Source organism: Peromyscus californicus, unplaced genomic scaffold (assembly GCF_007827085.1).
Source record: "Peromyscus californicus insignis strain IS unplaced genomic scaffold, ASM782708v3 Scaffold_16__1_contigs__length_79575227, whole genome shotgun sequence".
Classification (NCBI taxonomy): domain Eukaryota; kingdom Metazoa; phylum Chordata; class Mammalia; order Rodentia; family Cricetidae; genus Peromyscus; species Peromyscus californicus.
The window spans coordinates 20,138,604-20,266,234 of NW_026294458.1; the positions used below are offsets into that span (position 1 = coordinate 20,138,604).

General features: G+C 39.6%; 1 protein-coding gene across 2 annotated transcripts; it reads right to left on the bottom strand.

Annotated features, from left to right (window-relative positions):
* Positions 1-36,484: 36,484 nt before the first annotated feature.
* On the bottom strand, positions 36,485-106,937 carry Ccdc50 (coiled-coil domain containing 50). Of its 2 annotated transcripts, XM_052740612.1 has the most exons (12): positions 106,709-106,937; positions 75,595-75,657; positions 74,517-74,643; positions 71,810-71,900; positions 64,156-64,273; positions 58,920-59,426; positions 52,857-52,972; positions 52,112-52,156; positions 51,926-52,030; positions 49,967-50,043; positions 44,176-44,282; positions 36,485-42,598 (listed from the first exon to the last, which is right to left on the bottom strand). In XM_052740612.1, exons 1-12 carry the CDS (start codon positions 106,755-106,757, stop codon positions 42,579-42,581), a joined length of 1,425 nt encoding a protein of 474 aa, XP_052596572.1. In that variant the 5' UTR covers positions 106,758-106,937; the 3' UTR covers positions 36,485-42,578. The 2 variants fall into 2 exon arrangements, with proteins under 2 accessions (XP_052596572.1, XP_052596571.1); XM_052740611.1 differs by lacking the exon at positions 58,920-59,426.
* Positions 106,938-127,631: the final 20,694 nt, after the last annotated feature.

Here is a 127,631-nt window from a genome sequence, read left to right on the forward strand (position 1 = left end):
AATGCCATTAAGAGTCATTTTATTGTTATGTTTTTTGTTTGTTTGTTTTAATTTTTTTGAGCAGTAAGCAATATTTGGTTTTACCATTTTACCCTAGGTCCTTGGGCTCTCTGGATCAGGTTCTTGGTCACTCCAACAGTTTCAGGTACAGGTCCCATCTCTAGGAGTGGGCCTTAAGTCAAAGCAGCTATTGGGTTGGTTACTCTTACAAACATTTTGCCACCATTGCCCTAGCATATCTTGCAGGAAGGACACCATTGTAGATCAAAGAGATTGTACCCGAATTGGTGTTTATGTTTTTCTTTTGGTAGCATGTATAGTACCTTCCTATACCAAAGACACTAGAATGTGGGGGTGAAGGGTCTAAGGCTCTATGTAGGCACCAGCTCAATTTCTCCATGCTCAATGAGTTGTGTAGATGCTGTCTTCAACAAAGGGGCTTTGCAGTCAATTTGTAGAGAGCAACCTACAGTCTTGGATATAGCCTTGGTTGTCTGGGGTTTCCCATGGGACCTGTTTGTCCAACAACTCAGATATAATCCAGTCCCAGTACTGGAATCAGAATTAAGTTTAAGACCGAGAGGGGATAGATGATGCCAAGAAAAAAACAGGCCCTCTAAATCAACATGATTAGAGCACATAAGACGGCACAGAGACTGAGGCCGCATGTGCAGGGCCTGCAGGGGTCTGCACAAGACGGGACCCCAGATCTGGAAGGAGAAGTGGACACCTGTCCCCATCCCTCACCCAGAAGCAATCTCCAACTGATAACCACTTGCAAAGGAAAATTCAGTTTTCTCAAAGGAAGTCTCACTGAGGAAACAGACTGTTCTTAAGGGCAGGCTGCATGCCTAACAGTAGACAGCCAACAGAAGATGAACTCACTTGCCCCTTTGGAGGTTCCTTGTATCATAATGTTGTGTCAGGGTTTTTATTCTTTTCCTTTAATTTTTCTTTTATTTATTTTTATGCTTTTTCTTCTCTCTTTTTACCCTGTGAGTCCTTTGTGTATATAATATGGATTCTAATTTAGTGTTTTTATGAGATTCCTGAATGTGCAAATGAGTCGGTCTCTGTTTCTTGTGCTTTTCTTGAGCATTTTTTTCTTTCTGTTTGTTTGTTTTGTCCAATTCTCAGGTATTAGTTTGTGTTTTATCTTATTGTATTTTATTATTAGCCCTTGGAAGCCTGTTTGTTTTCTAATGAGAAACAGAAAGGGGTGGATCTTGATGGGAGAAGAGGCAGGGAGGAACTAGGCGGAGTAGAGGAAGGGAAAACTGTAATCATGATATATGTGAGGAGAAAAATCTATTTGCAATAAAAGGGAAAATGTGTAATGTGAATTAAAAGTGAATGCAATAGCTGGGGGGTCGTGGCACATGCCTTTAATCCCAGCACTAAGAAGGCTGGAGCAGGCAGATCTCTGTGAGTTCAAGGCCAGTCTGGTCTACAGAGTGAGTTCCAGGACAGCCAGGGCTGCACAGAGAAACCTTGTCTTGAAAAACCAAAAATAAAATAAAATTAAAAAGTGATTACAAATTAAAGAGTCTAGAGTAGTTGTGAAGACATTTCAAAGCAGGCTAAAAGAAATGTGGAGGGCACTAGGAGATGGCATGACCTTTCGTGTTCATGAATTAGTAGATGACCATATATATAATATATACTGATTATGGTTTCCCCTCTCTCTACTCCCACTATCTTCAAGAAGATGGGATGCAAAATCCATATAGCAACGTCAAACACAGTGAGGAAGAAACCACAGAAACAATTCTATTCACAAGAGTCTTTCAAATAATTTGAAGTAAACCAACCAAGGTGGTGAAAGAAATCTACTCCTAGTTCCTTCCGACATCCCCTCCCATCCAGATACACCCTTTTTCTGTGTCCCATTAGAAAGCAAACAGGCTTCTAAGGGATAATAATAAACTATAGTTCATCAGTAAAACAAAACAAAACACTTCAAAATAGGACAAAAACGAAAGAAGGAAAAGAGATCAAGAAAAGGCACAAGAAACAGCTATAGAGGCAGAAATCCACTTGTTAGTGCACTCAAGAATCCCAGAAAAATGCTAAACTGGAACCCACAATATATGTGCCAAGGGCCTGCAGGAGAGAGTGGGGGAAGAGAATAAATAAAAATAAAAATGAGACACAATTTGTGAAAAGAAAAGGACCTAACACAATATTATGAGTCAAGGAACCTCCAAAGCTGCCTTTGAGTTCATATTTTGTTGCCCATCTATTGTGGGTCATGGGACCTACCCTTAAGAGTGCTTTCTTGCTGGGCAGTGGTGGCACATGCCTTTAATCTCAGCACTTGGGAGGCAGAGCCAGGTGGGTCTCTGTGAGTTTGAGGTCAGCCTAGTCTACAGAGTGAGTTCCAGGACAGGCACCAAAACTACACAGAGAAACCTTGTCTCGAAAAACCAAAAAAAAAAAAAAAAAAATTGTTTCTTTCCCCAGTGAGACTCCCTTGCAGAAAACTAAATTTTCTTTTGCAAGTAGTTTTCATTTGGAGGTAGCTTCTGGGTTTGGTATAGGGGTTTGTGCCCAATTCTCCTCTTGGCACAGGGCTCTTGATGTTGTGGAATATTCCTTTACACTGTGTGAATATATGTCACTATGATTGGTTAAATAAACAAGCTGATTGGCCAATAGTTGATCAGGATAAAGTTAGGCAGGAAAGCCAAACTGAGAATGATGGGAAGGGTGGAGTCTGGAGTCATCACCCAGAGGCAGAGGGAACAGGAGATGATTTTACCATGCTAATAAAGGTACTGCCACATGGCAGAGCATAAATAAGGAATATGGGTTAACTTAAAATGTAAGAGCTAGTTAGTAACAAGTCTGAGCTATTGGCTGAGCATTTACCATTTATATTAAGTCTCTGAGCCAGTTATTTGGGAAGCAGCTGCTGATTATTTGGAAGCAGGCAGTTGGGACACAAAAACTCTGCCTACACCCAGATGCATGCAGGCCCTGTGATATTGCCTCAGTCTCTGAGTTCATGTGTGCTTTAGTCCTGTTGTGTTTAGAAAGTCTTGTTTCCTTGGTGTCCTCCATCCACTATGGCTCTTACACTCTTTCTGCCTCCTCTTCTGCATACAAGCCCTGAGGGAAGGGATTTGATGAAGACATTCCATTTAGCACTGTGTTTTCCAAGGTATCTCACTCTCTGTCTATTGTCCAGCTGTGGGTCTCTGTATTTTTCCCTATTTACACAAGAAGAAATTTCTCTGATGATGACTGAGCAAGGCACTGATCTATGTGTATAGCAGAATGTCTTTAGGAGTCACTTTGTTTTCTTTGAGTAAAACAGTAGTATTTGGTTTTACCCTAGGTCTCAGGCTCTTGATCAAGCAGCATCAGGCATGGGTTCTATCTTGTGGAGGCAGATTAGATACTGGTTGGTTACTCCCATAAGCTGTGTGCCACCATTGCCCTCCCATATCTTCCAGGTAGGACACTATTGTAGATTGAAGGGTTTGTAGCTGGGTTGGTGTTTACATTTTTCCTTCAGGAGCATGCAGAGTAATTTCCTGTACCCAAAGTACTAGTCTGTAGGGGTGAAAGTTCTACATAGGCACCAACTCAACTACTTCATGTTCAGTGAGTTGTGTAGATACTATCTTCAGCAATAGGGTCTGGCAGTCAGTTTGTGGAGAGCAGCCTATAGCCTTGGCAATAGCTTGGGCTGTTTGTGGGTTCCCCATAGGACCCGTTTGGCCAACAAATCAATTAGATGTAAACCATTCTCAGTACTAGCAGTTTCAATTGGTGATGAGAGATGTCTAGTTGGAGCTCTGTCTCCCCAATATTCAGCAATTCCATTTAGATAGCCTTCATATGTGCATATATTTTAGGGAGTTTCCATTTATTATGCTTCTAGACTACTCCTCAGAGGGTCCTTAATTTTAGCACTCTCAATCTTTCCCTGTGTTCCCTTATCCCTGCTTGATCCTCCCATTCCAACATTCCCCCAGTCCATTCATAACAATCTGTTCTATTTTCCTTCCCTAGGGAGACCTCTCTCCCCACTAACCCCTTACTCTACACCTAATCTCTGTGATTCCATGGATTATACCTTGCTTAACATTGACTTCACAGCTAATACCTTCCTATAAATAAATTCGTATATTTGTCTTGATTAGTCTAATTTACCTCACTTAGGATGGTATTTTCTAGTTCTATACATTCACCTTCTGACACTGACACTTTCACTATTGAATATAAAATTATCTACCATCATAAACAAAACAAAAAATCCATGACAAAGATAAAGCAAAAAAAATTATATCTTCTTTCAAACTCAGGCCTGTTCCCTAAATTCAGTCTTTTCTCATCCCCTACTGCAGTGATTCTCAACTTTCCTAATGTTTCAACTCTTTAATTCAGTTAGTTCCTCATATTGTGGTGACCCCAACCATAAAATTATATTCATTGTCACTTCATAACTGTCATTTTGCTGCTGTGATGAATCATAATGCAAATATCTGATATGTAAACCCCAAAGGGGTCATGACCCACAAGTTGAGAACCATTGCCCTAGTACTTATCCATTCTTGGTTACCTTTCTACATGTTACACTGTATCTGTATATTCATTTGTTTACATATGTACACATATTAGCTAGGTTCCACATATGAGTGAAAATATACAGAATAATTTATGGCTTATAAAATTTCTAGGAGTAATGGATTTGTTAATTAGCCTGATTGAGTCATTTTATACAATAAACATATATCAAAACATTACATTGATAAATGTATACTCACACATATATAAAATATGTATGACTATCATTTTCAGATAAAGTTTTAAAAATATTATTTCTTCAGATGCTATAAAGCATAAGATGACTGGGTATGATGTGATGCCTGATCCATGAATTATCACTATGCCCCTGCTAGATTATCATATAGATTTACTTATATTATAAATAGTCTCACAATAATTAGTCTCTATTTCCACTCAACTATCATGTTACATGAACAAACTCTATGAATAGCTCTTTTTCTTCTGCTTCTCTTACACATCCAAATGGGAAAAATTCAATATTTTTAACCCAAGATAGAAACTTTCTAGATTATTCCATAGAAACTTTCTAGATTATTCCTCTAAGAGACACAGGAACACTGAGTGCTGTGAGCTGGTTGAAAAAGATTGATTATGGAGCTCAGTTTCTGAATAAAGAATTGCCCAAATTTTTGTTACAGTAATATAAAATAATTAGAAAATGTCTTACTCCACACAACTTTTTGTTGAAAAATATTTTGTCATGCACAGCATTTAAATTTAATGGACCATCAGACATCAATGTGCTAATAAAATAGCATTAGAAATCTTCAGAAGTACCAGCATTGCATCAGGCTTTTTTCGTTCACCAAGAGGATGTCTTTGGGTCATCACTGGTTCCCTGATTGCCCCACACCCCACTGTCTGTCAGTAAACAGCCCTATGTCCTCTGGCTCTTATCATTGCTCTCCAGTTTCCTACGAAAGTTTATCTGCTATCAAGTCTGAGTATAATCCTTCAAACTGTGCCCTCAATCTTACTCTTCTTAGCAACTTCACAGCATCCTTCCTGTCAGTGCCCACAATAGCCCTCCACCACTTTAGTTTTCTTCACAAATAGGAAGAAATCTCTCTTTCCTCTGATTGCTCAAAACTCGAGCTTGCAGGGTCTTCAAGTCATTTTTTATAAGAAGCCTACTTATTTTCTTTTTTAAAAAATATTTTTTTTTTATTTTTTTCAACTAGAGTATGGCTTGCTGTGATGGTAGAGTAGTTAGTACTCTGCATTGTGGCTGCAGCAACCTCAGTTCCAATCTGAATCTCTGCACCATTGTCCTTCTGCCTGGAGATCTTTTGTTAGGGTTGGAGGGATAGCTCAGCTGTTAAAGACTAAGCTCACAACCAAAAACAACAACAACAACAACAACAACAAAAACATCAGAAGTGTGCTTATTTTCATTCCCACTCTGCCATCACCTGGAACCATGAGATTTTTATACTTCTCTCTCCAGGGCAATTTTTTTTTTTCACTAAGCAGTTACTCCATTATTTCTGATAAAATGAACACATGTCAGCCTTATCGTTTCTTTCTGGGATATGCAGAAATCTAGCCAAACTTTTATTGAAATCATCTCCTGGAAGGTGATCAAAACACAATTTGGTGTATTTTTCTATCCATGTTGTGAATATTTCCCAACTTTGCATTGTGATTTCTTTCAAGTAGACTTTAAAAAGGCTGTATTTTTCAGAGTCCTGCCCTGGTTCTGTTCTGCTCATTGTGTTCGATCTGCAGGTGACACCATCTAGTCCAATTGTTTCAACTGAAGTGATGCTATGAAAGCCCAGATTTGCTTTGCGATCCACAAGGCTCCGATGGTGCTTTCCTTGCAAGACTCTGGAACTTCCATTCTAGGGATGTTTATGCTCCATATAGTCCTTAGGGCTTTTCAATCAGTGAAACCCAAACCACGCCCCGTCCCTTCTCGGTCAGTGCAATCAGTGCACTGTCTAATCCAGAAGACAGGATGTAATTCTATCTTCCCCTTCCCCTTCACAGTCTCACCAAGTGCTGTGGAATCGGCTCACAAAAGTCTCTCAGTTCTGTCGGATGGTTCTCACCCAAACAGTTCCAGTGCTTTGTACCCTTGATGTTTACCTTAACCACTTACCTCTGCTCTTTGCCCCGGCTTGCCCACCGTTAATATAACCCCTATGACATTATCAATAGGACCTTGGTGAAATGCAAAGTCAGTCAATTTCTCTTTTCTCTTTCTCCAGGTTCAAAAGAATGAATGTGCTTCTTCTAGTGTCCAAACTCAAATACCTCCCCGTGAACACTGGCCACCAGTGCAGAACTGCCTGTCTCTGCAACATCCTCTCTCATTACACTTGCCCTAGAACCTAAGCTTTATCAGACTGAAATGCACCTGACAAATACTGACATGCCAGCCATACTGAAATGCATGCTCTGAGTCTCTGAGAACTCAGGCTTTTTTAAACAGGGACACCTCAGCACAGCCTCTTCACTTGATTCAGCTAGAGCATCACCCATGTGCAAAGACTGAGCACAGTCTCCTGATGCTCATCCTCAAAACTCATTGAGGCAATCTTAGCTACTGGATCTTGTTAATTTTTGGGATTGATCATTACTTTCTTTACCTGTGTTCTCTAGGCAGATATATTCAGCATTCCCTAAGATCATGGGCAGTGTCTTCCTCACCTCCCTGTTACCTTTTGAGATGGTTGACACATACGGCATACTTCATTTGTGATGAATGAAATAATTCAAGTACTATTTGTTGATATTCTTTTATGCTAACCATGTGATGAAAAGATGCATATGTTCTTTCTTAAATTTATAAGTGCTTAATTTTGGATAAGTGTACTAGTTAAATTTCTCAGTACTATGACAAAAAATACCAGACAGAAGCAACTAAAGGGACTGACAAGATAGCAGCTTGGTGGGTACAAGGCTTGCTGTGCACGGATGAGGCCCTGAGTTTAAATCCCAGCACTCACATAAAATGTAGGGCACGGAGGTGTGCACTGTGGTGAGTGGAGACAGCTGTCGCTTGCTGCTGCAGTTCTAGTTCCAGGTTCAGTGAGAGACCCTGCCTCAAGAGAATAAGATGGAAAGTGAGAGAAAGATACCAGATGCCCTCTTCTGAACTTCGTGTTTGGGAGTGGAGTCATGCACTCACACAAAAATTAGCATGCATTTTTTTTAAAATTTATTTTATTTTATTTTACAATACAATTCAGTTCTACATATCAACCACGGATTCCCTTGTTCTCCCCCCTCCCACCCTCCTCCCCTTTCCCTCAGCCCACCCCCATTCCTATCTCCTCCAGGGTAAAGACTCCCCCCGAGGATTGAGATCAACCTGGTAGACTCAGTCCAGGCAGGTCCAGTCGCCTCCTCCCAGGCCGAGCCAAGCGATCCTGCATAGGCCCCAGGTTTCAAACAGCCAACTCGCCGCCGGGCGGTGGTGGCGCATGCCCTTAATCCCAGCACTTGGGAGGCAGAGGCAGGTGGATCTTTGTGAGTTCGAGGCCAGCCTGGGCTACAAAGTGAGTTCCAGGAAAAGCACAAAGCTACACAGAGAAACCCTGTCTCAGAAAAAAAAAAGAAAAAAACCAGCCAACTCATGCAATGAGCACAGGACCCAGTCCCACTGCCTGGATGCCTCCCAAACAGATCAAGCCAATCAACTGTCTCACCCATTTAGAGGGCCTGATCCAGTTGGGGGCCCCTCAGCCATTGGTTCATAGTTCATGTGTTTCCATTCGTTTGGCTGTTTGTCCCTGTGCTTTATCCATCCTTGATCTCAACAATTCTCACTCATATAAACCCTCCTCTTTCTCACCAATTGAACTCCCAGAGCTCCACCTGGAGCCTAGCCATGGATCTCTGCATCCAGATCCCTCAGTCTTTGGATGGGGTTTCTAGCATGACAATTAGGGTGTTTGGCCATCCCATCACCAGAGTAGGTCAGTTCGGGCTGTCTCTCGACCATTGCCAGCAGTCTGTTGTGGGGGTATCTTTGTGGATTTCTGTGTGGCCTCTCTAGCACTTTGCTTCTTCCTATTCTCATGTGGTCTTCATTTACCATGGTCTCCTATTCCTTGTTCTCCCTCTCTGTTGTTGATCCAGCTGGGATCTCCCGCTCCCCCAAGCTCTCTTTCCCTCGACCCTTGCCCTTCATTACCCCCACTCACGTCCAGGCTGTTCATGTAGATCTCATCCATTTCTCCATCATTGGGTGATCCCTGTGTCTTTCTTGGGGTCCTGTTTTCTAGCTAGCCTCTCTGGTGTTGTGAGGAGCAGTCCAGTCATCCTTGTTCCACATCTAGTATCCTCCTATGAGTGAGTACATACCATGTTTGTCTTTCTGAGTCTGGGTTACCTCACTCAGGATGATTTTTTCTAGATCTATCCATTTGCCTGCAAACCTCATGATGTCATTGTTTTTCTCTGCTGAGTAGTATTCCATTGTGTATATGTACCACATTTTATTTATCCATTCTTCAGTTGAAAGGCAATAGGTGAGACTGTTGATTGGCTTGATCTGTTTGGGAGGCATCCAGGCAGTGGGACCGGGTCCTGTGCTCAGTGCATGAGTTGGCTGTTTGAAACCTAGGGCTTATGCAGGGACGCTTGGCTCAGCCTGGGAGGAGGGGACTGGACCTGCCTGGACTGAGTCTACCAGGTTGATCTCAATCCTCCGGGGAGTCTTTGCCCTGGAGGAGATGGGAATAGGGGGTGGGCTGGAGGGAAGGGAAGGGAAGGGGGGTGGGAGGAGGGAGAACAAGGGAATCCGTGGTTGATATGTAGAATTAAATTATATTGTAAAATAAAATAAAAAAAGAATATAACCCAAAAATAAATCAGGAATTTTTCCTTATTACAAATGTTAACATTTTTTGTTCATAATTTTGCAGGCTTGCTTCATAACTTTACATACCCAAGTTCATATGTACTAAATAAAGTTTTTCATTGCATAAAAATAAAAAATGCCAGTTTAGCAAACAAACACCAATTTTCAAATTGTTAAAAATTTCAAAGTGGGGGGTTGGAGAGATGTCTCAACAGCTGAGAGCACTGGATGTTCTTACAGGGGACCTGGGTTCAATTCCCAGCACTCACAACTGCCTTTAACTCTAGTTCCAATGGATTCTACACCCTCACACAGACATAATGCAGGCAAAACATCAATGCATGTAAAAATTTTGAAACATGCTTTTTTTGAGCATTAAAGATTGCTATAACTAGGCACACATAATTGAGGCATTGTATATAAATAGATATTCCATATACATTTAAGGAATTACAGTTCTGTGGTAAATACTTTTCTTTGGAGACCAGGGCTATACATTACAAGTAGAATGAATGCTTAGCATGTACAGGGCACTTAGTTTAATCTTCAGTACCAAAATAATAAAAAGACAGAGAGATAATTGCATAAATACATACATAGATGTTAGGTGAGATTATTTTAAATAGAAACATTATACATAAATATCATTAAAACATTTTTGATAATCAAATGCATCTTAGAGGATAAAGGATATTTTAAAATGTACAGCTCAATCTTTTCATATTAAAAGAAGAAATTGAGTCTTGAAAAAACAGCATGAGTAAAATTATACATCTTGTAACTGGAAACATCAAAAGACTTTGGAAGTTTAAAAATTAAGTTTGTTCCATTCCTTTATTGTAAATGGTGGGTTTAATTTTCAATTTTGTAGCCTCTGGGTCCTTTCATGGAATTTTTAAAACCCCATTTAGATTCTGAAGACAAAAATCAAGAGTAGTGATTCTCTGTACTGCTCACTTGGGATTAGGCTCCCACAGGAAAGTGCCATGGGTACCGCAAGGGCAATTCTGCTCTCAGAATTAAGCTCCTGGCACATGCCGCCTGCAGTATAATCTGGGTGGGCACAACCCGGAGTGAGTTAGTGCCAGCAGAGCCTTAAGTATTCTAAGGAAATGTAAAGCAGTCGTTCACAAGAAAAGATACTCAGAGGAACAGAGTTGCCAGACATACCATTAGTGAGCTCTTTATCCCCAAGATCATAGATACAACATTTAAGACAGAGAACTTAGGCCAAAGGATGTTAAGAAGCTAACCAAGTTGTGTCTGTCATAACAGTATTTCCACTTTCACTGCCCTGCCGTTCTATGGACTATACTAATTCAGTGCGTGAGGAAGATTAGTTTTATATTTTGCTTTTTAAAAATGAGATAATATACAAGGAGCAACAAATAAGACATTTTGTATAAATTTCCCTGATACAGACCTTCACAAATTTGTCCTCTTTCCTCTTCTGAAGTTTAGAGATTCTAGGACCTTTTTGAGGTTCATATTTAAATATGATCTTAAGTTATATGGATTCTTATTTAAAAAATTAATAACTTCTACAACTTAATCTAAAGTTTAGAAAAATGAGTTCATATAGATGTCTCATGGTCTCTACAATCATACAAATACATTCATTTGTTGTGGTAGGTTAAACGATATTCTATTAACTAGCATATCCACATACATACCAGCTGCAAACCCTTAAATTAACTCTATGTCTTTGAGCACCAAGTTATTTCCACTGCTTAATCCTACGGTGATGTTAATCACATGACAAGATGCAGAGAACAATTCAGTTTTGCTTCAACTAAGTTATTCAAAGTAAGTAATGGCATTTGATATCAATCTATGTTTTCAATGGTCTTCTTTTATCAAGATGTACATTCATCTCAAGAGAAGAATAGCTTATTTAGGTATGTAAAATAAAGAAACCACTTGAATAAAGAAAAGATAAGCTTAAATATGAAAAGAGAAAGGAAGGACGGAAAGAAGGAAGGAAGGAAGGAAGGAAGAAAGAAAGAAATGAAAAATTGAAGGAAGGGAGGATAGAAAGAGAGAAGATGCAGGGAAAAAATGTTTAGTGGTAGACCTCTGAAAAATTCTAATGTGAAATTCTCTAAGTGTAGTATGCACAATTTCCTGAGACACATGTAAGGCTGTCACCCATGGTACTACACAGCAGTATCCTCAAAGGAACTTACCCCCTGAAATAAAGGATTCTTGATGTAGGAAACACAGACAATGGAAAAGGCAATTTTTCAAGGAGTAACGGAATCTGGGAAGAGGTTGTGAACCTTCAAAAATTTGAACTGAGACTTGAAAGAGAGTTTGGATTTCATCGGGGAGAGAAAAAGAAGCAAAGAAGTTTCATACTGAGAGAAAATGGGGGGCATAGACCCACCGAGAGGAGAAAGAGCTGGCCTTTCACCACACGCTAAGGACAGTGTGAGTAGGAAGGACACTGAGCAGACATTGAGTCATGGACAGTAAAGCAAAACCTCTGAACTACAGCAGGGCTCTCTGGGATCTCTGTTACACAGGAGAAACGTGAGCTCCACACTAGTTCAATTCTCTTCCAGCTCTCAGGTGGCAAGGACAGACTGCAGTCACACTCTCCTACACGAATCTGTATGTACTGCTGGCCTCACTACCAGAAGCTATTTGATAATCCCTCTGCTGAAGAATTAAAACATTTTCCTCCAAGTACATAGAAGGAGGATATTTGCAAAATTATTGTACAGACAAAAAAACAGTACTTGTCTTTTATCTAGTGCATATTATAACTTTTAAAATATTTTGAGATTTTATTTATTTTTATTCTATGTGTATGGTATTTTGTACCACATGCATGCAGTGCCCAGAGACCAGAAGATGGTATTGATCCCCTGGAATTGGAGTTACAGACAGTGAGCTACCATGTGGATGATGGAAGTCAAACTTGGATCTTCTGGAAGAGCAGCAAGGGCTCTTAATTGCTGGGCCACCTCTCCAGTTCCCAGTTATAACTCCGATGGTGTCTCACTCCAGTCCGCTGTTTTCCTTGTTGGGTACCTTTTACTCATTCTTACACTTCATACATTCCACAGTGACACCAGCCAGGACAACTGGGCGTAAGCCATGTGTATAACAAGCAAATCTTTTCCAATACATTTCCAATACAGTTTCAATGTAGTATTAAGTTCTTTCAGAAAACAATTGGCTGGGGTGAGGAAATGACTAAGAAGTTCCATCCACCAGAGAAGCTGTAAGCCCCTCTACAAATCCTACTAGTGTATGTCCCCAGAGTCTTTTAACTACAGGAAAATAATTTGTCATAGATTTTTACTCTTTTTAAATTGATTATGTTTACATTTTTCTGCATTATTAGTGCAAGTGCAATTATACCTTATATAGAGACTCAGCGATAAACAAACACAAGGAATAAAAAATTCTATCCTTTAAATTATGAATCCTAAATGAAAATATTCTCTAACCAAAACAGAGAGTTAGAGACTAATGAATTAGAGAATAAACATAGTGTCACCATTAAAAAGAATAATATGTAATAATAATAGGAATAACAAAACCTTGACAAATTTCACAGAATAATTATTTACATAGGAAGCCCAGCAATGATGGCACCATACAAAATATAGTGAAAGTTACTCTCTTTGAATTCAAACTCTTATGACTATGTGGATTATTATTTTCTCTTTCCTCTACATTTCTTTCACTCTGAGATGAGGAGACTCACAGCAAACTCCATTTCAAGAGTCCTTTGTCAGGTGACTAAGTGAATTGTTTTAATAGGCAGAATTACAGGGGAACAATGGGAAAGTTAAAGGGAAGAATGAGAAAGTTAAAAGGAACTGTGGGAAAGTTACAGGGAACTGTGGGAAAGTTACAGGGAACTGTGAGAAACTTACAGGGAACTGTGGAAAAGTTACAGGGAACTGTGGGAAAGTTACAGAGAACTGTGGGAAAGTAGGAAGAGAAGGAAAATGACATCTGTCTACCTTGCCCTCTTCCCTCTAACTACTTATTCGGTGATGCTTCCTTCTATGGCCCTCAAGCCAGTCACAGAAGGTCACATGTTGCCCCCTTTACTCCTTCTCCAAGACTTGTCTGGAACTATTATCCTAGTCCATGGGCAATCCATTTTTCCTCCTTCATCTCACCCGCCTCTGTGTGACAACCCTAAGCAATCCACTGTATTTTAAATAAGCCTGTTTTCCCTTTCCCACTGGGGTTCTGGCTCATATTGCATGATTTTCAAACGAATGGCATTCTGCCAGTCTTTACCATCTCCTCTGATGACTTTAAATTGGGCTTGATGGGAAGACTCAGAAAAAGCTAATGACAGTGGCCAGCCCTCTGGAGCCAGAAAGTGGTACAGACACAAATATGTGCTGAGCCCAGTGTGCTAAAGATGTATTCCCTAAAGTCACCCAAGGCAAAGCCGACCTCTCTAAACATCAGCCACTCAGAGGCAAGGAGGAGAGGAGACCAATATGCTAAAATAGCTTTCAACTCAAAACTAGGACAAAAGCGAGGAGGGGGGTGTTGGAGAGGTAAGGAGTGATTTTATTTTCTTCACTTTGAAAGCTTCTACATTATTTTATGCTTTTCAACTTTGAAAATTGCCTTGTTCATAAAAGTTTTATGGGTAATTTAGGTATTTTCTGAAAAAAAATACAGAATGCACCATGAGTTTCTGAGCTCAGAGTTTTTATACATCAACAACCAATTTCTGACTACTTTAAAGTCACTTCAAAAATCTTGGTCCGTTAGCTACTCATATTACTTTTAGTGAAGAAGCAAAGGAAACAGTACCATCATATCGATGGACCTTTGGGAACAAAGACAATGTTCTTCTAAATGTGAGATATTTTAGTTTCAGAAAGCAGAATGATACCTTAAATTTATTTGGAATGAAAATATAAATAGAAGTAATAGGCCACCCACTAAAGTTCATCTGAGACATGGTTTTATAGCTTCATGCAATTTGAACAACAGTGCAAGGATTCCAAGTACTGATCTCTGGAAACCCACTCAGTGCTACCAACTCAATAACATGTAACCTGTCAGGGAATCAAGAACCAGGCACATTGTGGAAACAGATTACACACCAAGTCCACAGATACAAGGGATAACCAGAGCTTCCCTACTTATCTTCAAGTATTTAGACAGACACAACAGTTAATTATATAAATATATCTAGGGACAGATTAACCATGTACAATCATTTTGCTCCTACTATTTGACTTTTTTTCAAATATAGTAGTATTCATGTTTTGGGGGAAATGTTCATATAATTTTCCCATCTCATCTGGCATGATAAACTTAACACTCTAGCTTAACCAATAAAAAAAAGCAATGCTCATGGGAAATAGGGCCTTCTGTATGATCCCACATTACACAGACACTGTATAGGTAATGGGTCAGGATAAGATCAGCAGGAAGTTCTGAAGGGTGTTCCCCCATGTTGCCAAGCAGGAAGGGTATAGTCAGGAACTTTTAAAATAATTTTTAAAGGGAGGGGAAAGTTTTGCTAAGAATTTCTTCCAGAAATGTCAGAGGAAAAATTATTTCAGTTAGATTCCAGCAAAGTTTTGTCCTATATTCACAGGGAAATAAAACCAAATTATTGAGTTACATACCTCCCTAAGGAGCTAAAGTTTTTCTTTCAAAGAAGAAAGTACAGGAATAAAAGTGCTAACATAACCTAGAACTACCCTTGAGTTATTCAAATGTTCTATTATCTATAACAATATTCAAGGTATTGAAGATATTCTCCAAATTAAAAGGCAATACAAACTCTTCAATCGTAACTACAGACCCCAGGATAATCTGGAAAAGAGAATTCAGAATACCTCTCTGCATCAATAGCACCAGTGTCTCCGTCCATCAGAGCATGTTATATGTTCATAACTTTCAGAGGTTTGTTACTCACACTCTGAGGCTGGGAAATCTAAAGTCAAAGGTTGGGTGCTGGCACACTGAATAGCCAGTGAGTATTTACTGTCTTGTTCTTGATAACTGACCCCAGGTGCAAAGATGAACAACGTTCTCTGGGGTTTCTTAGATGGACATTAAATCCTGTTGATGAGGGCAAAGCCTTAGAGACCTTCTAAATACTATTACAGGCTTTAGAATTCAACATACGGATCAGGGGTGGAAGAATTCAACCTCTAATAATCAATGCCACTCAGGAGTGTGTTGGAGAAGTGAGGTTTTTAGCACAGTGAGTCACAAACTCCAGGGAGGGCATCTAGAAATCTATGTTTTACAAATTTCTTCAGGTAATTCTGGTGCATGCCAATGTTTCAGAACCTCTGGGCTGATGGATGGCAGAATTCAACATAGGGTCAAATATGGATGTTGTGAATAGACTTGATCATTCACTATGTAATCTTGAGTAGGTTATTTGTCAGAGTCAAACTTCTTCAGCAAAATAAATGCAATCATACATCCTCTGTATTATTTTCAAATTTTAAATAAACAAGAGTCACTGCTTTGAAGCAGAAAACACAGTTCAGATCTACCCTGATGAAAGAAGAACATCAAACACCATTCTACAAGGAAGTTACAACGGAAATAAACTCCCACACATATTTAATTCACCTTGTGAGATGCCTGGTTCATAAAGGTTTAAAAAGCACTGAGTTATCCAAAAGACTCCACATGGAGAAGACCATTCTGTAAGAATATGAAACATGGTTTATATACTGAAAGGCAGAATTTGGGCTTCATCCATATTGCATCACTCCCTTAGAGACAGAATGTACAAGATTTCAGGCCATAAATAATTTACATAAACACCCACGGATCCTCTAAGTATTGGGGTTGTCCTCTTAAATAACCCAAGACCTGTGAAATTTTGCCAAAGATAGCTAGCCATGCCTACAAGCAAAAGCTGTTCTTTAGTGCATCCTGCATCAGGCAATAGGATTGCAGTGGGAAAGCTAGGGGTTTTCTCAGGCTCTTCCCATGGAGTCTGGAGTATCCCACATTCCTTATGTCTTCCCCATTGCTTGTATAACAGATGACGTATAGCCAGTAGAGATCCAGTGTTCTAGAACTTCATATACAGGTTTACAACTGCCTGCCTTGACCCCAAATGTTGGGTTTAATGTTTCCTCTCAGCAGAGTGGAAAGGAGTCGATCACATTCCTTTCTTGGAAGAGGGAGTTCCAAGACTTCTGTCTCTCCCAAGATAGTTATAATGTGTTTCCCACCTGTAAACAACCCCCTTCATTTGAAATGTCTAAACCTAAGTTAATTCAATGCACCAAGAGAATTTGGGCCAATAGGATCAGGCAAATAGCATTAGCCAGTATCCTTTTTTTTTTTTTTTTAAGTTTACCAATGACTATGAAGATATCAAAGTTGGCACAAGAATCCACAAATCGATCCTAAGTGAGGTCAACACTGTGGGGAACTAAGTTAAACCTATAACTATAAAACCAGGCAGTGGTGGCGCACGCCTTTAATCCCAGCACTTGGGAGGCAGAGTTAGGCGGATCTCTGTGAGTTCGAGGCCAGCCTGGGCTACCAAGTGAGTTCCAGGAAAGGCACAAAGCTACACAGGGAAACCCTGTCTCGAAAAACCAAAAAAAAAAAAAAACCTGTAACTACAGACTATGTTCTATTCATGTCCAAAGAGTCTCATTATTGAGATCTCTGCAAAGTTACCCTAGTTACCCTCAGGCAAACTTACTCTAGGAGAGAGAAAAGAAGGCCCCTGTGTGTGTGTGTGTGTGTGTGTGTGTGTGTGTGTGTGTGTGTGTGTGTGTGTGTGTGTGTGTATACTGACTGCTTTACAGTTTATATAAATACACTTTCCTCAGTGAATTAGCAGGAGATTATTGGGGAATATCAGCCCTATGTAAAGAGGCATATGACTGGATATCTCTTTCAGTCTCAAGATCTTGGTATTAATGATGCATATTATAAAAATACAAACAATTGAAAATAAGTATTCAGAAATTACTACACATGGGGAAGTTAGCTCCTGGAAATCTCCATTTTCCCTGCATAGGGCATCCAGAGAAATTTTTACACCAGGAGCATGCAGAGCATGCAATAGATTATTTATGTGCCCTAACATTCATATGATGAAATCCTCACTCCAATGTGCACTATTGGAGCAATTAGGTCATGAGGGTAACATAAATGGGTACATAAATGAAGTTAATGCTCTTACAATATGGACCCCAGAGAACTCTGTTCTCATCTCCTTTTCCATGTGAGTTTAGTTAGCCATATGCAACACAGAGACCCCTCACTGGGTCTGGACCATGCCAGCACCTTGATCCTGTACTTTCAACCTCCAACATCAGAACAAGAATACATCCCCATTATTTATAATCCATGCACTCTGCCATACTTTGTTATGGTATCCCAAACTGACTACAACAGCACAGAGACTCCCTCAGCATACAAAAGATCGTCCTTTAGGAAGGCCCAAATGTCTTCTAGGGACCCAAGAACCTGCTTAGCCACACACTCCTGTCTGTAGGCCTTTGCTCCAGGTGACATTTGAGCCTGGCCTCTGGTGATTCAAGAGACTTGGGAGCTTGAGACACTGCTTCCACTGGCAGTATTAGTTCATAGCCCCGGACCTCTTGCATGCATGATAGGAGCCCTCATCATAATCCCAGTCCTCTTACTTTTTCTTAGCCTTTCTACTGAGTTATTTCTAGAAATGTATACAAAGTTTATAAATCCCCTGTAGAGTTAGCCACCTGCAGAGGAAGATGGTGTGCACCTGTTTTCTTCTTGTGTTCTGGTCTCTGCCTCTGCTGGTGCATCTGCCCATGCTAAATATTCTCTCCTCCATCCAAGTCTACTTAGATATACTCAGGCCCCATTGAGTTCTTTCCATCTGAATCCTGTACTCATCTCTTCATTGTCTCAGTTTAGAAAAGTAATTTTATAAGGCCAGTACAGAAATCCTTATAAATATATGATCAAATTCTTTATAGAAAAATAAACTGAATCCCTCAATCCTACAAGATGTCTGTCACCCTAACCTGCCTTCAGCAAGAATCCTATCAAATTAGCTTAGTTCACCAGAACCCTCCTTATCCTAGATGTTCCCCTCACACCTTGCTATCACTTTCCAGCTGTGCTGGGACCATGTTGACCCCAGCTCTCTTCCTGGCTTCAAGCTTTGCCCTTAGCACTCATATACTGTGTCACCAGCCTTCCCTCTTGGTTTCCGTGTGCTCTTTTTAGCCTTCACACTTTTTATTTCCTATCTTATACAAAGTTCTCCTCCAAACAACTTGACTGATTTTTTTCCTGCTATTTCCAAGGGGCTCCCCTCAGCCTCTGCAGGAATGCTTCACTTTAAAGGGTTCCTTCTAAGATGTTGTTGAAACAGACCTATATAGACAAAGAAAGGAACCCATTCATGTCAGCTCTTCGCATCCTTTAGCACTTCATCATTAGTTAGCAAATGTAAGACAAGCTACGTAAAAAGCATGCATAACCAGTAAGCACCTAAAAAGATTACTTTTTCTATTGGCTAATCATAGGAATCTTATAGCAAGATAGTGTTTTTAAGCTCTCAAGTTGACAAAGACTAAAGTTAGTATATCCAAGGTTATACAGGATAAATGTGTCTTCCAATGTACATAGCACTTGCTCTATCTTATTTATCCAACTTACTTGTTTGTTTATTTGTTGTTTTGCTTTTTAGTTTTTAGTCATTTGTATGTGTGTATCTAAAACAAAACAAGATGAACTGTCTATGCCAGTGTATGGAACACATGTATGTGTGCCTGTGGAGGCCAGAGGAGGGTATGAGATCCCTTGAAATTGGATTTATAGGCAATTATGAGCTGCTTGATGTAAGTGCTGGGAGCCAAAACCAGGTCCTTTGCAAGAGAAGCAAAGTGCTCTTAATAGCTCCAGTCGATATGTGCACACACTTTGCATCACTTGAATCATGGTATGCCTATTATTTCCGAAGTTTTATTTTATTAAAATGTAAGTCATAAAGTACATGTTTTCTCTTTTATGGGAAATTACAAAATATCTGCCCCAGAGTAGAGCCTGGGAAGTATGTGGGGTGGAGCAGAGAGTAGAGGAAAGCAGATTCTATCAGCACACACTATACTCACAAGGGAAAACATCACAGTGTGTGCAAGCAGTGTGTGTTAATAAAAGCAGTGGACAAGTGCTGGACAAGGTAGTACACACCTGTAGTTCCAGCACTCAGCAGGCTGAGGAAGGAGGATTGCAATTAGAGGTCAGCCTGGCCAGAGAAGAAGATCCCGCTGCAAAAACAAAACAGAACAAACAAACATAGCCGTGAACACACTTCATGGAAACTACGATATTATAATGAAAATGGAATGCCACAAGGATGGTTATGTGACAATCTGATAGAAAATTTTAAATTACTCTGCATTTTCATTTTGAAAATGAGACTCAGAGCATAGCTGTATATAACACAAAGAAATCCTAAAATTATTTTACCCAAGCTCCTCAAATGCTCACACTCTGTAGCGTATGTCCCCATTCCCACCCATGCTTTCTGGCTAGTCACTTTTGTGAAGGTAACCACAGCATGCCTGAAACAATACCTGGGAAACTTTATCCAATGGGCCAGCCTTGAAAACATACATACAAGTAAGATACAGGCTGACAGATTACATTTAGATATACACGTGTATGTACATGCATGCATGAAATAATGAAAAAAAAGGGCAAAAGTTTGAAGGAGAATGGGGAGGGTTTGGAGGGAAGAAAGGAAAGGGAGAAATGTAATTATAATCTCAAAAAATGGTCATAAAAATGTTCCTTTTTTCCTCCTAGCTCTGGAGGCTGTCTTGGATACCCAAGATTAAGGCATTAGCATCTGGCAGTGAGCATCTTGACTTAACATGGCACAGAAGAAGGTGGAGTGGATGGACAGTTAAGGGAAATGACTTGCCCTTTTGGTATTCAGTTGAGTACTGTATTTATGTCATTTCTACCTCCTCCTTTCTCCTTCCTATTTCTCCTGTGTGTCCAGAAATATTCGCTCATGAATGTATAACCTCTTCTTCAATTACACACACAAAATCCACTGTGTCTGTTCAGCACTGCTCCTATGTACCTGTGTTTAGGGCTGATCACTTGGGATTGGATAGTATCTCAGGAGGCTCATTCCTTGAGAAGACCGATTCTCTCTCCCACAGCAGCCACTGATTGCCTGTAGCTCTTCATATGGGGGTGAGACCTCGTGAAATTTTCCCTATCCACATTGGCACATCAATTGGTATTGTCATTATGCAGCCCTTGTTTGACAACTGCATTGTTGAGACTTCATGGGTATAGATTTCCTGTCATGTCTAGCAGACACAGTCTCACCACAGGCGCCTATGACTTGCCTTTTAAAATTGTACACATTCTATGCATATGCATGTGAATACAGAAGGCTGGGTAACTTACAATTGGAAGAAGTCTATTTGGTTCATAACTCTGGAAACCGGTATGTCTATGACAGGGCAGCAAAATCTGGAGCACCATAGCTTGGCAGAAAAGCTGAAGGGCTAGTGGGCTTTCATCATAGAGTGTTGTAAAAATGGAACACAGGACATGCAAGGCATAACTGCAGGGCTGATTTATTACAAGCTTTTCACAAGAACAAACCCACCCCATCAAGAAAGACATGAAACCAGTCTATTTTCCTAATTGCCATTTAATGGCACCACTTTTCAGTGCCAACTCTGTGGCAATCAAATTTAAAGTGATCAGAAGGGATAAACCATATTCTAACTATAGCACTACTCAGGAAAGCACAGGCCTAATTGCCCAATCACCTTTCAAGATTCCACCTGGCATATGGCAATCAAATTTCAATAAATATGGTAAAAAAAAATACAAACATTCAAAGTACAGCATGTCTTTTTACGTCCTCCTCGGATATGCAATACCTTCCTTCAGTCCCAGTAGTCTCAGACATCTTAACTCTTTTCAGCATCAATTTAACCCTTGACACTGAATAAATCATGGGCTTCCAAAATACTTTGGTGAGGACAGGCATAGGCTAGGGGCTCCCACTGCAAAGGGAGCCTTAGGAAGGGAGGGAGAAGTAACAGATCCTAAAGATGTCTAAGTCAACAATAATACCAAAGTACTTTAGCTGTCCGCCTCGAGAATCATCTCAGATTCCTCATCCTCCAGGCCAGACACATGAGGATGCAGACTGGGTTCATCCCCAAGGCTTTGCTGGTCAGAGTTTGCACCACTCTCATTTGGTGTGGTTTGATGCCTGCATTTCTCTTTAGCTGCCACTATACCATTGTGTCCCTGCAGTCCTCCTGCTTCCAGAGCTTCCCTAGGAGATGTTGGCTCTAGCAGCTGCACATCTGCAGTGCTTGTCTGCCTGACTCTAAGGATCTCTGCAGCATCCTTGAAAACTGGATGGACAAAGCCATGGGTCTGCAGTAGAGTCCTCTGCTCACATGCTGACTTAGGAGCATAAGGAAACCACACAAGTTTACTGGTTGGGGCCTCCAAAGTGTTCCCTATCCCTACATCCTACAGTAGGAACAAAATAGTTTTTAAATTTGCACCGTCAGGCCTGTCCTTACTACTGGGAAAATTCACTTATATGAGAGGCATGTGAGGTTTCCCTGGCCATCAACCTGTTTGTAGAGCACATATAAGACTGAGTTTATCATAAATTGATTATTCTCCAGAGGAAGATAATTTTTCTATTTCCTATCTTTTCATGTGACTTCTAAAAAAATCTTTGTAAAACTTTTATAATCCCTTACTAGTGTACATCAAATTAAGACAGGCCTTGAGTAAAAGCCACAGAAGGCTATTTTATCTGAGGTCACTCTGGTGTACCAGGAAATTTTGAGATTTGTGTACTAGATAAGGTCATCATCCACTTGGGACAACCTTGTGCCCAAACTTCTGTCCTGGAGAAAACTAAGTTGGTGAAACAGAAACATATTTGATGTATTACTTTTCAATTTTATAAGTCCTGAAAAACACACCCTAATGAAATACCCATCAATTAAACTTAAAAGCCTTACTTGAGTACTCTGTGTATCAATTACTTCAGTTTGCACGTGTAGTTTCTGGGGGCTGATTAAAATTCAAACTCTGCATCCATGGGTTAAAGATAGGAGCTAAGATTCTGCATCTTAACATGCTGCCTGGGGCATCCATGATATCTGCTCTCAAAACACACTTTGAATAACAAGGACTTGGAAGCCTCTTATTGATTATCAATGGACAATAGATTTTTTTACTTGAGAATGGTGGCAGGACAGTAGTTTGAGAAGAGGAGGACAGTGTGAGTCAAGGGGAAAGAATCCAAGGCCTGTCTGAGCTCTTAACAAGGTGGGTGACATGGGCAAATCCTGTGACATTGGGGCCCAAACTGTCTTCAATGTGTACTTCTCAGCAGAATGATAGGTTGGTTTTCTAGAATATACAGTACTCTTTTAGTAAATGCTGTTTTAATTTTGTCGTTAATGAATAAATATTTTACAGTCTGTTTAATTACAGTAAATGTATTTATTTTAAAATATTAACTGTCTTGCTAAGAATACATCCCAGAAACTATTTAATTATAAAGAAAGTGGAAAATTAAATTATCTTCCTGAGAAAGTGACCTCTTCTCGTTACAAAGTCACATACTGAAGGAAACAGCCAGTGGAGTGTGTGACCAAAGAATCATGAAGCAGGGTGTTACAGTGTGCCTTCTCTTACAAACAGCTTTTCACTTCATCTCAACATCTGGCTTTTGATGAACTGATAGGAAGCAAGGAAGACTCTTATTGATTATCAATGGACAATAGATTTGCACCGTCAGGCCTGTCCTTACTAGTCTCTGTGTAGTCTCTGGTGTGTTCAACAAAATAATATATTTCTGCCAAGAAATGACTGGAGTACAACTGGTAAAGACACAATCCACAAATAAATACTATGCCTTGATAGCTCATAAGTAGTATACTATGAAGGATAAACTTAGAGAGAGAGAGAGAGCTTAGAGACGGTATTTATCATCACAGAGCCTGCTGTGAGTGAGTGAGCTCATTTTCTGGGTCTTCAGGATCAGCTCTGTTTGGAAGTATCCATGCATCCAAGGGTCACCTTTCCCCAGCTGCCCGAGCTCTGTTGCTTTTGATCACCTTCTCTGGCAGATGTGATATGATTCTCGTTTGTCAGGCCACTTTCCCCAGCCAGCTGCTTGGTGCAGAGACTCTTACCTCAGAAGTACTGCTGCCTCTAGGTCTCAGCACTTACTTCTGGCACAGGCCGGCGCCTTCACTAGGGCAGGGCCCTGTCAAATCCTGACAGTCTAGACTCCCAGGGCATATGCAGCTCCTCCCCTGTCACTTCTGCCCTGGTGTCACATCAAGACACCTGACCAGGCTACATCTGCAGAAACTGTCTCTTACTTGTGACAGGTCGTAAGTGCCGAGCATGCCAATTAAAATACAGCAAGAGAGTACAGAGAAAGAGAGCAGAAGATCTGCCATTTACCAGGAAGCCTGCTTCCTCATGAGTTGGTGGCTTTTAGGGGTCATCATGACACTATCTGATTGATGGGTTGGTTTTCTTCCTCCATACCATGAGCATAAGGCCCATTTTTAGTTGACCTTATTTACCTTGACTATCACTGCTTTTCTCTTTCCCACAACTATTCCTCTTCTTCAGAAAAAAAAAAAAGATTGGTCTACTTCAGATTTTCTGGAAATATCTCATATTTCCATTAGCGGAGCCCTTCAGTTCCCACACATAGATCAGAGCACACAAACTCACTTCCTTTCATTAGCTAAGCCCTTTGTCTTTTTCCTTTGCGTTTCACCCACTTAGCTAACGACTCAGTTCTGTAAAGCTAGAACAGGGCTTCATGCAACAAAGCCAAATAGATGGGTAAACTGAGCTGGAAGAGTCGAACAGACGCACAGACAATGGTCCTGCTTCCTATCTGATGTACAATGCTATTGGTGCATCGTGTGCTACATGTGCATACTAGCCATGTCTTTAAGTTCCTGGTTTACTACCCAGAGGTCATGAAATAATCTTGTTAGAAACTGCATCTATTCAGCCGCATTGGCCTCGCCACTTCACAGCTTCCTCCTTTGGTATGACAATACTGAAGTATGGAGTCATAGTGAATTCAAGTTATCAGGGTTTATTATATGTTCAGGCCCCAACCTACAGTGTTAGATCTAGGCTATTGATTGTTTTGCAAGTAAAAATTAGGATCCATTAACAATGAAACACTGACAGTTCCCTCAACTTATTCAGTGTATCTGCTAAACAAGTTGAAGACTGACAAACAATAGATTTGTTACTTTCATTTTTCCCCCTTTAGCAGATCAACAGATTTTCAGATTTCACTTTTCCCAGTGAGAAAAATAAAAGTATGCCCCAGACATTAGCATATATGCCTTATAAACTAAAGAGGTTAACTTCAAAATGCTAGATGAGAACAATTTAGTCAGAAAGTAATCCTTCCCATAATAAAAACAACCCATTGCTTCTGACGAGAAGAATGTTCTCACGGAGCAGGCTCAGCACACACAGTGATGTTTGCAAGCCATTAGCTCTATTTCATTCCCAGCAATAAAGAAACCAGACACTGTGTGAAACCTCCTTCCTCCCAGCTTCCAGTGTGTGCAGAAAGATTCCAATCTCTGGAGCTTTAAAGGAACATGCACAGTCCAGAATAGCAAATGAAGCAGCTTCTGGACATCCAAGATCAAGCCAGTGATTATCAAAGCTGCACATAAATCCAAAGTTTCAGAAATAAGATGCACACACACACAAAAAAAATAATTTCATCCAACTGTAATTGTAAACAAATCTAACAAAATTAACCTGGGAAAAGGTCAAGACATGCCCCACAGTGAACCAAACCTCTGGGAAGTCAGCAATAGTGGTGTGTGAGCAAGGAGAGTGAAAGATTAGGGGAGATCTAGACTGTCAATCAGTTTAGGTTGTCAATCAGGGCAGGTTGTCAATGCATGGGCTATACCCGTGTCTTAAAAAGTGTCTGGCCCACTGGGTTTCCTATAACTCACACCCTGCCTGCAGGTGAGGTGCCAACAGGGATGACTTAAAGGAGAAAATCACAAGTGCAGAGGCCCTGGGTTGCATTAAGAAAAGTCTACCACAGTGGACAGTAGAAAGACCGCAAAGCTTCAACCTACACAAAGAACTACAGGCAACTAAGGAATATTGAGAGTGGGAGAAATAGTCTCCCCCAGAGGAGAACACACGGATTGGTTATCCAATAGCAGATGGTCAGCCTTGAAAACACACAAGTAACATTATATAGACTGAATAGCTTATATTTAGGAATAGGAATAAATGTGCATATATGTATATGCATGTAACAACAATTAATGAAAAAAGAGGTCATGGATTTGAAAGAGAACAAGGAAGGGTATATGGGAAGGGTTAGAGGGAGGAAAAGAAAGGGAACAATGGTATAATTATATTATAATCTCAAACATAAAATGAAAATACTTACAAAAATAAGTAAAATGAAAAAAGAAACTGATGACTCTAAGACTTCGTTTAGGAGAACTGGAAATTAATAAAAGACAGTTGTTATCTTCCATATGCTGAGAGAGCCGTCACAGAGAAGATACATTTGAAGATGTGGAAAATAAATCTGCTGCATTAACAAAGAAAGACTCAAGTATTGTAGGTATGCCTACCTGTCTTAGTTGGGATTTTTTATCGCTGTGAAAAGACACCATGACCACCACGACCATGGCAGCTTTTAGAATGAGGCTCACTTATAGTTTCAGAGGTTCAGCCCATTATCATCATGATGGGGAGCATGGCGGCATGCAGGCAGACATGGTGCTGGAGCTGAGAGTCCTACAGCTTGCAGGCAACAGGAAGTTACCTGAAAGTCACACTGAGGGAAGCTTGAGCAAAAGAGACCTCAAAGCCCACCCCCACAGTGACACACTTTCTCACCAAGGCCACGCCTCCTAACAGTGCCACTCCCTTTGGGGGACATTTTCTTTCAGACCATCACACTACTCCAAATTCTCTTCCCCACTACCACACAGGCACATATGCACACACAAGGAAAGAAAAAGTCAGGCAAAGGGCAAGGCAAAATGGTTTTTTTTTTTTGAAGGGTCGTGAGCTCTCCACCCTGAAGTAAGATCATCATCAAGGAAGCATTGCTTCCCCTAGATCGATTCTCCTATATTAATATAAACTTCCATGATGGCACCTCCCTCCATATTCCAGAGCTCAGCGCTTACAGAAATGGAACTTTGAGCCACCTTGGGCTGTATCCTCATCTTGGCTACCTTCCTCCTCTGAAGATATTACTCCTTTACCTGCAAGCCTATTCCATATCTAAAGTATCTGTTTTGTGACCATAATAACTCATTCTTTAGATTCAGTGCTTCACTTGCTGGTACATTCACTCATATATTACTATAGTTTCCTGTCCTCTGACAATGTTACTTCCTTTCCCTAGCCCCAGTCACTTCCAAGGTGCGTCTCCTTAATTTCTTTCCTTACATCTGGCCCTACACCTCCCTGTTGCTCAATCCCACCTCAACCTCCGCGATGGATCACTTTCATCCATTTATTTCTGCTTCTGCATATGGGTTGCTGATGCAGCTGCTAAAACCAAGCAACCATAAAGATTGATGTCACCATAAATGCATGGAATCCGATCACAGCTGCTCTCTAGATCCACTATACTCAGCAATTCCTAGTCTGGGCTCTCCATCATTCCCCTTGGCCATTTTTCTAAACTGTCACCATTTTCTACAAGCTCCTAAGTGTCACCAGCTTAGTTTAGACGATAACTTACCCTCTCACATGGCATTCCTCAATCACCCAGACGGTCCCCTTGGTTCTCAGTATGGGAAATACTCTCTGTCTTGAAGAAACTTGCCTTCTTCCACCCCTATGTGGCCTATGACTTAACCATGATTCACATGCAGCTGATTTTTTCCCTATATATAGATGCATATATGCCATGTTACACTACATGTCTCCATGTAGTGTAACATGTTCTTTTTTACCAGGACTTTTGTTATACTGTTAACACATTTTCTATGTTCTTGAAGTTTTTTCCTTTCTTGATGGTCATTCTCAACATTGGTTCAGCATGCATAAGTTCCTTCCACTCCAAATCCATCTTAGTATAACTATAACTATATGTAATTACAAAACAGAGCTTGGGACAAAATATAGTGAAGCTTTTAAGTGTTTTTCAGTGAGTTCTTTAATTAGTTTATATTATACTTATTAATATTCTCAGTTATTTTTATCATACCCACTCGGTGCATTTGTAGATAAATTTGCTCTTTGTAAACGTATGAATTTTTTTCTTATAGTTTGGTCAGCAAAGTCAGTTCATCAGCTTTGAGTGGGAAGGATAAACTGTCTTGCCATCTCTGAGCGCCCTCTGCTGGCAATCTTAAAGAATAACACAGAAACTTACCTTAAAGCCCCAACACCTGTAATCTCAGCACTTAGCAGGTACAGACAGGAGGATCAGGAGTATAAGGCAAGCTTCATCTACACAATGAGTATGAAGCCAGCCTGAGATATGAGAATGAACATATAAGAATATATATTGCATTATTGGGGATATCTTGGTGGGCTGGTCATTGTAGTTTATAGGCTTTACAGCTGGCTACAAGTCTTGATTGTGGAAGCTTGCATATCACCTTTGGATACTGGGAGAGCTAATCCTTTGAGAGGAACCTTCCAGTTTAGACCCATATCAAATCCTTCAAGCCCTGTGTATGAAGTGTGTGATGCTTTCAGCAATCGGATTCTATTTTGAAGTTCTGGGAGGAAACAAAGGACAATGGCAATAGCCTGTATTGTTTTGAGAGTCTGTTGGACTCTGTTGACGAACAGCTTGAAGACAGAGTTCCCACGCCTAGTGCTGGAGCTTTTGTTCAATGGTCAACTGCTCTCTTTATTCTTACAATGGAGTCAAAGGTTTGGGTAATGTGGTTCAGACTGACTGCAGCAGAGTGGTGAGTAACTGTTTGCTTGATGTGCAGCCTGTCCAAATAGCTTTGACTGGAAGGAAAAGGCATTGGTCCATTCTGTCAAATAGTTCCTGGTGAGATTAAGTATTTATCTTTGTGGTTTTTGTCTCTGCTTCTCTAGTAAATACACACACACACACACACACACACACACACACACACACACACACATACACGTATCACGTTTTGGATAGTTTATATGAAACTTTTTTAAAAATTGATTTTCATTATTTCTGTACTATCTATTTCAAGTAGTTCTTACAACGAATCGGCTAGGTGGACTTTAGCATCCAGATAGTCTTGTCTCTTTCAATAGGAACATTGAGCCCCAAAACATTTTGAAAAGCTATTCAAACTGTGTTTGAATCCATTATTTGAACCCTGGCTCTCCCTTTGACCCTTTTTTCTGTGTTCCTTTCAGATCAATGATATCTTACTGTCATATTTCCCCCACTATGTATTTGCTAGGCAACAGAATTCTCTGGATAGCCTTTACTGACCCAACCCCTCTCACTTTTCTCTTATGTACTTCTCATGAAAGCCTGAAAACAGTTCTAACTCAGCCTGAGGTAGGAAGGGAATCAGTGAGAAATCCTGGGCTCTGTTACTGTCTTCTGCAAACAAGGCACTGTCAGCATGTTGGCTCAATTGTCACATCTTCCTAGAGTCTAACACTCTGGGTAGGCTGACTTTCAGCGACCCTTAACTGCAGTGCTTGGGCATTTGCCGAGGAAGTTTCCCCTACCCTGCAGCTTTCCTGAGCATTGGGGGATTGACTTGCTAAAAATCTTTGGCTTTTGTTGTCCCTTTATGCCTAGCTGAAAGCTGTAAATCTGCTTCATATACTTTGTGCCTGAAAGTATGCTCTCTCACTAGAAGTTGGAATAACCAGATTCTTGGTTATTTTATATTCTCTCTTGTTCTCTTTGTTGTTATAATTAATTATAATTATGCAAAACTATGTATCAGAGCACAATAGTACTTTTGATTCTTTCAAGATACTGAAGAAACCTTCTCTTCCTACTGAAAATGTGTTCTTAGGCAATATAAAAATACCACTGGAAGCTTGTTAGTAATGCAAAATCTAGAGCTCAACATTGGGTCTTCTGACAATGATCTCTGATTTCACAAACTCCTTAGATGTTTAAGGAAAAAGCTTCAGAAATATCACCTTGGTATAATTTAACACGATTCTTCATCGTTTATGGACATCTTCTTTATATACTTTAACTTTACTTAAAATTTAAATCCACAAAGTGCCATTGTTTAAAAAGTCAGTACTCACTTGTCTACCAGCAAGCATAGACTTTTAAATTATATTTATTTTTTTTAACATATTTGTCTTTTCATCAAGAATTTTCTGTTGCCTGAAACACATACACCCACATTTATGTCAGTAAAGATTTTGCATGGAGATTTTTATCTGAAAAGTGTATTTTCCTTTCACTTAATAAACATTAGGATCATTTTCAAATAAACTATAAGAGAAAATAATCTGAAGAATCAGGTGTACAGATTATCAGTGGTTCAAATATGATCACTATCTCCTATTCATCACTCATGTCATAGCCATTATTATCTGTGCTCATATGTAAAAATTTTGCTATTTTTGAAATACAACTTTGAATTTTTTTTCCTTTTATTTTACAATATAATTTAGTTCTACACATCAGCCATGGATTCCCTTGTTCTCCAAACTCCCGCCCCCCTCCCCTTCCCCCCAGGCCACCCCCCATTCCCACTTCCACCAGGGCAAAGCCTCCCCCGAGGATTGAGATCAACCTGGTAGACTCAGTCCAGGCAGGTCCAGTTCCCTCCTCCCAGGCTGAGCCACAACTTGGAACTTTTTAAGATTTGTTTATTTTTACTTTATGAGTGTTAGGCTTGAATGCACAAATGTGAACCATGTGCAGTGCCCACAGAGACCAGCAGAGGGCATCAGATCCCCAGGGACTGAAGTTACACACAGTTATGAGCCACCATGTGGATGTTCACCCCAGTCCTCTGGAAGAGCAGGTGAACTACTGAGCTGTATTTTCATGCCCTGAAATGCTACTGTTGTCCTTAGGTTATGATCTAATCTTGAGATCATGATTGAACCTAAAATATTAACATTCACCTCTTAAAATCATCAACTATCAAATGTGTTCATATTTCTCCAATTATCACAGATTTTCCTTTTCAGCTGGCTTGCAACTAAAACACCACAAATACCTCTGTCCTCTCTCCATTTTCTTTTCAAGTATAGCCAGTTTTGAGGTTATTTTTGTTCTTTGTTTTTTAAAGTTTTCTGGATTGGGAGAATGCAAATTTATCTTGCTATTTAAATGGTTTTGGGAGATTGGAAAGGGTTGTCTCAATGGGTAAAGTACATACCAAATAAGCATGAGTACCTAAGTTCAGATCCCAGCATCTATGTGGAAATCTAGGTTGGTAGCACATCTGTAATCCCAGTGGTGGGGAGGCAGAGACTGGAGGATGGCTGAGACTTGCCAGTCTAGCCTGATTGATGAGCTCTACGTTCCTTGATAGAGTGTTTCAAAGCATACAATGGAGAGAGATAGAAGACAACCTCCACACTATGTACATCTTCTACACATACATACACACACACACACACACACACACACAGGCTCTTCAGCGCCTTTATTCCCTGCTAGACATTAGGACATAAATCTAGGCACTTAGAGATTGTTTTTAATAATGTAACTTCCATATAGAGAAATAGAATGTCTAGTTCACCTTCATTGTATACAAACAAATTCCTAAAAATTAACACAGTCTCCTATGACCTTCATTTAGGAATTAATTAAAATACTTCCAGCAAGGGCAATTAACCCTTGATACCTATTCATTATCCTGAGGTACAAATCCTATTTTTCTTAAATCAGGATAGTTATTCAATTATTTACATTATTTATAAGTTTTCAAAACAATAAGTTGGTCTACAGCCCATGCTGTAGGGGATTAGTAAATATTATTGTGGCATGACCTGTGTATGTTGGGGGTGGGGTTTGAAGTGTGGGTGTGCACATGCCATGGTGAACATGTGGATGAAAGGCACAAGCTCAGATGTTGGTCTAATCTTGCACCTTGTTCAGACAGACACGTTTTTCCTTTTCTTTATTACTGAAAAATGTTTTTTATACAATGTAATTTGATCATCTTCCCATTCCCCCAAATCCTCCACGATCCTTTCTACCTCTCTAACCCACCCATATTTGTTCTTTTTCTCTCTTTAAAGGACAACAAAACCAAGAAACAGACCACCTACACACAGGTACACAAAATATCTCCACAAAAACAAAAACCAAAATACAGAAACAAGAAACTAATAAGATTTTTAAAAATCCCAAACTAAGCAAAATGAAACAAATCTCCAAAAAACACCATTTAATTGGTTTTGTGTTAGCCTCCTACTCCTGGGCATGGAGCTGCCCTGAGGAGCGGTTAATATACCCAGTGAGAATCCAGTGGAGACTAACTTTCCTCTTCTGGTGGGTATCAACTGCACATAGCCTCTTCATTATGTGTGGGAACCCACACTCCCTTTCCATTCTCAGTGCTGGGACCCCCTCTGTGCAGGCCTAATATGTGTTGCCACAGTCTCTGTGAGTTAATCTATGCATCGGGTCTGTTGTGTATGAAGACACTGTTTCCCTGTAATCATCCATCACATTTGGCTCTACCAATCTTTCCACTCCCTCTTCCACACCCTGAACCTTGGAGCGGGTTGGTAAAAGACATCCCATTTGAGAATGCTCCAAAGTCTCTCACTCTCTGCAATTGTTGTTTGTCTATGTTAGTTCCTATCTACTGCAAGAAGCAACTTCTCTAATGATAGCTATATTCGTTTGGCAGAATAATGTGTTTGGTTTTCCCCTTAGCCCATGCCCTACCTCGTCTCAGGTTCTTGACCACTTCAACAGTGTCAAACATGGGATCATTCTGACTCATGGAGACTTAAATTCAATCACAAAGTGATTGGTTACTACCATAATATTTGTGCCAGTACTGCACCAGTGTATCTTACAGGGAGGTCAATGTTGTGTAGGCTTAGTAACTGGATTAAGGATTACCTTTCTTCTCTGATCCATGCAAAGTACTTTGTAACTCCATAAATGCTAGTCGGTATGGACAGATGAAGCTTCCAGTTAGGCACTATCTTTACTTTTGCATGTTTGTTGGGAGAGATAATCTTAAGTGTGAGACATGCATTTTTCACTATTGCTTACACCATGCTGGCTCACACGAATGCTTCCAGCTATTCTCCTGTCTTCACCTCCTATTTTCAGGCAGGGGATATTGGGATCATAAGCACTTCAATTACTGCTTTCTTCTTCCACATTGGTTCTTGGCATCCACACTAAAGTTCTCTGGTCTGCAAGTCAAGTGTGATAACTACTGAGCTATCTCTCCAGACATGCTCCCTGCTTGTTTTTGAGAAGTGCAATTTTTTTTACGTTCATCTTATATATTTAAAAGCCAAAACTGACCAGCGTGTGTGTGTGTGTGTGTGTGTGTGTGTGTGTGTGTGTGTGTGTGTGTGTGTGAAGGCTTGTTGCCTTTTTTGTAGGAAGTATTATATAAAATAACAATATGACCATGAATGGGAGTTATTTCTACTGAGTCATTCATTGTTTCTTGGTATTATTAGTGAAGTGATACTGTTGAATATACTTTTAAAATATTTGAGTATATGGAGAGACAGAATTGGCAGGGGTGATACACAGAAATAGACAGAGAAACTAGGGGGCTATAAATTCATCGGTATATAGAAACAGGTAGAGAAATGGGGGTGTGGTTAAATAGGTACATAAATTAAATGGGGCAAAGAGTCATACAGTTACACAGACACAGGAATAGAAATGGGGGATGATACACACACAGGTACATAGATACAGATAAATTGGAGAAGTGATACATAACATAAATAAATGCAGACAGAGAAATAGAGGGGTGAAATATACATAGGCACATAGATATAGGCAGAAAAATAAGTGAGGCAATAAACATACTTACAAAGATACAAGCAGAGAATTTTGGGGCTAATATATAGTTACATAAATGTGGAGAGCTAAAATAGTTAACTGTATATGAAGTTTACTATATTTATAAAATTTTGCTTCATAATTATTTAGAATACCTAATTCTAACAAAATTTTCAAAATCAAGAATATTCTCTATATAGCCTCTGTAATTCCTAAACACAATTTTCCCTCTCTATAGTTAACTTAAAATTTTCATTATCAACTTTTCATACTATATGTACATAATAGCATCATCCTATTCAGCTTTAATAATCTTGACTGCCACACCAACTCCAGTGTCGTCCGTGTGACATGAACAATTATGTCAATAATAGCGGACGGGAGATACGTGTCCCACAGGACTAAGCTCCCTGGAGGTCCCTGGCAGAGTGCCTGTGTTATGCCTCCTTCTTGAAGGAGACGTGCTTCACAGATCATGAGCTCTCTGGGCTATGGGTTCTGTATAACTGCTTTTCTGATAATGTTCCAATTAATCTATAAAACACAGCCAAAATTAATGAATATTTGGGTTGTGAACTATGGAGGAAAGGGAAAGCTGGACATGGACCTTATTTAGATATAGCAAAATGAGCTATTCCTTAAAGACCCCAAGCTGCTAGATAATAGAAAGTATAACAGTTCAGGCACTTCTAGGGAATGGACACTCACCCACTAGGAATCCTTTAGGAATCCCAACTAAAGTGATTTATGGCAGAAAACGTTATCTCATAGGAGGCAGATGGTGGGCCCCTCTGTTGAGGAAGTTTAGCATGGGAAACTTAAGGACTACAGCAGAATCCCTTTCCCTTACAGGCGTAAAAGTGTAAGAGTCCATATTCCAGCAGGTAAAAAGGTTTTATATTAAAAGAGATATGTGATAAAAGAACTAAAGAAAGACTTAGGGAGGATCTGCAGCATCCAAATTGGCTAAGTGGGTCATGAGAACCAGAAAAGTAAAAATGAATAATAAACTAGCGAGCGGCTGAGATAAAGATGAAGGACACAGCTGCAAGAAGCCTACACAAGTCTAGGGACCATACTAAGTTTAAAAAACACAGACCACTCTTTGGGTCATAAAGTTCTTGTGGGTGGAGGGATATGTCTAGCGCCAATTAATAATTGTGTGCTTGCTGTTTTTTTAAAGATGATGTAATTGAATTATCGCCAAGCTCTTGTTGTTCCTTGTATGACTTGATAGTTTTATTTTCTGTATATAAACTACTGATTTGCAGAAGTAAAATTGCAGCAGATTTAAACCACTTCTGAGTGTGTTGTCTGTCATTCGCCGAATCCTTGCCTTCCTGACTACCCAAGCTCTGGTCCCCCTACGGTCGTGGTACCCCCGATGGGCCAGTCCATGGCACTTGACAGCACCATGGATTCTTCTAATATATCCTGTAGATCATGCTGAAGTTAAGATATTCATCAACACCAGGCAGTGGTAGTGCACACCTTTAATCCCAGCACTCGGGAGGCAGAGCCATATGGATCTCTGTGAGTTCAAGGCCAGCCTGGTATACAGAATGAGATCCAGGACGGGCACCAAAAATACACAGAGAAACCCTGTCTTAAAAAAAAATAAAAAGAAAGAAATCAATTTAGTGGCTAACAAGTATTTGATAGTATATTAATTCCCTAAGTTTTTTTATGTAATAAAGCAAGTTCAGCCCCAAATACAGAAAACACCACATTCTCTTAAAACAAATGAAGAGTGGTGCCAGAAGTAGGGCAACTGTGACTTCCACTCCTCTCGAAGAAATGTAGAAACATAAATCTGTCAGAACTAACACCATGACTAGAAACCTCCAATGGGATGTGCCCCTGATGGGTTACACAATATTATGTGGTCAGCCCTAAAGTCTTACACGCAGAAGCAACAGTAAAGAGATTCGGGGGCTATAGGTTCCTGAAGTACACTGTGTTTGCTTTCTTTTTGTTTGCATGTCAAAACATGAGACCCAAATGCAATGTGGAGAGGAAATAACCAGTGTGTCTGTCCCCTGAAACGGAGGTGAAATAACTTCAAAATCTCAACCCTAGTTGGAAGTTCAGAGTTCTGCAAATGTCTCAGATGTGAAACAAACATCACACATAAAATAGTACCTTCTTGAGTTATATTTTGAACTACTTGTTGAAAACTTCCCTGTACAGCATGTGTTTAACAACAACAACAAAAATCACTGAAGTGATAAAATTCTACTAGTATTTTTAAAAAAGATCTATTGGTGCCATTTCATCAAAAAGGGGGGGGAGGCGCTGCTGTGATATTCTTGGTCATTCAATAAGGAAAACATGAGGCCATCGCCGACTTAATCCATGGATGACTTTAAGACAATACAGGAGTGTTTGCCTTCTTATACACCCCAAGATTATGAGGGAAGGCAATGCCCACAGTGAGCGGGGCCAGGTTGTATCAACTAAGAAAATGTCCCAGTCAGTGACTTGTTTACAGGATAATCTGATGGGGGGACATTTCCTCAATTGACGTCCCTCTTCTCAGCTGACTGTAGCTTGTGTCAAGTGGACAAAAAGTTAACCAACACAACAGGGGTCTACAACAGTAAATTCAGTTGTAAATGATAATAGTATTATATTGTTAAAAGAGATTTATTTCTGCAGAATGTTTTTACATCACAGTCATTGGAACAGTAAGAACAATCCATATAAAGATAAAATATTAAATAAATGTCAATTAATAATTCTATTTTCTCAAAATTCACTTAGATGTCTACCAGACAGAGTGAGTTGTACGAGTAAATTTAGTCATAGGGTTACTGTGTGAACCACAGACTACCTTTTTTGTATCACCCCCTCACAAAATGTCAATTCTGTCAACAAACCAACACACACAAAACAGGGGTACTTTGATGATGTATATTTTGGACTATTTGTGGAAAATTTCACTGTACAATGTTACAGTATTATATTATGTGAGTTCAACCAAAGAGCACGGAAGTGGTAAAATGTTACTAGTATTTAAAAGATCTAGGTGGAGTTCTTCAATCAAAAAGTAAAGCAAAATAAAATAAACTGCTATCACTTTCACAGACTCCAAGTGTAGTGATGAAAACAGGAGGCCATCATTGACTTGATAAACGGATGACTTTATTAAGAGAAGACAAGATAGGTAATTACCTCAAACCACTCACAGAAACAAAGCACACAGATTTACTCATACAATACTTTGGTTTAAAAATTATTTATAACACCAATGCTAAACCTGATGTTCAGGTGTAAAATACAAACCACAAAAACACAAGCTTGCATAGATGAACTGATGTAGATGTACAGTGGTACTGAAGGAAGGCTTGGGCACTGGACAGTGCCTTAGGGATGTTAACCAATGATGTCAGCCTCCCAGACACATGAAGTAGCCAGCACCATATTTCTCATCTTCCTCAACAAGGTTATGGACCGGAGCAACTCGGGCTGTACGAAGATGGTTTGGAATAGACTGTTTTCCACAGCCTAATTCAGATGGGCGCATACATGCCCACCAGTACCTCCACCAGTCACCTTAAGGCATTCACACAGTGTCCCTCACAGTTTTACTCAATCTCTAGATAGGCATGTGGTTTGAGGTGGTCTCTTTCTTCAGACAAGAGACAATATTCTATTGAAGTTCTGATCAGCTCCATGAAATACGTACTTCACAGCCATTATACCCCACTCCCTGGACTATAAACCGACCAGCACTTGGGATTTCATTTCATGTGTTTCATAAGCATATCTACTTCACCATACCTAAAAGGCTCTTAACAAATGAAGTGTGCTTCCTGCAGAGCTTAACTCAAGAGATTATCTCTCCAAATTATAAGACAAATGGCTGTATCATCTCAAATTTCCTGAGAAACTTGATTTACGTAACAAACTTGTACTTTCAATTCTAGCACCTTTCAAATGTTTTACAGGGATAGATTGTTCTTAGGAGATGCCCAGCATTACAAAGACTTGTCATTTTAGAATGTCAATTTTATATGCCATTTCCCCCTTCCACTTTCTAATATTTACATTATTTCATGAAATTAATATCTGGTTGCTCATTAAAAGCTACATGAAAAATACAGCTTTCATTGAGAAAGGACATCTGCTTTTCGGATTACGCAGAGCTAAAGCTATAGCCTGTGGGAATTTAGAGAAAATTTACTCAGAAGTACAAAACTTCTAATACCCAATGCTCTTAGCAAATTTTTAGCTAGAATCAATTTCAGCAATTACAGTCTGAATTCAATGTAGCAGAATATACCCAAAGTATATAATTCATCACCATATAGCCTCTCAATGCCTACTCTTTACTGTTTGCAATTCTTGCTGATTTGTTACTCAAACCTTTTTTCATATTTGAACCCTACAATACAGTTACATAATTAATTCTGCCCTGATCTAGAATGCTGAAATCAGCATACCATGAAAAGCAACTTAAAGAGAAAACCACTTTCTATTTGCTGCAAACACACAAAGGCATATTAAACCACTGATGAAGATGTTCAGTAGCAGTGCTCAGATTTCTAAGGGAAGAGAATGGCTTTCAGTGGCAAACACTTGTGTGATTACTTACATGACTGTGCTTGTCTGTGGCATCAAACACGGCCTCTAAAAGCTGCTCTTCTAGCTTCTCTGTCTTAATCTCTTTTATAAGTAATCAACTCCCACACTCTTCACATCACCATGTCAAATAAGTATCTCCAGTTTGTTTGGTTTTCTCCTATTTTTGTTAATGGTAAATAAACATTCCAATGCACAAAGATAATTGCTAAAATTCTGAAAAATAATCCTAATGTTGCCACTGAACCATATAACCCTTAGAATATCTTTTGCACAGTCACCATAAAATGGAACAGGAAGCTCTCAACTGTTCAGAAAGTTATCACTGCGTATGAATATTCCAGCCAGGGACTTCTCCCTTTGCAATGCTTCTGGCCATGCCTCTGCTACTCAGGGAACTGAGAAATGCATCTATTAATATTATAAGTCAACCCAAGTACAGTGCGAGAAGTTCAAAGCTCCAGATGGTGATGATGATGATGTTTGAGGCTCTTCTATGAATTGTATGCCAATGGAGCGCTCACAGGAGGAGTTTATATATACCAAACACAATGGCCTCAGTTGGACTAAAGTAATTTAAGGCAAAACTGATCTTCACAGACATTGCTGACATAAAGTGCAGGGCTCATCAGAAACATGACTCTATTATTAATGTTTTCCGAGCTTAGTCTTGCTTTCTTGGAAACCCTCCAAGTAAAGTGATCATTTCTGATGAATTACACAGCAGAAGCAACAAAAGCCTCTGAGTCTTCCCTTTAATTGTCTTACATGATAAAAACCAGCCAAACAAAAAACTTCCACAACATATTTGGATACAACTGCTCCATGCAGCATTAATAGGACACCAGATAGTAGGCCTCTCTCTGCCTACATTGCCCTACCACAGCATAGGAAGAAATAAGCATCCTGTCACCAGTCAGATACACAGCTATGGCTCTAAAGCACACAGGCATCAACAGATAGGGAGAGAGGTGGGGTGACACATCTTTGCTATGAACAGCATATAACACACACGTTATATACTTTAAAAATCTTTTTTTTTCCTGAAAGATCAGGTTTTGAGTTTTTTAGAGATTATTCTAAAAAGAACATGCCATGGCACACATAGGCAGTAAAATCAAGGTGAGTAATGTTTCCTTTTAGTATTAATGCTCCCCCCACAAACACTGTCCTCCCCAAATGGAAGAAGCCATTTATTTCAAGCTCTATTCTGTTTGTTCTCTGAGTTATTTCTGCATGGGCCTCATCCCTTCATTAGGCTGATGATCTCAGCCAATCAGAAGTTATCTTAAAAAGTATCAAGAATAGCCAGGTAGTGGTGACACATATCTTTAATCTCAGTACTGGGGAGACAGAGGCAGGTGGATCTCTGTGAGTTCAAGGTCAGTCTGGTCTACAGAGCGAGTTCCAGGACAGCCAGAACTGTTTTACAGAGAAACCCTGTCTCAAAAACCAAAAAAAGTATCAAGAATACTAGATCTTCATATTTCCCAAAGTGAGTTTTATACAAAGGTATTACTCATTAAAAATCAAGGCTCTAAAATGTTAACCACTTAGGTAGTAAACAGAATTAATGCACCATATTATAGTAGCTTGGCTTTTTTTTTTTTTTTCAATTTGGCACAAACAGATTTCGAGAAGCTATGACAGTGTTGAAGAGTCCAATGGAACACAGGTTACATTTTTAGAATATGGTTATCTAGGACATTGTGACCAATGCCTCTACGAAAAGGTTTCTTCTAGTGTCTATCTATGCACATCTCTCTTCATATTTTAGATCTTTCTCAAAGACATCTAAAGTCTATAGTTTGGTTGTTGATGTTTTGTATTTTAGTTCATTACTATACTGCCATTTGTCATAAAATCACTTGACCCACAGCATTTCAATGACAGAGTCACTTTAAAAATTCTCAATATTCTTTGAGAACAAAAGAAGCAGTTATCTATTCTCCCAACAAAGCAAATATGACTAACAGTAGCTGGAATACAGTACCCTGAATACTGGAATCAATTTTCTTTCAAGTCAGCATATTTAATCTGACTTTTAACTACCCTCTTTTCTAAGTAACAGTTAAAAAACTTTAAGAAAGGGAAGGAGAGAGTATCATGTCAAGTAGCCTTGTGATGCGGCTCCTTAACATACTGTGCTCATTCAGTAATACTGGTGTTATAAGGGCATGACCTACAGAGAAATTTAGAAACAAAAGACTTCTCAAGGCCAGAAGAACAAGTCTATATATTGACAGCAAAAGAGAATACAGCCTGTACCTAACAATTAAGCTGTGTGTACTGCAACAACAGGAGGAACACGATAAATGCTTTCATTTTTATATCAAAAGGACAAATTAAAAAGCAGAAACCACAGTGAAAAGTGGCAGTTCATTAAGAACTAGTAGGTGCTCCTATCATCTCAAAGATGCATTATTTTTGAGTGATAGCAAAAATTTGAGAACATTAAGAATAATTCAGAACATTTTTCTATCTTCTTAGTCATAGGTAAATAATTACTGATACTCTTAAAAATCTGTTTACTTTACAAAAAATAAACAAAATAGTTTAAAATTCTACTCCTTAAAAAAAAAAAAAACTTTTAAAAAGTAAGAAGTTTTCCAATACTGATGTTAAGCTGGCTATCCCAGGGCAGCACCACCTTTGGCCATCCACCACAACAGGTAAGCCTACAGCATTCTGGCTTGGAATTTTTAAACTGAAACATGTCCATTTTACAATAATAAATATGATGAATTGAAGAACATGAAAAGCAAAAAAAACAAAAAAAAACCCCAAAAAAACGCATTTTTAAAGTAAAAGTGACCATTTCATGAGATAGAAAAATAAACATTTATAAAACAAAAATATGGCAAAAGAGGTTGCCTGTTTTGTCTAATTATCAAATAAAAATGCAACTATACTTTTTAAGGTTCCATTACAAAATATCTTTAACAAACATGATGTAAAATCACCGGGCAGATAAAGAAAGATAGAGATTAGCAAAGGCAACAAGACTAAGCTTTGCTATGGGAACCATTGTGCCGACTCTGACTTAAGGCTGGGCTTTCCATCTGTCTGAAGGAAGACCTTCCTCTCTGTATTTCATGGCCACACTCAGGCCTCTAAGTTCCCTCTTCTCCACTCTCCCAAAATGTCTGCACCGCTCTGCCTGTGTCTTCTCAGATTAACACTTGCCCACAGCTTCACTCTTAGCTGCTTTGCACTGAAATTTCCATCATATGTAACTTTATGAAACCAAAGGCAGACAATCAGAGGTCAGAATCTGTTGGGAGCAGCCGCCCAGAATCCTCCCCAAGGTTAAAATCCTCTGGAAAGACAAGGCAAATGGAAGGCAGGCAGTCCCTAAATGATTTCTCTCTCAGCAACCTATTTTCTCCCTTCCTAAAAAACAGCTTACTGAAATGACAACAACAATAAAAAAATCCATACAATGACAAGAACAGCAAGTCCAGCTGGGAGGATGTCAATCAGATATAGACATAGCTTCGCTGGCATTTATATTAACTAAGTGGTATGGACAAATAAACACTTCTATCAATTAGCAGCCAGACAAAGACTGAAGTTTTAAAGGGGAGTTTAAAGGTCTTGTGGAAAGGAATACAACGGCCATCAACAAAACAGCAGAACTATATACCTGGATAATGACTCACTTCATCAATTCAACTCCATGTTGAATTAGTCTAATTATGACAGGTCATAAAACCTCACTGAGAGGTTGCCAACAAAACTGCTCCATCCTAGGAGCAAGGCGCTTGATGGACACAGTAAGTAAGACTGATGGCATCAACTCTTAGGAAAACTGTTCTATTTCCTTTGGCTCCACAATTAAATTAGAAAATCAAGGCTATGAAAGGCTATTTTTTTTCTTTAATTTTCAGCTGACTCTTCATGAACCTGAGTGAAAGTATCAGATAATTAAGGTTTTTACTAGTAAATATTAGCACGTGATGCTTTGCCTAAAGCCTTCAGAAAGACTTGCTACTGAGGAAATAGCAGCACAGTGCTCAAGAACGATACCAGAGCAACTTTCCTAACGGGTCACACAGCTATCTAGAGCCTCTCCTGCTCCAATCCACGCATTCAGAATAACAGACGACTTCCACTGCTCTGGGCATTTCTCCCTATATTTTACTGTGGTGATTCTACTTTTTCTGGAGGATAAAAACCAAAAACTATATCCTTCAAAGTATCGTACTAATAAACAACAAAGTGGCTATTCATATACTTTACTATACTTTCTTTGATCAAAATGTTATGATTTACTTGATAATTTATCTCTGTACACTTCTAATTGCTTAATAAACCCTAGTCCCTAGATGCCAATATCCTATACCTAGCAAGTGTCATTTCACACAGTTCTAATTACATCCCAGGAAATCCATTCAGAGAAGAGGTGGCCAATATTCAGAAGCTATATTTCCTTACACTGCCCACGTGACCAGAATAACCAAAATATTTGAAGTGAACTGAAATTTTTTATAGTTAGGAAAACACTTGAGAATAATTCCCAGGAATGGCACATAGAAGGAGAACAGCCAACGTGGAATGCATTTTGTATCATTCAGTTAATATCTGCTACAGTAAGTCCATTTTCAAGGCAGATCCCATGTTTGTTTTGTTTTACTGCTTATTATGGAAACCTGGGGAAAGGAGAAAAAGGAAAAACAATTAAAATGTAGGTAATGGGCACTTGAGTCAGGGAAGAATATAAAGCTGTCTTTCTAGTTTTAATTTTGTCATGGATTTTTCATTTCTTGATAGTGCCAAAGTGCAAAGTAAATACCTGAGAATGAAAGTACAAACTCCAATGTGAAGTTCCACATCTGAAAGCTTTCTAACTATACGATTTCATTGAAATGTATAAATATTGGATCTGGTTCATTTTGCTGTGTAATGTTTTTTCATTTGTAAGTTCTTTATAACAAATTTTAGTAAATTGAAGAAAGATAAAATTTTTGAAACATTGTCTCCCTACCCAAGATTTATCTTCATCTCTATATACTCTAAGTGGTTCCTCTTTGCTTTTTTCTTTTTAAAGTCTATGCTTATAAAATACTCATGTATAGAACCATACTGTTGTTTTAATACTTGGCAGCAAATATATATGGAGGAGAGAAAAACACACTCTGCCCCCAAATGACATACAGTCAGCTTGAAGAAAAAGCAAACCCACAAGCAACCAGCTACACCAGAGATTATGAAATTATCAGTAAATGAAAAAGAATGATACAAATATCACCTAAGAAATCTTCATATATGTTCCATCAAATATTCAGACCTAATGTTTGTAACCTGTTCTGCGATCATCTTTCACTTACTCCCCCACCTCCCAAGGTCTCACTACATTTGCCTGCCATTCCCAGTCTTTCTACCTTTGCTTCTGGAGTGCTGGGACTACAACAGAGCACTGCACACAGACTTCTTTCATAACTGACAATTCTGGACTCATTATTTTACCACCAATCTTTTGTAGACAAGGAAGTTAAAAAAGGAACTCTTTCTCTCATTGAATAACTGACAAATGTGAGTGTGTGTGTGTGTGTGTGTGTCTGTGTGTAGAAAAGCAAATGAAACCAATTATGCTTCCATTGTATAGTTATTAACCCATCATAGTTCTCCAATTCTTCCCTCATTTTCTTCACTGCACCTTTCACCTGTGAGAGGCTGTGTGGCATGTATGTGCACACACTGTAAACCTCATTCCTACTGTCAGCGATGTATATCATCAACATGCTTGAATCAAAACTGTTTTAGGTTTCAGAACTTTTCTTTGAAACATATGTATAGACTATCCTTAATTTCTCCCTTCTAATCAATATGACAACTACAGATTGGCAGTTGAGGCACCCCTAGTCTGAAAAGTCTACATCTGAAATGCTCCAAAATCTGAAACTGAAGAATGTGTCAGTATGAAAACCTTCAGCCTTCAGATTTCAGTTGTTTCAACTGTGCGGATAAAGCAGCCAACCAATCTAAGTGGGGGCTGCAGTTCCCTCCACTAAAGTGACGAAATAGCAGTGACTTCCAAGGGGAGGAAAGAGTGCAGTGCAGGAACCAGGCATGGAATTTAGAGTGAGTTACTGCTGGCTTTCCGGAGTTTCACTAACTGCTGAGAGGAAGAGAGGCTCATTTTCCCACTCCCAGAACTAGAAGACAGCATTTCAGTTCCTATTACACGAGCTCAGCTTGCTCATGTAGATTGTGATTCCTTTCTTACCTTTGTGTGAGGACTCTGACTTTGAGAAATGACGAGTGGCACTGTGCTGGTTTGTAAAATGGGTATGGTCCAGATCCTCAGGGCCCATCACTGTAGGAGGTGGTGGTCTGCAGGGAGTCAGAATGTAAAACCTCTAAGTGATGTTTTCTACAGTTCCATCTCTCACTGAGCAACATGGCAAAAGCTTTTTCGTAGAGTGGGAATGCCACCGTGCTTCAGAATTCTCAGCTTAGTTCCTGGGCAGCTGCATGTCCTTGAGCAAATTATTTCTGCCTTACTGTTCTTGTCGCCTGTAACTCACTAAGCATATTTTCCCAGTATCTATCATGTGTGTGGCAGTGTGCTACAGAAGCAAATGTAAGTAAGATACGGCCTGCCATTTACTTCATTTTGCCAGATTTTACCAAGGAAACAAAGTGACTAAATAAATACTTAATAAAGCTAAGAAAAGAAGAAAGCAAGGAGTCAGAAAGGGCAGAGCCAACCAAGAATGGAGAACATTCATGAACAATGGGGCTCTTTATCCACTAGGTGGCAAAGTCCATCTTAAAAACACAGGGTACTTTCTGTGCAGCCCACATACAAGGTTTTATGTCAAAGAGAAACAACGTCAAAAGAGGAAATTTTTAAATTATAAATATTTATTAATTTAATCATTTAATATAGAATTTTGCAAATACTTGGAACCGATAAAAATGAAAAGAAAGACCAGTTCAATTCCATTTAATTTTCCAAAGGCATAGTCAAAATTTTGCATTAAAACACTGAGCCAGATTAAAATATGTTAATACTATATCCATACTATTGGATCTTTTGTATAATAATAAGGTGTAATGAGTACATTGAGGTTTGAAAAGTTGTAGCCAGTTTGGTACAAAATTGACTGGGAATCTAAAATTAAAGCAATTATGTTTGAATTTCTCCACTTATCCCTAGCAGAAATCACTTGAAATGACACCTTGTATGCACAGGGAGAACTCCACATATCTCAGTGTGAATCTACAGCATAGATGTGCAGGGAAGCATGGCGGGTGAGGTGAGGGGCTGACCCAAGTGTACACACTTGTTAAGCACAGACAACACAGTTGTTAACAATCAGCACTGTCCAGAAACAGTGCTCTGACATGTTTATCAGCAGGAACAGCAGAGCCTGCACATATGACATGTGTGTCTGTATGTTCTCAAATGGAAGCAGTAAATCAAAGTCTGTGCTCTGTGCAGCCCAACACCCAACAGAACACAGTAGGAGAACCAAGGGCCAGCTAGAATGATCTCTTTATCCTTGTATTGCAAACATTCAAATGTCACCTGAAAATACATTTTTAATTGTATGTTTTTATGTTTGTTCCTGCTACATGTATAAAAACACAGTAAGCATGGCAATACTTTCCTTCCAAATCATGTGCCTACAAACACTGTCTCTGTCGTCTGTTTGTTTTCTCAATGTTAACTGACATCCTAACACCTTAGAAAGTGACATGAGACATGTTAGGAAGAACTGAGACACAAGAGCCGAAAGATGAGAGCCAAGACCAAGAAAAGTGTATCGTTTATCACTGGAGCAGAGAGGTCTCCTTAGTTTTTCCTAAATCTCACCAGGGACCCCAAACCTGAAGACAAAAGCACTGGACATTCATGCAGGGACAAGCAAGTCACTCTAAGATACCCTCAGTTCTGTTGCTATGTTACTCTGTTCAGCTTTTTTTTTAATATTATATATTTTAACTTTAACTGAAATAGAATTGCATCACTTTCCTCTTCCCTTTCATTCCTCCAGTCTGACACGCCCCTCTCCATTCTCAAGTTGGTAGTCACTTTTCCTTTGCTTATACTTGTTACATACATATATAACACATGTAGAATGTATACACAAATACACACATACATGCATGCATACACACACACACACACACACACACACGCACCTATATACAATACAACCTGCTGAGTCCATTTGTGTTGTTTCTGTGCTTATGGTTTCCAGCTGACTACCCTGCACTGGACAACCAGCAGGGGCTCATCCCCGGGCGAGGCTAACCCTCCTCCCAGCAGTCAATAGCTGCCTGCAGTTCTTTGTTTAGGGGTGGAACCCAGCAAAGAGTCCCCCTCCCTTCCACGTTAACATGTCCATTGATATTGCTATTGTTCAGATCTTGTTTTTGCAGCCATTTTTAGGAGAGACTGTTTCACAGCGCACTTCCTTGGGTGGTACAAGGAACACATCTAGACTTACTGTTTCCTACACAATCATTATGTTGCAATGGAGAGGATTGTTTCCAAGCTAGTAATATTTATTGTTAAAGATGGGAAAACTCTTACTAATCAAGAGTTTATTCGGTAGTTCTGTTACAATTACCTGCTTCCTTCTCTTCTCATAAAATTATATTTTTAATTCGTAAGATTGCTAAGAGTTCCTCATCCTCTGGTTGCCTGCACCTGAGTCAGGCCAAGTGGCTCGCTAGGCTTTTCATACCCAGTGTTTTGACCCATGTCACTTAATAATCTGTTAGATTGTAAGCTTCCTAACAACGAAGAAATCTTCACTCTTAAAGACTGTTTCTCTTAGGTCTGTCTAAGTATGAAATAATCAAAAGATGACTGAGTGCAGATGAATATCATGATATTCATGTGAATGTGCTAGAAAGTAAAAGAGACTTGTAAACGTTCCAAACTTTTCTATGGTAAAAACTAAAATAGTCACTGGAGTTTTCAGTATAAAATCCTGGGGTTGAAACTTTGTTTTGTTTTTCTTTCCCTAGACAAGTTTTCTTCCCAAGTGGCTTAGAAGACAACCTCCTCTGCCTCAGCCTCACTGGGCTGTTAGTGTGCACAAGCGCAGCCTCTGCAGTTTCTGTAGAGAGCACAAGCACGCCCTCTGCAGTTTCTGACTTGGAATTAATCCACGCTACTGACTGATCCTTAATTCCCACAAGGAAGAGAAAAAAAAACTTGGAATAACAAAAGAAATTGGAATGTTGACAGTGGATACTCCAAGCTCCTCATGAGAATTTGCTGTTCATTTTGTTGTTGATATTGTTATTGCTGTTGACTGACGCCACTGCTAAGCTGAAGCATTACACAGACTGACCACGGAAACCCATGTTCTCCTCTCCTTTACACTAACTCTGTCTATGCAAATAGTTACCCAACCTTTCCATCCTGATTAAGTGTGAAAGAGGAAGCAGATGCTATGCAAAATGCACACCCTCACAAACCTGTTAACCATGTGAGGTTTATTTATACTAGGAAGTAGTTTCATAAAATCCTTATTCATTTATTTTCTCATATACACAATATTTTAGCAAGTAATTAGAACAAGTGTTCCTTTCAGTACACAGAAGACATGGATCTATGGCTGTGTGACTGACTCCACAGTAATTCTTAACAGTCACTGTAAAAGATCACTTGGTTGTTCACTTTCAATATGCCCACGAGTCTTCAGAGGACCCATTTATATTCTGTGAACTTGTTTTCCATTTTAATGAACCTTTAGGAACAGCCATCCCAGAGTGCCCTGTTTTATCTGCTGTCAAAGATATTAGTGTTCAAAAGGGTCAAACGACTTTGAAGGCTGAACAAAAACAACCCTAAAAGTCATTTGAACTCATGTGACTAAATAAAAACCAGATATTTACCTCCCGAGAACAGACTGTCTCTTCCTTTGCGTGGATACTATAGGAATGTACAGAACTATAAATGTAAACATTCTATACGTGCTTAAGCAAAAGCTAAAGAACAACAGATTTTACATAGATTATGTTCCTATTGTCACCAGAGCAATTTATATCCAGTATCCTTTCCTGAAAGGAGTTTATCTTCTGAAATCACATAAGCTTAAATGTACATTTTAAAAATAACTTTTACTTATATATATGTTGTATGGGCATGTGTTCAAACTTGTATTGGTGCACATGTGTGCACATGGAGGTTTAATATTAATGTCTGATGTCTCCCTCAATAGCCTTCTACTTTTTTTGGAGTCAGAGCCTCTCACTGAACCCCGGCTAGTCCAGCCAACCAGTTGGCCTTGAGGATGTGGTCTCTGCCTCCCAGGTGCAAGGATTACAAGTGACCACCAAGCAGGACAGCTTTGCCTGAGTTTTGGGGGTCAGGGCTCATGTCTACAAGGGAAGCCATCTTTAAAGCCCAGTAATTTTAATAACTATTAAGTTATGATTAACGTCAAGGTTTTATTAATTCAGGGTGGTTGAGCTATTACTAGTGTATTTTCTTTCTTTTCTTTTTTATTCTTTCCTGGAGACCTGGTTTCTTGTATACAGACAACAGTGACCTTGGCTTTTTAACCTTCTTCCTCCATTTCCCTACTGCTAGGATCAACACACAAGCACCATCACGTCCAGTTTCTGCAGTGCTGGGACCAAACCCAGCATTTCTCTTATGCTAGGCAACAATTCTACAAACCAAGCTGTATCCCCAGCCCCTATTGGTTCATCTAAATCAGTTTGAATGCATTTATAAAAACATAAAAATAGAACCTATTTATAAAGTAACATAATTCACCCCTCATGTGTGTTGTCTAACACTCAAATCTGATTAAACATACCTAGCTCCTGTTTTATTATTGCTTTTATTATAATATTTATTGTATTTTACTCTTTGTGCACATGGGTGTTTTTGCTTGCACGCATGTCTGTGAAACACATGTATGCAGTGCCTCTGCAGGCCAACAGTGTTGGCTCCCATGTGACTGTAGTTACTCATGGTTGTAAACTGCCATGTGGGTGCTGGGGATTAAAGCCATATCTTCTGAGCAGCCAGTGCTCTTTACTACTGAGCCACTGAGTCACTGCTCCAGTCCCATCATTTCTTTCCTAAAAGGTGTATTTATTTTTATCTATGTGTATGAGTGTTTGCCTACATGTATTGCATGCACCACTTGCATACTCAGTGCCCCCAGGAACTGAAATTATAGGTGGTAGTGAGACACCATGTGGGTAGTTGGGAACTGAAGCCAGGTCCTCTGTGAGCCATCTCTCCAGCCCCTATGCATTCTTGAAATATACCTATCACAACTGCTATTTATAGTTTTGCTCCTGCTAAATACTGAAGCTTCTTGTTCCTATTTACAGATTAATTTCCATGGATCAAACTTCCCTTACTCATCTCCTGTTTTCTCCATGCCATCCTTCTGTATTCATTGTTTCTCTCTCCTCACATTTCCATCAAACATTCTGAAAAGGCAATACAAACTAATAAAGGAAAAAGAACTTGCTTCTCCAGACAGCAGCTCCTCGATGCTGTGACTGTGTGTGTAAGGAAGAACACTGCACACAGCCAGCTACCTGCGACAGGGAGACTCAGTCTGCAACAAGACAATTAACTGCACATGCACATGCAGGTACGCGCGCGCGCACGCGCACACACACACACACACACACACACACACACACACACACACACACACAAATGCTCTTATCCAGTGAGCTATCTTCTCAGCCTCAACAAAAGTTTAAAATCTGAGATTTTAATTTAGAAATTGGTTAATCTCATCTCTCTCTAGGTGAGGGCACAACTTCTTAAATGCCAAGAGGTAGTCCTAACAAAAAACAAGAAAGAATTCTCCTTCTATCCCAGTGTCCATTATAAATAATTTATGCAATCCAATGTAAGACTCTGAACAGGTTTTTAAAATAACCCTGTGATACTGGAAACTACCTTTCAATTGCAGAGTTTTGGCTCTTTGCTAGCAAGAACAGTTTTCTCAGACAACTGATGGATGCTCACTACCCCAAAGCTAACTTCCTTTTCTCCTTTTCAGGGGTCATCTTACCGTGCCGGCCTGTCAATCTTGGAACGGTGTGCTTCTTCACTCTCTTTTGACTTTGTATGTGTTGACTTTGCTTTTGACTGTGGACAGAAAAACAAAACACAAACAACAGGAAAGGTGAGCTTTAGAAAATATCTATTCCCCAACAAGCTTTCCTTTAGGAAATTCAGGCTACACTTAACTGAATAACAAAATATTTTTCTATGCAGTCATTTGGGCCAAAAACTGACAAACACAATGGTCTGGTGCAGTCTGCCTGGGCCACCAGATTAGTGGGTCACACACCACAGACACAGACACAGACACAGACACACAAACAGACACACACAGACACACACAGACACACACACACACACACACACACACACACACACACAATCAATCCTCACAGGTGTGTGTAGATGAATGGGCAACCAGACAAGTGGGTCATACACTGCATGCTCACACACCACACTTTCCAACACACACACACACACACACACACACACACACACACACACACACACACTACACACATTGTGATCCTCACAGGCCTTCGCAGCTGAAATCAGTAACGAAAGAGCTGCACAGCTGACCAGATCCAGAAGACACAGCGGATGGAACCTGGATTTGAGCTCTTAAGTTCTTTTCCGTATATCTGACTCAGGGTGAAAACTTTCCAACCAGTCAAGTAAAGCACATTTCAAGTCAAATTTTCTAAGAAAGGATTTCTACCAGTAAAATGGAAATATGAAATATGGAAAGTTGCAAAATACAGAATATGCAAACTGTAAAAGGCAAGACACTCACTAGCAAGGTAGCTAAACTATCTTTACTTGGTCAAAGAATCTGAACATCTGTAGCTTCTTTTATGTAGCAGAAACATTTGGAGATGCTGAACTCAGGAAATAAATACATTAATTAGAACACATCTCAAATTACTAAAGAGATATAATTCATATAGAAATAATACTTCCATTTGTTTTAAGACTGGTACTTAGCAACTAAGTAAAGGAAAAGGTTAAGTGATATTATCAGTACAGTTTCAGGGTTATTTTCTCTCACAATAATTACAGAAACTATGAGGCAGGACCAGAGACCAGAAGAGGAACACAGAGAAAACAGCGCAGAGATCAGGTGTGTCACGAGCACATATTCTAGGCTGCATGTTCCCAAGCTAGTAGAAACGCTTACTTCTTTACTCCAATAATTCTCTCCCTCCTTGCATGCGCTCCTATTGTACTTGGCTTTGCATCGTTAGCTGTCTGTAATTTGTCCTACTCCAGTGACCCTCCTGCTCTGCCTCTTCAGCATATCCTCCTGTCAGCATCCACACAACTAGCTGTCTTCCTCTCACTGTCAGGAAAGGATACCTTTGTGTTCCCACACTGGTCGGAGTGGTACGTTGCACACAAATACTGATTGCTAAATTGAACTTGCAACCAGTGTAGGCAATAATTAGATTAACTTATAGAGGAATGATGATGTGCAGCTACTTCTGATTAAGGAAAAGATGATAGTCCCAGGTCCTGCTAAAGTGTTCCTGTACTGAGACATAAACAATGGTTGCTAGGGATATGAATTTACTTGCCGGTCCTCCAGCTATCAAACACAAACAGACAGCTGTGTGAAAGGGCAGACAGACAAGGGAGGCACACAGGGAAGGCAGGGCAATTGCAGTTCACTGAGGAAGGATGGAAAGCAGGGGAAAACTATGCATCCTTTTACAATCTAAGTATATGAAAACAGATCCCTGCCCCTGAGTCTCAGCCTGAAAATGATCAAAGTGAGTTTTGCAATCTGAGCAGTACCAATTCAATGACGTTTTTCATTGTGAAACAACCTTGACTTATTAGTCATGTATGTAATGCAGGTATTTATTTTACATATCCAAAACGGACTTTCAGAGCTCATCGTAAAAGCAGAGTCCTGTTTTCATCTCTCATTTAAAAGCGAAGCAAAACAGAAAAGGCCCCACACTACCTTACACTCAGAGTCATGTTTCCTTTTGTCCAAAGATGACTTTTCTCGCTCTTTGGCTTTCTTGTAAGCTTTCTTTTCTTCAGCCATCAAAAGTCGAGCAATTTCCTAAGATATGGGCAATATCATGAGTCACAGATTTGAGGCTGTTTCTCACACTCTAGGGGAATCTCATGAATATGAACTGACCTCATCCTGGGCAACCTGAGCTGCTCTTATGTCCACATGTGTAGCCTGTGGATCAGAAACACAACAGATAACTGGAATCTGTGCTGTCCATTTAAAATATCTTATATAAAATAAACTGGAGTTTGAAATTAGCTGTAGCTGAATCTCTGAAGTTGATGGTCAGTGGGCATATTTCACCAGCCAGAATGAAGGGACTTTGCAACTCATTCAACAGGATATTTTTAGACAGCTACCAAAACTTATTAACACAAAAATCAGGATACGGAGTTCTGTTGCTAATGCTTATCAATCCACACTGCTGCATGTAAAAGGCCTCCGTATCAAATAAGACACATTCCTACAGCCGAAGTGAATGCCTGAAACTGCAGACAGTGTCAGACCCTACAGAGACTGCTTTGTCTATGCGTACAAATCAAAATGGTTTAATTTACAAATCAGTCACAGGAAAAGACCAATAGTCCCAATAATGAAAGACCCCGCTTTTAATAATATTGTACTTAAAGTACTTATTTTTAATCACAGATAACCAAAATTACAGAAAGTAAACCATGGGTAAGTGGGATGATATTTGACTCCACTTTCACTGTCTTGATTTCCCCGACCATTAGAAAAACACCAGGTTTCAACTGATGGAACCACAAGGCCAACAATGGAACTCTATAATGTTTACCATAGACTGAATTAAAATTTGGCTTGCACATACAGTCTTACCACTTCCCTTGAACTCTACCCTAAATGTACTCACCAAAAGTTCTTCCTCTTGCAATTTCCGGGCAATTTCAGCATCATACCACTCCTGGTCCCTGTGGGTCGCTCGTGCAGAAGTACAGACAGCTTCTTTTACTCCCCTTGGTTTCATTCCTAGAAAAATCTCAATTTAATGAGGTTAACTGGGGCTGTTTTCTGAAAAGATGAAAAATATTAGGAAAAGGGCATTCTCTCTTAATATTTAACACTGATGATTATAGATTGTACATTGGAGATTTCAATGAGAGGTACACTGAAATGAATTTTTCCTGGGCATGGAAATAGTAACACACAATTCAAACATTTTAACAAAGTTACTTCCCCAAATCTGCCTGGTAGAACCATTTCTCACAGTTTCTTCTACAGCAAATAGTCACACAAGAAAGATACTAGAATGAAAGCAAGTTTTCAAAGCAGAAACCGAAAAGAAGAAAAACAAAGCCACTAAAATTGAAAAGACTGAAGAGAAAAGGCAGCTCCAGAATCAGTTTTACTGTGGTTTAGACACCCAAGAGAAAGGCTTCCTCTCAGGTCCTGCAGCCTACGCATCTTCCTGCAGAACAGACAGGGCCATCTACAAACGGGGTGAAAACGTGTCAAAATGACCCTGCTTATCCTCAGTCGGTACACAAAACCATGTGCTCTAGATCTTTCCTACAGCTTTGGCCCATCTGTTATTGACATTACAAAATTTTATGAAAACATAACATAGAGAAAATATCAGACAGTGCAATGACCTCAGAACTGTGTTCCTCTGGAGAGACAGGGACAAAGAGAACTGACTGACATTTATGCTTTGTCACTTTGTGATGTTAAAGGAACACACAGCCTTCTATAAACTTCAAACAAGGCAAAAGTTAATGTCACCAAAATTGTGAATACTTTCCTCTACTTACCTTTACAAGTTACAGTTAGTCAACAGGGTGAATATATTCCCTCAGAAATAATAAAATCTTTTCATGGAATTCATAGACCAGGCATCTTGTATAATCATCAGTAAATGGACACCAAAGGAATAAAAAATTTATTCTGATAAGCTCTCCCTGTACTACTGTTCAGAGCCCCTATCACCGACCACTTATGAGTACTTGACCAATATTAAGATACTGTCTCCAACAACATGTATTCTAAATTGAGTAGCCTGGGTGAGCTCTTGCATTGGGCATCTACTTTAAGCATTTCCAATGGATTCTTATCTTCAAGCAACGTGGGAGCAGTTGGCTCAGCACAATGGGCCATCAAGATAAATATAAGTTAAAATAGCTAGCAAAATACCTCATAACATTTGATTCATAAGCTGCTAACACATATACATACATGAAAATAAAATTGTATTTGGAGAATCTGGTTTACCTTATAAAATCTACTTTTTTTTTTTTTTTTTTTTTTTTCGAGACAGGGTTTCTCTGTGTAGCTTTGCGCCTTTCCTGGAACTCGCTTTGGAGACCAGGCTGGCCTCGAACTCACAGAGATCCGCCTGGCTCTGCCTCCCGAGTGCTGGGATTAAAGGCGTGCGCCACCACCGCCCGGCTATAAAATCTACTTTTATAGACATTCTACCTAACATTATGGTAAATTTAAAATAGAGACTCATGTGTGTGTATATCTTATCATAAAAATGATGAGAAAGCTTGTCTTTCTTAACTCACACTTCCCAGGACCTAACTCTATAGATCACTACAAACCACCTCTAGTGGTACTGAATCCTATGCTGCTCTGGCCTGGTTTACAACAGATTTCTGACTGGTTTGGGATATTCTCAAGAACAGGGCATATGCAATTGGATAAATACACTTGTCTGAATTACGACTTGTATGATTTGTATTTAGAAAGGCAGATTTCAGAGAAAACAACTAAACTTAAGTAGGGAACTTGACACTGGGTAAAGTCAGTGAATAGATAAATTGCTGTACCATACTCTAATCTATAGAAAAGAAACAAGTTCAGTGAACAGCCTAAAGCCTCGCTGAGGATGATAAATTTTGCCTGATTTTCCACCTAGTGAAATGCTACGTGTAGATACATTCAGCTTTCAAAATACCCAACATTTTTTACTAGTGGGGTCTTCTATTCTATGCAACAAAATTAACTATGGAAACATCACTTTAAATACTAACAGAGGTGCAGTCAAATGAACAGTATTATTAAGCTGTCAGGATGATAACATAACTACTATCAGTTTAAAAGAAATACAATTCCATTAATAAAGTCGGAATTTGAACCACTCTGTCTCTCAGGCCCAACCACACAGATGATGACAGTTTACTCAGATTCTTGCACATCACTGGCATTTGCAATTCTCATTTCACAGAAACACTCAGCCTACGACAATGGATTTCAGCACAGGCAGGACTGCCTCCCCAACTACAGTGTCCTCTAGACCTGAAGCAATGAAAGGTATTTTAAGTATATAGTGCATTGGAAAGCTGTCATTATAAAAAACAGAGAAGACTTGTACATCTTGGCTCTCTAAAGACAATCCAGAAACTGCTCTTAAATAGATGAGCTGCATCTCAGCTGTTCCTCTTTCTTGACCTCCCTCCTCCCTCCCTCGTTCTTTTTGTGTGGTGCTGCAGATGGCCATGCTAGGCAAGTGCTCTGCGCAGAGCAACACCTCCAGTTTTCATACAGTTAACCTGCTTCTTACCCTTTCCAGTTAACATCCTACAGTCAGAGATGCAAAGACTTCCCAAAAGAAACACAAATGAACTGCTCTCTTTAAATAAAATTTGATATAGTAAGATAAATGGAGTGTAGAGCTTACTAGACAGAGTCTTACCAAGCAGCCCTGGATGACCTACAACTCACTATGTAGACCAGAATGGACTTCAACTCACAGAGATCCTTCTTTTTCTGTTTCCCAAGTGCTAGGAATAGAGGTATGCACCTGTAACCAAGAAAAACTAAAAATGCTAGTATTGGAGATAAATTTACACTAAGTATGATTTTAAAACAAAATGTAACTGATGAGTTTTTGGTATTATGTATGCATATTTTATAAGAAGTCATTTGACATTTAGGGCACATCCTAATGCATCTGAGTCAGAATTCACAACAGATAAGTGCAGTATTTAAGGCCCTGGAGGGTGAGAAGCTAACCTGTGTAACCAATAAGCTGTCACAGATGTAAGCACAGTAAGCTCCTCTCAGAGTGAGACAGCGTGTAAGTGCTCCACGGAGAGTCAGCCAACTCTCCCTGGAGTCCAGCAGCTCCATTCTCAGCTGACTTCCTGCACCACTCTTCTGCAAACGCTCCTGGACCCAGTGTTGTCGTCCTGCTCGTTCATTCACCGATAACTGACAGGAATCTCGCACATACCAACCACACCTTTAAGAACTGTGGTTGTCTCCAACAGCAAGAGCTGACACCAGTGCCTAATTACTATTTCTTAGTGTAATCTCCTGACCACACCGAGAAGGTTCACAATCAAATGCCAATAGGAACTGGGAAGTATAAGGTCTAAAGCAGGCTGAGTATAAAATGGTAAGTAAGTCCTATGCAGTCAGTACTCACTGTAATCATTTCAGTAGCTATAACTGCCGTGTTCGCTAAACCCTTGTATTAACAGAGCAAACATTTACTTACAGCCCCAGAACTGATGACTAAGCTGATGCTTAGTTTCAGGTCCCCAAACTTCTTTAAAAACCCTGAGGCTTGACTAAGTGAGAATGTGCAGTGTTAATGCATGTGTGTATGGATGCCTGTAGTTACTGGGTGTTTTTCTTGCTCCCTCTCAATTTTATTCTTGTTGAATTTAGAACTAACCATTTCTGGCCTGGGTAGCTATCCAGCATGTTCCAGGGATCCACTGTCTGTCTTTTGAGTACTGGGATTATGGGCATCTGCTAAGGCTGCCTGACTTTTGTCTGGGTTCTCATACCATGTAGTAAGCGAGCCAACTCCTCAGCCCTTACCCTCTTGGTTTCTTTACAGGTGTTGAGAACTTGGGTATCTTGGCACTTAGAAGAACTTCAGAATTAAGAGTTGCACATTAAACCATAAAAGGTAACTTAAAACAATGATTTTTAAGCTTTAATTATGTAAGTATCACTTATAGATTTAAAATATTCCAAATTGACTCAGAGATTTCCAGTTTTAGAAAATACCCTACCCTAGCTATCTCTGATAAAAGTGATCTGAATGTCCATAATCTGAAAGTACTCTAAAAAGACCGCCTCTCTGATGTCTCACTTACAGACGAGAAAGATGAGGTCTAAAGGATAAAATACTTCTAGTCCCACTGGCAGATAAACATTTAAGTCAATTACAACCAGTGCTGGAAGCCGCAGGATTATGCAGTAGGGATTCAGCCATCATTGATAAAGGTCAACCAATCAGAACCAAGGGTTCTGGTGGAGGATTAAGCCCAGACCCAAGATATAAGTCATGTTGGAGTTACTGACTTTTGAATGAATTGGCTGTTTCTTGCTATAGATGTCTTGCTGCAGAAGTCATAGCTTATTCCCATCTGTTACAAATTTCAGATTTATTTCCCACAGTTTAGAAGTGTTTGATCACTTATTGAGCACAATTTCCCCTATGCATTTGGGATATATTGATAATATCCACTAGCTACGTGTAAAAACAGTCAGACAATCAAAATCGGTTTCCCACAACTGGCCTTTGTTCCTTTCTCCAATGTAAATGTAGAGATCTGCCTTCCTACAATTATCTTTATTGGCAGGCATTTGGTCAATGTTTAGGGTCCAGGCAAAAGTATCTCATTTGAGACATTTCCGGACACATCAAGGACACAGAGTTACTACATGTCTGAAATGATAATTCATACCCACTTAGAGAACAAGCATGCCCTAGTTTTAGCACACCTATAGATAAAAGAAGTAATGACCTAGACTAACCTCGCACTAAAAGATTCTTAACTCCTTGTACTTACTTTCACCTTGGTTTATTAACACAAGATTTTGGCTTAGAGATTTATTACTTTGCCCTGAGGAAATAACAGGAAAGGTAATCAGATTTGCTCATTCCTGAAGGAAAGTAAACTTTCCCACAGACATGCTGAAAATCTGTGCCACAGCGGCCAGAGCAACTGGAAGGTGCCAGGTTCTGTTTCTTGTGCAGAATAGGCTTAGATCCTCCCTTCGTTTTAACCACTTAAGGCAAAAGTTGTAATCCCTTAGATCTGAGAGCTTCTTTTGAGCCAGCCAACAGTGCCGCATTATTCCTCTGCTGCTTACGCAGGTTGCCTAGCTACTGAGGACACTGACCCAGCCTGCTGGAAAAGCAGCGCTGGAGTCACTTGGAAGCGGCACATGAAGAAAAAGACAGTTTTTACCTTCTTCGTGACTTTCACTGATTATAGACTATTAGCTTATTACCTAGCCACACTTAGGAATACAGTTTAAGTACATGAATTCCTCTCTTAGATTCCCTTGATGATTTAATCTCTAGTTGACCTTATCGAGGAACCTCCACTAACCACTCCATGAGTGAAAGCTGACAGTTCTTGCTCTGTGTGTGAATCTTATCTGCCTTGGTGATCCTGAGAAATTCAAGACTCACATTGCATTGCCAAAAGAATTACTGTTGTAAATGTATATAAGCCGGTATCCTCGCTGTAGAAAAAAACTTACTTTTTGAAGAGACATGGATGGAAAGAATATAGTGTGAGTGGATTCATTCTTTATCTCTCAGTTCCTAGTTCCTTCGTTTATTGTAGCATTTCTTTTGGACCCTGCGAGAAGGCCTTTAAGGCTGGTCCTTAAAAGCCTTTGCTAAACCAGATCTTCTAAGTTTCAATTTAGAATCAGAGTATCTGATACAAGGCTGTGGCAAACAATGACTAGTATTTGGGCTGGGCACCCATACTTGCAACCTGGTCCTGGAGAATCCTCCAACTCAGCATGCTCTTACAGGAGAACAGTACAGATATTTCCTTCTTCCTAGAGACGTAAGATCAATGGGAACCTCATACAATACCTGGCTCCAAGATTCATTTTAAGGACAGAAGTTCAAACTGAACAGAGACAAAGGTTGCCTACGATGCTTATTAAACTGACAGACTTTACACACAGGACTTCCAACAGGGCGATCCATTACCTGCATCATGGTGGTAGTGAAGTTCTTCATCCTCTGAGAAGGGAGGAGTCCTGGGCTTACGTCTCCTTTCTCTGTGGTCACTTTGCCCAAGGTCCCTCCCACACACAATTTCCTTAGAGGGAAGCCCTGTTTTCTGTGAAGACTTGGGTGAAAGTCTGCCATGGTGCCGGGACTGTTTGTCCCAACTCCGAGTTCGAGGGCTACTGTTAGCTTCCCAGTCATCAGATTCAGTGCTCAGAAACACCTCACCGCTGATCTTTGGAAGTGGAGGTTTCCAGAGCCTCTCTTGACCAGCCCGCTTTCTTTCATGCTGATCAATGGCAGTCTGGGCATCCCTCCCTCTGCCCGATCTCTCTGAAGAACAGGGTTCCTCCAGCTCTTCCAAGTTCTCCAATAGATGTCTTGGTTTCTCCTTCTTCTGCTTTACAGTCTTCCCATCATTTTGGAGTCTAGAAAAACTTGAGTATCCAGAACCCAATTCCCTGGCCCTCCTTGACCTTGGCTGGTCTTAGTGGAGGTAGAGGGTATAAAAATAAAAATTGATAGCTTAATAAAAGTATAAATTCATTACACAGGGAATCTGGGACTCAATACTAACATATTTTTAGGTGGATAAAATAGATTTGAAACCTCACAAATTGAGATGTGGAGATGAATACTGACTGGAATGGTCCATGCATACATAGCCAAAAAGGTAAAAAGCAAAATTTAAGTGAAATCATTTGAATCATAAAGAATCTGATCATGATTAGGAAGAGCTTAGCATATTCATATTTGCCAATAACAAAATGATGGACAACTACCATCAAATCCAACTTTATAAGGCCAATAACAAAACAATGGACAGTGTGATAACTTGAAAGAAAATGCCCCCCATAGGGAGTGGCACTATTAAGAAGTGTGGCCTTGTTGGAGGAAGTGTGTCACTGTGGAAGGACACTTTGAGGTCTCACATGGTCAAGCCAAGGCCAATGTCTCAGACCACTTCCTGTCGCTTGCAAGTCCAGAAGTAGAACTCTCAGCTCCTTCTCCAGCACCATGTCTCCTGCACACCACTATGCCCCACCATGATGATAATGGACTAAACCTCTGAACTATAAGCCAGCCCCAATTAAATGTTCTTCCTTTATAAGAGTTGCCATGGTCATGGTGTCTCTTCACAGCACTAGAAATCCTAACTAAGACATCAAATTCTACTTTATAAAGCCAATCTGCAGCTAGAATAGGTACTAACAATTAGAGGCTATAAAGTCTTGTAAACCAGTGATGTTTTCTAACAGGGTGAGGTTTCAGTCGTAGATTTCCGAGCATTCTCACTGAAGTGACAGTAAAGATACAGTACAATGTTCTTAACTTCTGCTCAGTTCAAAATGACCCACAGGTCTCCACCCTCCACGTCCACCCCACCATGTGTCCAAAACAAGCATTCTCGGATATTTCTGGGACAGCCTAGGTTCTAGTTTGGTGTAGAAGGAGGACAGAGTAGAGCAGAATGTAAAGGAATAAATGACTTGTTATATTGAGGCAATTGTCTTCCTCATTTTAGTTGAATCCTACCAAGGAAAAAGCTAAAAAAGGAATGACATATGGAATACATATACTGGCATCATTTTCCAAATATATTTTAAAATAATCTATACTGTCTTCTATGTATAAAAATAAAATATAAGCTATAAATACAAATTCCCCAGTTCAAAAGAAAAGAAACCTACATACATGCTTTTATAGGGTCTTATCAGGCCCAAGCATATTATAAAAACAAGAAAGCAAATCAGTAAGCATTTTGCAAGACCATAGTAACTCTAACATTTCTAAAGCATTTTTACTACACTTTAGAAATGGTAAAAACAAATTTCCATTCCATGAAAAAACTGCTCGGCTAACTAAGCTGTTCCGTGCTCTAATCAGGCATCTGCTGAATTCTGAAACAGCTTCCACAAGTAGGCAGAGTGAAGGGGTTTTGGTTGGGTTGGGTGTTTTGACTCTAATATGAGTATGTAAGAAGTATATAAGAGTACTGCATGTATATAAAGAGGGAAAGGATGTGCTAAATTCAACAGTGATAAAAAAAAAAAAAACTCAACCACCTCAGTTTCCTTTTACATTTCCTTCAAAGGTAGGTCTAGAGTAAAATCTGCTTTCTTCACAGATAGTTATAAAACTATATTCTCCATAGTTCAGAGCCTAATTTGCAACTGACATAAAAGTGAAACCTAACAGTTTCTATGACAAAAACATCTGCTCTTTCAACTCCCATTAACTCACTGGCTACTGGAATTAATGTAATACTGACAAGCTATTAATGATGAGCACATTCAGAGAGGTGGTTTACAGAGTCTATACCAGTGTGCTCATGGAGTGGATGAGTGGAGTCATCATTAAGCACAGAGCAAACACAATGAATTTATGAGACTATGATTTGTTTTTTAATTCTTCCTAAACAGTTAATTGATAGTAGTTTTATTTTTTATCGTTTACCTATAATGGCATCTTTAAATCTGAGGTAGGAGAGACCACAGTGGGGGATTCTGCTTGAATCTTTTCCAACCCCTTCTGGATGCAGAAAGACATTTGGATGTTCTTGAGACCAAGTTATTTGGCAAATACAACTAATGCCTTTATTGGCAATCTATGTGTGGTGTGTATCACACACACACACACACACACACACACACACACACACACACACACACGTATCTCCATTTTAAGTGTGCACCTCCATGTTTGTCATCCAAAGTAAGGTCTTGTTTAAACAAATGCAAATGTATATGTGTATATATGTACATACATATATATATATATATATATATATATATTACTTTAAAGTTTATAAGTCACCCACCAAAATTACATTATTTGATCTTTTCAAAATCTATATGAGAAACATATTTTTATAACTTCATTTTAGAGATGAGAAAAATGTCTTAGAGAAGTCAGAATCAATAACTTCGTCAAACTACAAATTGTCCTAAGGGACTAAAGTGATAGTCTTCAAAGGTTATTCATGTATTAAGAAATAATCACAAATATGAACATGGTACCAGGCAAATGGCTTTGAAGATAAACATGGATTCACAAATGAATAATTTATGCTATTTTTTCTATGAACGTTTCACAAATATTTTGGATAATTTCAAATTTATAATCTATAGATCATTGTTTAAGATTTATTAAAGCTTATGTACAGCAAAAGTTGAAAGGGCAAGCATATTGATAGACTGTGATTATTATATAACTATGGCAAAAATCAGATTTTAAAAGAAGTTAAAGCAGAATCCAAGAATTGATCACGTGTGTTGGGAAAGAATCCTTACACAGAGCATAATGACTGCTTTGTAATGACAAGCTGAATAGCACGGTCCCTATGGAAACCAACTAGGTGTAACTCAAGGGTGTGTAATGAGAACTGTATAGTCAACAACACACATCACTGCCAAAGCCGAAGAAATACCAGTGTCTACACAAGCTTAGAGCAGCCAACATTTTCTATTCCTTAATATTCTCTTAGCACCTTGAAACAAGCATTTATTCCACGCCATTCTCTAGCTAAAATAAATATAATTGTAAGTATTCCTGAAGAAAAAAAGAAAAACCACAAAAAGTTTACATAGTCTCCTATAATAAAGTTGCATCAGGATACCAGTACTGGAATCTAAACACACAGGCTTGAGTACCAGCTCCAGTTAGTATGGGTTTTAATACAAGTACCTAAAATGAACATTTCAGTTGACTCTTCCTCTATCCTAATGTTTTTTAGAATTAAAAGTTTAAAATAGAAGAAGATATGGCTCAAGTAGTTGTTTCTCTAGATGACTCGGGTTTGATTTCCAGCACCCACAAGGAGACTCACAACCATCTGTAACTCAGTTCAAGAGGATCTGACGCCCTCTTCTGTCCTCCATGGGCACATGCAGTGCATAGACATATGTAAAGGCAAAACACCCATACACATAAAATAAAACGAAAAATTGGAAGTTATTTTTATTATAGTGATAAACAAAATCTACCAGTTCTGCATTTCTAAGATTTTATTCAACACTAAAGAATAATTAAAAAAAAAAAAAAAACTCTATACCTTCTGGTTCCAAGTATAGAAAACAATGTAACAAACTCTTTTTCTTTGTGTAAGATGGAATATACAAATCGGAAGAAAAATGAGCATAATGGAAATAGCTCTTTAAAAAGAGTTGAGCTTATGGAGGAAGAAATCAAGCTACTTCCCAAACAGGCCAGAGAGCTGACTGTTAACCAATTACAGTCAAGTGAGGGAAAACAAGAAAAAAGTGACTGGGCAATATTATTTTCAAACTACAATAATCTTACCACCTATACATACATTGAGTCTCCTCAGTAAAGGCAAAGACACACTTTTGGGTGGTAGAATTTTTTTAAGCAGGTGATACTGGATTTCAAGGCCTTCTAGGATGACTGATGTGACAGTGTTTACTGTCTAGGCTGTCTTTAGTTGTGTTCACTGCCATCCCTGGAAGGACAGTCTTGAAATCGAACCTCAATAATTACTAAGTCATGAAGCTAGAAGAAATTTCCTTCATCTGACAAATCTTTGAAAGAGCTGAACTGTGTTCTCTGTTTGCAAATGTTCTGTTCCCAACACACTTTGAGATAATACCCACACCACACCATCACCACCACAATGAAAAGCAGCACTAGACACTTGGAACTCTAGAGGGGCTTGGTTCCCTCACAGGTTATTCTACATGCCAATCAAATGGCAGGGAAATCATCAAGACCATAAATTTGGTACCGCAAGTAATCACAGGGGAAAGAAGGGCAAAGACAGCTTTTACCCAGTGACTGCTGCATGATGCACCTTCTTTCCTCAACCAGCACTGCTCAGACTGTTTGAGGAAAATGTCAAATCCAGAGCATTTTCCACACTACATTATTTTGTGCTCAGACGATAACACAGCACTACAATGGCTTCGGCACACAAGAGTGCGTAAGTGTTACAAAGCCATATAAGGCATATTCAAGTTCTAAGTAAAAACATGGCCATCCTATATTTCTTATTTAGAACTACAGTCATTCATTAAAACAAAATAGGATATAAATTTAAAAATCAAACAGAACACTGCCACAAATCTAAATTCACCCAGGGTCTGGAATACGGGTCGTGTCCCGTAATCCCTCAGGTGACTCTATGGACCAACTGAAAAGGGAGTTTTGGAGCTGAGCTAAGGACAGGGGAGGTCATGGCACAAGCATTGGCTGTTACCTCCATCGTCATAATAGCAGCCATCTCCAAAAGCACTGCCCCCAGAAGGCTCTGGAACATGCTTCTTCCTCTTTTTCTCTTCTCGTAGCTCCTTCTCTTGTAAAAGACGTGCTATGTCCTACAAAAGTAAAAAGGAAGTCAAAACAGTGTTGTCACCAGAGAGTAAACAAGGCTGACACAGGGGAACTGGACTTCCTCCTGTCTGCTCTCCTCTGCTGTCTAAGGCTCTGCAGCATTCCATGCACTCATGAAGTGTCATTCAAATGCCAACATGACTGCTCAGCAAGAGGGATGCATAATCTAGAAGAGCACTCTGGGCTTTACTTTTTTCCCTAATTAAAACATAAAGCTAGCTAAATCTATGAAGAGAGTCAAAGCAATTTTGTCTAAAGCTAATTCTGGCATAATTTTTAAAATCTGTCTTTTGAAGTCTTTCATCCAAATAGATTTGGATTTGCAAGGAAATAGCAAGCTACAAAACTTAGTAAGCTGGCTTATAAGTTAGTTATAAAAATTATAAAAATAATCATGTGGTGATTCTGAGCTGGTTTTTCACAGGAATACTGCTGTATTAACAGAAAGATTAAGCCTCTGCCTGGTACCCAAAGGCTCCATTCTGAGCAGTTGCTATGGATTCTAATTCTCTCCCCAAATATTACAAACAACCACAGTAACATGAAGACAATACCTCAAAGACAACTGAATACCTACAGAGACACCACAGAAAGAATACTTCTTATGCTTAAAGGAATTACTGCAGCTCTGCACTGGTAGGCTTTAGACAAGGAATGACGTTTCAGCAGGCAACATGTAGAACAGAGCATGAGCAAGGCTGTCGAGGTCCTAATTGGTACAAGGAATGGCCAAAAGCTTAAAGAACACAAGATGTGAAATATTGCAGCAAAAGATGGCGGGTGGGTTGTAGGCACTCCTGAACGTCTTCAGGGTCTGTGGTCTGAACTATATAAAAAGATGAAAGGTTATTGATAGTTCTGCTGGGGGTGGGATATTCTGGACGTCAAGACTCTGCCCACGAAATGAAGACTTTTGTGCATGTTGTGTACTTTTCTGGAGAGAAGTTCCATGCCCCATCAGGTTCTTCAAGGCTCAGACAACAGGGCAAGAGAGCTCATCAAACAAGTGATGGTAAGAACATGGGTAACTCGAGGTAGCTCTTTATATATGGAATAAACAGTGTTCAGATCTTAATGGTGCAAAAAAGTACCTTTCTTTCAGAAATTTTCTAAATGTGTCCAAAAGAATATAGTAAGAGACTGTAAAAACAAAACAAAAACTTGAAATAACTCATTCAAAGGAATCAGAATTGTTTCACATACATTAAAAAAAAAAAACCAAGTTAGAGCCATTCATGGTGGTCCAGGCCTTTAACCCCAGCACTCAGGAGGCAGAGACAGGCGGATCTCTGTGAGTTCAAGGCCAGCCTGGTCTACAGAGTGAGTTCCAGGACAGCCAGGGCTATTACAGAGAAACCCTGTCTTGAAAAAAATGAATGAATGAATGAATGAATGAACAAATGAATATAAGTTAGATGCTAATGCCACCAGGAAATAAAATTAGTAATGACTGTAACATAGATATTTTTATCATTCTGATAATATGGATGTCAATGTCCAGTTTCAAACTTTAAATATGCTATTAACAAATGGTTTTAACCAACTTATACATATAAAATATACACACATCCCTGAGAAAAGTTTGTAATTTTTTTAAACTCTCAGATTATACAATGCCAGGCACCTGAGCAGGTACTCACACGATGCCACTGCTCAGAGTGAGCGGTAAAGGGGATGGGTACAATCCAACTTTATGCTTTTCTATACAGGAAAGTGAATTTCTAGTGTACTGATAGAAAAATGTCCCTTTGGTGATTCTGTTCTCAGTCTAGTTCAAGCCAGACTGTCTAAAAGTGACATATTGAGAGAAACAGTAACTATTCAAGACAAATTTATTTTTTTTAAAAAAGATTTATTTATTTATAATGTACACAGAAGAGGGTGCCACATCTCATTACAGATGGTTGAGAGCCACCATGTGGGTGCTGGGAATTGAACTCAGGACCTCTGAAAGAACAGTCGGTGCTCTTAACCTCTGAGCCATCTCTCTAGCCCCTCAAGACAAATTTCTTAAGGTTTCAATTAAGCTTGGTATGATACAAAGTATAAGCTACTCAACCTTAAATTAAGTCAACTGTTTCTGAGAACTTAACAATCATCTGAGTAAATCTGCCTGCTTTCATCCATACCAGTGAGCCAGAACTGTTGCCTTAGATCTTACTAAGTGATACTCAAACCAAGAAGCGGGGGTGGGGTGGCATAAGATAGTTTGTACCCCATAACTATCATGCTCTATACATATTCTCCCAAGTTCTTACGTTGCTGATCACAGAAGCAGGAAGAAGCAGAATGCCTCCTGAGTTACATTATTTCCTACGCACCCCAATAGCATTTCCCTAAGTGCCTGCTGTGCTTTACAGTAAGCATGGATGCCGTCTCTGAAGAAAAGAATACAAGAGAAAACCGTCAGGCCCAACTGCCAGTAAACACCATTAAACGACACTCCGCAAACTCCTCATTGCATTCCTGTACTGAGTTCAGTCCTGGTGATAAAGCAGTCACAGTCTACTCCTTGAGGAATAGCAGAACAAGAATCACGACCTCCTTTACAACTGCATTGGCTGGCCTATCCGGTGAGCAAGAGAACACATGTCAGGTACTTAACTAGCAAAAGTTTTCTTTTCTTCTAAGCTCTCAGTGATTCTAGGTGCTTCAGAAGAAATGACTTTCTAAAGTTGAAGAGTCGGACAGGACTGAATAACTGCCACTATACCCAGATCACAGGCCCCCAAGGAGTCCCCCTCCTGCTTTCCAACTATACCACAGCCTGATGCACTCCTGGACAGCATGACCAACAACAAAGCGCTTTTCTCTGAAACTAAAGGCGGCTGGTATTAGTCAGTGAGCTGGATGCAGCCAGTCAACTGATCACCTTGCCTATGTACAGTCTTCTTGATCTTCAGCTCCCTTCCTGTGAACACATCATCTAGAACAGAGCACACGGTCTCAGCAGATCCTCCAAATATAAAGCACTCAGTTCAAAACACTCACTGTAGAAGTTAACTCTTTAAAATGCACATTGAAGGCTGAGGGTATAGCTCAGTGGAAAAGTATCTCAAGCATACCCAAAGCTCTGAGTTCAATCAACAGTATTGCTCCCCAAAATAAATAAATTAAATTAAATGCATCTTAACATTTTCAAAACTGGATAGAAGAAATCTTTTAAGAAGTAACCTAGGATTTTTCAGTTTTGCTTTATGACAGTTGTTTTATTAAATTAAAAAAATATATGAACCTTGTAGAATTCATGCTTTATAAAACAAAATGGGGAAACATATCTCTAAGAAATCTTAACCCTTTTTTGAACTCGGGCTTTAATTTATCAGGTAGATTTACTTTGGGCAAATCTGCAGAAAGAAGTCATTTACAGAAGACTATGTGGTAAGTAAACATATTAGTTAGAATGTAAGTCTGCTATTACACTTCATCTCTCCCTTTTCTAGTGTCAATAATATGAAAGACATTGTTCAAAATCTCTAGATTGCTGGAAGAAAGCAATGAAAACATACATTTACAGATTCCCTTGAAGGGGCCAAATATCACGCTCTAGACAGTAGCGAATCCGGATACAGGCCAGGATCCTTAACAACACCTATCAAATGGCCACAGTACAGGAGAATAACATAGGAAACGGTGGCTCAGTGCTCCGGGATAGTCACTAATGCAGCTCTGGTAGCCCTCAGAGCTTTCCCAGAGGAAACCCTCTATTAATCACAGGACCGAGCACTGGAGGGAAATTCTACACTACACATACACAGGAATGTGTCAGGGGTAGTTCTCCCTTAAGGTTTTCGCCTTTGTCCTCCAAGCATCATGAGTTTTAAATGAAAGAAATTTTTAACTTAAAAATGAAAAGAGATCTAAAAATATGAGGTTTAAATTACGTCAGTAAGGGGGAAAGTGGGGCCACCAAAACACTCAATTTGATTGCTAGTCTACTTTCTTAGTTAGCATTTAACATATGAATGCCTAATTTAGGAGGCATCGCAAAGCAGATATAATATCAAGCATTACCCTTTAAAGCTAGGAAAACTGCAAAAGGATACAGGTATAAATGTAACAACATCACTCAGATATAAAAGGCAGGGTTTTCTCAACTAGAAGACCCCTTCCCAGCCTTATTGCTATGTATGTATAAAGGAGTTTACAGTTCAAATCACAGAAAAGTATACTAACAAAATCTATTGCCATTTGAGCTGCTCTCAAAATAACAAACATATAAATATACTTTTATGGGCTCTCAATACACTGAAAGTACTATGGATAGCGCACATCACATTGGATTCGTCTTGATTATAAATTGGTTACTAAGTTTATAACAGTTCATAGTACAGACGGCTTCAAACTGTTAGACCAGACCCATAATCTTGCATGACAGGGTTAGCCATGCTAATATTTACATAAATAAAAAAATCTTGCCTAAAATAGTTGCACATCACATGCATCTGGACCAAGCTTTAAATTCACAAAATATGGTATGCCTCTACACACACAAACACAGACAGAAAGATAGAGACAGAGAAGAGCATACATGTCATATATACACAATGAGTTATAAGAATTGCCAAGTTAAGTCAACTAAATATACATTCTTTTGCTTCATTTTAAAAACACCAACAAATGTCCCTACTGTGACCAAAGTGATACCCCCTGATATGGAACCAATCCATATGCCTGAACCTCAAACCCTACTAGTGCAGTACAACCCAAAGCTGCAAGTCTTTCCATTGGGCACCTAGGGAAAACTCAACTAGTGTATTTAAGATGTGACCTAAGAGTTTTGTTTTCAAACAGAAAAGAAAAAAGTATGAGGACTGTGGGGAGGGGAAGAGTGGAGAGAAAAGGAGGAAATGGAGGAGGAGGATGCACAGGGACGGAGGGAGGGAAAGGAGGAGGAGGGAGGGAAATGGAGACTAACCAGCAACCTCCCTGCCCCTCCTTCTCCACCTGTCTCCCCGCACAGTGGCTATTGAGCTTGCATCTGCTCTGCTAACACATACAACAGTCATAAACACGCTAAGAGCTGAAAATGTCCATTCACATACACAAAACTGCATACTTCTCTTATGTCTCATGACCAGCAATGTTTACAAAAATATCTCTGATCCAAGAGGGAAGAGGCTTTGATCTTATTACTTTTTGAGGAGGGGCAGACTGCTCAGGAGAGTTGACACAACATCTCTAAAGTTCCCGGTGAAAATCCAAAGAGGAGTTAGTTTTCCACAACCATGCTACTGAAAAATGAACCAAGCAGACTCAGGGACTCCACAGGAAGACAAAGGGAAGTGGAGGAGAGAGGAGAACGAAACAGGACAGCTCATTAGTGACAGGAAATGTGTCAAAGCCAGGCTGGAGACTTGGAACCACTGCTCTGCTTCTGAGGAATGCTATTCCATCCTCCAGTGACAATAATGTAACTGGTCATTCACTACTGATGACACAGTAATCACTAAGTCATACTTTTCTCTTTCCACAGCAGCCACCCTGATCTAAGGCAGGAGTTTCAGCAGTGAACAATCTGAAGGCTGTTTTTATTTCTAATCATAAAGACTTAGCTGCTGAAATCTCCCTGACTGTTTCTTAGTTCACTTTTGACTCTACTACAGTAAGGGGAGAGATAGGTCAAAATGTAGTGGAGGGCAAACAAGTGGAAGGTCTGAAAAGAAGAGCCTTAAATCACACCACAATGGAACAGATTTATTTAATTTCCCCTAATTTTGCATATATACTCTGGAAAGGGAATCTATATTGTTACAAGGGATGGAAGTGGAAAAACCAACCAGCCAAAAGTTAAAAGGAAAGCAATTATCAACTTGGTAAGCACCAGAGGCCTCTTACATCCCACCTCACTGAAACCCTACCACAGCCTTTCAGTTGCAAAGGTCTATCAACTGACATGACGGGCCACTCTGGAACCTAAGACTGCAGACTAAACTGAACAGGTGGACACCAAACAGTTAAAAGCTAAAAAAGCTAAAATTTAGGCCTGAGTATCCCTATTTTATATTTTATATTGTGCCACAGTACATATAAGTCAGAACTAAATAGGAAAAACAAACAAATTTCTCTTGCATCTGACTATAACTTGGAACCAAGTCACTATTTAAGACTCACTTTCTTGCTCTGCAAACTGGAATTAATTACTACCTTGCTTACTTGAACCCACATACTTAAAATCAAGTGTTTGGCTTTCCTTTCTATCCCATGTTTTCCTGAATTGAGGTAGGGTCAGAGAATATAAGTAAGCATTTATAAGAGGTCAATCCATCTGCTAATTTAACAGACAGAAGCTTCCTTTCTATAAAATACAATTACTTATTTCAGCCTGGTTTCATCCCAAAGGAAAGCATTTACTATAAAGAGGCTTGGCATCCTGCAGTAAGAAAAGGTTCCTTATGATACTAACAGAGTAGATCAGAAGGCAACCCTAATTCGTACTTGTAGCTATAATTATCAGACAATCAGAGTTTATTTCTTTAACAAATAGCTACATATACCTAGATATCTCACACTCAGTGACACTGAACGATATTTAAGAAGTCAAGGTGGCTCTTTGTATGTAGGCTAATTTACTAATGACCCTGATCTATCTAAAGTGACACATGTCAATTAGCCCAGAACAGTCCCACTGTATGTGATTATTAGCATCACCCCCTGTAGCTATGACAGGTGTTTCTGGATATATAACAAATCAGACTATAAACCTGCCATTAAAATTGACCAATCATTTTCTACAGTGCTATAAGTCATTACGATGACCACCAACAGTCTAAGATGTGTGAAAGAAGGTAGACACAGAGTTAGTGCAAATGAAATTCTCAGGATAGAGTATTACAAATACACAATACAGCAGCAAACATGTGCAAATTAAATCCCTCTTCTCATAGTCGAAGCACTATTGTCAGCTGTATTCATTGCAACTTTAAAAACAAACTTAAAAAGGATAGAAGAATCCAATGCATTAGGTTAGCATATAAAGGCCGTGAGAATAATGCCAGGTCACAAGAACTGACTCCTCACTCTAGTGTGAGCTGCACTCTAGGCTTGCTCGAAAAAGCTGCAACCCAGATGCACAGTTTTAGCAAGCTGAAGAATGCTCCCAGCATTTCACTTACTCAGAGCTGGGAATGTGGCCGTTTGAGGCCTTTGTGATATATATAATCATTTAAGGTCATGTAGGATACGACAGGGTCCTCGAACCAGTCATGGGCTTCATGCTTATGCCAATGATGATGGAGGCTGATGTGGGCAGAGAAGCTCATGCCAGACTTCCTGCTTTTGAAAGATCCTATCCTGTTAAGTCATCACGCTGGAAATAACTTCTTTCAGTAGTACTAGAAAATGAACTCAGATTTTACGGCAAGATTTCCCCAGGAACATAAGCCATCAAGAAGCCATAAACAGTGGTCCACAGAAAACAACACCTAGGCCCTACTGCACTCCAGAGTCCTGCTGCCATCCAGAAAGGCTGCACTGAGCTAAACCCCTCCCATGGATGTAGACCCTCACCAAAGTCATACCTCATCCTTCTTCTCCTGAAGGCGTCGTCTCTCAGCCTCAATAGTCAGCTTCTCCTGAATTTCCTGGGCAATTTCACAATCATGCTGTTCACTATAAAACAAAGGCAAAGGTGATAGAAACAAAGAACACAAGGGAACACTGTTGTTAAGCAGAAACATTTACTGAATATTCACTGCAAGCTGTTACATATTTTAATCAATTTGCATGACAGTGACATAAAGGACCAATGTCCACTGAATGAAGTAGAAAGCTGGGTTACAAACTGACTGTGTGAAAAACTGCCATTTCCCTCAGATATTGTAATGAAAGCTGTATTGCTTCAGCCAACTGGGCCGGGCCACTCTACAAGAAGATACAGGGTCTTCCAGAATTCTACAGAAGCTGTATAGCCCGGGAGATCAATACCCACCAATATTCAAATACAGAGCACACAGAAAAAGAATGTGAGCAAGCTCATGAAAACATCAATAATTTTGTGATCAGTGGTAATAGTATGATTTTAAAAGTGCTGTATAAATAAACATGATCTGCATTATTTTTAAATTTAGAAATGAACACTAAAAGATGTGTTAAAATTTAAAAGGACAAAAAGAGCTTGCATTCTTAACTGTGGTTCCCATTGGAGACTTCTTTGGAAAATCTCAGTTTTCTCAATGCTTTGGACATTAGAAACACTGTTGCTATCCCTGTTTCTTGTTTTTAAGTTTTCTGCTTATTTGTTTGATTTTCATATTAATACATAAAACAAAAATTAAAGCAATACTACTATGGACACAACACAATGCTCAGTACAGAGGAAACAAAAAAAAGTAAGTCTTTTATATATTCATATGGGAGAAACCAAGGCAATCATTTTGGTAAGAGAAAAAGAACCTTTAGAATAGCACCTTTAAGATATATTCATTTATTTTATGTGTATGTGTTCAGTACCTGCATGTGTGAATAGGCACCACATACACATCTGGTACCCAAGGAGGCAAGAAGACATCATCAGATGCCTGGAAATGGAGGTACAGAAGGTAATGTGAGCTTGCTCCCAGGGCAGCAAGTTGTCTTAACCACTGAGCCATCTCTCCTAGCATCCTGAAGAAGTCTGATTCTCTCAGAAGTAACTATAAAATATGATCCTAGGTACAAAGTCTTCTGATTTCAGGTTTTAAGAAAAATGAGAGTATTTAAATTCCAGAATGTGATAACTCTGGGGAGTTATCTCTTGTACAAAGTAGCCATCTAGGAAAGATGAACAAAATTATGCTTAGAAATGACTACTTCAAAACAAGCTAGAAAAAATTCAAATTATAATTTGCAGTTCAACTGCTAAAAAATACATTTCCCCTCATTTTCCCTCTAATAACTGAACTTTGAATATTCTTTGAGTCTCAGACATGGTTGTATACTCAATACTCAGAGTCAGCATGTTACATTAGAAAGTATTGTCAGGGGAACCTTAACTTTCTCTGGAGCAACCGAAACCCAAGGATTCTAACAAACCCAAGGAGATAAAAATCATTTTTGATTATATCACAAAATGTTGGTTTTGAATAATCTTGGAAACTGGTAGATGTATCTAAAAGTAGGAGTGTGTCTACACACACTAATGTGTATACACACACAAGGCAGTAGAAAACAAACAAGGGAGTGCAGGAGCTCACATCAGACTTTGTTTTAAGACACGGTAGCAAAGAAACAATCCCTAAATGAAAAGTCTACAGACCTGATTTCGGTCAGACATGAGCTGTGCCAGGACTTCTCATGCCACTGAAGAAGTTATAAAAATTGGCTTAGACTTTTATGTTCCAGGTCAAGTACATTAGGATCTTACCCACGAAAACAAAGGAATAACCTTAAACAAGGTGATAAGGAACAGGAAGAAGGCAGAAGCACAGTGTGGAAAGCCGATCAAAATTCCAAAGGTCACACGTGACACAGAAGACATGAAAGTGTAGCTCAGGGTTAGCTTCACAACTTCAAAGCCTGCTTCGAGGCAGGGCTACTTCTAGCTCAGTGGGCTAAATATACAGAGCCATGGGGAAGGAGGACTACCTGAGCATAGAGAGGTCAATACTGGTCACCCTGGCTCAGAAGTAGCTGAAGGTCTCTATCAGAGTGAAAGGTACCATTAATTAAAATGTTTGCTGTGCCAGCTAGCCAGGAACCAAAGGCTGAAAGCCACTATTTCTAGCTTCCTAGGAGCCCCCACCCTTGGGGTCCAATGAAGAAAGGTGGCATTTCTCACATTTAGCACTTCGAACCTATCATACTACAACTCAGTGCTTTCTAGAACATTGAGCTTCTTGGAAAGCAAAGCAATCAAAGAAAGATGGAGCAGCAAACATGGCGACGAAAACTAAAGGAGCCCACGATGGCACACAAGGAATTGGTGCCCGTTGTTCCAGTGCTTTCCCCAAACAAGCTTACAGTCAGAAGAGAAGAGATTATTTTCTTCATGACATGGGTACAAAGACTAAACTGAAAGAGACCAACCAATCAGCTCAAAGTCATAGAGCTAAAAGTGTGCCTACTGTGACTAACACTACCCAATGCATATTTCAGTAACAAAAAAAATTCCAAAGAAAATTTCCGGACAGCCACCACCCAATTTGTAATCGCAGCCAGAAAAGAAACAGAGCCAGGAGGGGCCCCTCCTTGCCCCAGCTGCCGGTGCCACAGGCAGGCCTCATCTCAACACCATTCCCCAGATCTCACAGGTCTTTGTAGCGCTTCTGGAGCTGAGCCTGGGCTTTCAGGTCTTCCTCTTGGAGCTGCTTAGCCACCTGCAGGTCATGCTGGACCAGACGGTTCCGCTGAATGTTTGATGCCAAATGATGCTCAACTGGACAGAACCATTGAAAGAGGAGTTACAACATGCTGACTGGTTAATAAACTCTTAACTAATTTAAGAAGAACCTCGCCATATATCCACCACTCCATTTTATGCTTTTAACAATAGATAAAAGCACTTTAGAAATTACTCCACTGAATAAAAATACCGAAAGGAGTAAGTCACTGCCTTTGATCATGTGACATAAAAGTAGCAATGCCAGGATGTCTATACAGACACACTAAGCTGGCCACTGCTCTTTTTGTTCTTTCTACTAAACTCTCTTGCCATTCCAAGAACTCACAAATCATGAATTCATAAATTGCCATCTAATTGAGTTTTACTTTCCACTACAAGACTAAATAAGTATTCAGAAAAACTCCCCATGTGGGGTTGGGATGACATCTTTGTTGGCAGAGTGCATGCCTAGCATACAGGAAGCCCTGGGTCCTATCCTCAGCATGGCATCAACTGGGTGCGTGGTGTTACATGCCTGTAATGCCAGCAGCACATGGGACACAGAGGCAGGAGGATCAGATTTCTAAGATCGCCCTAGACTACATTGGATGTTTCAGATCAGCCTGGGCTACAGGAGACCCTATCTCAAACAACAAACAAGTCCACAGTGTGACTTAACATAGACGCTAGTATTGCCTGTGGAAAATGTCCCTGTTTCTAGTCCAAGGGCAAGCCTCTGACATACTACAGATATATTACCACTGTCTCCCTCCTAAGGAAGGGATTGTGTGTCCTTTTCCTCCAGACAGTAAACACTATTCTTACCCTGACTCACTTCAAAACATGCAGAATTCATTATTTACCCTTCTCATTTGCCAAGACCTATCCTTCAGGGTAAATATGAGGTATACTTACTGACTTTCTCCTTACCTCACAGGAAGAAACCAGCCTCAAGCTGCCACTAAAGAGAAAGCTGCAGGCTCATGAATTAGAACTGGTACTCACTCTCTTGTTCCTGCAGACTATGAGCCAGGGTGTGGTCCTCCAGGACAGCAAAATCTCGACACACTGAAGAAGAAGAAAGAAGAAAGAAGAAAGAAGAAGAAGAAGAAGGAGAAGAAGAAGAAGAAGAAGAAGAAGAAGAAGAAGAAGAAGAAGAAGAAGAACAGAATGGAGAACTTATTAGTATTACTGTACTTCTACATAAAAATAATTCTGTGTACTTCAAAACAATTTCAATATTTTGCAGTTTTTTAGCTTAAATAAATCACAATGCATACAATGTCTAGTAAAGTATTAATTCATCATTCACAAAAATTCCTAGTGATGGGGCTGGAGAAATGGCTCAGTGGTTAAGAACAATTATTGCTCTTGCAAAAGACCTTGGTTTGAATCCCAGAACTCACATGTCAGCTTACAACAGTGGATCCAACCCATTCTTCAGGCTCCACAGGCACCAGGCACCCATGTGTTGTACATTCATAAATGCAGACAAACACTCATACACAGAAAACAAAAATGAAGAAATCACAAAATAAAAAATTTTGCCTGCTAAACATGAAGGAAGTGTGCCACAAAACAATGGTTAGCTCTCCTCCCTTGCCTTAGAACCCAAAGGTCTTATAAATTCCCATCCACCTCTGTAGGGTGCAGTGAAAATAACCAGAGTCAACAATGCTTTACACATTGTTGCAAAGGAAAAGCTGGTTTCTGGCAGGGTCAAGAGTCACAGCATCTTACTACACCTCAACCTATAGTTCAGGGATCCTCTTCTACAGAGCTGTGCCTATTTCAGTGGGGGGATGGGTGGGTTGGGGGGAATCTCACCTTGTTAGTTTCTCAGGGTTGGAGATCTCTACTCTGAGGATAGTCACCTTCATTAGTGGCTGTACACATAAGTTAAAATGGAATCTCTAGTTCTGTGTAAGCCAAGAGCTGCTCCCCAATAATCTGCAATCCAAAGACAACAGGAATCCTCGAGACCAGGGATCTGCCCCTAATTTAACAGCCACGGATCATGTGAAAACATGTAGGGGGGTCTTGGAGATATCAAGATAATTTTGAAATGGTTTCACAGCACAGGAATCACTTCTGCCCAATAAACATGTTAAACTGAATATAACCCACGTATCCCTTTTCAAATGTAACTGTTAAACTAGTAATTCCCATTGAAATATGTGTTCTTCTCATCAGGCATATTCTTAGAAAATTCTAACGACTTGAGGCCCAGTCAGAGTCACTCTTTAGCTCACAGAATGAAAGTGCTTTCAGATTATGTCTTGGGACAAACAGATGAACCACATTAGTACTCTACAATGTGGTCATTGGTGGCAAAGCTAGAATTAAAGTCAATGTTAATCAGTAAGAGCTCATTCTTTCCCTGACAATTTGACAGCCCTTCTTAATTCCAATAAACTATAAAAGACTGCAAAAAAAATCTATATTAATTAACATGGAGTCTCTAAAACCCTTCAACTAATTAATACAGAATTTTTCTTGGCTAATCCATGTGTGCTTTCAACTTATAGGAAACAAGTTTTCTCAATGTATTGCCATTGACGAATATAACCAAATGCACGGCCTTATTTACTGACCTTTACTCCAGTAATAATGGAAACATTTTCGCTCCTAAAATAAGTCAGATTTTTACATTACTCTTTGAATACTATATCTGAGGAAAGTATTTTGAAAAGAGAAGAGTGGGTGCAGGAAGAATGGCAAGTTTGTAATCGCAGCACTCGGGGGCTAATGAGGAAAGATTGAACGTTCAGGCCAGCATGAGGTACACAGTGAGATTCCATATGAAAGCAGGAATAATAATTAACAAAAAACAAAGTCTATAATACATAGTACATGGGACTAGGCTTTAGAAAAACTATTTTTCAGTATTACGGATACAAATATAAATAAATATACATGTACCTAAATTATACGTACCAGATTCTTGGTTTCTGTATTTCTTAAATTTTTTGTAATATATTTCTTATACTTCAGATATTTAATTTCAGATTCTTTAAATACAATTTTAAATTCACTCATTTTGATAGTATATATTTGCTGATCTTCAAAAATGAAGATATACTCAGGCCTATAACAGTTCAAAGGATTATCATTCACCTGAATACTGTTTCTTTTTAATGATTTTTCAAATATCAAAATTGCTGGACTGAAGCATATTCAATCACTGATAACTGGCCTTAAGTCTTTTTACTGCAGAGGCTGACTTGGTATCTACAAAGTATGTATGATTAGGACTTTGGCTGGGAAAGACGATCAGAGGAAGTGTATGCTGTCAAACACACTGACTGACATAAAATTCCGAAGTTTACTGAGTTTTCTAACAGCTTCCAAATACATAATTTCATTTAGACAGAAATATTATTAGTCTGATGCACAATTCTTCTGTATCAACTGCATTTCTATTCAAGGCCTCCGTCTGAGTTCACTGCATCACTACTCTAAAGCAAGTTGAAGCGTTACAAGTGCAGGCATCCTCGTAAATCAGTAACCAGAATGGCATTGCAGAAAACACTTCACAGCCTGGCCAAGTTCAGCAGATGGACGAGACCTTTGACCCTTCTCTAACCTACTCCAGGTGAAGTAAGCAGTGTTAGCATTCTAGCTCATCTTAAGGCACACATGACAAAGCATTGGTAACTGAATTTAATGTACCTACTTCTTAAATTATTCTTCACTGCTATGTTCACTTTCACTCACCAGGCATTTCCATGTGTTTCAAAATCTTAAGGGTGGGGACTTTGTGGGGCTTATCTCCACACCTTCTCGACACAATGTATGCACACAGAAAAACTAATGGATGCTGATTAAATGCAAACGTTGGTAGTTTTGAGAAAGATGGCTAACTAGAAGGCACTCCATATGATCCAGCTAATAAAATCAGTATAAGAAAGAGCAGACTATTCCAAAGACAGAAGAGGAAGAGCTTCCAGTATTCACACAGGCAGTGAGCGACACAACAGCTCAAATATGTGGGAAATAAGAAAAGCAACACAGCCCAAAGCAGCCAAGCCAAACACCTCTAGCAGCTAGTTCCCTGGCAGAAGCAAGGGAAATAAAAGCCTCATCCAAAGGATTAGCCCTGGAGACCTGGTGAAGAGACCAGACTCAGAACAAGCCCATAGCAGTCACACACTCAAATCCTACTGAAGGAGGGGTCTGCAGTGGAGAGGAACTATTCTGTCATACTGTGTGACTTCAAGGTCCATGAGTAGGCACCATCCTGAGATGTGGGAGCCTGAAAGCAGAATACACCTTGAAGTCAGGTGTATGAAAATAACCTGCCACCACCCCAGAGTGAAATATTGCCCTAAGTAGGCAGTGACAATTGAAAAGAGCAAACAACAGAAAACAGTTGAGAACACAACCCTGCCTACAGAAAATGTTCTGCCAAGTATACCTCAGGCAGGTTATTAATGTCCAGAATATATAGAGTGACAAATAATACCAAAAAGGCTCGCAGTAGAACTCAGTTGGTAGAGTGCTTGCCTAGCATTCACAAGTGCTGGATTCTATCCACTGCATACATCTGTAATCCAAGCACAAGAAATATAGGTAGGATGATCAATAAATTCAAGGTCATCTTCTGCTTCATCATGAGTTTGAGGAAAGCCTATGGTATATAAGATCATGTCTAAACACATAAGCAAATACAAAAAAAAAAAAAGTCAACGGGTCAATAAATGAACCAGTGAACCAGTGAACTGAACAGATGCCTTTTAAAAGGAAAACAAAGAGCTGAAACATTGACTATTTAGCCAGCAGGCATGTAAAGTAAATGTGTCTGAGATCCCATCTCACCTGTCAGAATGGCTGTCGTCAAGAGAACAAATGATAAAGGATGGTGAAGATGGGGACAAGAAATAATCTTCTATCACTGTGTCAATAAGAATGTAAACTTGCTCATTCATGTCCACTGCTGCTCTGTTCATAAGAACCAGAAACTGGAAACAGCCTAGATGTCCATCAACTGATGAGTGGCTAATAAAAATGTGGTACATTTACACAATGGAATATTAGTGAACAGTTTAAAAAAAAAAACAAAATTTTAAATTTGCAGGTAAATGGGTGGGGCTAGAAAAACTCAAGTGAGGTAACCCAGATCCCAAAAGACAAATATTGTACATTTTCTCTTACATGTGAATATTAGCTTTTAAGTCTCCGATAAGCGTGATTCAATCCATATAATCACAAAGGTTAGGTATCGAGTAAGGAACTAGGAGGGAAAAGAGGATCCCCCAAGAAGAGGATAATAGCATACTGGAGAGATGCAGTGAGGGGTGTGACAAGGATAAGAAGATTAAATGGGAAGGGAGATGCAAGACAGGGTAAGGAAGTGAATATGAAGAAAGATAACTAACAATGAGGGTCATTTGAGGGGTCATATGGAAATCTACTACTGTAGAAGCTTTTTATAATATACACATATAAGAATAACTATGAATGGAGTCACCGAAGAACAGGGAAGACAATGCTCCAACTAGACATCTTTCACCCCTGAGTGAAACCTCCAGTGCCAGGAATGAGTTACATCTAGTTGAGTCAATGACCAAAGGGGAGGGGAAACTGTGATTAGAATAGTGTATGGAAAATTGATTCATTCAGAAAAAGAATGTAATAATGTATGTACAGCCACTATAAATAAGTGGCAATTCCTGAGAAAACTAAAAATGAACTGTCATGTAAAGTAGCTATACTACTCCTGTGTATAATACTAAAGAACTCTAAATTAACATGTAGATATGGGTGTCAAAGGAAAGTTAAAACTAACTAATAAAAACAAATGCAAAACACAAAATTGCTTCAGATCTCCTCAAGTTCAGTGTTCTGAAGTACAGAAGTCTAGGAATCACAGCAAGTGGAGTGAGCTGCAAAGACCCTACGGATACTAGCATATGCATTAGCAAACACCACAGGAGTCCCGGGGCAGTTTCTAAAAGAAATGCATCAAAAAGAACCTCTGCTATTTACACCAGACTCCACTAGCCAATCCAAAACTGTCCTTTATGGTTTTCTTTTCCTCTTCTTCAATCACTAAGTTCTCTTATGTTTTCTCATCATTTGTCCCTACAAACAGATCTGCTCAGCAGCTTCACCTCTGAGCTTCAGACACTGTCTGTCTCCCAATTCTCCCTACAATAATTGTGGGCCTTTCCACACACATAATTACAGAACTACTTCTTACACAAATAGCTCCCCATCCATCCTCTTCTTGCCAATCAGTCGGAAAGGAGAAACTATATTTCTTTAGTTATCAACAACTTAGAAAAGTTGACTATCAATGATTAGAATTCCAGCCCAAAGAAAACAAATGTAAGGTCTTAAAATAGTATTTTTAAAATGTTTTCTTAGTCATTAATAGTAACATATTATGACCATCTCAGTTTTTTACCAATAAAGGAAAAAATGGTCTGTATTTTACATAAAATGTTTTAAAGTGTTGGTTTAAAAAGCACATTCAAAATATGTTTGTTGCTTGTGAGCCAAGTACTCTCTTTAAACTTGTTTTGAGGATGTAACCTTTTTTATTACTGAGAAATTTAGAAATGACAGAGCCTAAGTCATTGGATTCTCCTACCTTTTGTATAGACAAAGAGAAGTGTCCCTCATAGCTCCTCTACAAGCATGCACAGACACATGAACATATCCAAGTGCAAGCAGAAATTCCATTTCCTTTTCCAACAAATGAACTCATTCTCAAACTTTAGCCAAATATCAAGCATTTAACATCAATTTATTTACAGTGGTAAGAAAAAGTCTTAGTAAGGTTCAAAAGCTTAAAGTAACATTTTGCTAAACTAATTCCACTCAAATGTTTAGTTAAACTATATTCTTTTGGTAAGAACTCTTCCTTTCACTCCAGTGTAGCTACAGAATTAATATACACATAGTAAATATATAGGAGGTGTGTGTGTGTGTGTGTGTGTGTGTGTGTGTGCACTAATCAAGCTATCCAATACAAGCCAGAAGTACTGCCATATACAAATGCCTAGACTACTAATGTGTTCACTAGAGACCATTTCCTTCAACTCCCCTTTTATGAAATGGTTGAACTTTATGTACTGTCCTTTTTCATGTAAATATTATCAACATCAGATGGAATACTCACTGATTCCTCAGAGAGAGGAGTGTGGCATTGTGTTTGCTTTCATTCACTCAATGAGGATATTCCAAACATATTCTGTACAGAGAATGTGTGACAGTCACAGTTGACATCTGTAAGACTTGCCTGTTTATTTCTCCTAATCATCTAAATATCAAGGTTTATCAACATGTTATTTTGATTTATGAAGAAACTGAAACAAAAAGAAGGGGCTTGAGGAAGATCCCCCAGCAAACAAACGAACATTATTAATTACATTCACCTCTTCTGGTCTCAAATATTAGTGTGCTAAAATTTGAACTGAGATAAATAATATGCATTTCAGAATGTCATAAAGGAGTGGTAGTATTAAATGCTAGTTAGAATAATACAAATGTATGTGTGGATTTTGGAATGAAGAAGGAAATTAAATTTCAGGAAAGATGGTATGTATATGTACTCATACAGTGCCCCAGAAGAACCAATGGGAGGTAATTTACTTTCCCACAGTCTTTACTTGGAGTAGGCTTCTACCACCAGTGAGACTCCGCCTCAATTAGTTCACTCTGGAAAAGCAGTAACGTTATGGCATCTGCCATGCTTGTTAGGAAACCAACAGTAGAACACTGTAGTCATTTTTTATTGGAGCAGAAAAATCAAGGATAATTTCCCTTATGGGACCTTACAACCCAGCCCCCTCCACTCTGGTCCTCCATTTCACATCACAGAATCTCCCCTCAGGGGAGAGAGAGTACTAAAGAATTTTAGACTAATATAGCTAATACAGCAGATCGAACAACCCTTTCACAGAGGTCACCTAACATCACTGCCAAACACAGATATTTACACTGAGTCACAATAGTAGCAAAATTACAGTTACAAAATAATGATGAAAATAATTTTATGGTTGGGGGGTCACCACAACATGAGGAACTGTATTAAAGGGTCACAACATTAAGAAGGTTGAAAAACACTGGTCTAAGATATATATCACATATGTATATATGTATGTATGCACACACACACACACACACACACACACACACACACACACACACACACCAAGATGACTTCAGCATCGCCAGCACCGACATCCACACCAACCCATCATCACCTGTACAACCACTGGCTGAAACAGAAGACCGTAAGAGACCTTCATCCACTGCTCTCTTCACCATCTGGCCAATTTTGAACCTCAAATAGCAAATAAAACTCTGGATAATTGGTTTCTCTGACAAACGACAAAAGAAAGTTGAAAACAAAGAAATGTCTAAGTGATGTTTGAACAATTATTGTGCTGTGGAATGGAGGGTGATTGAAGTCATTGATTCTCTCTTTTAGTGACCTAAAAATCCCTTCACATAAAACTAACCAATTCAAACTATATTAGGCTAGAAAGAAGGGAACAAGTAATTTTGGCAGGTGCTGAACAGATGAAATGTACAAGTGCTCCATCTTCCATTATTTGTCCCAGGTCAAAAGAACAAAGTCAGGGATACTGTTTCACTGACCAACTCTACAAATCCTATTCTTTACAATATTGCTCCACCTGCCTGGGAAATAGATGATCCTTCCTGCCCAAGATCCACAATATAATTTGTGTGTATTTGTGTGTGTGTGTGTGTGTGTGTGTGTGTGTGTGTGTGTAATTCAATCACGTCTATCCATAATTCAGTCACACATGATCCTTAGTATGTTGTGGGATATTTGTGCACTGTGTGAAGATATGTTGATGTGATTGGTTTTAATAAAAAGCTAAACAGCCAATAGCTAAGAAGGAGGTATAGGCGGGACTTCCAGGCAGAGAGAGAGGAAATAGGAGGTGAATCAAGGAGCAAGAAAGATACAAGACATGGAGGGAGTCGGACATACAGAAAGGCAAAAAGCCACATGGTAAAACGTAAATTAATAGAAATGGGTTAATTTAAGTTATAAGAGCTAGTTAGGAGCAAGCATAAACTGTAGGCCAAGCTTTCATAATTAATAATAAGTCTCTAATTCATTATTTGTGAGCTGGTGCTCCAAGAAAAATCTGTCTATGTTAGTATGTCATCATACTCTACTGAACTACTCACAAAGCACAGAAAGACTTCTAAAATTTCTTTGTGAAAATCAGAAAAACTAAAACCTTTTATTTCTGTATACTTCTGTATAGTGAAGGATCAAGTAATATTAACCAATAGTAAAGCTGAGGATACTGGTGTTGGAGAGGTGGTTCAGTGGTTAAAGAGGGTTTATTGCTATCGTATAAGACACAGGTTCCATTCACAGTAACCACCTGGAAGCTCACAACTCTCTATAAGTCCAATTTCAGGGGATCCAGTGTCTCTTCTGGGCTCTGTAGGTACCAGGAATGTATACAGTACATAAACATAAATACACACAAAACTGTCATATATATAAAATTTTAAAAGTCTAAAATAAAAGGCTAATTAATGATTCCTATCCTTACTTGTTTGAGTTCTCATTTTCATTGGTCTGGTTGCTGCATATATGGAACAAAGACAAAGGAAAGGCCCAGCAAGTTTGGAAAAGCTCATATATCATTATATGCGATGGGGACATGGTGGGAGGGAGAAGTCTATCCTATTTGCCAAAGCACCAACTACTACTGGGTAGAAAAAGCATAATCAGCTTTCAATATCCATTTCAAATACCACATTTCCAATAATCCAAACTTATGCCAACACATCTAGCTCACTCCTAAGCACCCATCTGACATGACGTTTATATGCTGGTACTGTAGCACTAATGCATGACACAACTATCACTCATCTCAGTCTCCAGCATATGTTGTAAACCCTGAAAGAGAAGGAATATCTTATGAGTCACTTTATTTCCACTCTATAACAATGCCTGGATAATGCTTTTTTAAATAGAGGAGGATGATTTCATTTTACACACACACACACACACACACACACACACACACACACACACACACACACACACAAACTTTCCCACCCATATCCATCTAGCATACTGACTCATTCACATTCTCTACCTTACTCAAAACAGGGCTAAGAAGCTGCATATCTATCAACACTTCTTCAAGCAACAGCGAATTCTGTCAACCCAAATTCAGTATGCTGTATGTGACAGAATCCTAGACATCTAGAAAGAGGGTCTACTCAGTGATCCACACTTGTCTCCTTGGACCATAATAAAACATACCACTAAATGTATAAAAAAAAAATACGATAAATCTGATATTCCAAGATCATGAAATAGTAATACTGCCCAAATGTAGAGCTGTGTGTGTGTGTGTGTGTGTGTGTGTGTGTGTGTGTGTGTGTCTAAGTCCATTAAGGCAAGCATGGCAAGCAGCAAGACTTAGGATGTAGGTGGCACATTGAAGCAAAGAATGTAATGTGTGCTAAGATAGTGATAGGAAATTGCAGAACTTCGGACCAGTTTCTTGAGTCACTGGTTTAAAAATCTATCCTATGACCTCAGAAGTTGCTGGTTGCCAAATACGCTTAAAGCTAGAAAATATCAACAAAGCGAATGGAAAACAAAAACAAGTCAAGGTTCACAAGACAAAAACAGAAAGGAAAAGTAACAAAATCTTAAAGAAATCTAGTAATAAAAAGACACTTCACAGGTAATAGTCTTGCAATAAGGACAACAGACAGACAACGACTTTAGTACTCAAAGGTTCTATACCAGCATCCTCGGCAAGGTCCTTCCAAATACATATGTAACTGAGAGTCACCATCTCAGTGAGAGCACCAGTGCATCAATTATCAGAAACCTGTAATCCCAAGAAAACGTCAAAAATAAAGGTATTGGATGACTGAACGCATTGCAATATTTTTAAATTCAGTCACTATTCACAAAAAAGTGTGAATAATTTATCACCTCAACCAAATTTTAATTAACAGTGATAATCACAAAAGGTTTCAATAGTTGTCAAATCAAGGCTTTCCCTGTTCAATCCAAGCAATCATTTATATTCCTCTTAAATACTTCTGTTGCATGAAGCCTTCTTCCTTTCAAACCAATCTGTTAAGTAACTAAGTAAAATGGTCTTCAGAAAAACACAATCCTCTGGCCTACAGTGGGGTCTCAGTTTCAGCCCAAAGGCATCCACATTCCCTAAAGCACACAATGGAACCACCCCGGCACTATGAATTACAGCTTATTCTCTACACAGATGTCCATCAGTGTATCTTATAAGAGGCTAATGCACAGGCCAAGTATTTATTCTCTGTGGTACAAGCAGAGCCCAACAATGATCTTGGGGAGCCTTATAGAATACTCTGACTAAAACAGGAATGTCTGACTTTTCAACTTAAGTAGAATTTTTAGAACGTTCCAGAAAGGGAAAGCATAAAAATCTTAGTAATATACTGTAGGATTACAATGTAACTGAAATTCCTTTCCTTTTGGGACATTTCTATTTACCAATTATTTTCCATAAAGGGGATACCTATAATCCTTTCAAATCATTTTATAATAAAATGTTTTATAGACATATAATAAGATGTGTTTTTACTGTAATTTAAATATCTAAATGTAAGGCATCAAATAGGAAAAAAAATCAAGCTCAGTAGGTTTTATTGATTCAATATATACTACTCCATTAGAGCTTTTGTGTTTTATAAAAAAACACAAATAAAATTTACATAAATTTTTCTGATTGTTTCTGAAGCAGCAAAGGTAAAATATTAAGAGTAGTTCGTTCTTATCACCAGAAAAGAAAATTAAAGCTAGTTTTTCACTTGGAAAAACTGTTTATTAGCATAAAATATGTAAGTAAATTCATGTTAGAACTTAAATTATAAAATGGAAAGATAATATGTATGAGTTTAAACATGTGCACACATGCAAAGACACATACACACACACACAAAACATACAGACATACATAGATACACACAAGACACACACGTGCGCGCGCGCGCGCGCGCGCGCACACACACACACACACACACACACACACTAAGCATACACTAAGCGCACACACACACACACACACACACACACACACACACACACACACAAGCCCACAGAGACAGAAACACACACACACTGCACACAAGGCTAAGACTAGGAGAGATATTTTTAAAGTAAAACAATTTATCTAATCCAAACATTTTCACTATTATGCAATTTATCACAGTAAATTTCTGAGTCACTGTTTTGGGATTTTTTTTTTCCCCCTCCAAATTCAAAGCTAAGTGTAAAACCAGTAACTTCAACCACTTACTTGGCAAGCAGGACTATAGCTAACCACAGACGCAGCAGATTATAGGCCAGCAGTTCTGAAAATGCTGAGATGATACAAGTCATCAAATCAGAAGTACTACTTTAATATCACAAGCCATCTACTTCATTATCAAGACCACAGAGAAAATGGGTAAGGAACTAAAAGAGAAAATGCTGAGTCAGGAATTTCCATCTGATGGAAAATGACTGGGGCTCAGAGCAGCAATGAAAACTCTGGGGGAAGCAACAGAGGGATGAAGAATTGTTACTCATACTAGTAACACTTTTTAGAGACAACTTTCCAAAGGTAATTGCCCTTATGAGTTTAGAAAACACAACTCCATCAACTTCCTTTGTTGCAGAAATGAACCTAAATCTACCCTAAGCAAGCTACATTTCAGATCCTGTCTATTCTCAGAAAACGCGGACACAGACTGACAGAACTACTGAGACTCCAGTATCAACAGCGTGTGCTTTCTCCTGGTAGAACACCCACAGTCTGAGATGAGTTCAATCAGAAGATCACCAAAATGATGACTGAGCTCTGCCTTCTTTTGGTCCATCCAGTAGTCACAGGGCTCCTTCAACACTGCAGTGATGTGCAGTCTGCACGGCCCAACACTGGGCAGACAGTATCAGGTGAGAGCTCATGTGAAGACCAAAGGCTGAAGGCTCTACTGAAGTACAATTTATCTCTGACCTAGGGACACAACACTGTCTTACACTGTACTAGTCACATGGATCTTTTCAGCCTCAGTTAATTATAATCAAAATTTTAAGACTGAGTTCTCAGTTCCATGAACCATGTTTCCAGTGCTAAACTGTTACATGGGACCATTGGTACTAAATAGCTATATACAGTATATGATACATACTATATACAGAATATAGAATAATTTCACTATTAAATAAGTTTTCTTGAGTTAACAGTGTTCTAGATAATAATTATATCTGGACAGATGGGACAGTAGTCATTTAGATAAATGGATCACTCGAATCTGGATTAGGCTCCACAACATAAATGTCTAAAACCAATACCACCTTTAAGTGTACGTATGTGCACAAGTGTGCAGATATGTGTGAGTATGTGTGTATCCAGGTACATGTGGGAGTACACTTGTTTTAATCAATATTTCTAAATCACTTTGCAATTACGAGCAATCAGGGGTCTGGAGCACATTGTTGCTCTTGTGTTAGCCACCAACTTAGCTTCAGATGCTTGTACCCTGAGATCGCTCCCGTCTCATGTCCCTTAGCTTGGCAGTGAATGATAGTTTGGGCTTCAGACGGGTAAAAAGGAAAAGAGACCTTCTATATTCACAAGGCAACCACTGTGCACATACAACCACAAAGCTAAAGCTAAAGTAAACAATGCCCAAACGGGAAAGGGAGCTTAATAGTTAAGAGAGCTCACTCAGCAAGGCTCTCAGCCTGCTCCAATCAAGACATACCCAAGGACCTTGACATCAGATTAGCAAATGTGTATATTCATGAATTTCAACATGCCTTGAAAAATCAAAGTGATCACAATTGAAAAAGTATTCTCCTAAATGTTATTGTCTTCCCTGCATTCTGTACACATAATTATATTTTATATGGTTGATCTACTTTGTAACAATTCAGAAATATTTGAACTTAAAAAACTAATTCTATCATAAAAATTACTAAAATGGAAGTATCTCTGCTTTAAAATGTTCATTATTTTCAGATCAACATAAAATTTCCTAACCATCCTTATAAAAAGATGGAGCGCTCACACACTTCCATAGTATACTGTACAACACTGGTTCTATGAGGCACTCAGTGAATACACAATGCCCAAAGAAGCAGAAAGGGCTAACCAAGACCGCCTCTGTGATTCTCTAACTGAATGTTCTGGTAACACCTAAGTGTAAACACAAGTTTGCTCATTTGTAATATGAGAGAAGTAACCATTAGTAAGTACTTAAGCAATACAGATCATCATTATTTTAAAGGTATTCATTCTGATAGAAACAGTCACATTGTCTAAAAAATAAGACTATTGTTAGCTATAGGGCATCATCAAGAGTATGACATTATATAATCGGTAACATACAAAAGTTTTTTAAAGCATTTTTCCTCTAAAATTATCCAGATAATAAGAATCTATTTATCCTACTTTGAGTTTATGTATCTTGAAAGAAACTCCACCCATCTGTTTCCCTTTCTGAGTATTTCTCTGGCACTTTTATGGCCTCTTATGGTTTGGCAACTAGTTCTCTGTTTGCCTTAGCCTAGAAAGAAAAGCCACTCATCTCCTTAAACCTCTGTAGAATAAACCCAGTGGTGCTCATTAAAACCCAAAAGATCACATCCAACCAACTTACCAGAGGGGGGAAAAAAACCCTATTGGGCTGTGGCTTCATAGAACAAGAGAGTTCCCTTAAGTACTAGCTCCTACAAGATTTTTTTTTTTAATCCTGAGCCAGACTGTATACTCTCAACTTCTCTTCTGGAAGTATATACTTGAATAACATGCTTTCCCCTATTATCATTAATAAATTAATTTCAGTAAAAATAAATAACCAATACTCAAAACTTCCAACCTTAGTGCAGATATAGATGATAAGATAAACAAAGTGAAATATCCCTAAAAAAGTTTCCCATCAACTGTAAAACTCACATTTGCATTCTGGTAACTTTCAGAATCTACACAAGTTTCCAGTAACTTTGGAATATGTAATTAAAAATTAGGTCAGAAACACATGAGCAAGTCTTGAGAGTCCCACAAGTTCACTCTGACATATCATCATATCTCAGAAATAGATCATATTCATGGATAAGAAATGTACCTAGAAGATACCCTAAGACTGGCACCTTCCTAGAATCAACTCAGTCTCACCATGATGTAGGTATCCACACAGATTAGAACTACTTTTCTAGCTGCCAGACAAGGAGATTTACTTTAAAATTACATATTCTACTCCAGAAATAAAGTCTATATAGAGACCCTGCAGTAATTACAAAGAAGAAACTAGCCTGTGTTTCCCAGCATGACCATAACACTGCAATTCAAAAAATGAGGGAATGCACAAAGCTCTTTAGAAAGGGATTATGTAAAGTGAGTGAGGTTAAGTTTTTATTTTTGTTCATATTTTGTTTATTTCTTGAGGAAGAAAACCTTATTCATCTTATTGGTATTCAAATTACTATGACTATTTAAATTTTTACTTATTCTTATGTGTATGGGTGTATTGCTTCTAATATGTATACAATACATGTATACTGTGCCTAAGTAGGCCATGAGGACTTTGGCTCCCCTGGGACTGAAGGTGGAGATAGTTCTGAGCTTCCATTCCATGTGGGTGAGAAGAATCCTACCTAGGTCTTCTGAAAGAGTACCTAGTGTTCTTAACTACTAAGCTATCTCTCCAGCCCCACATGTGGAATTTTGATAGCTTTCTTTTCTTAACAAAAGCTGAAAGTCAGCTATTACTATGAAGGGAGAAAGCAAAACTCATAGAGATAGATTCCAGTAAGGATGCTAAGATCCAAGGTAAACAACACACTGAGTGGCAACATGGATATGTTGTGAATTTTGTTTATTATTTCACAGAACTATTTCCAAGGAAGACAAAACATCAGCTTTGGAGCTACATGGATCAGGATTCACATATTACTTACTCATCAACTAAAAACCTTAAGCAAATCCTTTAATCGCTTTGTGTCTCATCTGGGAAATATAGTTGAGTGGGTACTAAGTTCTAGGGACCAGGAATCTGGTGCATTATGGAACAGTACAACTCCATATAAAATGGCAATAAAATGAATATTTCCATAGGCTAAAAGGATTCTGATAAATATCTGTATAGGTGTTTATTCTGATTTAAGCATTATGTTATGTATGCACATATACAACAACAGGATATAAGTATGTACAATTATTTATTTTTATACTCACAAAATATTTTCTTTAAAATAGGGGCATTTTATTAAAATAAATTATGCCATAGGAAGGGTAAAGTAAATATTTGCCATTTAACAAGAAGTAATTCAATAAAGCCTATTATTAGTGTTGGAGTCATCAAAGTTAATAATGTCTTATAATTAGTTCTTTTCTATTAAGTATCTCTTCTAGACAGGTCTTATTAACTCACTGGTGACTCAGATCTAGGTTTCTACACTGGACTTTGTACTCACTCTGGGCCTTTAATAATCTGCAGAAATGCTCCCAACTGCTGTGTCATCTCTCCAGCTCCAGGGATGGATGCCTAATAGTTCTTTATTTTCAATGAAGGCTGGACACTCAGTTATGACTATGAGGGGACAGAAGCAGAACCTCTTTGTAACTAACATCCAACAGAATGATAGCACATTTCCAAAACAGAGTAAGTGTAAGTTGAGGGGAAACCAGAATGTCTAAAATGTTTGATTAGTTTCACCATTCCAAATTTTCACAGTCAAATGCTTAAGATTAACAATGTAATGCAACATTCTCTATGAAAATCACAGTTATAGTCAATCATCAAAGCATCACAATTGAAATAAATTACAATTTCATACTGAGAAACACAGCTATGCAAAATCCAAGTAACACATTAAAATGTACAGGAAAAAGTTTCGTATAACTAAAACTAGATGGATTTTCCTAATTTCTGTACTTTGAATTGGCTTATAATGGAAACTTTCCACATAATCTATATACCATTTTGGTATCTTTTACTGTAGGAAACATGATATTGTTTAGCCAATATGCAGAAATAAAATGACCTTATTGTAACACATAGGTACATCTGCTCCTAGAAAACATGCAGAGTTTTAGTCTAAGTTCTGGCAGCTACCAACAGTGAATTCTGACAGGTTCCTTCTTAAGAAACTGGGCTGTGGAGGGAAGTCTACAGTAGCCTCATGAACTCATCCAAGAGACAGATGGAAAGAAGCAAAGTTAATCAATATAATGATACAAATCTGTCCACTGCAGCCTACATGAAGGCTGCCCACATATACTAACTGAAGTGCTAACCTTGTCCTGCATCAAATAACTGTATCCACACTGCTGCTGTGAAGCTATTTCCAGTAAGCAAAGCAACAAATACTTGCTTTTATTCATCAGTGAACCCTCAAATAACCTTCTGTTGGTAAGCTTTTCCTGTTCTAACCAGCAATCCTCACAAAGCATTCACTATCAGGGTAAAGGGAAACCAAGTTATCAGTCATCAACTGTCTGGTGACTACAAATGCAGAATGCAACTTTTGCTAAAAGGCTTCCTGGGGCTGGATGCTCAGTTACACTACAGGTGTCTTAGTTAGGGTTTCTATTGTGATGAACACCATCATCAAAAGAAGTGAGGAGGAAAGAGTTTATTTCTTCTTAAAAACTCTCAAGTCACACACAGTCCATGACTGAAGGAAGTCGGGACAGGAACCTGGAGGCAGAAACCAATGCAGAGGCCATAGAGGAGTGTTGTTTACTGCCTTATTCCTAAGGGCCTGCTCAACCTGCCATCTTATACGCCCCACCTACAATGGGCTGGGCCTTCTCCACACATCAGTCACTAATTAAAGAAATGCAGTATAGGCCTGCCCGCAGACCAATCTGGTGAAGGTATTTTCTTTTTTCCTTCTTTTTCTTTTTGGGTTTTTAGAGACAGGGTCTCTCTGTATAGCCTAGGTTGCTTTGGAATCTGCTCTGTAGACCAGCATGACTTAGAACTAAGAGATCTGCCTGCCTCTGCCTTCTGAATGCTGGGATTAAAGGCACTTGCCAATAGCCTGGCAGGTGGGGGCATTTTCTCAGTTGAAGCTCCCTCTTCCGCAAAGACTCTAATTTGTGTCAAATTGACACAAAAATAGCCAGCTGCCTGCATCTTGAACAGAAAAGGGCTGCCTACATCTTTAACAGAAAGACAAGATGTCCACATACTTTTCTGATGCAGAGAATAGACTTCATTTTTATTGCTCTAGAGTGTGTCTGTGTCCAGGTCTGTGTGTGTGTGTGTGTGTGTGTGTGTGTGTGTGTGTGTGTGTGTGTGTGTGTGTACACAAGTGTGAGTATTAAAGGTATTTTTATTTTGTTCTGTTTTATGTACTGGAGCCAAGACTCTACTACTAAATTACACTGTCATTTGTTACATAAAAGATAAGAATTATTTGGAGGAAGGGCTGATAGATAGGTCAGCAGTACAGTGTTTACCCAGCATGTACAGAGGCCCATGGTTCAATGCCCTGCACAAAAAATAAATAAATAAATATTATTTAGAGACTTAAAAAGGCTTATCTCTCTCCTTAGAAATATAACATTTTTTTCCAGGTAAGATAGTGGACTAGCAGCTATGTCAGAATGAGTGGCTGATTATTGTTAGGAAACAAAGGGAACAGGAATATTTTCTCTTCACCAGCTGCTTCTCTAGCCCCCAGAATCCATTTGACCAATGCCCCAACAAAGTTTCTCTGCCACCAGACCCAAAACTGTCCTCTACCAAGGGACCCTACTTGTTGCTGGGACTGCATGCACCAAATACATCAGCCTCACAGGTGCAGAACCTGGCAAACTCAGGCTAGCAATTAACTGCACAGTGGGTAAAAGAACACTTCCATGCAATCTACCAAGCAGTGCAGTGTCGATTTTACAGAATGGGTCTGCAGTGACTGCTGCCAGAGTCCTCATAGTGCCTCAACAAGGATAACAAAACCTTGGGAAGTAAACACATGCTCTCAACAATTCTTTAGGCACCACACAGCTATCCTGGCAGATGGCCCTACTATCGTCAATCTGCTATCTCGAGCTCACAGCTGTTTGTGCCAAGGAGTTCCATATGAAAACTCCACACAGAAATGGAGTTGGAAACCCAAAAGAGACAAGTATAGGACTGGCAAAAACAAATTTGCCCAGGGTAAAATCCGGACCAGAAGACAAAAGGAATCCATGCTTCTCAGCAACCCATGGAACTTTCTCTAAAGCACATCATGTATGGGACAAAACAAAGTCTCTATAAATCCATAGAAATTGAAGTAACATCATGTATTCTATCTGACCACAATGAGATAGAACTAGAAACCAACAGCAAGAGAAAGTACAGCAAGTATACAATCATGAAAACTAAATGAAACACTATGGAAAGATGAATGGTACACTGAGGAATCGAGAAAGAAACTTTAAAAAGGTCAGAAATTCAGGAAATAGAAATGAAATAAACAATAAAAAGTATCAATAGATCAGAGCTGGTTCTTTGAAAAGATAAACATTGACAAATCCTTGCACAAATCAACCAAAAGAAAGACAGAGAGAAGGCATAAGCTAGTAAAATCAGGAATGAAACAGGAGAAATTAAAAGACACCAAAAAATTTCAAAAAATCATGATGACATACTTTAAAACTTTACATTTCACTATACTGAAAATTTTAAAAGAAACGGGAGGAGATCTATGAAAACTAAACCAGAATGAAGTAAATCATTTAAAAAGATTTATACATGCAATAAGGTAAAAGCAGTAATTAAAAATCTCCCTAACACACAAAGTCAGGTCTAGATTAATTCAGTACAGAAGTCTACTAGACCATTAATGTCAATACTCCAAACCTTATTCTGTAAAATGGCAATGGTAGACACACTTCCAAGCCTTTGACAGTGCCAGTATCAGCCAATACCAACCCAGGTAAAGACACATCCTAACCAGTTGTAACATGATCTCCCTAATCAATAAAGATGCAAAACTGTCAACAAAATGTTTGTAAAGCAAATTCAAGTACACATCCAAAAGACCAAGTTAGGGACATGGGTGTAACTCATATATATATAAAGGACAGAAATCATCACACAGTTATCTCACAGACAGACACAGAAAAGACCTTTGGTACAATAAAACATCCACTTATGATAAAAGAAAATCCTGGGGAAGACTAGGAACACAAGAATCATATCTAAACACAATGAAGGCTTTATACCACAAACTTAGGACTACTATCACATGTAATTGCAAAAATCAAAGCATTCCCACTGAGATCAGGGACAAGACAAAGGGTCCACTCTATTCACTTCTATTCAATAAAGCACATGAATTCCCAGCTACAGAAATAAAATGAGAAGAAAATAAAAGGGATTAGATATAGAGGAGGAGGAGGAAGTCAAAGTATCCCTTTGCAGATAATACTATTCTGTACATGAGAGATTCCAAGGTCCCCAAAGAAACTCCTAGAGCTGATAAATACTTTCAGTACAATGACAGATACAAAAACTAGCATACCAAAGACAAAAATCACTGAGAACAAGATCAAGGAAATAATCCCATTAACAATACCCTAAATAAAATTAAAGACTTTGGAATAAACCTAACAAGGAAATCAAAGACCTATAAAATGAAAACTTTAAAATATAAAGAAACTGAAGAAAATACCTCTTTATGGATTGGTAGAATATTGTGAAAAGCAAACTACAGATTCTACGTAAATCCATCAAAATTCCAACTACAACTTTTCACAGAAATAAAATACAAAACAAACAAACACAAAAGAAAACAAAACAAAAACAATCTTACATCCATAGGGAAGCAAAAACCATCCAGGATAGCCAAAGCCATCCTGAGCAATACAGCACTGCTTGAAGTGTCTGCATCCCCGTTTTCAAGCTATATTACTACAGCAGTAAAGACAGTCTGGCACAGCCACAATCCAGACATATAGATCAAAGGACCAGATAGAAGAACACACACCTACAGCCATTTTTCATCAAAGATACCAAAAATACACATTGAAGAAAAGACAGCTCCTTCAACAAATGATGCACGGAAAACTGAGTAGCTACGTATAGAGGAAGGAAACTTGATCCTCATCTCTCACCCTGCAAAAAGATGAATACACATTGGTTACTCAACATATATTGGTCTGCCCCTGCATGCACATGAGTGCAGAAGAAATTTCACTCTTATTATAAAGGGAAAGGGCAATGAGGGGAGGGCTATCAGTTAAGAGATTTGGCAGAAGACCCAAATTCAGCTCCAGGCACCCACATCAGGAGGCTCATAACCACCTATAACTCCAGCTCCAGAAATACCTTAGGCCTCTGACCTCCACAGAACCTGTATTCATGTAAACACACCAACACAGTGACACACACATATACACAGAATCAAAAGTAATAAAAATAATTCTTTAAAAAGAAACAAGTTTAAAAAGGAAGAGGAAAAATGAGGAGGAAGGCATGAAGTTGGGAGGGGATGTGATAGGGAAGAGGGTCTGAAAAGAGCTGAAGGGGAAGGAGCGGATATGATCAAAATACACTGTATTCATGTAAGGAATTCTCAAGGATATATTTATAACATTTGCGTTTTTAAAGGAGTGCTAAGTTTTCTTTTGCCACTTAAACTAAATGAGATCATGCTAAAATAAGTACAAGTTAAATATAACGAAAGCAAAAACCCTTGAGCTACTTTGGATTATTATTTTCCCCTTCTTTTTATCATAAACCATTATAAATTTACAACCTGCACATAATTTTTGTTCTTATCTAAAGCTTTCAAAATTATTTGCTATTATCTCCCTTTATTTCTAAAAGCACTTAATTTACCTATTTACCTTAAATGTTATTTTTAAATGTCCTTTATCTGGAAATAATACTAATGAAGAAAATAGTACACATAAGAATTCTGAGTTTAGGGCTGGAGAGATGGCTCAGCCGTTAAAGGCTAGGCTCACAACCAAAAATATAAGAATTCTGAGTTTAAATGCAACACTATCTAAAAAACTGTATTTTCTGGTATCAACAATGAAACTGACATATCAATTACTGGATAATGTACATATTTTACCAGGGTCTCACAAAGCTAACATTAATCTTTAAACAGGTTAGACTATTCCCTTGAATGAACCCAAATACAAAACTTTAGACATCTGAAAGATGAGACAATTTGTATAAGAAAAAGTGAGCATGACTTAATCCTCGTTCCCACTGCTACCCTAGTGAATTCATGAGCAGGAGCCTAGCTCTTGCCTTACTAGTAGTTCAATTACACCAGATCTTCCTGCCCAGGAAGCACACATTTTCTAGAGTACTATCTAGGGTACAAAACTGTAAAACCTAGTGAGAGCAGTCAGCTTGCGGCCTAGTCAACAGACCAGTAGACCACTCAGAGAATGGGGCAGGCTGTTCCAGGAGTAAGTACTTCAAAGGGGGCTCAGGAGACATAAGGGAAAGGGACAGCTCAAACTTCCAGAGAATCACTTGAGCTAGGCTAGGTAGGCCAGGGATTGTGGATGGAGAAAGGCTCCATCTGCAAAGTGGAGACATCAACTCCAGGCAGAGGGCTACGATTAGGGCTCACTGAAACAATGCTGGCGTGATTACAAAGTGACCTGGACAGCAGTAACAGCCAGAATGTCCACCACTATACTGCACAAAATGTCAAGTTCTAGGAGAACTCTCACAGCAAGCTCATGGATTTGGCCCAGGAAACATCAGCTCTGAGGAAAAGATAAGGAAATGGGAACCAGAAGACAGGACTCATTTCTGAGTTGCTAGAGCAGTAGTTCTTAACCTTCCCAATGCTGTGACCCTTTAACATAGTTCCTCATGTTGTGGTGACCCCCAACCATAAGATTATTTTCATCGCTACTCCATAATTGCAATTTTGCTACCGTTGTGAATTGTAATGTAAATATCTGTGTTTTCTGATGGTCTCAGGCAACCCCTGTGAAAAGGTTCTTCGACCACTGTGAAAAGGGGTCATAACCCACAGGTTGAGAACACTGCTACAGTAAACGTAAAGAAGAAAGACCAAACCAAGTCTTACAGATCTAGGCACAAGGTAATTTCCTTTACAAAGAAGTTTCTCACTAGAATTGAAATTTTACACTGCAAGCAGATGTCAAATTGAATTTACTGTTACGTTGGAACAAACATTCCAAAGTAATTCTAGGGGAGGCTCAGTTACAGGAAAAGTATATAGCAGAGATGGGTACAGCAAAGGAGTAGCCTCCTACACCTGATCTTAAAACAAAAATAAAAATGATAGTTATACATTGCTCGTGGGGAATCAGAAACGCACACATTTCGTAGCACTCCTGTGTGGCAAAATCAGTTCACCATCTGTTCGCCACATTTTTAGGGAATACACAGGGAAACACATAAGTAGAGAGCAAGCAGAGAGCTAACTAAAGACAAGGAAAGTCTTCGTAAACCTGGTACTAAATGCATGAGGTCTCAATCATTTCTACTGCATTTTTTAGTGCACACTTCATATTTCACTTAATAACTATGAACTTAAAAATAAATTACGACCATCAAAACAGTCTTGGGAGACACGTAGTCTTCAGGTTTTACCAGCCAATGAAGCTTTGCATTTACACAGCCAGGAAGGGTTTCTAGCAAGGATCCTACTCCGTCATCATATCCCATGGCCCCTTCCTGTGGATAACTTTCACATATCAACTCTATGGAGCTTTAATGGAGAAACAATAAAAACTACAAAACAAAGGACACCTTCCTGCTCATGCACGGCCCACCAACTGGTGTGAGTGACAACAACCTTGATACAGAATGCTTGCCATGTGATACAAAGAGGCTGTCACAAGCCACCCGGAAAGGACATGCAAGCAAGGGAATGGGCAGCATGCATGGGCCCAGCAGCCTCAGGTGCTGGAGCCCCAAGAGCAAAGGATGGGTGAGAGGACAACACAGAAGCCTTGGAGGAAACAGCAGCAACCTAGAGGCCATAGTCCTTTAATGTCAGCAACCAAAAGCAGTGACTTTGGTGTGGGAAGGTACTCTGCAGGTTACCAACAGAGAAACGTAAATACAAACCTAACCACAAAACCTGGGACCCTATAATCCACCCTGCCTGCAGAACTGCTGGGGCAAGGCTGGCACAGAACTTGTAGGATTGGCCAACTAATGTCTGATCTGAGTTAAGACCCTCTCTACGGGATGGAACCCATACCCAATACTGCTATGGTAACCAGGAACCAGAGACTAGATAGCCCAAAGACCTAGGGTAAAACCAAACACTACTGGTCTTAAAAAAAAAAAAGTATCAATAAAATGACTCCTAATGATATTGTTATACAAATAGATCAGTGTCTTATTCTGTCACCATCAGAGAAGCTTCCTCCAGCAGCAGATAGAAAGAGATGCCAACACCGACAGCCAGATGTTATACAGAGAGAGAGAAAGATCTTGAAACACACAGTTCTCATTGGGATTTCTCTATCCAATCCCTCCCCTCAGAGCTCAGGGAACCCCAAGGAAAAGGAGACAGAAAAAGTGTAAGAGCAGAGGGGATAGAGGACACCAGGAGAACTAAGCAAGTCCTATATGAACTCAGACTGAAGCAGCAAGTACAGGGCCTATGTGGGTCTGCACCAGGTCCTCTACACAGATAGTACAGCTTTTAACTTCGTAGAGTGTGAGAACGAGTGAGTGTCTCATTGCTGGGCCTGCTCTTGGGGCTCTTTCTCCTGTTGGGTTGCCCTGTCCAGCTTCAAAGTGATGTTCTTTGCTGTATCTCATTACATTTCACTCTGTCCCGTTTGGTTGTTATCTCTTAGAAGCCTGTTCTTTTCTTATATTTTTGGTTGTGAGCGTAGCCTTTAACGGCTGAGCTATCCCTCCAGCCCAGCCTGTTCTTTTCTAATGACAGCCAGAAAGGGGGTGGGTCTGGAGGGGAGGAGAAGTGGAGAGGAGCTGGGAGAAGTAGAGGGAGGGGAACTATAACCGGGATACAACACATGAGAAAAGAATCTATTTTCAATAAGAGGAAGAAACAACAACAAAATAAAAGAATGAGTTGCATATACAATACAGCCCCGTTTAAAATGAAGCCAGACAACAACAGACATCTGGGAAAACAATAGAAGCAGACTTCAACTGAGAATCCTGCTATCACTGACGAAACAAGGAACGTTTTGTAGGCAAAGCCAGAATGTGACCTATAAACGAAGACACTGACACTTTCTAAAAGAGCTGCTAGCCCAGATGTGAGGACAAATGAGAACCACAAAAGGGAATTAACAGAGCCTTAACTGAGTCCTTTCTCTGCCTCATTTCCCAGTGTCCTCAAAATTAGAGAATGTGATTCTTAGCAAATGTGAGTGCCTCTACAGTCAGGAAACAAGACTGATTATGCTGCTGACGCAGAGACAGAAGGGACGGAAGCACAGACCGATGCCATTCACACTTCTACTATATTCATGTCTAGAGTAAACTGAAGGAAACTAACCCCATCTTGAAGACTCAGTACAAAGACAAAGCACGAAAGTCCAGTGGTGAGCTCCCTGGTTATCTGTCCTATCTGTCATTAAAGAGCTTCTTCTGCAAATGTCTATCAGATGGAAAGCTTTCAAGGTTTGGTGGCAAACTGGTCTAGGTACACGTCTGGCACAGACTCTGAAGGAATACTTCACCTATGCAAATGCACATAAGAGATTTTGAAAGCAGCCAATTTCTGAGCAATAAGCTAAAAGAGAAATGAGCAAATTTATTTTAAAAGCTGGGTCTCCTGGGACTAGGTCTGTAAGTCAGTGGTAGAATGCCTGTCTGGCATGTGTAAAGCCCTGAGTCTGATATCAAAGTAAGGTTACAATAGTGTTCGTGCTAAGTTTAAAGATATCTTTTGTTTGTACTTTATAAAGAACCGTCTCTGCCATGACTGCCCCTACAACACGTTACTTGCTGAAATTTCAATTTACAGCTTTTATAAATCAAATTCTCTTTTACACCATTAAAACTTCAGAAAGCACCCTCTGTTCACTTGCTGGAAAAGTACATATATAGTCACTGCAAAAGCTCTAAACATTCAAGCATCCTTGGACGGCGGCTGCCACAATATTCTCCATCTGTATTTTCCAAATGCTCAATATATAAGTAGTCTTGTGTATTAAGACAACTTTCTGGAACCATCTCCAAGAGATCTACCTGAGATTTAAAGGGTTACATATAGGTATTTAATAAAGCTGCATACAATGCTGTGATATTAAATGAAAATTTAAAACTGACTTCATTTGTAAATTGTATTGATGTACATTCAGAATATATAGAGAATTGTCCAACTTCAATTAGAAGTTTATTTACAAAATTAGGCAAACTTTTTCAATAGACTCTACAACTATTCACAACCATATACTAAAACAAATGATACTTTACTGTATGTAAATCATAACTCAATGAACTCTACTGAGAAAGGAAGCAAAGGAAAAGGAAGAAGAGGAGCAATATGTAAACAAGGACCATGTAAACCATAAGGTTTTCATGACACTATGGTCACCAACTACCCTGTGCACACATCTTCATGTTCCTGAGTATGTGAGTGTGTATGTGCTTTTAAATGAAATGGTGTCAAAGGGAAGAGTTCTTATTTGTCATCTGTTTAAAAAAAAAAAAAGGTCTGAACACTCATTTACACTAGTGTCATATTTCAAACATCTGAATAATCTCCTGGATATAAATAATCTCTGGAATATAGTCCTCCTGAATATAAAACCAATTATCCTTTGTAGGTCTTATCAGAGATCTAGGTGTCCTAATTGTCTATTTATGAAGCAAGGACACCTTTAAGTGTGTCGCCAGTTAAAATCGTCCATCCAATGGCACTAACAGTGACTACCTCTCAAAGTGCTTTCAGTCACTGAAGTAAAATTCATTTATCTGGAAAATGCATATAGGAAGTAAGGAAAGACCATGAATTATGATTTCCCTTAAGTTTACTTCCTTAAAAAGTTTAATTGTAGACAGTTTATATCCTTAAACATTAACCCTTTCATGAAGGCTGAGTATACAAGTATTTGTTTTTTCAAGCAGAGAAACACTGAGGCAGAAGTGTGACTTTCAGTAACTCATGCAATAATTTATTTGCTCAAACATGAAAAAAAATGTTCAGTTAAAAAATAAAGGTTATAAAGCATCATAGGAAAAATTACCCCCAAAATAACTCCTCAGAAAAATCCCTGAAACAGTCTAGTCATGCATAATTTTCATTCCACTTTTTAAACATGATAACACTACAGGAAGCACTTCAGAAGTTCTACTTACACATCCACACAACAATTCAAATGAAAACGTGGGGAGGAGGGGTGGGGAGGAGGGGAGGGAAGGAGGGGTGGGAAGGAGGGGAGGGAAGGAGGGGATGACTGACAGCAGCAAATCCCACTAATGACATCACTTGTTCAGTCCTACTACTCATTGCCCATCTCTGGTTCCCGGAGTTTCATAATGAAAAGGAATACTTTGCCAGCATACATAGTTTGTAGTGCTTTCTATTCTATCTTTTAAAAAATGACAGTGAGCTTTATGTTTTAAAAATGGCAATTATACTCTCTATACCTGCAGGATTGGGTGTGTGTGTGTGTGTGTGTGTGTGTGTGTGTGTGTGTGTGTGTGTGTGTGTGTGTGTTTGTTGTTGTTTTCTATTACTTGCCTGCATAGTGCAATAAAGTGATGGGCTTTTTTTACCTCTTTAAGCAGGAGGTATTTTTAGAACACATATGACTGTAACATGTACAAGTTTGTTTTGTTTCTGAGAAAGGTCTCACTATATAGCTCAAGATTGACTCAAATGTATAATCCCCCTGCTTGTTGAGATTACAGGCATGGCACAGACAGCTCAATCTGGGGGTTGTTTTAAACAACTCCATGTGCCAAGTGGTGATGGTGCACGCCTTTAATCACAGCACTTGGGAGGCAGAAGCAGGCGGATTTCTGTGACTTCAAGGCCAGCCTGGTCTACAGAGTGAGTTCCAGGACAGGCACCAAAACTACACAGAGAAACCCTTTCTCAAAAAACAAAAAACAAAAAAAACAAAAAAAAACAAAAAAAAGAAAAAGAAAAAGAAAAAAGAAAAAAAGAAAGAAAAGAAAAGAAAAAACTCCATGAAGCATAAACTGCACTCAAAACCATAAATAACTCCATGCAGTATAAACTGCATGCAGTCAAGATCACAGCCATGTAGCCCAGGGCACTTGTATTATGGAGCTACCCTCACACCTTATATGGCAACGAGCAGATTTATTTAAAAATCTATATCTGGAGGCTGGAGAGATGGCTCAGATATTAAGAGCACTGGGTGCTCTTCCAGCAGCCCTGTATTCAATTTCCAGAGCCCACATGGCAGCTCATAACCCTCTGTAATGCCAGTTCCAGGGGTTCCAATCCCTATATCTGTGCTCCACAGGCACCAAGCACCCACAAAGTGCAGACACATGCAGACTACACACCCAAATACATAAAATAAAAAAAAAGATTTTTTTTTAAATCTGTCCATACAGCTCCCAAATTGTTTCACACTGCTTTGTACTTAAGAAAATAATGGTTTTAGTATAATTTTATTCCAATATTATTTCCAAAGCCATAATATAAAGGAAGAAATTTCTTCTTTGTATGTTTTACATGTTTATATTAGATGAATTCTACTTACAAGATATATATGTACATAAATGTGTATATATATGCACGTGTATATGTAGGATGTGTGTCCTTCTAAACTCAATGGTGGCATTATTGGTATGTGATATAACTAAAAGGAACTATGGCTTTAGAAGCCTATAGTCTGAGAAGGAATCTGAAAGAGTTACGTTACCATAGACTTTCTAAGCATACAGGGAACATCTAAAATATGTGTACTCACTCATTCAGTTATTCATTCAATCACATATTCAAATATTGCCTGAATAATTGCTGGTTCCATAAAAGCCATGGATGTAGATGAGGAGAATACAGTGAGATAAATAAAAAGTTCCAAACAGACGAATCAAGGTCTCATTAAAAATGGCACAATCTGCTGTGGATCTTTGAAGAAAAAGAAAGGTAAACTCACCCTGGAACCAGACAAATGCTGATACCACATCAGCTGCCGAAACGGCAGGCATTAAGTGTTGGATCTCTGGAACAACAGGGTAATTTACCGTGCCAGGGATTGTTTTAAATATCTTCCTCCTGAAGTTCTGAAGTTACACCATTCATTTAATTTACCCCACTGTGCCACCTGGGAGTCTTAGACGGAAAATCAACCAGCACTTTCTAGGGATGACTCTTTGTATAGCTATTTCTAAAACTGTATTAAATTTTATTGATTATAAAAAAGCATTGGCTCATAAACAGGGCCTATACACTAAAAACAGGTCACTCCTGGGTGCACTGATTTTAGATGTTAAGCATGTTGCTACTCACATGCACACAAGGGGGTGGAGAGTGCAGATTATTACGGACAAGGCAAATGATGAGCCTTGCATCTGAACAATAAGAACACAAAACAAGATTTGGAGAACCACTGAATGGAAAAAAAAAAGAGAAGACTGACAGAGAAGAGTCGTTTTCCATTACAAAAGTATATGTATGTTCCAAATCTACTTTGATTAGGAAACAGGAATGTACTGACGTTTAGCTGACTCAACTCTTCTCACCTGTATAAACTCAAACGTCTTTGTCTCCTAATCTGTTGGCTTTGAGCATATACACTTCCAAGCTGTGTGTATAAAGGGTCTTCCCAAGGAAGCTCTGACCTCCATAAAACCATAACCTAGGAAAGAAGACTTGGAAATATTCCGGTACCCTGATCTCTGTTCTTGATACATCAAAGATCAAAGTGTCCTACCCTCTCTTAAAGAAAGGGCAGTGGGAAGGGCACACACATTCTTCCCAGCCTCTATTGGAACCACCCATGATGTCAACTATAATTGTACATAAACTCACCAAGGTTTAAACTCAAAAGAAAAATGGAAAACACAGATAGAAATCTTCTTAATGAAATTCAAAAACCTGAACCAAAATATTAAGCAAAGTGCTAAGTCCCTTGGACTTAGCTAAGAGTTTTCGGGCTATACAGCGTCAGGGCATGCTCTGCTTCATCATGGGCACCTTCGAGATCTCTTTAATTAGGGGGAAGATATTGTTAGGTGGTAACTGGGCCATAATTAAGAATTATATGAAAGAAAGATACAAGTTATTAGACTTGACTACTTCCCAGATCAAAATCTCCCCGCTGTGGGGGTGCTCCTAGTAAATCCATCATGTCCTTTGATGATCTTAGAGCCAGAAAAGCAGGTGTTCCCAAGGACAATGATCTCAACAGCTTCTGACTCCTTCCAAGGGAGCAAGTAGCAAATTCTAATTTAACAAAGACACGTGAAAGAGCCACACTAAATTTCCTCAACAATCTATCAGAGTATGCAAACAGGATTGCCAGGCGTGTTATTCAGAAGGAAAACCAACTGGAATGTATTAAAACTCTTAGTGTTTGGGAATGAAAAACAGTTTTAGATGGAAAGTGTGGAACTCCTTGAGAAATAAGATACTAGCGCGAATGAGGCACGTCTTAGTAAGAAATCAGAAGACCTCAGCGTTTCAGAGCATACACAAACATTAAGTTCTTTCCAGGTCACTGATACAAGATGGAGGGTTGGGGAAGGCACAGCACCAGGGAGCTGAAACTTGGTGTGTCAGGCTTTGTTTGAACTCCAAGTCTCATCCTCCTCCACAACACCCACAAACAATGAGAGTACTACCCACACCCACAAACAATGAGAGTACTACCCACACCCACAAACAATGAGAGTACTACCAAGGGAACACTTTTTCTTCAGACATAAAACCAACCAACACACATGTACGTACACAAAACCCCTATCTGGCAAGAGACAACCTCTGAGAGACAAGCTCTAGACAGGTCTCATGGTAAAGAACCCATCTGTCTTCCCCAACATTCACCTCTTCAGTCTCGGTGAACTAAAAACTGTAATAACCAAAGTCAAGCTAGGAACCTAAACGCTGGAAAAATACTAACACTAAAAGCTTAGCCTGAGGACATTATTACCCTTTAGAAACAAAGGAGCAGATCCAAATCTACTACACTTTGAACATAAAATCATTGACTACCAGCCACTGGCTCCTTTGAAACTCTGGGGCAAATGCAGCCAAGCAGTCACTAACAGTCTTGGGATTTCTAGGTTGGCCTGAGCAAGACCATTTGAGTCACATTAAGTTAGCAATTAAACCTCAAGTCCCAAGAAAACAAACTCTTTATCACTTCCACACTCCCCATGGTTGGCCACAGATCCCAGAAGAAACAAATGGGATCCATAACAAAGGCCCCTGTAGAGCTTCTGGCTCTAGTTCAGCCCTCTTGAACAGTCTGGGTTTTGAAATCCTTAAGTCTGGAACTTCAATGCTTCCTAAGACTAGTGAGCCAACGAGTGAGGTTAAGGTGAGTCAGTAACCAAAATAATTAAAAAAGAAAAGAAAAAAATGCTAGGCCCGAGGGCATGTGATGAAGGCTATTTGCAGTGCTAGGCCTGGCCAGGACTAGTCAATCTTATTTTCCTGGACTTCAATGTAGGGAGCCATGAAAAGTGAGCGTCGCAACACTCCCTTCCATTCTGGTCTTCATTCAAAAGAAGGGGAGACAGGCTTATAAGGAGCTGGGGGTCCATCCATGTAAGGCCATTGCAAGCCTGCAACGTTAAAACCTTTCGGAAGGTGAGAAAGAGCCAGCCAGACACTAGGCTAGGAAAAGGAGGGAGAGGGGAGGACGAGAGAGAGGAGGGAGGGAAGGAAGGAGGGAGGGAGTGGAGGAAAGAAAGGAGGGAGAAGAGGGGAGCAGAAAGAGCAGGAGGAGAGGGTCATGTTTCAAAACAAAGGCGCCACTCTGAACGCCCCCTGGCCCCGGCCAGCCTGGCTGGGCTGTGGTTTCTACTACATGAAGCGTCCATTGGACAGAACAAGGCCGCGCGCGCGGCCCGGGCCGTGGGCCTCCCGCAGCCCCGGGCGAGCCAGGCCGGGTCGCCGCGCGCGTGGCCAGCCCCGCGCCCCGCGCCGCCCCGCGCCGCCCCGCGCCACCGCGCTGCCCAGGACCCGCGAGGCCCGGCCTACCTTCCTTCACGCCCGGCAGCTTGGACTGATCCACACTCACGTCGGCCATGGCGGCCGCTCGGGCCCCCGGGCGCACGGAGACCTCGGCGCACGCCCACCCCGCGGGCCGCCGGCCGCAGCCACCCGCGCGCCCCGGCCGGGTCGAAGCCAAATTCCCCCGGGCCGGAAATGCACCCGAGTCCAGTACGGAGGGAGAGAGGAGACAGAAAGGCGGCGGCGGCGGCGGCAGCGGCGGGGGGGGGGGGGGGGGGGGGGGGGCGGGGGGGCGGGAGCTGCAGGGCTGCACCGCACGCACAGGCGTGCGAGCCAGACCGCCTCCTCCTCCTCGCTGGTGTGCCTGCCGCGCCCAGCCCCGGCCAGCCGGCCCGCAGCTCCCTGTCCTGGAGGTCCCGGGACCGGACCCGCAGGCTGCACCTGCCAGCCCGACGGGATCGGTCCTGTCTGAGAGCCTCTCTGAGATTGGAGACTTAAATAAGATGCTTACTGAGTGCCAAGCCGGCTCTCTTGTATCTAGGGTTTGAGCGTATATATGCACCTTTTAAAAAAAGGGGAACCACACATTGAATTGAAGCACACAGAATTAATAACAATTCTGGGCTCTTCTGGAAAAAAAAAAAAAAAAAAGAGTGTTCACAGCCACCCGGGAGAAGTGAGTCATCCTCATTCAGCAATAACCAATAAATGTCTACCAAATCTGATGTTCGGTATTGGGGTGGTGAGATTGTGACTTGTATCTGGCTTCCCACTGTTCCAACATGCCACGCACTGGTCTGTAAATCTGACATTTGTGTTTCCCTGAAATGGGCCGGCTTTCGTGTGGATATACTTTTCCCCGTGGGTACACGCATTCACTTTCCTTTGGGAACTGTCTCATCTGAAGGGAACATGCCTGCCCTAAGCTGCTCTTATCTTTCAGTCCATTAGTCCACAAGCCATGCATATTTATTAAAGAATGGGTGTGAGACCAAATCGGGTGGAGCAGACTGCTTCCCCGGGCTTGCTACATAAAGGGCAGGGTAGCAAATTAGTCTTCTGCTTCCTGAGTGGAAGGTCACACTTACTAGCAGACAAGGGAGCTGAACTGAATGTAACCAAGGATAGGAGAAAGCAAAGAAAAGGGTACTTTCTGATGGAAACACAGTAGCACAACAGTTCCTCCTCCTAGCTTCGAGGTTTGCTCCCAGGATTGCTAGACTCTGCAATCTCGCCCCAGCCTCTTCTCAAAGTCCACTGGATCACTTCAGCCACTGGCATGAGCTGGTGTTCCATCTCAGCTCAGAATCCTAGTGTGAGAGGTCAGGACATTAAAATCGGAGACCAAAAATTAGAGCAGAAATTAGGTCAGGGGTTGACAAAGCTGCTGCCCATAGGTCAAATCCAGCGCACTGAATTTGAGTGACTATTTTTATAATTTTTTAAATACTACATTTTAAAGAACTAAAAATATCTAATCTTTTTATGATTTTTGCCTTTTAAGCCCAAAGTCTAAAGTACTATCAAAGCCCTTACAAGACAAATTTGCACATCCCTATAATAAAGCACTCTTTAAACTAAGTGTGAAGTAGGAAAGTATAGCAAAGCAGGCTTGGGGATATTTTTAGCTGCCCAGCCATATATGGTTCTGTTTTGAATTTTCTGTAGTTCTAGGGAACATTTAAAATGACAGTATTTCCTCTTTTCTTTTTTTCTCCCTAGATTATTTTAACTTTTTTTACCAAGCTCTACCCTGGGAGACGGACATCCATAGATGTATCCACTTGGGGCTACTCGTTTGTGCTTTCGGTTGAGTTTGACCAGAAGTAATAAAAATCAGAAGGAAGAGAGAAAAGACAGAGTCTGTATGACATTCTTCTTCCTGTATGCTAAATGTCAATATGATGGGCTGGAAGACAACTTGCAAGGGCCCATTCTTTCCTCCCACTGGTTTCCAGGGACCAGAGACAAACATCTGTACACTTTGAGCCATCTCACAGGCCCACAGACATTTATTAAAAATTTACCAGTTAAGACCAGAGAGTTGCTTTAGTTTTTAAGAGTGCTAGTTGCTCTTGCAGAAGATCTGGATTAGGTTCCCAACACCCACATGGTGGCTCACAATTGTCTGTAACTCTAGTTCCAGGGGATCCAATGCCCTCTTCAGGCTTCAACAAGCTCTAAGCATACATGTGGTGCACATACATACACAGATGCAGGTAAACACTAACACATGCAATAAAAATAAATCTTTAAAAACCCACCAGCCAAGGTTCCATTTTATTCCTTGCTTTTGAAAATCACTGGTGTTTCTAATGATATTTTTGGAGATTTTGTTGTACTTGTTCAAACTTTTTGTCTTTAGAAGCAAAGGCTTTTTTAAGCATTCGTCTATAAACAGGCTCTGGCTTAAGCAGTTATAAGTAAATCCACAGCATGATAGGTCTGGAGTATGAAGGCTATAAGTAAATCTAATTGGTCCCATATTACTGCAAGTTCAAGGCTATTGTAGTTATTTGCCTTGTGAGTTCTAGGGAGCTCTGGGCATTCATAAGGCCTCCCCACTCTTGTACCTATATGACTAAAATGAGGCCAAAAGAAACTAACACTGCAATAGCCTCCGGTCTTTTTGTTTGGGCTGGAGATGTATACAATTGTAGGAATATATACTCTTATCCTTAAATGTCCTTTGAGGAGGATAGATGGCAAGATTCATATTTCAGTTCTATTGGCTGGGCAGCAGAGACAGGTCTAGATCCCACAAAGAAAATATGACACATTCAGTATTGAGGCAGGAGATAAAAAAAAAAAAAAAAAAAAAAAAAACCAAAACACTGAGCTGTTGATGATTTTAATGGTACATTAGAAAAGTGAAAGTCACAGCTGCCCCCATATGAGGTTAAGGTATGCCATTAAAGGAGAACGTGAGGGGGTGTTGGAACCCAGTTAAGCAGGTTTTGAGTGGGTCAAAGTCCAGATTAATACCGAAGATATTTATAGCCATCTAACACAGACTCTGTTTAATTTCGGAAGAAGTAAGATCAATTAGCCATCGAAAGGCACAAAGGCCAAAAATATAGAGCAAAATAAGGAATCTCCTTGGGTAGGTAAAAGAGGGCGCACTATGGATATGTCCTTCTAAATAACATTTAGAACAGCTAGCAGCATATACGAAGGCAAAGTGGCAGGCAGGCTTGGCGTAGGGAAAAGGTTTCACCAACCGGGGAAAAGGGCAGAAAGGCAGAAGTGAGTTGGTTGTGCAATGGGGAAATAGGAAAGGGGATAGTTTCTTGGGGTTTTGGTCTTTGTTTCATTTTGTGTTGATTTGCTTTGTCTTTGGAGGCCCCCACTGAGCAGGAGAGACTCAAGATAGGAGACAAATTTGGACTTATCCAATTAGGGTGTAGTAGTTCCCTGGTGAGATGGGGGATGATGATGAAGGATGGGAGGGTCCTCAGTGGTCTGGGATTCATAAAAGGATTTAAGGGATAGCCTTGTAGGTTGAGCCTGAGGATGAGAATGACAGGTTTAATCAGAGCCTGAGCAGCTTCTTTTTTATTGCTTCAGGGTGGCATAGGTCTCTAATGGTCATGTTGCCTTCCAATGCCCTGCAGGGCTTGGGTGGAATGGTTTCCCAGTGTTGCTAGCTGCCTGGGTCCTGCCAACACCCCTGTGAACAGTCTCTCAGTTGTGTTCTTTTCTGTTAAATCGTGTTGATTGTAACATGTTTCCTGTCTAGAAGCTGACTAATTCAGTGAGGTATTCAAAAGGCCATGGCTTTGCTTTCCTTTAAAACACCCACATTTCTGGCCAGAAGGAAAATGGAAACAAACAAAAAAAGTTAAAGTCGTGGCTATTCTTAAAGAATCAGCTGCTTTTTAAGAGAGAAAGTCATGCAAAGGAACTAGGTTCCCCATCCAGATTCTAGAGTTGAAGATTTGAAAACCCCCGTCCTGCCTGAACTTGCCATCAGTGACTCATACCCACACTGTATCTGCCCCAAATCTGAACAACACAAGCTCAGGGCTAGAGGACCTTTAGCAGGGGACTCAGAGCAACATGAGGGAATGGATGTTTTTAAAAGAATTTAATAAGGAATGAATGTGTGATTAATTCCCAGAACCATGTATTTCAGTATCCCAAAATGTCAGTTTTGAATGCCAATCTAACACATAAGAACTTTTATCTATGAAGAAGCATGGGTACCAAAAATTACTTTTTTAAAAAAGATGTGATAGGTTTTCACATCTTTTTTAACCTTCTTTTGAAGAAGGTTAGCTGGTGTGATGGCATATTCAATTTCGGATACGGGAGATAGAGGTAGCAGGTTGTACATTTGAAACCAGCCTGGGCTATCAGTACCCATCTCACAAAAAAAAAAAAAGAGCAAGGCAAGAATAATTTTATATTATTAAAAAAATCTCCTATTGGACTGTGTAGAAAATGATCATTAGAAATCTACTTGGAAAACGTAAGACTACAGAAATTGGAGCAATCAGAAAATACACTCTGTGACAGCAGAGGCTCACATCTGTTGTGTTGACCATCCTCACTAACACTTAGACTAGTCCTGCATACATAATAAGCATTCAGTAACTATTATGGTTAGAAATGGACAAAGTTATCTAATTGTATTATCAATAAACCTCACAAATAGAAAGGGACGAACAGGAAACAACACGGACAAACGAATTAATGACTCTAGACCTTGGCAACACAGGAAGGAAGGAAGGAAGGAAGGGCTGCACATCGAGTTACACAGAGCAGAAAAGACTCCTGTCTCCTATTTGACAACCAATTCTTCCTGCCTCATCAAGAGGATGTACCTAAGAGATAAGAGAGCTGCTCCACAACGATGCTGTGACTAGGACAGTCGACCTACATCAAGGGGATCCTGGGTCCTCCCTTCCACCCCCAGATGCCATATCGGTGCACAATAGGAGGGTTAAATGAAGGACATATTTTTCAAGTTTAGAAGCTAGACCTGCTGTGTCAAAAGGTATAAAAGATCTAGTTTCTTCTGAAGCCTCTGCCTCTTCGTCTTGCCGGGGTCTGCCTCGTTCATGGGTTCCCATGAAATCTTTGTTCCGTGTGTACGCAACCAATATGTCTCTTCTATGCCTACATTTCTTTTTCTTATTCACAAGTATCAGTCGTGTTAGGAGTGAGCCCACTCTTACGTTCTTATTTTAATTTAATTTCCTGTGAAAGGCCCTGCCTCCAAACACAATCCCATTCGGAAGTACATGGAGTTAGCCATTCAGCATATCTCTTTTGGGGAGATCCATAACTCAGGTATGAACAGATACTACCACCATCGCAAGTGCAGCGTTCTGCTCACATTTGTTTGTGTCAGGCACGAAGAGCTGTCATACGGACCCTTACACTGAAGCGGGATAGAAGGAGAGAGAACTGTGGGAGATAGCATGGAAGGAAGCAGCGGGGAGGTAGCGCCTTCCTCTTAGGATGTGATCTGCCTTTTCTGCTGAGAAAGACAAGAAACTGCAGATGCCACCAGTTAAGGACACCTTGTTAAGGACAATAAATAAATCCTGTTTACTTGTGGGACAAAGTGTTGTATAGCCTCGTGATTCTAGAACTGCCCCCCTTTCCTACATCAACCATAACTCTCAAAAACCTATCACACAGCTTTGTTTCCAGAAGAAAATTCTATAACTTTTAACTGTGTGCTGCAAACTCCATATCTGAAATGTATGTGCTGTAACTACTTTCATAATTACATATATATATATATATATATATATATATATATATATATATATATATATATATATAACAGAGACCTATGTTCAGTTTCCAGCAACCATGTCAAGCAGATCACAGCTGTCTGTCCCCAGCTCCAGGGGAAGATCTTATGTCTTCTGGCTTCTGCAGGCACATGCACTCACATGTACATACCCACACAGAGGCACACATATAGACAAAATTTAAAAAATAAAATAAAATATTTTGGAGTACAGAAATAAATAAAGTAGAAAGCGTTCTTAGCAGTCTTTAAGAGGTGTGACTTGAGAGCCACCCAAATCCTTCACATATCATTGCAAAGTCACTACTTATTTACAGCTCTTCTGGAAGAAGCCGATACTCATGTTCAGCAGTATCTCATTCTTCTCCCGAATTCCTCTTTTTCTATTGAACCCTGTGCTTAAGATTTATGTCACAAGCCTGGTGGTGGTGGTGCACGCCTTTAATCCCAGCACTCAGAAGGCAGAGGCAGACAGATCTCTGTGAGTTCGAGGCCACCCTGGGCTACAAAGTGAGTTCCAGGAAAGGATCCAAAGATACACAGAGAAACCCTGTCTCTAAAACAAAACAAACAAACAAACAAAACCAAAAAGATTTGTGTCACAAATGTCTTCATCTCCAGCTCTCCCTCAAATTCTTTCCTTCATCAAAGTCACTGGTTTGGCCTGAACAGAGGTCTCGAAGGGAGAAGTGAACTCTTCAGGCTGCTGTGTATGGTGGAGTGGACCTGTGCCTCTGTCACTGCTGGAAACAGTACTGAACAGGAGTTCAGGAGCCTTAACCAGGCTTTCATGTAGCCCTGCTACCCAATCCCTTTCAGTATAATCCACCAGCCATTATCCCCAAAATCCTCTTGGCTCCCTGTTGAATGTCACCTTTTCCTTCCATTCCTAACGAAGACTGTTACCCGAAGATTTTGCAGCCACATCAGTTCCCTAAATTGGTAACCGTATGATTTAAGTACCAGTAACCCAAGGACCCAAACGTGCCTCTTGATCTTCTTTTCACCCCATTGTCTATTACAGAATGTGGTCCACGGCTCTTCTTAAGTACTTGTAGCATCTTTGAGGCTCACACTCATCTCTCACTGTACAGCTCATGACAATTACTTGTACTTCTGGGTAACTTCTCACCCCTCAAAACTGATAGCCCTTTCTCACTGTCCTGTCATCCTGTCCCTCACTGACGTCAGTGTCTCCACAGACAATCCTTCTGGTAACATCATCTCTTTATCTTTGACCTCCTACCTTCCTATCTTTGTCAGTTCCCTGCTGCGAACGGCACAACATCACAGACTGGGCAAAGGACAAAGTAAAGTGGTTTACTTCACTTACAATCTGATCCAAGATAAGATGGATGCATCGGATAGTAACCTTCCTGCTGACAGAGCCCAAGGCAGTGCAGAGCATCACATGGCAAGAGGTAAGATGTATATGAATATGTGTACGTGCGCATACACACACATGCATGCTTATGTATCTTTCTCTCCTTGTTCTTATGCAGTCAACACTATTTAATCATAGGAGCTTTAGCCTGACAGCCTTATCAAAACCTAAGAACCTCCCACCTCTCCTTATTTTAGACATGTTAGCCAGGCAGTTGGATTGTTTCCATCCTCACAGTGGGGATTAAACTACAACACAACAGAGTGGGCAAGGACTCAAACATAATAGCACTTACAAAGATCTGCCCCATCCAAATCTCAACCAGACACTCCCAGAGCCAGTAAGCAGCAATGTTATTTATACTACAATCCTTCATCCGTCTCTCCTGTTACTAGGACCCCAACTCTGACTGTTCTACAACCACACCAGAGCCTGTAACCCATTTGCCCTCCCATTTTGTAATTATGCCCACTTGACTTTCCTCCCTCCCCTCAGCATCCTTCTTCACTGGTTTATAATCTGCATCCCATTGTGATAATCTCTCCCTAACTGATATACTTGATCCAATTGCCAGTCTTCCTCAGAGTTACTTTCATAGCAGTATCACAAACAGAAATAATCTACTGCTACTGATTATACATATTTTCATGGTAAATTAATTTCCTTTTCCAAGAGGCATCATGTCTTACACTTCCAAGGTCCTTGGTGATCTTTATAATTAATCTCATAGGTTACTGTGAAAACAGAAGCATTGGTAAAATGACACCCCATAATTTACAGGTGCAGGACTATTGTAAAGCTCTAGAATCTCTGTTAGACTAGAGTTGTTATCATAAAGTTCCACAAATTCATATGTGTACAAAGAACTATCTGAAGACTTCACAAGTGACAAATTTCTCATAAAGTAAGTTTTAAATGTTTACATAAACATGAGAGTTCAAGTAATAAATATACATTTGTTTGCAATTATTACCAAAATCATAAAATTTTTTTGATTGTGTGCTTTTCACCAAATGTTCTTTAAAAATTGTGTATGGAGGGAGATCTTAATTTAAAAAATCTTTAAGTTGAAAACTACTAGAACTTTTACACCAATGACTCACATATCCAAGGCTTTTGTAAAAAAGAGGCCTTCTACAATGAATGCTTTGCAGATGGTCTGAGAGCCTGAATCCAGGCTTGGCAAAATGAAAAATATCTAGAAAAATCACCTGTCTGCCAGAACAAAATGAAAAGAAAATCTATTACAAAAATCACATAATGTATTCTTACAAAAATATCCTTATAATCCCCAACATCGAACTAAAATTTATTAGATGTGATAAAAGTAGACACAAAAGAAAAATTTAAAAAAGTGAAAAAAAAATGAATCAATGAGTCCAGAGACTGAGATGGCCCAAATTCTGGATTTAATAAGCAAGAACATAAATAGATTATTATAAGCAAGTATTACATGTAAATTATTGACCTAAAAGGAAATACATGGTCTTAGTGAGTTCTCGGTTGGGGAACCTCAATACAGAAGTAAAACTACATAAAAATGCATGAACAGACATTTGAATAGATGTAGACGCAAATTTCATGATAATGAAAGCAAATACCAAGTGACATTAATGAAACTAAATTTCCATAGTTGAAGCGTTGAAGATTTGCATAGGAGGAGAAAGCGTGGACAGTTCTCTTTACATGTACCAGGTCAAGTATAAAACCTGACAGATTGTATAAAAATTACAACAGTGACCTATATAGGTCATAAAAATAAACAAAAAGGTCTTGAACAAAATATTAGCAAATCAAATCAAGACGTATACAAATGGGGTAAAATATAAGTAGCAATGTGGTTGGGTGTGATGGCACATACTTGTAATACTATCAATCTGAGAAAGACAGTACTAGGGAGCTCTTACCAATTTTCAATTGTTATCCACACTTTATATTGCATCTCTCAAAACAGTAATTTTTATTATATATATGATGTAATTGTCTAAACAATAAACTTATAAGAAATCTAAAAAAATACTAGAAATAAAAGCCAAGAACAAAGTTTAAGGTCAATCTACATAAATAATTATATCTCAATCTAGTCACAATTAGTTGGAAATTTTTTTTAAATTGACACCCTTTATTGTAGTGTCAAAAGGCTCATATGTTTTAGGCTGAAGTTTGTCAAAGGTAAGCAAGGCTTCAAATCTGAGCATCACCATTGTAGACTGCTCATAGAAACTGAAGACAATCTGAAGTAGAGAATTGTCCCTTGTTCACCAGTTGAAAAATGAATATTTTTAAGAGGCCAATTTTTCTCAACATATATATATATGTATATATATATATGTGTATGTATGTATATGCAGTGCAGTTCCACTAAAAGTTAGGGTTTTGGGTAGAAGTTGACAATTAATATAGATACGTGAACACTAAACTTGTCAAAAACAATAAGGACAAATAACAAAGTCACTGGAAACAAACAGCTTCCCTATCTTACTAGAAATCTACAGTGTTCAAGGCTGCAATGCTGCCATGGTGAAGTGGGTCGGTGAATGAAAGAGACTATGTAGACATTCAATTGATTGTTTTATAAAGATGCCAAAGTAATTCAATGAGAGGATCATCCTGGCAACAACTGAAGAAATTAGGATTTTGTAGGAAAGACTTTGACAGTTCCTACTACTAAATATACTTGACCTCCATGGTCCTATATATTCTGCTAGCACAGGGACAGCAAGGAAAAATCCATTACCTTGTAATGTTTCTCTCTTTTCTGTCCTGTCTGTCCTGTGTCTTTACTTCCAATAACCTCAAGCTCCCCAACACAGTATTACAGTATAGCAAGCTCTACAGCTTCTGGTTTCTCCTGGCTTCGGGCAGTTAACTGAAGAAATTACTCAAACACTGAGACTACAGTACCCATTCTGGCTGTAGGGACTCATTCATCCAATTATTGCCTAAACAAAGTGGCCGTGACTGGCCCTTAGCACAATCACCATTATTGCTCACTTTTGGTTGAGTAGAATGAACTGCAGATGGACAGCCACTGAGAGGTGAACGGTTGTTCTAGTTGATTGGCTTAGAACCTGGCATGGCAGTACAAACCTGTAATCCAACACTTGGGAGGATGATGCAGGAGACTTCATGAGTTTGAAGGACAGTTTCAGATGTATAATGAGTTTCAAGCCATCCTGAGCTAAACAGTAAGATCTCTGTCACAAAGCAAGCCAACAATTGATGTTATGGCAGTAATTGTAATTATCAAATTGAGAGAGCTACAGAAGAGAAATAAATGTGAACTTGATGGACCTCTTGATGGACCTCTTGATGGACCTCTTGATGGACAAAGGAAAAGAGTGGATCCCTATCAGAGGAACTGACCTTGCCACTTACCAGAAGAAGACAGTCTAAGTTAAAGACCACACCGAGGACTTGACTATGCCTGTTGTCTCTTCAAGACCTTAAAAGCCCCAACAACATGTATCTGTGTCTCATTACCACTTGCTGGGAATTCCAGGGAGTGGTCCTGACCAAAGTCCATCCTGGTCAGTATTTAATTGAAGCTTGCTTTAAATTTGGCTCAAAATTGTGGAACTGGTTTTTCTCTTTCAATTCTCAGGATTGTTAACCAGAATTTTCCTAGTCAATTCACCTGTCTGATTTTTGTAACAAACAACTGGACCACAGTAGATGTGGGAAGACTTGTATAATTTCAACCACATTGTAACTTCCGTAATCGCTTGTGTCACGTGTCAAGGACTGTGAAGGATTTGAGATAAGTCTCCACTTGCTAGTCAGTAAGCTAGTGTGCCACATTTCATGAATGTTGACAGAGAATATAATACTCCAGAGTTAGGAGACAAAATGGAGTGATTTCTGCTTGTTTGCTTTGTTTTCACAGAAAGAACAATAGTCAGAACGAACAGCCATCGGCATCCCAGCCTTCATTCGCCAAGGGTAATAGCAGGACAGCCAGGAGGTGTCTACCTACTTAATGGATGTGTTACAAGAGAGGAGCCTCAAGCTTAGGCACCCTGAATCTTTTATAATGGGCCCTATCTTCCCTGATCTTTGACTTGGTGAGGCATATTGTCTTTCTTATTCTAAACTAGAAATAAACCTATTGTTTGTCTGAGGAGAAGGGACTCTGCCTTTCGAGGTTGACTGTAATTCAAACATCCTTGAAAATATAGTCTGGAGCAAAGGGGGACCCATGCCTCTGCTCACAGGATAGGTGGGAACCTTGGCCACTGAAAAGTGGCTCCAACAGCAGACATAGTGTCGCTCTTAAAGAACAAGAGCCAGGCACTGGAACTTTGCTATGCTGTTATCAAATCAGTGATCTCATTAGGGACAAATACAGTTGGCCTTTACATGGCTCTATCCCGCTCCCACTGTCTTTTGTAACATAGTCCTAAGGTTCCCTGAGCATGTTGATTTTCTTCATTTTTTGGTGAAATACCACAATAAGCTGTTCAATAGACATCATCATTCTCATTGACTCTACGTCAGTTTTGTTAATACAACAGAGTGGCTGACACCACCAGGTTATGGTGGAAGCGGTAGAGCAATAGAAAGCTCCTGGTGCTCCTTCCCGCTGTGAACGAACCATTCATTTCAGCAGTCTAGATTTACCCTTCACTGCTGACTGCACTTTCCTGTGAAACAGCATCTCATGGGATTGCCATTTCCCATCCATTCCTCACGTGTGTGTGTGTGTGTGTGTGTGTGTGTGTGTGTGTGTGTGTGTGTGTGTGTCTTGTATTCCTTAATAAAATATCAGTGTGGAATTTTGTCTCGGGTTTTCCTCTTTAAAGATTCAGGCTAAGGTGGAGTGACCCCGAATGAAGAAGGCATATTGAAACATAGTTGGTGAGAATTTTATATAGCTATGTTAAATCCAGATCATGGAGAATTTTCAGTGTGGACCTAAGGATTAAGAGCCTGCTTCCTTCCAATGATGCGCAGTTCTGTATTCAGACAGAGTGGCAAGAACAAGGCTTCACATCAATAAAAACGACTCAGGCATTCATTAGCTAATTAAACAGAGGAGCTGATGTTGCTGGTTCTCTCTCTTCCCAAAGTCCTTATGGATCTTTCATTTAATTACATCACTCCTGCCAGGAACTCCTCTGCCCTGTCAGGAGGGATAAAGGTCAGAGGTGAATTAGGCTTCTGCAGGGAATTAGTGAAAAGCCTGGCAGCAGCCACAGGCAAGAGAATCATCCCTCCTTGCTTTCCCACTCTTCCAAGAGGACTGGCTGGTGTCCATGCAGCATAAGGACCCCAAACCAAGCCCTTTGTACTTTGTTATTAATGAGGATAGTGCATTAGGCAATGTTTGGAACTAATACAGAATCCAGTTAGTATTGTGGGTTTCATACTTTTTTTTGGTTAGGGTAAAACAAGAAGAGATAAATTAACAAACAATAATTTTCTCCTCTATAACCTTAGGCTGCTGATGCTAATGCTTTCAGGTTGAACAGGTGCTTAAGGACTGCTAGATTTTTGTTTTCTTTTTAGGTAATGTATTCTTAGATACTACTGCCACATTCCCGTGTTTATTCTGCTGCTCACGGAGAAGATCTGTTCTTGGGCTGTAAGGGATAGAGCTGGAAGTGTCCTCTCATACTAAAGCTGCTACAGGCCAAAGAATTGATTCTGGGGATTTCATATCAAATTTGGGCATCTTCATTGTAGAGTCCAATGGGGAGGGAAAAGAGTCAGATAAAGAGAGAGAGAAAGAAAGAGTTACTTTTCTAGTAAATATGATAAAATACTTAAGAAAACCACTTAAGAGGAGGCAGATCCATATCATCTTTTGGTGTCAGGGGTTAACACTTTGCCTTGGTAGGATCTTATGGTGTCAGGGGTAACACTCTGCCTTGGTGGGATCTTATGGTGTCAGGGGTGACATTCTGCCTTGGTAGAATCTTATGGTTCCAGGGGTGACACTCTGCCTTGGTGGGATCTTATGGTGTCAGGGGTGACACTCTGCCTTGGTAGGATCTTATGGTGTCAGAGGTAACACTGCCTTGGTAGGATCTTATGGTGTCAGGGGTGACACTCTGCCTTGGTGGGATCTTATGGCGTCAGGGGTGACACTCTGCCTTGGTGGGATCTTATGGCGTCAGGGGTGACACTCTGCCTTGGTGGGATCTTATGGTGTCAGGGGTGACAGTCTGCTGTGATGGGGAAGACACTGGCCCTGCTTACAGTGGCAGGACTGTGCAGCAGCCAACTGCCCCACTGCATCCAGGCAGAAACAGAACTCAGGACCAGGAGTGGGGCAGGCTGTGACCCTCACAGGTCTAAACACAGTCACTTACTTACACTACCAGACCTCAACCACTAATAGTTTTACAACCTCCCCAAACTGCAGCACCAGCTGGGGACCAGGCCCTCAACCACAGGAGCTTGGGATCGGACATTTCCCACTCAAGCAGGAAAGGAAGTGATTTCCCTTCCCCAAACTGGGACACCTAAACATGTTAAGAGAAGTCTCTTCCCACATTGACACTAGCTCCAGTATTACACAGGGAAAGGAAAAAGATGTGGGTATGGGAGTGGAGGAGATAAGAGCTATGTATAGCAATTCCAGCCAGGTGGGGGTCTGATCAGTCTTGCTCTGTGGGGTCCCCTGCTTCCAGAGCTTGAGGAGTACTCCAAGTTCTCAGCATGAGACACAAGCTGGGAAAGAAAGATCACTTAAAAGGAGAAAACAGAATGGAGGGGCAGACAGACTCAAGAAAGATAAGAACCAAGTCCTTCTTAAGAGACAAAAGAAAGTTTCAAAAGAGTCGATTTAACCCTAGGAAGATGTGAGCTGCAATTGCCAGCAAAACTGATTGTTTCTACAACCCCTGTCCTTCAGGGAATCCATTCCTCTCAACTCCACCTGTCAGCAAAGCTCTTTGTAGTGCCAAAAATCTGAATTCACTCCATTACAGTACTTAATGGACTTAGGATCAGCTGAGCTGAGAAGTCATAGCTAGGCAGGAACTACAAATTATATAAGTCAGCATAAAGTCTCCATGAATATGGACATCTTCTAATAGTTTCTCTCAGAGGAAGAAATCTCATTGGAATAATGGCAATTTTAACTGGAATCTCATCTTTTTTGTTTGTTTGTTCATTAGAGTATTTTTGTTGTTGTTGTTTTGTTTTATTTTTTGTTTTTTTGAGACAGGATTTCTCTGTGGAACAGCTCTGGCTGTCCTGAAACTGTTTTTTTTTAGACCAGGCTGGCCTTGAACTCCCAGAGATCTGCCTGCTCTGCCTCCCAATTTCTGGGATTAAAGTATGTGCCATCATGCCTGGCATCAATTTCTTCTTAATGCATTATTATTCAAACAGGCACTGCTGACAATATTAAAAATTTTGTTAATAAAACTAATCTGAATTTTTCAATTTTTACCTTAATGTATTACTAAATATATCAATATCATTGAAGGTTTTATATAGGAAACCCTGAAAAATATTGTGGCACAAAGGCAAAATGGAATCTATGGAGCAGGGCGGCATCATGAACAGCTTGGAACCAAGCAAAATCACCGTTCTGTATGTATTGGGTTGAAACTGCTCTCTTGTACTTCCTGTAGAGCTTTGGGTCTCCAGATATAAGGAGCCAAATTCTTCCTCTGGCCTGACTAAGGAAAACATGAGTTCCTAGATTTGGTTGGCCACCAAGAAAGGGGTGGGATCCATCTAGAGAAGGAGTAATGAACATTAGTCAAAGAAAGGAAGGCAACACATCAATACCATCTGCCAGGCACTGTGCTAAATCTATGTTACACCATGTTACATCCATTTCCCCTTTAATTTCCACGACAAACTGAAAGAAGTATGGTGCAAGGAAAAATGAGGAATTACTATCTTTATTTTCACATAACCAAGAATTTAGTGGGAGACAGAGTTTGGCTGAGTGGCTGAAACACTAATAGAATGCAAAAAGTGGACAAGCAGATGTTAGGATGCAAGTATGCGAAGGTTGAAGCAAGTAATTCTGCCCTAAGGAGAAAATCAAGGAATCTTGTAAATTGGAAAGTATGACCTTGGACCTCTGGTTTAAAGATAATCAATTTTCCAGGTATAATGAGCAAAGGATGAAAATTTTTCTAGAAAAAGAATAGTGGGAACACAGGACGGTCTCTTGAGAGCATTCTCTTACCTGCTCTGCACAGTAAGGCAAGGTCTGAGCAAGAGAAAAGGAACAGCTGAAATCAAGGTTAAAGATGAGCACAAAAGACTCCAGAGAACGGCATCTAATAGAGGTAGGAAAGGGGCCAAGTGCAGACACATTGCACATGAGTCAGACTCTATGAAGGGACAAAGGCTTTATATGAATCAGTAGTCCAAATCAAAAAGTCACACAGAAGGCGAAAGGGTGCACAAGTTAACAGGGAGGCTCATTATTTGATGGCATTTTCATAGAAAAGATTTTTCCTATACAGCCTCCTTTAGTTCCAGACCCTGTTTCTGTGGGAGGCCTACCCCTACCATCTTCTTTTGTGATAACTCTCAATAGAGTTCTTTCTCACAGATATCAACATTATTTCATTATTTCGAAGCACAAGTTCCCTTATAGTTTATTGCCATGTCTGAATGCCTTTCCTTTCTTTCTTTCTTTCTTTCTTTCTTTCTTTCTTTCTTTCTTTCTTTCTTTCTTTCTTTCTTTCTTTCGACATCTGTATTTCTGTAGTTGACATACCACGTCAATCATCATGACTACATTCAGTTACCCTCCATCTCACTCACCCAAGGTCATATAATTTGTCTATGTAGGAGGCTAACAGATGTATATATCACCTTTTTCTTTTTTGGCTCTGAACTTAATGCTTCAGATCTGCATGATTTTGAAAACATCTATCCTTTTACTTTCCTTGGAATACCCTTGCTGTGTATGGAATAGTCGAAGACTTATTCTGTCCAACAGGTAATGTTTGAGTGCTGCACAAACAGATCCACAAATCTATTCATTTAATCATTACCTATCTCTGGGGGACAGATGGGACCAACAATTCTGGCTGTTGAGACAGATTTAGTTATACATTAGACAGACTTAGTTATAAATTAAGCAATGCAGATGACACTTGAAAACTGTGGAAAAACCCAAATCCTATATGGGTACTTGATTTAGAGTGAGGATATGTGATTTGCAGGAAAATCTCATGGTTCAGTGACATTTCAGTGACAGGCTATGACTGGGTAATGAACTTAGTTGTGAAGAATCAATAAGAGATTTGGTTGAGGAAGTAACACTTTCACTGAAGTTTAAAATGCAGAGGGAAAGAAAAAGGAACATAGAGACAAATGGACAGAAATACGAGGGGCTTCCTCACAGGTGCAAACTTTCTGTGGCAGAAATAAGCTTGGAAATTTTGAAGAAATGAAAGACCGCATCTGTGGTTGAGTTACGTCAAAGAAAGATAGACATGGATGAGATTGGAGAAGTGGGTGAAGACTGTAACGCAAGACCTTCTGGTCCATATTGAACCACTTTCATATTGGCAATGAAACAAATGTCAAAAGGTGTTAAATAAATGTATTATGGATGAGCATTTACATTTCCCAAAGATTATTCCAGTGACTTTGAAAATGTATTGATGGGAGGCACTGTAGGCAGGAGAAGACTTGTTAATGAGGGTGTTTTATTTGTACCAATGTAAAATGTTATCTTTCTGGTTCTTAAAAGAAAAGAGAAGAGAGTAGAAAGATTCACAGAGTTAGAAAGTGTAAGTGAAAATGCTGTGACATTGGAAAATGAGCAGCAATGGGAAAATGGAGGTTCTTTAATGGTGCGTGTGAATAAGGCCTATTTAGTAAAGCAGTGATTACAAAATGAAAAGAGAAACTTGGAGGTGAGCATTAGGTTCAGTTTTAGGCATCACTGAGAAGCTTATGAGGAACCCAGTTAGCCAAGCCTCTTGGGATATGTAATTTTGTTACTCAAAAGAAAGGTAAGAAAAGAATAAATTCTGTTTTCACTGGCTGGTGGTAGAAATCCAAAGCACAATCTCCTAAGAGCAGGCTGAAGGGTAATATCAAAAGCGAACAGAGTTGAAGCCTGAGAAGGTCCAGGTTTTTAAGGCCAGAGAAGAAGGAACCGAGAAATGGGGTAAGTGACATGGGAGAGAACCAGGGAGTTTTCCTTAGTTAAGAATGAACTCAGCAATGCCGGGCGGTGGTGGCGCACGCCTTTAATCCCAGCACTCGGGAGGCAGAGCCAGGCGGATCTCTGTGAGTTCGAGGCCAGCCTGGTCTCCAAAGCGAGTTCCAGGAAAGGCGCAAAGCTACACAGAGAAACCCTGTCTTGAAAAACCAAAAAAAAAAAAAAAAAAAAAAAAAAGAATGAACTCAGCAGTGAAGACCAGGAGAGCATCCAGGGAAAGGAGAGGGTAAGTCTGTGATGAATTAAATAAATAAGAGTAAGGCTTTTGAATGGGCAGCTTCAGGGAAGCTGGGAAGGAAACATGAAGATAAGGATGACTTAGACTTGAGTGTGTAGGTGCCAGACTGCAGGCAGAAAATTCGGCCTCAGTGTCAGAGCTCCTAAAAACACAGAAGAGGGGAGAACCCATCTCCACCTGTTGTATGAGACCAGAATTAACCTGCTAACCAAAATGGATAGTGAATTAATGAGAAACTATAGTAATCCTCAATAAAATGCCAGCAAATTGAACCCTGCAAACATATACGAAGAAGATCATACACCATGACCATGACTAAGGTATGCTAAGTACAAAAAATTTCAGAGAAAATATATTATCAATAGAATGAAGAGGTACTTTTTTTCAAAGTACCTTAATATACAAAAGAAAAGAATTTATAAAAGTCTGATGTCCTTTCATAACAAAAACACAAAAGTAGGCATTGAAGGGAACTCCCTCAATGAAAATGGCACCTACAAAGAAATAACAAAACAAACAAAGAAACAAGAACAGTGAAAAGCTGGAGTGACTGAGTAGCCCTTCCTTCTGTAGACCTGGCTGGCCTCAAACTCACAGAGATTCGCCTGGCTCTGCCTCCTGAGTGCTGGAATTAAAGGCATGTGCCATTGCCACTGCCCGGCTGAGGAGGTCCTTTCTTAACATTTCTATTCATCATTGCACTGGAAGTTCTAGCAGGGTGAATAGAACATATGACTGCGAAGCCACCTGTATTGGAAAGGTACTCCCTTATAGTAGCCTCTCATCCCCCATCTCTGTGCTTGACCTAACTCCTGTGTGACTAATAGGTAAATTGTTTTGGAGTGCACTAGCAGACTAACAGTGTCCACCCAACCCAAGGCTAAGAAAATCATCAGATAACGTCAGAACCCAACACACAGATTTTTGTGCTTTATTCTTATCTACCTACCAGGTGTTTCCATCAATAGATCTGAAAGCACCCTAACCTGCTGGGCCATCTCCAGAGCCACAGGCCATTTATTTTAATAGGATTTTGCAGTTTTCTGAATCAGATAATGTTATGTCTCATTTGTCCTTTATGCTCAGGACCCCTTTGGTTATTTGGTGAGCTTTGAATTTCCTTACATATTTTTCTTCCTTCCCTTCCTTCCTGCCCCCTCTGGGCTGTGTGTGTGTGTGTGTGTGTGTGTGTGTAAGTCCAAGTCCATATGCCAGGCAAGCCTTCTCCGAATGAGCTGAAGATCCAGTTCTTATTTTTCACTGTTGTTTGTTTACTGTTTATAAGAAAACTGTCACTGGACTTTTGAGGGGCTGTACTGAATCCATGTACTGCTTTAGAGTGTGGCCATTTACACTTCCAAACTGTGACCTCACAGGTCTTCTTCATCAACTTTAATGAATATTTTATGTTTTGTATGTACAGGTCTTTTGCCTCCTTAGTTAAGACCACTCAAGTACTTTACTTTTGGGGTGTTACTATAAAGGACTGGTTTCTTGTCACACCCTGTCATCGTCTTAACTGTGCTGTAGCTTCTTTTATTTTTTTTTTTTTTTTGCTCTCTTGTCTTCTCTGTGATTAGAACATTTTCCCTTGCGGTGTGCTATGAATCTTCAGCTTTTGAACTCCTGGGTATGTGCTATAGAGACTTAGTAGTTATGACAGGAGCTATCTGCAGCATCTTATAGTCATGACAGGCTATTTTAAGATGACTAAGACTTAAGTTTGAAATAAAACCACCACACATTTCACCACACATCCCCTTTTGAAACAGGGTCTCTCTATCTCTACATAGCCCTGGTTGGCCTGGAACTTGGTGTGTAGACAAGGCCAGGCTGGAACTAATTCAGAGAGATCTCCCTGCATGGGCCTCCTGAGGGCTGGGAGTAAAGGCATGCAACACCATGCCAGATCATATATTGTATTTCTGATGTTCCACTTTAAATGTTTTTTAAATCATGTCTTGTCTAACAAATTATGGTCAAAATTATTATCACAAATGCTATTGTCTGTGCTTTTGTGCTGACTAGTGAGGGATTGTCATGCTACCTCCAGGAACTCACGTGACTTATATAATAGTGACTTCATACTTTCACCCCCATGTATCTGTGTGCTTTTCTTTCATTGTGATGAATTCCATTTATGGTTTGTTGTGCATCTGATGGTCATGAGCCTATTCGGGCTTCAGGCATCTGGGAAAACATTTTCCTCTCTATGAAATGTAGCTTGAGAATTATTTTTCTTTACTTTGTCAATATCTTGTAAATATTACAGGAAAAAAAGAATTGTTGAGTTTGCAGTAAGCTTACTAAATCAAATATTTGTGTGTCAAAAAAACTGCAGAAAATCCATCCATTTAGAAGTGAATCATCATAGTCAAAATTAGTTTGCAACTTTCAAAACCATACTCACAGGCTGTGGTGCATTTCAGTGGTAGAGTGGTTAGTTACTTAGCCATGGGTTTGGTCTCCAGCAATACATGCATGCGCGCGCGCGCGCGCACACACACACACACACACACACACAAACACACATGTGCACACACACACATACATAAACCCTCATACATATATACACACAGGCAACAACAACAATGGAAATTAACAAAAATCACCTTGAGAATTGAGATTCCAGTGAATTTTACATTAAAGATTACAATAAAATCTTTTTTATACTTAACTGTAAGATTTACTTACATTTATAAATGTAAGTATTTTATATATCTATGAAAATACGTTTAAAAATTCACCTATGGCAAGCCAGCCAGCAGGTGAGAGAACCTTAGGCAGATGGCACCACCAACGCTGTCACCCACTGGACTCTGTTCCCTCAAGCCACACTCTGCTGCCCAGCCATACCCACCCCAGCATCCTCTCCCTGGACAACGCTCTCTGGCAACATCAGCAGACCTTATAGTCACAAGCACCACCCACATCAACTAGAAGTACAGCAGCTTCTATAGGCACAGGCACCACCTACACCAGGTGAAAGGACAAATGGGTAAAAAAAATCCTAAGAACACATCCAACAACATAAAGTGTGATATGGCACCACCAGAACCCAGCGGTCCTACAAGAGCAGGACCTGAACATCCCAACACAGATGAAGCAGAAGAAAACAACCTTAAAAATAACTTTGTGATGATGATAGAAGCCCTTAAGATGAAATGAAAAATTCCTGTGAGGAAATCAAGGAAAAGATTAACAAAAAATTGGAGGAAATCAATAAATCTCTTAAAGAAAGCCAAGAAAAAAACAAACAGATGAAGGAAACAGTTCAAGACATGAAAATCAAAATAGAGTCAATAAAGATAACACAAACTGAGGGCATTTTGGAAATGGAAAATATGGGTAAGCAAACAGGAACTACAGATGCAAGCATCTTCAGCAGAATACAAGAGATGGAAG

Coding starts and splice junctions, on each gene's coding strand:
- Ccdc50 (XM_052740612.1), bottom strand. CDS start 106,757: ATGGCCGACGTGAGTGTGGATCAGTCCAAGCTGCCGGGCGTGAAGGAA. Junction 74,644..75,594: donor TAGTCTGCAGGAACAAGAGA/GTGAGTACCAGT, acceptor GGTTCTGTCCAG/TTGAGCATCATTTGGCATCA. Junction 64,274..71,809: donor TTCAGGAGAAGAAGGATGAG/GTATGACTTTGG, acceptor TTACTTTTGTAG/GACATAGCACGTCTTTTACA.